The sequence below is a fragment of the Neoarius graeffei genome, chromosome 21 (genome assembly GCF_027579695.1).
Source record: "Neoarius graeffei isolate fNeoGra1 chromosome 21, fNeoGra1.pri, whole genome shotgun sequence".
NCBI lineage: Eukaryota > Metazoa > Chordata > Actinopteri > Siluriformes > Ariidae > Neoarius > Neoarius graeffei.
Window position 1 is genome coordinate 26,292,449 of NC_083589.1, and position 144,179 is coordinate 26,436,627.

General features: G+C 42.0%; 1 protein-coding gene across 4 annotated transcripts; it reads left to right on the forward strand.

The window, feature by feature from the left end:
- The first annotated feature begins 35,956 nt into the window (after positions 1 to 35,956).
- Positions 35,957 to 111,018, forward strand: lrig3 (leucine-rich repeats and immunoglobulin-like domains 3). Of its 4 annotated transcripts, none has more exons than XM_060902897.1 (19): positions 35,957 to 36,400; positions 55,233 to 55,304; positions 55,415 to 55,489; positions 73,313 to 73,441; positions 75,464 to 75,607; positions 75,690 to 75,833; positions 78,638 to 78,781; positions 86,328 to 86,471; positions 93,686 to 93,766; positions 95,100 to 95,171; positions 95,297 to 95,368; positions 96,906 to 97,069; positions 97,331 to 97,660; positions 97,846 to 98,127; positions 101,746 to 102,219; positions 102,360 to 102,518; positions 103,777 to 103,926; positions 105,819 to 106,013; positions 110,037 to 111,018. In XM_060902897.1, the coding sequence occupies exons 1-19, from the start codon at positions 36,198 to 36,200 to the stop codon at positions 110,291 to 110,293; spliced, it is 3,291 nt and encodes a 1,096-aa protein (XP_060758880.1). In that variant the 5' UTR covers positions 35,957 to 36,197; the 3' UTR covers positions 110,294 to 111,018. The 4 variants fall into 4 exon arrangements, with proteins under 4 accessions (XP_060758880.1, XP_060758881.1, XP_060758882.1 ...); XM_060902898.1 differs by having other exon boundaries at positions 103,777 to 103,917; XM_060902899.1 differs by lacking the exons at positions 35,957 to 36,400; positions 55,233 to 55,304; positions 55,415 to 55,489 and adding an exon at positions 60,923 to 61,062.
- The last annotated feature ends 33,161 nt before the right edge of the window (positions 111,019 to 144,179 follow it).

Below are 144,179 nucleotides of genomic sequence, written 5' to 3' on the forward strand. Positions count from 1 at the left end.
GGGAGGTGAAGGGGGAGAATTGGTGAGATAATCAGCTTTCAAAAGGGGTCAAGCACCTTCAACCTCCCCTTCTTACCAATAGTCCCTCGAGCTCACAGCCTGAGGAAAATTATAGTGTTTCTCCTCTGAACAGCATGGCTCAACTACAAATGTTCACCCGAGCTACTTCCTATCTGAGTGTGTGTTGCTTCTTCATCACATCACCACAACTCTACCTCTGAAAGTCTTCTTTTTCTTCTTTTTCTTCTTCATTCAGCTGCACCTGTTAGGGGTTGCCACATCGGATCTTTTCTGCATATTTGATTTGGTGTTGGTTTTACACCAGATGCCCTTCCTGACGCAACCCTCCCTAATCTATCTGGGCTTGGGACCAGCGCAAAGTATGCACTGTCTTGTGCAACCCCAGTGGCTGGGTCTTTTACCTACTCTACATGTCTTTGAACTGTGGGGGAAACTGGAGGACCCAGAGGAAACCTGGGCAGACACGGGGAGAACATGCAAAATTCACACAGAAAGGCCCATGTCGACCATGAGGGCAGAACTCAGGAACTTCTTGCTGTGAGGCGACAGTGCTAACCACTGTACCACTGTGCCGCCCAACTCTACCTCTGAAATTAGGAGAAGCTTATTGGGTGGTGACTTGATGTGAAATACTACTTAAATCGAATGAAAATATTTTGTAATTAAACCAGGCATGTCTCTTCAATTATAGTGATGCTTGAAAGTTTGTGAACCCTTTAGAATTTTCTATATTTTTGCATAAATATGACCTAAAACATCATCAGATTTTCACACAAGTCCTAAAAGTAGATAAAGAGAACCCAGTTAAACAAATGAGACAAAAATATTATACTTGGTCATTTTTTTATTGAGGAAAATGATCCAATATTACATATCTGTGAGTGGCAAAAGTATGTGAACCTCTAGGATTAGCAGTTAATTTGAAGGTGAAATTAGAGTCAGGTGTTTTCAATCAATAGGAGGACAATCAGGTGTGAGTGGGCACCCTGTTTTATTTAAAGAACAGGGATCTATCAAAGTCTGATCTTTGCAACACGCTTGTGGAAGTGTATCATGGCACAAACAAAGGAGATTTCTGAGGACCTCAGAAAAAGCATTGTTGATGCTCATCAGACTGGAAAAGGTTACAAAACCATCTCTAAAGAGTTTGGACTCCACCAATCCATAGTCAGATAGATTGTGTACAAATGGAGGAAATTCAGGCGGCACGGTGGTGTAGTGGTTAGCGCTGTCTCCTCACAGCAAGAAGGTCCTGGGTTCGAGCCCCAGGGCCGGCGAGGGCCTTTCTGTGGGGAGTTTGCATGTTCTCCCCGTGTCCGCGTGGGTTTCCTCCGGGTGCTCTGGTTTCCCCCACAGTCCAAAGACATGCAGGTTAGGTTAACTGGTGACTCTAAATTGACCGTAGGTGTGAATGTGAGTGTGAATGGTTGTCTGTGTCTATGTGTCAGCCCTGTGATGACCTGGCGACTTGTCCAGGGTGTACCCCGCCTTTCGCCCGTAGGCAGCTGGGATAGGCTCCAGCTTGCCTGCGACCCTGTAGAAGGATAAAGCGGCTAGAGATAATGAGATGAGATGAGATGGAGGAAATTCAAGACCATTGTTACCCTCCCCAGGAGTGGTCAACCAGCAAAGATCACTCCAAGAGCAAGGTGTGTAATAGCCGGCGAGGTCACAAAGGACCCCAGGGTAACTTCCAAGCAACTGAAGGCCTATCTCACATTGGCTAATGTTAATGTTCATGAGTCCACCATCAGGAGAACACTGAACAACAATGGTGTGCATGGCAGGGTTGCAAGGAGAAAGCCATTGCTCTACAAAAAAGGACATTGCTGCTTGTCTGCAGTTTGCTAAAGATCATGTGGACAAGCCAGAAGACTACTGGAAAAATGTTTTGTGGACAGATAAGACCAAAATAGAACTTATTGGTTTAAATGAGAAGTGTTATCTGTGGAGAAAGGAAAGCCCTGCATTCCAGCATAAGAACCTTATCCCATCTGTGAAACATGGTGGTGGTAGTATCATGGTTTGGGCCTGTTTTGCTGCATCTGGGCCAGGACAGCTTGACATCACTGATGGAACAATGAATTCTGAATTATACCAGTGAATCCTAAAGGAAAATGTCAGGGCATCTGTTCATGAACTGAATCTCAAGAGAAGGTGGGTCATGCAGCAAGACAATGAGCCTGAGCACACAAGTCGTTCTACCAAAGAATGGCTAAAGAAAAATAAAGTTAATGTTTTGGAATGGCCAAGTCAAAGTCCTGACCTTAATCCAATCGAAATGTTGTGGAAGGACCTGAAGCCAGCAGTTCATGTGAGGAAACCCACCAACATCCCAGAGTTGAAGCTGTTCTGTATGGAGGAATGGGCTAAAATTCCTCCAAGCCGGTGTGCAGGACTGATCAACAGTTATCGGAAACATTTAGGTCACACCAGATACTGAAAGCAAAGGTTCACATACTTTTGCCACTCACAGATATGTAATATTGGATCATTTTCCTCAGTAAATAAATGACCAAGTATAATATTTTTGTCTCATTTGTTTAACTGGGTTCTCTTTATCTACTTTTGGGACTTGTGTGAAAATCTGATGATGTTTTAGGTCATATTTATGCAGAAATATAGAAAATTCTAAAGGGTTCACAAACTTTCATGCACCACTGTATAATCTTAAACTGTGCTTTTATTTTATCAAGTAACATTCAGCATGAGACAAGGCAAAATTGTAATGGCAGCGTACGAACATGAAAATACTTTAATGTTTCATGAGGAAGTATTTTTCACTTTATGGCTGCACATACCTCCAAAGACAGCCAAGTGTGCCAATACTTTAAACAGTATTTGGCTCTTGAGGAGTTTGAATGCAAACCTCCGGATTATGTTCCATCCTATGTAGGGCTCAAAAAAAATGAATTTGAGTTTTGCCCGAAACTAAAAGTTGAATTTTACTTGGATCACAAATAGAAAATGTAAGCTCAAGCTATATAGTGATGAGAAAATGTTACTTGGTAGTAAATAAATTGATAGAGATACAGTATTTGTTTGGTATGCTTGCTACTTGTTTTGGCTAGTTTCAGTTAAACCCTTGAAACTTATCACACATGTGCTCCCTGTTTTCCATAAAACTACCCCACTCTGTAATTTTCCATCACCCATTGAAGCTACCCTATCACACTCAGCCAACTGTGCTTCCTGATATTGCAATTTCCAATCACATAGCTACATCATACCCTTGAATGTGAATATATACTCATGTTTGTCCTTCAATAAAGTGAGAAACATATCTGAACTGCTGTGTGTGTCAGTGATTGTCATTCCCAAATCTGTGAGGCAGAATCTCCTTGGTTGCAAAGGACTTATATTTCTAGATCACTCACATTTTATCAATTCAACTTTCTTCATTACAGACAAATTAAAATAAAATCTATCATGAATACTACAACTGAATCTAAAACATGAAACAGCATAAAATATTGAAATTGCTTGCATCTTAAATCCAACAGAAAAAGTAGTTTGGCAAAGACTAAGAAATGTCACTCCACTAGCCTACTACATTTTGTGCCAGCAGAGAACCAACCTGAAATTCTTTTTGCAAATCATAGACACCGTCTCCTCTGGGCTAAAGAAGAGTGGGGCCATCCAGCTTGTTCTCAGTGCACAGTTCAAAAACCAGCATCTGTGATGGTATGAGGGTGCATTAGTGCACATGACATGGGTAGCTTGTACATCTGGGAAGGCATCATTAATGCTGAATGATATATACACATTTCAGAGCAATATGCTGCCATTCAGACAAAATCTTTTTCAAGGAAGGTCTTCTTTCTTTCAGCAAGACAATGACAAACCGCTTTCTGCACATATTAAAACTGCATGGCTCTGTAGCAAAAGAGTCCGGGTGCTAAACTGGCCTGCCTGCAGTCCAGACCTGTCCCCCATTTAAAACATTTGATGCATTATAAAGCACAAAATATGACAAAGGAGACCCCGAACTGCTGAGCAACTGAAATTGTATATCAGGCAAAAATAGGACATTTCTCTTTCAAAACTACAGCAATTGGTCTCCTCAGTTCCCAGACATTTACAGAGTGTTGTTAAAAGTTGAGGTGATGCAACACAGTGGTAAACGCGCCCCGTCCCAACTTTTTTGAAACGTGTTGCTGACATCAAATTCAAAATCAGCATATATTTTTCAAAAAACAATAAAATTTCTCAGTTTCAACATTTGATATGTTGTCTTTGTCCTATTTTCAATGAAATATAGGGTTTCCATGATTTGCACATTATCACATTCTGTTTTTATTTACAGTTAACACAGCATCCCAACTTTTTTGGAATTGGGGTTGTAATACTACTTCTAGGTAGCCTGTCAAGCCAGACTAAATGTGAATATTTAGTCTGGCCTCGATCCGTAGACATTTCCGAAGGGGGTAGGAGGAACAAACCGCTGTCTTTCAAACTGTCTCTGTTCGTATAAGCCAACGCTCTGACCAATCATCGCAACAGTGACTGTGACGTAGTCAGAGCGACAGAAAGCAGTGGGGGAGACCTTGAAATAAATAATTTTTCAAAATGCGTATTAATTAATAAACAGGTTCTAGATATTAAGAAGTTTGGAGATAATGACCACAAGTTTGGAGTCTGTACCACATACACTCACTTTTTTTCCAAGTGTTTTTCAAGGGTTTGCTTAAACTGTTTTTGAGTTTTTATTTAGTGGTGTTTGGTGAAATAATTTCCCTTAAATTTAAAATAACGGGAAAATAAGAAACAATCAAAAAGTAATGTTTCAAAGCTGTTTATTAATTCTTCGTACTGCACAAACTAGCCCCATCTTTTTGGCTACAAGCGGAGCTAGCTGGTAGATCAGACTTTTGCCATAGCCGGTCGGCAAAACAGCGAAAACGTCCTTCTTGAAAAGGAATGAGCGGAGAGCCTCTTCCTGCTCATGTTTCAACGAAAACTCCAAGTCTAATTCTTCTAAAACTGATTCCAAAGCGGAGTCAAACGCACGCTGTTCACTAGCCCATAGCCATCTTTCCTGCTGTGCTTTCTCCAGCATCGCGCAGCTTTGTCGTCACTCCTGCAAAAGTCCGCCCAAAGAATCCAAACAAAAACCTTGCATTGTGATTGGCGGGTACGATTTGATGCCCGGGGTGTTTTTGTTTATATGGTGCAAGGCTAGACCCACTCGCTAGGCAAAAATATTTTTGGCCGCTAGGCGGGTGGGTCTAGTTTACTAGGCTAACTTCTAGGCATTTTTATTGGACTCAAGATTTAAATTTTCTTACCTTTTGCCAGTTAATTTTTTCCATACAAATAAATGCTTAATACTGTATTCGCAAAATTATCTGGTAATAGACTATTTCAAGCTTGAAATTAGTATAAATATCTAGAAATAGTTGTAATAATCTTGTAATGGTTTCCTGTAATCTTATAATAGGAAATACTAGGAAAGATAACAAAATCACACGATATTTAAGATATTTTTGCTTGCAAAGACATCATTTTTTGGTCAAATTGACGTTCAGCAATCAGCGGACTATATTATTTTTAGCTCCACCCATCTCTATAGGTTTGGCTCGTCTGGTACCTGGTCAAGAAGAGTAATCAAATTCAAGACTTAAGCAAAGTCCTCCTTATAAGGTCTCTGACTTAAGTATAGCACGGCTAACCTGGTGGTGGAAATAGTGACAAAGTGAAGTGACTGTTTGTAATTTGCCTAGCTGAGGATTGCTGCACAGTCTAGTGGAAAAGCATTATTAGACCTGTCCTGCTCTTCAGTTAGTGAAATGCTTTAACTTTGAACTTCTACACAACTTCCGTGAAGCCTCATGGCTGTCCCTTTATATTTTTCCCTTTTATTCACAGGCATCATGGAAAAGAAAGCAGAAACAAGAGTTAGATATTTAAGTTTGAATCCTCAATATTTGTTATCCAGTATATCCAATTTTTTTTATCCCGCAAAGACCTTATTTTTCACAGGAGACTCAGAAAGCTCTTTAAGCTTATTTGGTCTGAGAGAAGGGAGAAAGATTCATGTGGTGAAGAGATTATTAATGATTGTCATTGATTACCTAATCATCATTGGGATGGCTTAAAGATGGCTGTAAATGAAACATGAGAAACATGTCCGAGACACATGTAGATGTGTGACACACTTTATTACCAATCCAAATATGTCTTCAGATCTCCTCTCTTGATCACTACCAGATGAGAATTCAGTGTGTTGCAGCATATGTATCTTGGAATAATTCATTACCAGAAAAGCTCACGTCTGGAATTGCTATAAATTCTCTCTCTCTCTCTCTCTCTCTCTCTCTCTCTCTCTCTCTCTCTCTATCTATCTATCTATCTATCTATTGGTCTCACACTTCAATATTCTGTTAAACTACATAATGTTTTATCATAAATCACCATTAAACCTTTACAACAATAGGTGACATTGGAAATTATATAAACATCCAACTATCTAAACAAAAATTTTACATTAAATGCTGTTTGTCAATATGACCAAGCTTATCCGTCATGATAAAGTAAGGACAAATAGTAACCAGCTAGTTTTTAAGTTACTTTGTAAAATTGTTTGGGTTGGTGTGGCACAGAATCATTTGTTCTGTCTGGAAACTGTAACTTTACACTTCTTTTCAGCCCCATAAGTTTAACTTGTGGTCAGAGACCTCATAAACCATATTTTAGCTCAGAGAGGTACAGCAGATTTCACCAGCAAGTCCTCGTTTGACTTAATGACACATCCAGACTGGCAGCCAGCTGGACAGATGATCCATCATTTAGCTGTCAGTGCTCCTGGAGCTGCTTCACTCTAGGAAATAAATGAAAAGGTCCAATCACAACATACCAGCTTAAACAAAATAGAGACAGAAGATTTTTGAGTGAAGGCAAATCATCTAGCATCAGCACCTTCTGTCCATATACTGAATCTGAATCGTCTTCAGTAGGGGATCAGAACTCTGTCTGTTCTTCCATGATCAGATCCAGACAACAGAGAAAGGTACAGAGTGTGATATCGCTTAAGACATATTCAATTCAACCATGGAAGAGGGGTTTCAGTGTGTGTGTTGGTAAGAGACAGTAATTAGCCTGACAGCTTAGTTCAGATGTATGTTATTTAGGCTTGTCTTTGTGTATGGGTTTAACGTTTGAAAGGCTAAGTTAGCCCATCAAAGATTAATCCCTTAACAACAATCTCTGACTCTATGGTAAAGCTGGAGACCTCATTCTAAAGCAAATAGATGATAACAGAGAAGAGCCATGTGTGTTTACACCTCCATACAACCCCTGCTGTTTAACCCCATGACCAATGGCCCACATGGGGTCTGATCCCTGCCCAGTGTTTTAACAGCTGGTCTTCTAGACAAGTTTGTCTCCATTACCCTCTGCAGGAGGCTACAGAATAAGGTGTCTTCTTTTGAACTGAGGGTTGAGAAGCTTAAAGGCATTTAAAAGTATGTTCTCAAACTGAGTATATGTCAATATAAATACCACAGTGGAAATTTCATCACAGTGCCCTCTCATTGCTGTTTATTTTATTTGTGATATCTGTATCTTCTTTAGATTTATTTTTTCCGTAAATATTTTTGAAAAAGAAAGTGGCTAAGTATTTACAGCTAATCATGGAAGTATTAACCACACAGTTACACCCTTCTGAAGAAGCACTGTAAGCCATTTTAATGTAACTACATGAGGACAAAACCACTGTACGTGGGTACGTGGGTATTTCTCTGAGGGCATTAATCAGAGATGCAACAAAAACACCAAAGATAACACTGAAGGAGCTGCAAAGAGCCACAGCGGAGATGGGAGTATCTGTCTATAGGACCACTTTAAGTCATACACTTCATACAGCAGGGCTTTATGGAAGAGTGGCCAGAAAAAAAGCCATTGCTTCAAGAGAAAAAAAAGAAAACATGTTTGGAGTTTGCCCAACAGCATGTGGCAGACTCCTCAAACACATGGAAGAAGATTCTCTGGTCAGATGAGACAAAAATTAAACTTTCTGGCCCTCATGGGAAATGCCATTTGTGGTGCAAACCCAACACCCTGAGAACACTATTCCTACAATGAAGCATGGTGGTGGCAGCATCATGCTGTGGGGATGTTTTTCATCTGCAGGGACAGGAAAGCTGGTCAAGACTGAAGGAAAGATGGATGGCACTAAATACAGGGCAATTCTGGAGGAAAACCTGTTTGAGTCAGCCAGAGGTTTGAGACTGGGATGAAGGTTCACGGTCTAGTAGGACAATGACCCTAAACATACTGCTAAAGCTACACTGGAGTGGTTTAAAGGGAAACATTTAAATGTCTTAGAATGGCCTAGTCAAAGCCCAGACCTCAATCCAATTGAGAATCTGTGGCATAACTTGAAGACTGCTGTACACCAGCGCAACCCATCTAACTTGAAGGAATTGGAGCAGTTTTGCCTTGAGAAATGGGCAAAAATCCCAGTGGCTAGATGTACTAAGCTAATAAAGACATACCTCAAGAGACTCGCAGCTGTAATTACAGCAAAAGGTGGCTCTACAAAGTATTGACTTTAGGGGGTGAATACCTATGCACACTCCAGATTTCAGTTTTTTCATCTTAAAGTACATATCCTGGACCAATTTCATTTTTTTATATGAAAGTATGTCCCTTTACACACTCATCCAGAAGGGTAATTTTGCACAAGACCATCTGTCTACAGCAGAAAAAAAATAAAATAACAAAACGCATCTGGAAAAATCCCAAGGGAGTCTGGAGCCAGATTCGTGACGTCACCTGTGGAACCGCCATCAGGCTGAGAGAGCTTGCATGGTTTCAGTGCACAGCCTGTGTAGACCAAGTTTAGCAGCTAGCGATTTTGCATTGAAATATGGAATTGTCACCTTCAGCTTCAGCTTCTAAACCCATGGATTCATGTATCAATGCTCATCTATCTATTGTTACATAAATCATATTTTTTCTAATTACTATTATGTATTTATATATTTCTTCATTTAGAAGAGTACTGGCTACTGTAGGAGAAAGATTTCATAAGCTACACACATGGAATCGGCTAAGCAGGGTTGTATATACATTTAATGTGTTTGACAGGTCCCAAGATCTCAAGCCCTGACACACATATCCCTTGATACATGTGAAGTAAAATGTAAAGAAAATGTGACCTTGGGCGCTGTGTGAGACGGCTGCCTCTCCAGTAGCTCTGTAGTTTTTAGCTCTTTAAACCTCTTTTTTTCCACCTTTTTACTTTTCTGCTCTTCTTACGAAGACATAGTGTGTTTTTCTTCATATCCCATGGATATTTTTAACTTTAAAATGCAACCAGGAGCCAGTTTTGTCACTTATTTGAGAGAGGAGCTGCTGGCCCTGAAAACAATGGGACGAGCCGGGATATGACACCCCATCCCGGCCGAGCCGAGAAGGAAACCCAGGGGCTGCAAAGCCGGGGCTAAGCTAAAGACTAGGCTAGCGGACAACCGGCAGAGCTACAAACCATCCATTCCCTCCATTATCATGGGAAATGTGAACTCGCTGCCGAATAAGGTTGACGAGCTATCCACACTGAACAACCAGCGGATTTACTGGGAGAGCAGCTTATTTATTTTTACGGAGACATGGCTAACACACCTTGTACCGGATGCTAACGTGGGCCTGCGGGGATTCACTGCTGTGAGAGCCGACAGAGACACTAAAGCATGCGGGAAAGGCAAAGGTGGGGGACTCATCATCATCTCATCTCATTATCTCTAGCCGCTTTATCCTGTTCTACAGGGTCGCAGGCAAGCTGGAGCCTATCCCAGCTGACTATGGGCGAAAGGCAGGGTACACCCTGGACAAGTCGCCAGGTCATCACGGGGCTGACACATAGACACAGACAACCATTCACACTCACACCTACGGTCAATTTAGAGTCACCAGTTAACCTAACCTGCATGTCTTTGGACTGTGGGGGAAACCGGAGCACCCGGAGGAAACCCACGTGGACACGGGGAGAACATGCAAACTCCCCACAGAAAGGCCCTCGCCGGCCACGGGGCTCGAACCCGGACCTTCTTGCTGTGAGGCGACAGCGCTAACCACTACACCACCATGCTGCCCGGTGGCAGACTCATACCTGGCAATAAAAGTGATTCTGATTCTCATCATTTACGTGAACAACCGCTGGTGTAACCCGGGACATTTCTCCGTAAAGACAGTCTTATGTTGCCCAGACTTGGAGCTGCTAGCATCACCATCTGTGTTTACATCCCTCCGAGGGCAGACGCAGACGCTGCATGTGAGGGGATTCACTCTGTCACAGCAAGGCTGCAGACACAGCACCCTGAGGCATTTATGATCATTTCTGGGGACTTTCAACATGCTACTTTGGACTCTACTTTGGCTGCTTTTTACCAGGCTGTGGACTGTATCTTTTTAATTTCCCTGAGGGAACATTATCCGTGTACCACACAAACACAGGAACACCTAATTTAGAGTACAGTCTCTCTTATTTCTTACCCTGGCAACAGTCAACTTGTGAATCGCCGATTTTCTTGGTCTTTTTCTCGGCTCTGCTTTGGTCCTCGGCTGCCTCGCACGAAGCGCTCCCATTTCTCTCTCATTGTCCGATCTTTTGGAAAATGATGAGTACTAATCCCATCAAGACTGGTGTTGCTACACCCTCCTACGATACATCTGTTAACCATTTTAATAATTACATGATAACATTGAAGAAATTTGCAGAAAACCACCAGGTCGTTTTCTCATAAACAAACCAGCGCTGGCGTAGGATTCAGAAGGAGGCTTCCCGCACATGACGTCACGAAAATCAGTGTTTGCCAGGAAATCCAAATGCCAAGTTTTTTCAGAGGCAGACCAATTCGCCTCAAATGGCTTGATTTCAACTGAATTTTTCTGGTATTGTGCAGGGTAAAAAAAATTGCACAAAATGCAAAATGTGACAGATATTTGACCAAAGTTTAATATAAAATAGGAGAATTATATTGATCTTGCTCCTGAATTTACCCATGATATGCACTTTAAGTATTGTTTGTGTCACAATAAAACAACAATTTTCACCTTTAAAGTGGTAGGCATGTTGTATAAATCAAATTGTGCTAACCCCCCAAAAATCCATTTTAATTCCAGCTTGTAATGCAACAAAACAGGACAAACACAAAGGGGGATTAATTCTTTTGCAAGACACTGTAGTCGTAGAATTAACTCCAGTTCCTCACTTAGGGTTTCTTTTAAAACATTTTCACTCTCAGGTTTTATCTAAGAATTTTTCTCAAGTCATAAGACTACATTTAAAGTAATTTGGTGACACTTTCTACATACAGACTCAACCCATACTTTTCCTGTAACTAAGTTCTATATAAACTCCAATACAATCATTCATTCTTACAAGCTTTTTTTTTTTTTTTTTTGCATTAGGTTGGACTGGAATGGTGCCTACGGCTTGGTAATGTGTGGTTTCTTGCTAAAATAAATTCATGTGCAGGCCAACCAGGCCTTGAAATACATTTGTTCTTAAAAAATTAATTTGAAGACCAAAATAAACATCTAAAAACTTTCAAAATATTTCTTTGTTGTTAGAAAGATTGGCACTGTAAGAAGAACTAAGAGATTATTTCATATTTATGCTTAATGGTGATGAGACAGACACATCACATTCAGAGAAACAGTCAATTAGTCCTCATTTTCAGATCAGTGTTTTCTCCCAGATTTCAGCTCCAATCCAAATGTAACTCACTGGAGCCCAGAAACTAATAACACTGTGTTCTGTAGTTGATATGGGTTTGGATTGGATTGGGATTGTTAACTGAAACCTACAAGCAAACAGTCCAGACAATGGAGGGAAAGAGAAGTAAAAGGAGTGAAGGAAATAAGATATAGAAGTTCTATTGTTCATATGTTTAGAGGGTCAATGGGGTGATTGTCTATATGACTGTTCTGTACTGTAGTGTAAGATTTGTTTTTCATGCCTGAGAAGTTGTAATGTAATACAAAACTTAGTTTTCTATTTAATTAAAAGAAAAAGGTTTTATGCAGGGGGCGGCACGGTGGTGTAGTGGTTAGCACTGTCGCCTCACAGCAAGAAGGTCCGGGTTCAAACCCAGTGGCCGACGAGGGCCTTTCTGTGTGGAGTTTGCATGCTCTCCCCATGTCTGCGTGGGTTTCCTCCAGGTGCTCCGGTTTCCCTCACAGTTCAAAGACATGCAGGTTAGCTTAACTGGTGACTCTAAATTGACCGTAGGTGTGAGTGTGTGTCAGCTATGTGTCAGTCCTGCGATGATTTAGCGACTTGTCCAGGGTGTATCCCGCCTCATAGTCAGTTGGGATAGGCTCCAGCTTGCCTGCGACCCTGTACAGGATAAGCGGCTACAGATAATAGATGGATGATTTTATGCAGTGTGGCAGCCATTTTAAAATCAAGATGTTGTGTAGTTTCTATACAAGTGTAAGGTGTTGATTTTATCTGGTTGTATATTCAAAACATACTTGTCACATTTACAACTTTTGCACTGCATGTAATGGAATAAGAATATATATACTACTTATGTACATATTGATATTATTTAAGTCATCGTCATAGATATTGCTAATATTTCATTTTTCTATGTCTACATTACTGCAAAGGGTTAAATGGCAGAATTGGACTGGAAGAGATGTACAGATTGTACTGATGAATGTCACTGATACGAGCTTAAAGCACCATCTTAGGAAATAGACAGCCATGAAAATGTTGGGTAAACTTCTTATTTAGCTTTGATTCCAATCTTGGAAGGTTGTTCACCTGTAATGAATGATGGAGAAACTGCCTCAGTGAGTGAGATCAATATTAAACATTTTAAATGTAGTGACTCATTCTTGCCTACAGTGATTTCCAAAACAAAACAAAAAACAGCAAAATAACTGTAGTCCTTAAGAAACACCACCACATTAAAACAACATTTTACATATAGTGTCTGTAATTGTTAATTGAAAATATTTGACTTTTTCTGATGGTAGACTGGGTTTTCATAGGCTGATATATTTAAAAGTTTTGAGAATTACTTTCAATAATACTTACTTAGGCAGAAGTATAAGAGTAAATATTCTGGTCCTTTTTGCACTTGACCAAAATATTACTATTAGTGGCTATATGCCTACCAGCCATTAAATTCTTAAAACTGATTTTCTATTTATATCATATGCAAATGCCTGCTATGGATTGGCGACCTGTCCAAGGTGTACCCGGCCTCTCACCTGAAGTCAGCTGGGATTGGCTTCAGGTTCCCCCATGGCCCTGACAGATAAGTGGTATAGCTGATGGATGAACAGATGGATGGATGGATGGATGGACGGATGGATGGATGGATGGACGGATGGATGAATGGAGGGATGGATGGATGGATGGATGGACAGATGGATGGATCAGTGGATGGACAGACAAATGGATGGATGGATGGATGGATGGATGGATGGATGGATGGATGGATAATATGCAAATACCTGTAAAGAAAAGAAAATAAAAAAATACACTTTGTGAATATGGTGTCATCTGAAATAATGATTTTGATTTTAGATAAAAGGCTTCAGTGGAGCTTATACATTCCTCAAACTGTCGTAGCTTGTTGCATCGAGCCACAGTAATGTAACTTCTACTAAAAGCTATAATATGTTTCCCTGCTAAGAAGCTGAGAAAGTCTACAGTGAGTATTCAATGAAATACTCAGAAAATATACAGTGAAAATCTACAGACAGTTTCTTGATTAACTTCATCTCAGTACAGTATGCTGAAATAATTTACTGTATCTTGCAAACTCCCATAATTAGATTCTTTATTCAGGTCGTTAACATGATTAAGTATAAGTAAGGGTGTGACAGTATGAGACAGGCCCTGAAATTGGAGTATCATGCTGAAAAAAAATTCTGGAAACCCTGAACTATTGCATATTTTGTTAACCAAAGCTCCATTCAGAGATTCAGTCTGTTATTTCATTAATTATAAGATGTATGTGTATCATAACCACCAAGTATGTGCACCTACACTGGCCTCTTTATGAACTGAGCAAGGCAGACACAGAGTGTATTTTGTTTGGGCGTTCTGGCCTGTTATGGGCGATGGCCACACAGTATAACACACAGACCACTTCTACATACCCTTCACTACCCATCAACAACAACCGCTTATGAGTGTGTAACCCCAGAAAAGGCTGTAGTTCTTGTGCTGTGGAGAGCTTAAGTAGAGTGTGGGTGCTAGTCATGTTAAATAGGATGTAAATTGCAACCATGTACCATGTCTCATTGGAATATTAGTTTAAATACATCACATACTCCATAAGCACTTGCTAGAAGTTATGAGGCCTTAAAATTAATGTATAGTATTTTGCGATTGTGTGTTTTCATTGTAGTCGAAGAAGATGCCTTTATTTGCCACATGCACACTTAAGCACAGTGAAATTTGTCCTCTGCATTTAACCCATCTGAAGCAGTGAACACACACATGCACACACAAGTGAACAATGGGCACACACACATACTGAGAGCAGTGGGCAGCTACAGAATGCTACAGCGCCCAGGGAGCAGTTGGGGGTTAGGCACCTTGCTCAAGCGCACTTCAGCCCAAGGCCGCCCCATGTTAACCTAGCCACATGTCTTTAGACTGTGGGGGAAACCAGAGCACCCAGAGGAAACGCAGACACGGGGAGAACATGCAAACTCCACACAGAAAGGCCCCTATCGGCCGCTGGGCTCGAACCCAGAACCTTCTTGCTGTGAGGCGACAGTACTAACCACTACACCACCGTGCTGCCTGAGTCAACTGAACATGTGCCAGAATCAAGAAATCATTTTTGCCTCAGATTTCATAAGTCTTCAGATTAACGAGGAACGAATATAACTCAAGTCTAGCACTGTGCCAAAACCCCAAGAATTCAGAGATATCTTTTTTAAATTCTTGCAAGAATCTGGAGCATATCTGAAGATTTTTTATCAATGCCGTGATCGGAGAGTACCCAGCATGGATTTCAACATACAGTGGTGCTTGAAAGTTTGTGAACCCTTTAGAATTTTCTATATTTCTGCATAAATATGACCTAAAACATCATCAGATTTTCACACAAGTCCTAAAAGTAGATAAAGAGAACCCAGTTAAACAAATGAGACAAAAATATTATACTTGGTCATTTATTTATTGAGGAAAATGATCCAATATTACATATCTGTGAGTGGCAAAAGTATGTGAACCTTTGCTTTCAGTATCTGGTGTGACCCCCTTGTGCAGCAATAACTGCAACTAAATGTTTCCAGTAACTGTTGATCAGTCCTGCACACTGGCTTGGAGGAATTTTAGCCCATTCCTCCGTACAGAACAGCTTCAACTCTGGGATGCTGGTGGGTTTCCTCACATGAACTGCTCGCTTCAGGTCCTTCCACAACATTTTGATTGGATTAAGGTCAGGACTTTGACTTGGCCATTCCAAAACATTAACTTTATTCTTCTTTAACCATTCTTTGGTAGAACGACTTGTGTACTTAGGGTCGTTGTCTTGCTGCATGACCCACCGTCTCTTGAGATTCAGTTCATGGACAGATGTCCTGACATTTTCCTTTAGAATTCACTGGTATAATTCAGAATTCATTGTTCTATCAATGATGGCAAGCCGTCCTGGCCCAGATTCAGCAAAACAGGCCCAAACCATGATACTACCACCACCATTTTTCACAGATGGGATAAGGTTCTTATGCTGAAATGCAGTGTTTTCCTTTCTCCAAACATAATGTAACCCATGTCATTTTCAGACGCTCCCTTAATTCTTTTATTGTGCTAAGAATTTCCTGATAGTCCCTAGAGCGTGCCATAGAATGTTTTGAATCAAACCAGATGCGGAAAACCAACTACGCTCAATCAGACACGATAGACCAACGAATGACTAAGAAGAAGTAGAAGTAGAAAAACAGAAAAGAAAGAAGAAAGTAGAACAAATAGAAAGAAAATAGATTCCCCCCATTTGATCCTCATCTTCAACGCCTTCCTTTTTTATCGACTTCCTTCCCTTCGATTTATGTCCTGCAATCAAGTCCCGAGATCGTCGTGAGCTTGATTTTCCTACCCGATATCCTGACTGGTTTTTTCGTACCCCTGGAAACGTCCCCCGAATCACCTTCATCTTTACCTGGAACCCCTGGAGCCCTGATCTGCACTCCCCACCTTATCATCATTTTCCCCTTGCACACCCCCCTGTCTTCCTCTGATTGAACTGTCCCCCATCAACGTCCACTGTCCCTGCTACTGTGGTAGGACTGAATCCGACGTCATCATTCCTTTTAATTTAAATTTTTTTTTTTTTGAGTGCACTCGTTTTATTTGGGTTTATTTTTTTTATTCAGTTGATTATTTTGAGATCTCATAGGGTTTTTTCCCTATGAATATTTCTATGAATATCTAAGAATATTTTGTTATCATTCCTTGTTGAGCCCTTGTAATTACTACGTGGATAAATAGTGCCGGCACTTAGAAGGTATATTTTTATTGATATTTTTTTTGTACGATACTCCTGGGTTACACCCCCATGGTACATTGTAGTGGATTTACATTGATATTTTTTGTATGACATTCCTGGGTTACACCCCCGTGGTATATTGATATTGGTATTTTATTGGTGGTACTCTCTGGTTACATACACATACACACACATCAAACACTTGATCACAATCATTAGTTTAGTATTCCATGATAAGATAGTTTAAGTAGGCTTAGATATCAAATAGGACTAAAATATATTAAATATATTGAGTATCTTATCTATTTTTAATATATATATATCTAACATATATTTAATAGGATTTCAGTGATTTGCACAAAACTTAGCGTATTATTCTTCTGACTGACATTTTTACTATCCACGTTTCACACTGATAGATCTTACTTGCACCTTATTGCACTAAATATTATTTATTGTATAAATTTAATGACTTTCCCTTGAATGAACTAATTTATTGTGTGAATAAATATTTATTGTATTATTATTCTGACATCAGTGAGTGCTGTGTGTTGCTTGGGGTGAGTAATTGACTGTGGTCTAGCCATAACCTAAACCAGTCTCCTTAGAACCTAGAGTTGGAGTTAGACTGTTCCCGCACAAGCACAGGTTGTTTCCCTCGTCGTGCGGGTTACAGAAAGTTGGCGAGCCAGCCAGGAGATTGGTTAACTAGTGTTTAAGACCACATACCACACCCCTTGACCACGCCTCATTAGGTTCTATTTACCTACTTGAAATAAGAGCTCACCATAGTCTAATATGGATCTTTGCAACCGTTATGGAGTACATGGGCAATGCTGCTTGGTAGTAGTAGGTGTAGATGAAATAAGCACTGAGGAAATGATAATTAGCTTCTTCGAACAAAATGGCAAGATTTCAAAGTGCATTAGAATTCCTGATGAGCCTGGTCAACCCAATGGTAGGGCACTGATAGTTTATGCTTCAGAAACCTCAATAACTAAGATCAACCCAGATACCCTTGGTCATATACCCAGTCCCAATGATCCAGCCATTTTATGGCATGTGAGAACAATTAGAGACATATGCCAAGAAGATTTAGGCAAAGAGCTAGCCCACCAGTACCTTGAAGAATTGAGTGCCATAGGTGGTAGTGCCACCTCGGGATATGCCAGCATCCTGGAAAGAGAGCTGAGGCGTATTCAGTCACAAGCTTCAGAGAAGACGCTCAGTGGTCCCTCCCCAAGATGTAGCCCAATGCCACACACTGAGAACGGCATGAATGTTGAAGCTGCTCATAGTATGGGCTCCCAATGCAATAGTCGGCCTCCTTCAGTCCTCCCTTCAAGTAATCACTCAACTGTACATAGTCCACTGAGCCTTGGCAGTGATGTTTTAAACCCTCCCAGTGTCCAGAGAGTCATTGTAGAGCATGTCATCAGGAATGATTCAGCACCCTTATACACAGGTCAGAGCAAAGTCCGAACCTTCTCAGGAAGACTTCCAAAGCCCAATGGCGAAGTAGATTATGATGCTTGGAAGAGTCAAGTCGAGCTGCTTCTGAGTGATGCCCATGTCACTGACTCACAGAAAGTGAGAAAGATTTTGGAGAGCTTGGTTGGCCCAGCTGCGGATATGGTCAAGCCACTTGGGATCACTTCAGTCCCCCACGCATATGTGAATCAGCTTGAATCGGCTTTCGGTGTGGTGGAAGATGGAGAAGAGTTGTTTGCCAAGTTCTTGAATGCAAGCCAAAATGCTGGAGAGAAGCCATCAGACTACCTGTTCAGACTTCAGACTCTTCTCACAAAGGTCGTTTCTAGAGGGGGAATCCTTCTTGAAGAGTCAGACAGACAGTTACTCAGGCAGTTTTGCAGAGGGTGCTGGGACCACTCCTTACTTATTGGACTCCAGCTAGAACAGAAAAAGAGCAATCCACCATCTTTTCCTGAGCTGCTTCTTTCGCTTAGGACCGAAGAAGACCGCCGTGCAGCCAAGATGGACAGGATGAAAAAACACATGGGAAGCACAAAAGCTATGGCACACGCTCACACAGTATATGGCCTACCCACCCGTTATAACAGCATTGACACACCTGTTGAAGAAAAGCATGATGATACAAAGAAATTGCTTAATGAGATATCAGAGCTGCGCAACCAGGTTGCCACTCTGTCCACCAGAGATAATGTGAGGCCACAGCCAAGCATGAGCCCAGCTGAAGCCAGCTGCATGATCACAAATGCCTCCATGCCTCGTCATGATACTCCTCGCTTCCCAAAGCCTTGGTTCTGTTTTAAATGTGGTGAAGATGGCCACATTGCTGCTCGCTGTTCGAGTGCCCCCAACCCTGTTCTGGTCCACCAGAAGAATGAGGAGCTGAAAAGAAAACGTGAAGCTCATAGGAGATTGCACACAGTTTCATCCATGCCTTTAAACGAGTCGCAGCTCCTGTTTCGGGACGTTCAGGAGCTCAGTGCCAGAATATGAGTCCCAAACCTCTCGATGCCATTGTAAGGAGGACACACCGAAAGGAAAATCACCATCAGTGTCAGAATGATCAGTTCCTCCCCCATGGACTCGTAGGGCCCCGATGCACTGCCTCTGTTTTTATTGAAGGAATAATGTGTGACTCCATCCTCGACACTGGCTCCCAAGTCACCACCATTTCAGAGACATTCTACATGAACAACTTGTCCTTCATCCCCATCCAGCCCATTCAAGCCTTGTTCCAGATAGAAGGTGCAGGTGGTCAACATGTCCCCTATAAAGGCTACATCCAAGCCCTCATCTCCTTTCCGGGCAACATTACTGGCGTCACTGAGCAGATCTCCTCTTTAGTCCTCATCGTTCCAGACTGTCACTTCAACACCCAGATTCCCCTGTTGGTTGGAACCAATGTCTTAGATAGATTATACAAAGAAGGTATGGAAAAGCATGGGCCAGAGTTCTTGCAAGGACCTGACCTTAATCGTGACTGTGTCCTGCTGTTCCAGCATGTTGCCTTGAGTCATCAGGAAGAGAATTCAGCCTGTAACATCAAGCTGCATGGGCGCCATTCCATCTCCATCCCCGCAGGAGGAAAAGTGTCCGTCTTTGGTGACGTCAGAATGACAAAGAACCCCTCACACTCCCTATGTGTGATTGAGTCCCCAGAATGGTCGTCATTACCAGGTGGTGTGTTTGTTGAGAGTGCCCTTCAAGAGATCCCACACAGATCTTCAAACAAGATTCCCATTGTCCTGAGGAATGTGACTGACCGGGATGTCATGCTGCGTCCAAGGCAAGTCATAGCTCAGTTGATGGCTGCACAGTATGTGATGCCTTCTGAACCACAACAGTTAACACCTGATGCTTCCCATTCTGAGAACAGATTAAAATTTGACCTTGAAGATTCCCCTATTCCAGAGGAGTGGAAGAGACGAGTCACAGAGAAGCTGAACAGCATGCCAGAGGTCTTTGCTGTCGATGACCTGTCCCATGGCCATACCTCTGCTGTCAAGCATCACATCCGCCTTCAAGACGACACTCCCTTCAGAGAAAGACCCAGGCCCATTCACCCCTCCGACAGAGAAGCTGTAAAGCAACACCTCAGAGAACTGCTAGATGCTGGGATCATCAGAGAGTCAGAGAGTCCATATGCATCACCCATTGTTGTTGTCAAGAAGAAAAATGGGAAGATTCGACTTTGCGTAGATTACAGGAAATTGAACATGCGAACAGTGAAAGATGCTTATGCTCTTCCCAACATCGAAGACACCTTCTCTGCACTCAGCGGTGCAAAATGGTTTTCTGTGATGGACCTGAAGTCGGGCTATTACCAAGTCGAGGTTGCAGAGGAAGACAAGCAAAAGACCGCATTTGTCTGCCCTCTAGGTTTCTGGGAGTTCAACCGGATGCCTCAAGGTGTGACAAATGCACCAAGTACCTTCCAGAGACTTATGGAGAAATGTGTCGGAGACTTGCACCTGAACGAAGTTTTAGTCTTTCTGGACGACCTTATTGTCTTTTCAGAGACATTAGAAGAGCATGAGGCCAGACTGATGAAAGTGTTGAATCGCCTTAAAGAATATGGTCTGAAATTGTCCCCAGACAAGTGCCACTTTTTTAAGACCTCTGTCAAATACCTTGGTCACATTGTTGATGCTGAAGGAGTCCATACAGATCCAAGTAAAGTTGCTGCATTAAAAGAATGGCCCCGTCCCACCAACAGAAAAGAGCTCAAATGCTTCTTAGGATTTGCTGGATATTACCGACGATTCGTGGAAGGATACTCTAAAATAGCAAAGCCACTAAATAGCCTAACAGCAGGATATGTGCCACCGAGGAAGAGAGGAAAGATTTACAAAAGAGAAAAGACAAAATCCCTCATTAATCCCACCCTGCCTTTTGGAGATGAATGGACGCGAGAATGTGAAGCTGCCTTCAGAACTCTGATAGATAAATTGACCTCAGCACCTATCCTGGCCTTTGCCAATCCCAACCTTCCCTATGTCCTCCATACTGATGCCAGCCGTGATGGTCTTGGGGCTGCTCTCTACCAAGAACAAGATGGAGAGCTCCGAGTCGTTGCTTATGCCAGCCGAGGGCTGTCCCGAAGTGAACAGAATTATCCTGTCCATAAGCAAGAGTATCTAGCTTTAAAGTGGGCCATCTGTGAGAAATTCCATGATTATCTTTATGGCACTGATTTTCAAGTTCTTACTGACAACAACCCATTAACGTATGTCTTGACATCTGCAAAGCTTGACGCAGCAGGCCATCGCTGGTTGGCTGCTTTGTCCACATACCGCTTCACCATCAAGTATAGAGCGGGGATCAGCAACCAAGATGCTGATGGGTTGTCCAGGAGACCGCAGAGTCCATCTGAAGAGGATGAAGAGTTCAGGGAAGAGAAAGCAAGGATCGAGGAGATGAAGCAACGGATCTTGAACGAAGATAGCAAGTTGATCTCTGGTGAAATGCTCTCTGCAGTATGCCAGCGCCACTCCATGATTGTCCCAGCTGACGGATGTTTGCTGCCAGAATCCCCCATCCTTGCTGAGTCCTTGGCTGTTGATGCGTCTGCCGTTCCAGATTACTTTGAGTCTTCAGGGCAAGGCACTATCCCCGGAATGACTCATAGTGACTGGTACCAGGCCCAAAGGGAAGACCCCTCCATCAGATGTGTGATTAGATTTGTCCAGAGCAAGCGGAAGCCTACCTTCAAAGATTTATCTTCTGAGTCATTGGAAACGAAGCTACTCCTTAGAGAATGGAAAAGGCTTGAGTTTCGAGATGGAGTACTGTTCCGTAGATGTCTGGATAGAGGCACTGAAGTCCATCAACTGGTTCTACCCACTAAACATCGGGCCAGAGCACTGCATGGTCTCCACGATGAACTTGGCCACCTTGGCGCTGAGCGTCTTCTCCACCTTGCCCGTGCTAGGTTTTACTGGCCGAAGATGTTCCAGTCTGTTGAGCTGAAGTGCCAGACGTGTGAGAGGTGTGTGAGACGGAAGGCGCATGCCCAGAATGCTGCTCCCATGGAAAGCATCCGAACTAGTTACCCCCTGGAACTTGTATGCATGGATTTCCTTAGTATTGAACCTGACAACAGAGACATCAGAAACATCCTTGTCATCACAGATCACTTTACAAAGTATGCCATTGCAGTTCCAACAAAAGATCAGAAAGCCAACACAGTTGCGAAAGCGTTATGGGACAACTTCATTGTGAATTATGGATTTCCAAGTCGTTTACTCAGTGACCAGGGAAGGGACTTTGAATCCCGCACCATAAAAGAACTATGCTCGCTCATTGGCACAGAGAAAGTGAGAACGACGCCATATCATCCACGCGGCAACCCCGTCGAAAGATTCAACAGAACGCTCCTAAGCATGCTTGGTACTCTGGAAGAAAAAGACAAATATCACTGGAGGGACTTTGTCAAGCCGTTAGTCCATGCATACAATTGCACCAGGAACGACACCACTGGATACTCACCATATGAGCTGATGTTTGGCAGGCAGCCGAGACTCCCCATTGATCTTCTCCTTGGTCTTCAGCCAAACCAAGATGGGTTCAAGTCGCACTCAGACTATGTGAAGGGCCTTCGTCAACGCCTGCAAGACAGTTATGCCCTCGCTTCGGAGAGCTCAAGGAAGATGGGCGAAAAGAACAAGGCAAGATTTGACAGCAAAGTCAGAGCAGCAGAACTCGTTGCTGGAGACAGAGTCCTTGTGAGGAACGTGAACCTTCGAGGAAAACACAAGCTCGCAGACAGGTGGGAGAGAGAAGTCCATGTTGTGGTGAAGAGAATAGGTGATGGTCCGGTCTATGTCATCAGACAGGAAAGGGGTGACACTCCGCACCGCACCCTCCACAGAGATCTCCTCCTGCCCTGTGGGTTCCTGCCTGTTGATGAGACTGGACCTGAACCTGAAGTCAATCTGCCGACAAGAAGGTTAAGATCCGGGATAAAGACAACTCAGCAGAACAGAAATGATGAATCCGTTGGTGGCAGCAGTGATGAACTCAGCAGTGATGAAGAAGAATGCTACCCATCACAACTCCCTCAGATCTCCACAAGGTCCTTCATCAAAATGGAAGGTGCCAGAGAAACAACACAGAACATCCCAGAACAGTATCCTCCAGAACCCTCCACCTCAGCTGGACTGAACCCGTGTCCAACCAAGGTCCATCAGTTCAAAAGCCCACTCAGCAATGTATTGCCCTTCACTGATCCTGTCATACACTCACCTGCAAGCGAACCTGTTAATGGGCCATCTCCACACACCAATGCCGTGCCACAGACTAGACCTTTTCAGAGAAACTCAGTTGATGAAGAAGAGACAGAGACTGTGCTACCCATGGATGCGATACCCCATGTTGAACCTGTTGACCTGCCAGAGAGAGAAGCCGCTGAAGTTCGAAGATCCACCAGAGAAAGACGTCCACCTGAAAGACTGTGTTACGGAGAACTGGGAAGACCCTTGGTGCTAGCTCTTGCCTCCTTCTTCGAAAGTCTAAGCAGAACTGTCTAAGTCCTCTAGAAGGCGCACTAAATAGTCTTAACACGCATGCAGAGACTCATGCGGTTTAGAGGGGGAGAATGTAACCCATGTCATTTTCAGACGCTCCCTTAATTCTTTTATTGTGCTAAGAATTTCCTGATAGTCCCTAGAGCGTGCCATAGAATGTTTTGAATCAAACCAGATGCGGAAAACCAACTACGCTCAATCAGACACGATAGACCAACGAATGACTAAGAAGAAGTAGAAGTAGAAAAACAGAAAAGAAAGAAGAAAGTAGAACAAATAGAAAGAAAATAGATTCCCCCCATTTGATCCTCATCTTCAACGCCTTCCTTTTTTATCGACTTCCTTCCCTTCGATTTATGTCCTGCAATCAAGTCCCGAGATCGTCGTGAGCTTGATTTTCCTACCCGATATCCTGACTGGTTTTTTCGTACCCCTGGAAACGTCCCCCGAATCACCTTCATCTTTACCTGGAACCCCTGGAGCCCTGATCTGCACTCCCCACCTTATCATCATTTTCCCCTTGCACACCCCCCTGTCTTCCTCTGATTGAACTGTCCCCCATCAACGTCCACTGTCCCTGCTACTGTGGTAGGACTGAATCCGACGTCATCATTCCTTTTAATTTAAATTTTTTTTTTTTTGAGTGCACTCGTTTTATTTGGGTTTATTTTTTTTATTCAGTTGATTATTTTGAGATCTCATAGGGTTTTTTCCCTATGAATATTTCTATGAATATCTAAGAATATTTTGTTATCATTCCTTGTTGAGCCCTTGTAATTACTACGTGGATAAATAGTGCCGGCACTTAGAAGGTATATTTTTATTGATATTTTTTTTGTACGATACTCCTGGGTTACACCCCCATGGTACATTGTAGTGGATTTACATTGATATTTTTTGTATGACATTCCTGGGTTACACCCCCGTGGTATATTGATATTGGTATTTTATTGGTGGTACTCTCTGGTTACATACACATACACACACATCAAACACTTGATCACAATCATTAGTTTAGTATTCCATGATAAGATAGTTTAAGTAGGCTTAGATATCAAATAGGACTAAAATATATTAAATATATTGAGTATCTTATCTATTTTTAATATATATATATCTAACATATATTTAATAGGATTTCAGTGATTTGCACAAAACTTAGCGTATTATTCTTCTGACTGACATTTTTACTATCCACGTTTCACACTGATAGATCTTACTTGCACCTTATTGCACTAAATATTATTTATTGTATAAATTTAATGACTTTCCCTTGAATGAACTAATTTATTGTGTGAATAAATATTTATTGTATTATTATTCTGACATCAGTGAGTGCTGTGTGTTGCTTGGGGTGAGTAATTGACTGTGGTCTAGCCATAACCTAAACCAGTCTCCTTAGAACCTAGAGTTGGAGTTAGACTGTTCCCGCACAAGCACAGGTTGTTTCCCTCGTCGTGCGGGTTACAGAAATACCACCACCATTTTTCACAGATGGGATAAGGTTCTTATGCTGAAATGCAGTGTTTTCCTTTCTCCAAACATAACACTTCTCATTTAAAGCAAAAAGTTCTATTTTGGTCTCATCTGTCCACAAAACATTTTTCCAATAGCCTTCTGGCTTGTCCACATGATCTTTAGCAAACTGCAGATGAGCAGCAATGTTCTTTTTGGAGAGCAGTGGCTTTCTCCTTACAACCCTGCCATGCACACCATTGTTGTTCAGTGTTCTCCTGATGGTGGACTCATGAACATTAACATTAGCCAATGCGAAAGAGGCCTTCAGTTGCTTAGAAGTTACCCTGGGGTCCTTTGTGACCTCACAGACTATTACACGCCTTGCTCTTGGAGTGATCTTTGTTGGTCAACCACTCCTGGAAAGGGTAACAATGGTCTTGAATTTCCTCCATTTGTACACAATCTGTCTGACTGTGGACTGGTGGAGTCCAAACTCTTTAGAGATGGTTTTGTAACCTTTTCCAGCCTGATGAGCATCAACAACGCTTTTTCTGAGGTCCTCAGAAATTTCCTTTGTTCATGCCATGATACACTTCCACGAACGTGTTGTGAAGATCAGACTTTGATAGATCCCTGTTCTTTAAATAAAACAGGGTGCCCACTCACACCTGATTGTCATCCCATTGATTGAAAACACCTGACTCTAATTTCACCTTCAAATTAACTGCTAATCCTAGAGGTTCACATACTTTTGCCACTCACAGATATGTAATATTGGATCATTTTCCTCAGTAAATAAATGACCAAGTATAATTTTTTTTGTCTCGTTTGTTTAACTGGGTTCTCTTTATCTCCTTTTAGGACTTGTGTGAAAATCTGATGATGTTTTAGGTCATATTTATGCAGAAATATAGAAAATTCTAAAGGGTTCACAAACTTTCAAGCACCACTGTACACTACCGTTCAAAAGTTTGGGGTCACCCAGACAATTTTGTGTTTTCCATGAAAAGTCACACTTTTATTTACCACCATAAGTTGTAAAATGAATAGAAAATATAGTCAAGACATTTTTCTGGCCATTTTGAGCATTTAATCGACCCCACAAATGCAATGCTCCAGAAACTCAATCTGCTCAAAGGAAGGTCAGTTTTATAGCTTCTCTAAAGAGCTAAACTGTTTTCAGCTGTGCTAACATGATTGTACAAGGGTTTTCTAATCATCCATTAGCCTTCTGAGGCAATGAGCAAACACATTGTACCATTAGAACACTGGAGTGAGAGTTGCTGGAAATGGGCCTCTATACACCTATGGAGATATTGCACCAAAAACCACACATTTGCAGCTAGAATAGTCATTTACCACATTAGCAATGTATAGAGTGGATTTCTGATTAGTTTAAAGTGATCTTCATTGAAAAGAACAGTGCTTTTCTTTCAAAAATAAGGACATTTCAAAGTGACCCCAAACTTTTGAACGGTAGTGTATACGCAGCCGTGCAAAGGTAAACTGCAGTATCTGCATATTGTGTCGTTGGCAAATCACGGTCCAATAGCAAATAGGTGATGCTATTGGACCGTGTTTTGCCACTGACACAATAGGCAGATACTGCAGTTTGCCTTTGCACAGCAGTATGGGTCATAGTTTGAAATAAACCTGTGATATTTTGTTGCACAGTGCAGTTGCCTACACATATCGAGAGCTATTCAGTCCCCCCACACACACACACCCGAAGGTACAGTAGTTTAGCACGGCATAGTAGATTAGATGAAACCTGTGATATTGTCATTATATCTTTCATCAGGTCTAAAATGCACAGGAGTCCATTAGTCGTCTCAGACCCCCCAGCCCAGTAACATGCAGGTTTCGAGCTCCACTAGTGGAATGTCTGTGGGGTAGACACAACACCACACTGCTCTGTGCAGCACAGAACTTGCCTTTCTACCACACATTTGGGTGAATATTTAAGTGTAAACACCGCCTGCCTGCCATCACCTGCAAAGAATACCCCTCCTTTCTCCCCATCCCCCATCCCTCAGCACCACCCCACAGCTTATGTTTTTACTGGCTCGGAACACTCCTTGGTGCAAAGCATGCTGGGAGAATCTTTTTTTTTTTAAATTAACATTGCTATTCTAAGTATAATAACTGGCATGTGGCCACTTGTAGCCCTGGATCCTTAGACACGCTCCAAAATACTTGGCATTGGCTTTTTTGGGACTCCGTTTTCCAGAGATTCGAATCATTTGCAGTAGAAAGTGGGAGAAGGAGGCTGTAAGGGATGTTTGGTTAGCTAGTTTTCAAATAAAAAGCAAAACAAAGATGAAGGTTAATTGTATAAAATGGAAAATTAAGCTCAAGTATCTCCATAAACAAAAACTGCACTTTCTGACAGTGTACAAGTTTATATTAGGGTGCATCAGTTGCCCTCACTTTCATAAAATCTGATGCATTTTTGTTTGGGTGTTCCTTTTCACCAATAAAGACATCCTGTAAAATTTTTTGACCATATTCAAAAGTATAATGGTAGCACCATGAGGTTCATTTTTTGCCAAAAAACGGTCATTTTATGTTTTCACGTAAGGTTTGAATCACAATGTTGGACTCCATTTATTGATTCCTTGTGAGCCAGAGATCATGTTAAGAACCTTTACAAGGGATTGAGAAGCATTAATGTGATTCATAATACATTTGTATTGTTTAAAAGTAGTTGAACAATGATTCAATGAACAGCTAAAACTCAAACTGTGCTTGATAATATATTTAGAATATGTACTAAAAATGTGTATCTAAGATATTTGGTATACTCTATAAGGTGCCATAATGTTTCATGAAAAGTGATCGAAATTTTGTCATAAAAGTCATAAAATAGCAGCTTTTTCCATAGCTTTGAGCTCCTGGTGCCACCATTAAACTTTTGAATTTTGTCAAAATATTTCACCCAGTGTGTTTTCTTACCAAAAGGAACATAAAAACAAAAATGCATCATGATCAGAGGAACTTTTCATTTTTAGGGGGCAACTGATGCACCCTAGTTTATATTCAATTCTCTTCAAACATTAATTGAAGACTATTGAGAACATTGAACTTGAGACTGTATTGTGGTGCTGCTGTATAAAGTTTATAAATAAGTTATAGTATTTCAAACAAGTCTGCACTTATTTTTTTCCCTTTATACTAAGGATCATGTTGGGAAATTTGGCTGATCCATTTAGCTGAGCCAGGCTTTTATCCTTAAAAGAACTGATTCTACACCAGCATGAGATGAGAATTAACCAGTGATGAGAAAAAAAGGCTGATTCATGTCACTCAGGCATGTGAACCAACACGTGCATATATGCAGAAGCAAGTATGCACACATCCACCCTCCCAAACCTCAAGTCAAGCTAAATCCTGGAGGGATTAAATCAATTGACATGTCAGAGAAGCCTGTCATCCACTTTTCTCTCTTACACATGTCTGATTGATCCCTTCAGCCTGTGAGGCCCTACAGTAAAGTAAAGCTGTTCGAGATTATTCCCATCCTGTCATGTGGCAGAAAATCGAAACAAGTCACCTGACAAATCATTTTAAAGGAGATATGCAGAACCTTTATTTTTAAATACATTTCTGAGTGGATAATATCCCCATCCTTGACTCTTGTATGCTGCATAATTGGGAATAAAGACATGCGGTTAGGTTAATATGGGACGGCCTTGAGCTGAGGTGCCCTTGAGCAAGGCACCTTCCTCCCAATTGCTCCCTGAGCGCTGTTAGCATGACCCACTGCTCTGGGTATGTGTGTGTGTGCTCATTGCTCACGTGTGTGTGCATGTGTGTTCACTGCTTCAGATGGGTTAAATGCAAAGAGGAATTTCACAAGTGTGTGATGAATGAAGTTGTTGTTCTTGTTGTTCTTAAAAAATATATATTTTTGAGAGTTAAAATCGACCGCAAAGTTGGTACTGGAACTGCCCCACTGAGCCAGCCAGCCCTGAGTGGATGACGTCACAGCGGGAACCGGTGCTATAGACTCAGCAGGCCAGAGTGGTTGCAATGGCCTCTTCGTTCGGGTTTATTGGAGATTCTTCGGATTCCTCAGATAGTAATGCATCTGACTGTGATAGCCCTGAAATTGGAGTGTGTGTACATGCTACTGCTGTACACATAGAACCGTATCAGTTCAAACCATCGGAAAGTGAATCAGATAGTAACACATCGGCCATGGAGGCCCCCACCTTACGAAATAAAGCCAGAGAACAAAGTTGTCTAGAGAATTGGATGGAATTGAACTGACAGTCTTGTGTGACTCTCATTAAAACAGGATAGGCGTTATAACTTATGCAACATACATGTACATGCATGCATTTTTACTGATAAAATGTAAAAGGCTAATTAAATAATCAGATGAACTGAGACAATCACATCCTGAAGCAAATTAAATAATCTTATACCGGTAACTTAAATGCACAATACAAGTTACATGTATTAATCTAAATGCAGGTAAACAACGAGTTTTGTTGTTTTTTGTTATGTAACCAGATGAGAGTCGCATCTTACCTGTCTGTGTTCTCACTTCTTGAAGGCCAAGCTTGTGGCTGATTGTTTTGAAACAATCTGACTTTCAGTTCTTCGTTCGTTTGCTTCTTCCACGTAAGAGCAAGATATTGCTGCTGAGGCAAGCATATCCAGCAGGGAAAAAAATAAAGAAGCATATCCAGCAGAGAAATCTGATGACTGGTCCACTCATTCTCCATTTTTTTCATACTGAGTACTCCGCCATTACTGCTTGGCTCACACTTCGGGAGAACTGGTGCAACTGAACTTACTTTCCTTTTCTTGTAGTTTTCGTTTCCTTTAATTGTTGGTACTGCACCCTCTTTCAATACGGGCTTATAGCCAACGCTCCTCAACATATCAGAGGTTTCATATGAGTCCTCAGTAAAATGTTCAGAGCAGAGGAGAGACCACTTCGTAGGCACCCAATCCGTGAATTTCTTGCAAAATGCATCCAAATCTTTGCAGTTTGAACATTCTTGGGCAATGAATGCAATGTAAATCCACCTTCCATGGCGTTGCTACACCTGCCAGCAACGCATCTGTGTGGCATGGTGATAAATTATCTCAAAGTGGAGGCTCAAAGTTGCAGTCAGCTCTGTGTTTTAGTATCGCGAAAATGTCGATGAGACCGATAGACTTCCTGCTGTGACATCACAGATGTCAAGGTCATTCACTCAGACTGCCACCTATATGAATCATTTTAATCATAAAAATTACTATATTAGATTTATTGTTAATGCTTAAAACTATTCATATGCCATTCTTGAGGTCTCATGGCATTTATAAACAAAAAAGTGAGGCCATGGTTCTGCGTATCTCCTTTAAATACTTCTTGATTGTATGTTTTTCGGTATACCACAGTACTTTTGAATAAATGACTGCTTCATAGGAAGAATGATAATTGTAGATAACACCTCTCAATGTACATTTTATAGCGGAGCCCCATACTTAACAGAATATAATAATACATCAACCTGATTTTTGATAGCTTTTGCGACCATATGACATGCGTACGTAGGCACAATGAACAATGAACATGTACCACCACAGGGATCCCAATCATAAGTGCAAGGCAACATATTTCATAAACACTCGACCACTGGACAACAAAATTTGTATTTGTCTTTACATAAGATAGATGTTTTTTTATCCAGCACTTATTTTTAATTTGATTTTTTTTAAATAATGTGGGATTATTTACTAACACTTTTTAAAGAAAATATTCACAACAGTTTGATTAGTCCACTAGCTTGTTGGACAGTTGACAGTTTCTGTCATGTGAGAGCAATAGATGGATGTAATCGCAGAAGAGTTTTATTGAACTCACACTAGCAAACAGATCCAAAACGGAGGCACAGGCAGGGTCGAAAAACAGGCAGTGATCGAGTGAAGCACAGACAGGATATCAGAGGTAATACAATACTCACAGTCCAAAACCACAAATGGGGTCAACATCAGAAAAGCAATACAAAATACAAGGCTTTTGCAAAGTCTGTGTGTTACTGATGCCCCTTTTCCACCAAAGCAGTTCCAGGGCTGGTTCGGGGCCAGTGCTTAGTTTGGAACTGGGTTTTCTGTTTCCACTGACAAAGAACTGGCTCTGGGGCCAGAAAAACCGGTTCCAGGCTAGCACCAGCTCTTTGCTAGGCCAGAGTAAAGAACTGCTTATGTCAGCAGGGGGTGGAGTTGTTAAGACCAACAACAATAACAAGACCGCGAAAGATCGCCATTTTTAAGCGACGAGAAGCAGCAGCTGTAAAAATGCGAAGTCATCCATTATTATTGTTGTTGCTGCTGCTGCTGCTTCTTCCGTGTTGTTTTTGCTTCGATATTCGCACCAAGGTTTATGCAAACGTAGCGACATAACTGACGTATACAGTGACGTAATGACGTGGCTTCCCTTAGCACTGCAAGCTATGGAAAAGCAAACTGGTTCTCAGCTGGCTTGCAAGTTGAACGAGTTGTGAACCAGCACCAGCACTGGCCCCGAACCAGCCCTGGAACTGATTTGGTGGAAAAGAGGTATGAGAGTCCTAATATGTGTGTGCTGTGATTGCGCTCTAATCAGGAACAGGTGCATGGTCATTAGTCCTATTGGCGTATGTGTTTTGCAATCTGCGGCTGTACGCTCCGAGCACCAGTGCATGTGGATGTGACAGATGTAACCAGACAACTGTTTGACATATTAAGTTTGATATTGGATGCTAACTATACAGTAATGATGCAACGTGAAAGCACTGGTTCACTGCTGTCCAGCAGAGTCACACCATAATGAATGTTGTGGTGTTGTTTCTGGTGCATGGCATGCGGTGTCAAAGAAAGGAGTAAATTTGTATTCATAACTGTGATGTGTATCTCATTATTGGTAGCACTGTCACAAGTCAATGCAGCACAGTCTGTTGTGTGTGAATTTCCCAGGAGATCAGCCATGTCTGAAATAATCAAACCATCTCGACTGGTACCAACAATCATGAGATTTCCCCATTTTATGATTGATGTGAACATTAATTCAAGCTCTTGATCTGTATCAGTGTGATTTTACGTAAGGTGGAATTGTGATTTATTTTACTGATTTCAAAACAAAGTATTTTATGTGAGTCAGCATCAATAAGTGATGCAAGTCTCCACTGCACCATTATTACATTTACATGCCGCTTTTGAAGTTTGAAATAAAAAAAATGTAAATATGATTTTTTTTTAAATAATCACCTGTGTATTTACAACTCCGATTCCAAAAAAGTTGGGACAAAGTACAAATTGTAAATAAAAACGGAATGCAATAATTTACAAATCTCAAAAACTGATATTGTATTCACAATAGAACGTAGACAACATATCAAATGTCAAAAGTGAGACATTTTGAAATTTCATGCCAAATACTGGCTCATTTGAAATTTCATGACAGCAACACATCTCAAAAAAGTTGGGACAGGGGCAATAAGAGGCTGGAAAAGTTAAAGGTACAAAAAAGGAACAGCTGGAGGACCAAATTGCAACTCATTAGGTCAACTGGCAATAGGTCATTAACATGACTGGGTATAAAAAGAGCATCTTGGAGTGGCAGCGGCTCTCAGAAGTAAAGATGGGAAGAGGATCACCAATCCCCTTAATTCTGCGCTGACAAATAGTGGAGCAATATCAGAAAGGAGTTCAATAGTGTAAAATTGCAAAGAGTTTGAACATATCATCATCTACAGTGCATAATATCATCAAAAGTTTCAGAGAATCTGGAAGAATCTCTGTGCGTAAGGGTCAAGGCCGGAAAACCATACTGGGTGCCCGTGATCTTCGGGCCCTTAGACGGCACTGCATCACATACAGGCATGCTTCTGTATTGGAAATCACAAAATGGGCTCAGGAATATTTCCAGAGAACATTATCTGTGAACACAATTCACCGTGCCATCCACCGTTGCCAGCAAAAACTCTATAGTTCAAAGAAGAAGCCGTATCTAAACACGATCCAGAAGCGCAGACGTCTTCTCTGGGCCAAGGCTCATTTAAAATGGACTGTGGCAAAGTGGAAAACTGTTCTGTGGTCAGACGAATCAAAATTTGAAGTTCTTTATGGAAATCAGGGACGCCATGTCATTCTGACTAAAGAGGAGAAGGACGACCCAAGTTGTTATCAGTGCTCAGTTCAGAAATCTGCATCTCTGATGGTATGGGGTTGCATTAGTGCGTGTGGCATGGGCAGCTTACACATCTGGAAAGACACCATCAATGCTGAAAGGTATATCCAGGTTCTAGAGCAACATATGCTCCCATCCAGACGACGTCTCTTTCAGGGAAGACCTTGCATTTTCCAACATGACAGTGCCAAACCACATACTGCATCAATTACAGCATCATGGCTGTGTAGAAGAAGGGTCTGGGTACTGAACTGGCCAGCCTGCAGCCCAGATCTTTCACCCATAGAAAACATTTGGCGCATCATAAAACGGAAGATACGACAAAAAAGACCTAAGACAGTTAAGCAACTAGAATCCTACATTAGATAAGAATGGGTTAACATTCCTATCCCTAAACTTGAGCAACTTGTCTCCTCAGTCCCCAGACGTTTACAGACTGTTGTAAAGAGAAAAGGGGATGTCTCACAGTGGTAAACATGGCCTTGTCCCAACTTTTTTGAGATGTGTTTTTGTCATGAAATTTAAAATCACCTAATATTTCTCTTTAAATGATACATTTTCTCAATTTAAACATTTGATATGTCATCTATGTTCTATTCTGAATAAAACATGGAATTTTGAAACTTCCACATCATTGCATTCCGTTTTTATTTACAATTTGTACTTTGTCCCAACTTTTTTGGAATTGGGGTTGTATACTAAAACAATGATCCACCTCAGGCTGGATCATTATCGGTGAATAATAACCTCCACTTCATCTCGGTTATTATTCACTTCACCTTCTGCAAATAATTGTTAAATAACAGCAGCTTGGAAAATCTTTGTTCATTCTTCTTGACATAGTTGTTGAAAGTCTGCCAGAAGCTCACTGTAAAACTTTTATTTCAAACTTTTATTTCCTTATTTTGTTTTATGCTTTGAATCGCAGTCCTGTTTCAGGATTCACACACATTTTATTTTTTAATCTTTTATCTTTTTTTCTTTAATCTTGAAAATTGTGGGAATTGCAAACTTCCCAAAGCCTCCCAAACTGTGTGAGAACTGAAGACAATTAAAAATTCAAATTGGCTTCTGTTTTCAGACCAGGTCACATTTGCACGATCAAACCAGGAGAAAGGTGAAAGTAACAGGTTAAAAACTACAGATAATGTAGATTGGAGTAAGAAAATTGCACTGTTGTTGTTTCTGTTGTTGCTTTTCCAGGCACAAATGAAACAGCCTGTGTATTATAAAATATTCCCAAAAGTTGGAAAAATAACCTGATTACTTTCTTGGGGTGGAGGGATGTATTTAAATGCACATAAAGACAATAGCCACATAAGTATGTGTTCTTTCAAATGGTAATAACAAACCTTGTTTAACAAAACCACAGCAGTTAACCCAGTGTCAAGCCTTCTTCTTCTTCTTCTTCTTCTTCTTCTTCTTCAAAATTGTCCTCATATGCTTTCCAACACTTAGAAATCATATGAGGACACTCATTACTGTACAGGATAGGCACCGCCTGCATAATATTGTCAAGGTGTGTTCTAAGATTATTGGACTTCCTGCTCGCCACCTGAATACTGTGTACGAGCAGCAGGCTAGCGGCCTGGCTCGTCGAATTCTTAAGCACTCGACTCATGCTTTGTTCCCGACATTTGAGCAGCTGCCATCTGGTCACAGGTTCCACTGTCCGGCCTGTAAGACCCAGAGGAGGAGAGCAACCTTTGTTCCAAGTGTTATTCTCCTCCTGAACTCTAAGAAGTCTACAAAAGACAGTTACAATAACTTAAGTCTTCTGTACAATACTCTAGTGCAATATCACATGTCCTGATGTGCAATATTACAATATCACCTTGTCACTTTAACTACAATGTCACTCTTATCATATTGTCATTTTAATTTAAATTTTATCCACAGGTCATTTTATTTATTTGCCATATTTTATCTGCTGCCTTTTTTTTTTTTTTTTACTTTGTTACTGGCAACAGGCCTGCCATTGTATATTGTACATAAAACGCTGGGGTTTTTGTTTTGTTTTTGCCCACCCAAGTTTGTGATTTTTATTCTTTTTGTGATTTTATTTTCTTGCTCTTTTAATGTATCACTCTTCGCCCTTCTAATTGCCCTTCGGGGATAAATAAAGTTTTGTCTAAGTCTAAGTCTAGAAACCTGGGCTATAATATTTATTGAGCCTCACATGCTTTGGTCTATGAGAATCTATGAGATAACCATGCCCCATTCATTTGAATATAACAAATGGAAAAAGGGCACTCAGTAGAGTGCGTATCTCTGCCAAGCCACATAGTACCAACATCAAAATCAAATCACTTGAACTTAGGATAATACTAAAGCTGTCCACCAAATTTCATCCAAATCCGTTTACTACTTTTTGAGTTACATTGAGAACAGACAGACAAACAAACAAACAAACAAATGGAGGCACAAATATAACCTCCTCCAACAAAGCTGGCGGAGGTAATACAAAGAGGAAGGGAAATAAATGTGGAATTATGAAATACAATTCCCTGGGAAGAAATAAAAGTAGTCGTTTGAAAAATGTCATTTTGAAATAAAATTGCATTCATTTATTTATTAAACTATTAATTCATTTCTATGTTTATATTTTGATATAGATATTGTTTCATTTATTTATTTCAGGATTTATTTCATTGATTGATCGATTGATATAAACGCCATTCCATAGTGGTGAGCTTCGTTGTTTAACGCCGACTACAATTTCAATAAAACCGGACTACATGACCCATAGTGCTCCTCAAAGCACTTCCTGTTTCTCAGCCAATCAGCGCGCTCGTCGTGAGACTCTGGAATGTCGGTTGACGCGCTTCAACTACAGTGAAGGGGGAAAAAATCAGGAGCAGAAGTTTTTCACCCGAGGATGTCCGGAGTGGAGCCGCTCGGTTAGTGTGTGTGTGTGTGTGTTCGGGTTTATCTGGAGGAACATTACACAAGTTTGGTGGAACTTTAGAGGAAGAACAAGGTGTTTGTTTTGAATTCGGAACTTTTGTCGAGGAGCGAAAGAAAGACAGACAGAAGTAAAGTGAGTGTTTTGGAGGCAGTTGTGGGAAAATGTCGGCTTCGGCGCAGCCGCTCGGCGCTGTGAAATCCGCGGCCCTTCTGCTTGTTTTCACCGCAGCTGAGCTCCTCCACGGGAACATGGAGAGTTCAGAGCCGTGTCCGAGTCCGTGCTCCTGCAGCGGCGCTTTACTGGACTGTAGCCGAATCACAAAGAGGTCCAGACTTCAGAGACTCCCCTCCTGGATCACCCGAGTGTAAGTGAAGCTCATTTCTCATGTCCAGTGAGTCTGTGCTCCAGTCCCCTCGGTAGTGTTCTGGGTCCAGTGAGTCTGTGCTCCAGTCCCCTCGGTAGTGTTCTGGGTCCAGTGAGTCTGTGCTCCAGTCCCCTCGGTAGTGTTCTGGGTCCAGTTAGTGTGTGCTCCAGTCCCCTCGGTAGTGTTCTGGGTCCAGTGAGTCTGTGCTCCAGTCCCCTCGGTAGTGTTCTGGGTCCAGTGAGTCTGTGCTCCAGTCCCCTCGGTAGTGTTCTGGGTCCAGTGAGTCTGTGCTCCAGTCCCCTCGGTAGTGTTCTGGGTCCAGTTAGTGTGTGCTCCAGTCCCCTCGGTAGTGTTCTGGGTCCAGTGAGTCTGTGCTCCAGTCCCCTCGGTAGTGTTCTGGGTCCAGTTAGTGTGTGCTCCAGTCCCCTCGGTAGTGTTCTGGGTCCAATGAGTCTGTGCTCCAGTCCCCTCGGTAGTGTTCTGGGTCCAGTGAGTCTGTGCTCCAGTCCCCTCGGTAGTGTTCTGGGTCCAGTGAGTCTGTGCTCCAGTCCCCTCGGTAGTGTTCTGGGTCCAGTGAGTCTGTGCTCCAGTCCCCTCGGTAGTGTTCTGGGTCCAGTTAGTGTGTGCTCCAGTCCCCTCGGTAGTGTTCTGGGTCCAGTTAGTGTGTGCTCCAGTCCCCTCGGTAGTGTTCTGGGTCCAGTTAGTGTGTGCTCCAGTCCCCTCGGTAGTGTTCTGGGTCCAGTGAGTCTGTGCTCCAGTCCCCTCGGTAGTGTTCGGGGTCCAGTGAGTCTGTGCTCCAGTCCCCTCGGTAGTGTTCTGGGTCCAGTGAGTCTGTGCTCCAGTCCCCTCGGTAGTGTTCTGGGTCCAGTGAGTCTGTGCTCCAGTCCCCTCGGTAGTGTTCTGGGTCCAGTTAGTGTGTGCTCCAGTCCCCTCGGTAGTGTTCTGGGTCCAGTGAGTCTGTGCTCCAGTCCCCTCGGTAATGTTCTGGGTCCAGTTAGTGTGTGCTCCAGTCCCCTCTGTAATGTTCTGGGTCCAGTTAGTGTGTGCTCCAGTCCCCTCGGTAGTGTTCTGGGTCCAGTTAGTGTGTGCTCCAGTCCCCTCGGTAGTGTTCTGGGTCCAGTGAGTCTGTGCTCCAGTCCCCTCGGTAGTGTTCTGGGTCCAGTGAGTCTGTGCTCCAGTCCCCTCGGTAGTGTTCTGGGTCCAGTGAGTCTGTGCTCCAGTCCCCTCGGTAGTGTTCTGGGTCCAGTGAGTCTGTGCTCCAGTCCCCTCGGTAGTGTTCTGGGTCCAGTGAGTCTGTGCTCCAGTCCCCTCGGTAGTGTTCGGGGTCCAGTGAGTCTGTGCTCCAGTCCCCTCGGTAGTGTTCTGGGTCCAGTGAGTCTGTGCTCCAGTCCCCTCGGTAGTGTTCTGGGTCCAGTGAGTCTGTGCTCCAGTCCCCTCGGTAGTGTTCTGGGTCCAGTTAGTGTGTGCTCCAGTCCCCTCGGTAGTGTTCTGGGTCCAGTGAGTCTGTGCTCCAGTCCCCTCGGTAGTGTTCTGGGTCCAGTGAGTCTGTGCTCCAGTCCCCTCGGTAGTGTTCTGGGTCCAGTGAGTCTGTGCTCCAGTCCCCTCGGTAGTGTTCTGGGTCCAGTTAGTGTGTGCTCCAGTCCCCTCGGTAGTGTTCTGGGTCCAGTGAGTCTGTGCTCCAGTCCCCTCGGTAGTGTTCTGGGTCCAGTTAGTGTGTGCTCCAGTCCCCTCGGTAGTGTTCTGGGTCCAGTGAGTCTGTGCTCCAGTCCCCTCGGTAGTGTTCTGGGTCCAGTGAGTCTGTGCTCCAGTCCCCTCGGTAGTGTTCTGGGTCCAGTGAGTCTGTGCTCCAGTCCCCTCGGTAGTGTTCTGGGTCCAGTTAGTGTGTGCTCCAGTCCCCTCGGTAGTGTTCTGGGTCCAGTGAGTCTGTGCTCCAGTCCCCTCGGTAGTGTTCTGGGTCCAGTTAGTGTGTGCTCCAGTCCCCTCGGTAGTGTTCTGGGTCCAATGAGTCTGTGCTCCAGTCCCCTCGGTAGTGTTCTGGGTCCAGTGAGTCTGTGCTCCAGTCCCCTCGGTAGTGTTCTGGGTCCAGTGAGTCTGTGCTCCAGTCCCCTCGGTAGTGTTCTGGGTCCAGTGAGTCTGTGCTCCAGTCCCCTCGGTAGTGTTCTGGGTCCAGTTAGTGTGTGCTCCAGTCCCCTCGGTAGTGTTCTGGGTCCAGTTAGTGTGTGCTCCAGTCCCCTCGGTAGTGTTCTGGGTCCAGTTAGTGTGTGCTCCAGTCCCCTCGGTAGTGTTCTGGGTCCAGTGAGTCTGTGCTCCAGTCCCCTCGGTAGTGTTCGGGGTCCAGTGAGTCTGTGCTCCAGTCCCCTCGGTAGTGTTCTGGGTCCAGTGAGTCTGTGCTCCAGTCCCCTCGGTAGTGTTCTGGGTCCAGTGAGTCTGTGCTCCAGTCCCCTCGGTAGTGTTCTGGGTCCAGTTAGTGTGTGCTCCAGTCCCCTCGGTAGTGTTCTGGGTCCAGTGAGTCTGTGCTCCAGTCCCCTCGGTAATGTTCTGGGTCCAGTTAGTGTGTGCTCCAGTCCCCTCTGTAATGTTCTGGGTCCAGTTAGTGTGTGCTCCAGTCCCCTCGGTAGTGTTCTGGGTCCAGTTAGTGTGTGCTCCAGTCCCCTCGGTAGTGTTCTGGGTCCAGTGAGTCTGTGCTCCAGTCCCCTCGGTAGTGTTCTGGGTCCAGTGAGTCTGTGCTCCAGTCCCCTCGGTAGTGTTCTGGGTCCAGTGAGTCTGTGCTCCAGTCCCCTCGGTAGTGTTCTGGGTCCAGTGAGTCTGTGCTCCAGTCCCCTCGGTAGTGTTCTGGGTCCAGTTAGTGTGTGCTCCAGTCCCCTCGGTAGTGTTCTGGGTCCAGTTAGTGTGTGCTCCAGTCCCCTCGGTAGTGTTCTGGGTCCAGTTAGTGTGTGCTCCAGTCCCCTCGGTAGTGTTCTGGGTCCAGTGAGTCTGTGCTCCAGTCCCCTCGGTAGTGTTCGGGGTCCAGTGAGTCTGTGCTCCAGTCCCCTCGGTAGTGTTCTGGGTCCAGTGAGTCTGTGCTCCAGTCCCCTCGGTAGTGTTCTGGGTCCAGTGAGTCTGTGCTCCAGTCCCCTCGGTAGTGTTCTGGGTCCAGTTAGTGTGTGCTCCAGTCCCCTCGGTAGTGTTCTGGGTCCAGTGAGTCTGTGCTCCAGTCCCCTCGGTAATGTTCTGGGTCCAGTTAGTGTGTGCTCCAGTCCCCTTGGTAATGTTCTGGGTCCAGTTACTATGTGCTCCAGTCCCCTCGTAATATTCTGGGTCAGGCGAGTCTGTGCTCCAGTCCCCTCAGTAATGTTCTGGGTCCAGTTAGTGTGTGCTCCAGTCCCCTCTGTAATGTTCTGGGTCCAGTGAGTCTGTGCTCCAGTCCCCTCGGTAGTGTTCTGGGTCCAGTTACTGTGTGCTCCAGTCCCCTCGGTAATGTTCTGGGTCAGGTGAGTCTGTGCTCCAGTCTCCTCGGTAATATTCTGGGTCCAGTTAGTCTGTGCTCCAGTCCCCTCGGTAATGTTCTGGGTCAGGTGAGTCTGTGCTCCAGTCCCCTCGGTAGTGTTCTGGGTCCAGTTACTGTGTGCTCCAGTCCCCTCGGTAATGTTCTGGGTCAGGTGAGTCTGTGCTCCAGTCTCCTCGGTAATATTCTGGGTCCAGTTAGTCTGTGCTCCAGTCCCCTCGGTAATGTTCTGGGTCAGGTGAGTCTGTGCTCCAGTCCCCTCGGTAGTGTTCTGGATCCAGTTAGTCTGTGCTCCAGTCCCCTCGGTAATGTTCTGGGTCAGGTGAGTCTGTGCTCCAGTCCCCTCGGTAGTGTTCTGGATCCAGTTAGTCTGTGCTCCAGTCCCCTCGGTAATGTTCTGGGTCAGGTGAGTCTGTGCTCCAGTCCCCTCGGTAATATTCTGGGTCCAGTTAGTCTGTGCTCCAGTCCCCTCGGTAATGTTCTGGGTCAGGTGAGTCTGTGCTCCAGTCCCCTCGGTAGTGTTCTGGATCCAGTTAGTCTGTGCTCCAGTCCCCTCGGTAATGTTCTGGGTCAGGTGAGTCTGTGCTCCAGTCCCCTCGGTAATGTTCTGGGTCCAGTGAGTCTGTGCTCCAGTCCCCTCGGTAATGTTCTGGGTCCAGTTAGTGTGTGCTCCAGTCCCCTCGGTAATGTTCTGGGTCCAGTTAGTGTGTGCTCCAGTCCCCTCGGTAGTGTTCTGGGTCCAGTTAGTGTGTGCTCCAGTCCCCTCGGTAATGTTCTGGGTCAGGTGAGTCTGTGCTCCAGTCCCCTCGGTAATGTTCTGGGTCCAGTTAGTGTGTGCTCCAGTCCCCTCGGTAGTGTTCTGGGTCAGGTGAGTCTGTGCTCCAGTCCCCTCGGTAATGTTCTGGGTCCGGTGAGTCTGTGCTCCAGTCCCCTCGGTAATGTTCTGGGTCCAGTTAGTGTGTGCTCCAGTCCCCTCGGTAGTGTTCTGGGTCAGGTGAGTCTGTGCTCCAGTCCCCTCGGTAATGTTCTGGGTCCAGTGAGTCTGTGCTCCAGTCCCCTCGGTAATGTTCTGGGTCCAGTTAGTCTGTGCTCCAGTCCCCTCGGTAGTGTTCTGGGTCCAGTTAGTCTGTGCTCCAGTCCCCTCGGTAGTGTTCTGGGTCCAGTTAGTCTGTGCTCCAGTCCCCTCGGTAGTGGTCTGGGTCCAGTTAGTCTGTGCTCCAGTCCCCTCGGTAATATTCTGGGTCCAGTTACTGTGTGCTCCAGTCCCCTCGGTAATGTTCTGGGTCAGGTGAGTCTGTGCTCCAGTCCCCTCGGTAATGTCCTGGGTCCAGTGAGTCTGCGCTCCAGTTCCCTCGGTAATATTCTGGGTCCAGTTACTGTGTGCTCCAGTCCCCTCGGTAATGTTCTGGGTCAGGTGAGTCTGTGCTCCAGTCCCCTTGGTAATGTCCTGGGTCCAGTGAGTCTGCGCTCCAGTTCCCTCGGTAATGGTCTGGGTCCAGTTAATCTGTGCTCCAGTCCCCTCGGCGATGTTCTGGGTCCAGTTACTTTGTGCTCTAGTCCCCTCGGTAATGTTCTGTGTCCAGTTACTTTGTGCTCCAGTCCCCTCGGCAATGTTCTGGGTCCAGTTACTTTGTGCTCCAGTCCCCTCGGTAATATTCTGGGTCCAGTTTGAAGGCTGAATGAGAACAAGCACTAAAAAGGATAACGCACTCCAGTAAAACTATTTAAAAAAAAAAGTTAGTCATTGTTTTTGCAGGTTTTTGGAAGCCCAACAAAACATTTGTTTTTCTTTCTCTTATATCCTGGGAACGGTGTTTTTCTGGGCCAGGTGCAAATCCAGGCTCTTATGGACCTCACTATCGAGGGTCCTTTCACCTTGGGGTCCTACATAGTCAATTCCCCTTCTCCCTCTTCCCCCTGCAGTGACCCTGTTCATTATTTCTGACCCATGCAACTCATTTCTACACCTGACTTTGGGGCCATTTCTAAACCCTAAAGTCCTGAAAGGTGATAATTTCTTTTTATTTTGGGAGCACAAGATAATTTTCCTAAAAGGTGAATTTTTGTTTTTAAATTTTATTTTATTTTATTCTTTAATCTTGGGAGCACAAGTTATTTATTTAGTTTGAGAACAAGTTATTTATCTTGTGGGCACAAGATAAATTTCCGGAAAGGTGATTTTATTTTATTTTTAAAATCTTGTATGCACAACTTATTTATCTCTCGTCCAAGATAATTTTCCTGAAATTTGATATATTTATTTTCAATTTTGTGCTTGCAAGTTATCTTGTGCACGCAAGATAATTGTCCCAAAAAGAAAGTTTATTTTTATTTATTTATAAACCTTGTGCACACGATTAAAAAAAAAAAAAAAAATCATTTTTCGGTACTTTCGGGGCTCTGTACTTTTTCAGGTTTTTCACCAGTGTTGAAATGTTTTAACAAAGTGTTCACACATTAATGTAGAAACAAGTAAATACTCAAGCATACAGGACAGTTTTCTTTTTTTCTCTTTTTTTAATTTATTCGTAATCTTTATATCCATGTTTATTGTTCTGTTATAGTACAGTGTGTTGATATCGGAGCAGGACACAAAGCAAACATGTTTATTACATGGGTATAACACTGGTTCAGGAAGGCCTGCTTTCTCCTCTGTAAATATCTTCACAATGACACTGAGGGATCTGTGGGACGTGTTGAGACAGGCTGTGATTTAAAAAATTATTCATATGTTGGAAATAATCGACCTGAAATTATCCAAGTTTAATATTTATTCCGGTGAAGAATAGGTTTTAATACAGAACTCGAATTACAGTGTTTAAAAAAAAAAAAAATTGAGATCCTATGAGTTAGACGATACCTGCCTACCTCTCCTGACACCCCCCTGATATCGATCTACCTACCCACCCCCAGGCTTAAAGTATGCCTAAAGAACGGTGTAAATTTGATATCTGGATTTGGTTGAGCTTGAAAGATGGCTGAAATCTTTTTCATTTTACCTGAACTGAATCCTTGTAGCCTGTTCAGCTTTTCTGACTCTGCTCAGTAAAATGTTTGCATGCTGACTATTTTAATTTAAAACAAAATAAATAATTGATTAAAATAATTAAATAAAAAATGTGCTTTTGTTTTGTGGGTTTTTTTTTTCTCACCCCAAACAAGGACAATTTGCTGTAACCTTTAAAGCTGTAAAAGCGGAAAAAAGTGCAAAATCTGTAAACTTGAAAAAGTTCCTCATGTACAGGATAAAAGTTTGAAGGTTAAACGTTTGTGTGAAGGATTTAGGTTTCGAGTGGAACGTTTACAAAGTCGGTTTTATTGAAGTTGTGCAACAGCTGTTTGTTTCCTTCTAGTCAAGTAGGTTCTTGAGACAAGTTGACTTTCTCAAACACTTGTGCCAGATGTGACAAAGTCAAGGTTTAGTTGAGAGATTGTGAATAGTGTGTGTGTGTGTGTGTTTAAACGAATGTTTGAAATGATTTAAAACTTCTTTGTAATGCAATTTTATGTTAATTAATATGTGATAAAACTGGTATGCTGGGTTTGTGGTGGTGGTGTTACCCTGGATTTTGACGTGTTGAAGCTCCAGATTAAAGTTTTACCTGCGAACGAGTGCATAGTTTGGGCATGATACGGAGAGCTAAGCATACTGAAAGTCTGATTACGTTTAAATCGAAAAGTGTGTTGCTGTGCACCGTTCTTTCTTTCGCTGACTGTTTGGCATCAGTGTATAAAAGAAGTGTGGAAAGTTTCTCCCACCACAGACAGGCACCTCCTTCTGCTTCTCTGCCAAAAAAACAAGTCGTAGCTGTAGGGGGAATGAACTTCTTTGTGCCGCACCATGCTAATTTCTAAACGCCTCTCCGGCACGTCGACTGCCCCGACCCTCTGTTTTCCACGCAGCCCGTTATTTCTGCTAAATTAGCGGCTAAATCCAAGTAGCAGAGCCATTAAGGAGCTGCTCGATGTGGATCTGATTGTGTAACTCGCACAGGGAGAGAGAGAGATTGGGAAAGAGGGAGGGGAAAAATGTGGCCTCAAGCCCTTCGAAAACCTGCGAAGAAAACGTCAGGGTAGATGGTGTAGCATTTCAAGAGTTGTGTGTGTATAATGTTTTGAATAAGTGGAGGTGAAGGTCCTCGTTATTTTTACTTAAAAATATAGATGTACTGCGTTAATGATGAGTGTCTAAGGTAAGTCTTTGATACACGAACTATTAGGTAATTCATGATTTGATTCGATTTTCCTACAATATTTTGGGGGAAAAAAGAAGAGAATTTTATTGGCAAAAAAAAATTGCAATGTTTTTCTATTCATCATCAACTTAAATATTCCTTTTGTTAAATAAAAAAAACCCTTTTGTTTCATTTTCTTAATAAACAACAATTATTTACCCACATCTGGAAAGGTTGGAGTAAAATATAATAGCCTATTAACTAAAATATTATTTTTATTAAAAATGAAGAAAATTAATAATAAATGGGCTTTTTCTTTATAAACTTTTATGTTCGCTATGCTATATGATGCTTTAGGGGAAACCCTGGATTAGGAAAACTGTAACTCTTAATGAATATAATGCTTTTCTCATTAACCCCCCCCCCCCCACCCCCCCCCAAAAAAAAAGTATCGATAAACACAAGTCAGACTCTGGTCAAATTCTGTGCCACAGTTATGACATTAGAGTTAACGGAAACATGACTGAAAATTTTTGTCTGTTGATGAACATACAGTATTCACAAAGAAACAGCTTTTTTTTTAAAAGATATTTTTTGGGGCTTTTTTCACGTTTATTGGATAGGACAGTGTAGAGACAGGAAATGAGCGGGAGAGAGAGACGGGGAGGGATCGGGAAATGACCTCAGGTCGGAATCGAACCCGGGTCCCCGGGTTTATGGTATGACGCCCCCAGAAACAGCTTTTTGAAATGATTGGCTCTGTGGCCGAAGGTGTATTCTGTACATTGTCCATTCCCAGAAAATGTGACAAATTCAGTTTTAAACATGAAGTTTGTTTTTTCTCTAAATCTATTAATCCCGGCCCTCTATTATACATTCTTTTTAAGAAAGAATTTAACAGAGCAGTGTAAAAAAATTATTGAGGCAACTTGAAACATTTTGCTAAAATTTTATTTAGCCTAAATATAGCAAAATGTCATCACCGGCCATGTTTCTAAATGAAGATTAGTGAAATTTGAATGAAATAATTTCTTTATTTTTAATTTGATTTTCACTTTTCCTTGTAGAAATATTACCTCTATGCCTTCGCTTTTTATTGTGGAAAATATCATGATCTTTGCTTCAATGGTTTTTGATGTATTGCCTAAAATATATGCACAAGAATGTGTACTTTCTTGTGTCTTTACCGTTACCCAAATGGTAAAATCATGCTGTGACTTAGGGCTTTGACAATAGAGGGCAGTGCAGCTACATGAGGAAGGACCAGGATGTTGAGCAGCCATTTTGGAAAAAAAAATCGCTGGTGCATGAATGTTGGAATCCAGGATGCTGATCAGATAAATATGAACTTTCGAGATCTCATCTCATCTCATTATCTCTAGCCGCTTTATCCTTCTACAGGGTCGCAGGCAAGCTGGAGCCTATCCCAGCTGACTACAGGCGGGGTACACCCTGGACAAGTCGCCAGGTCATCACAGGGCTGACACAGACACAGACAACCATTCACACTCACATTCACACCTACGGTCAATTTAGAGTCACCAGTTAACCTAACCTGCATGTCTTTGGACTGTGGGGGAAACCGGAGCACCCGGAGGAAACCCACGCGGACACGGGGAGAACATGCAAACTCCACACAGAAAGGCCCTCGCCGGCCCCGGGGCTCGAACCCAGGACCTTCTTGCTGTGAGGCGACAGCGCTAACCACTACACCACCGTGCCGCCAACTTTCGAGATGTCAGGTAAAATTAACTATCTTTGCTGTTACTCTATAGCAGGGGTGTTCAAATTGATCCATAAAGGGCCGTGTGGCTGCAGGTTTTCATTCCAGCCATGCAGCAGCACACCTGACTTGGCTCATTCAATCAACTGAACTGTCTTCACACAGTCAAATACTTGCAGCCACACCCACCCTTGATTAAAGGGTGGGTGTGTCAGTTAATTGAATAAGCCAAATCAGGGTGCTGCTGCATGGCTGGAATGAAAACCTGCAGCCACACGGCCCTTTATGGATCAATTTGAACACCCCTGCTCTATTGAGGTATTTCACTCACGTGACCAAGTCACGTGATACTGCCATTTTGGACGGCACGGCTCGAATCAGTTTGAATGCGAGGAAGGCGACAAACGAAAAACATAAAAGAAAAAGGAGCGAGATGCAGAAAACACCTTCACTATCCAGCGACGTAGGGCATTTACAGGGCGAGCAGAGGGAGAGGTATTTGCAAAAATTGAGGTTAGCAGGCTTAGAGAACGACGTTTACCTGCTTCCACCAGGATTGCTCACTGACGTACGGAAGTACACGAAGCCCTCGTCTTTACCTGACTTCGGCCCACATGATCTGTATACCTATGTCGTTAAAAACCCATCGCCATACACAGGTATTGATCTGAAAGCGTATAAGAGTTTGGATGCCTACAAATATTTTGTGTCAGGCTGGGTAACATGCCTACATCAGTGGGTCGTCCCTGGAGCCGGTGGTCACCATCTTATTACAGCTAAGGTTTGTTCACATTTTCATTTACTTTCGGTCCTCAGGATAAACAAAATGTTATTAAATGGCATTGAAATAACTTCTTAGTCTGTTGAGACATGGCCCGTTATAAATTTGCTGTGACCAGGCAATGACCAAGAACTGTATTATTAGGGTCGGTGTCTGTGTTGTAGCAGTGTACTAGCAGCTAGCTGTTAGCACTAGCTAATGTCAACAACATCATAGCTAGTATGTTACTGTAGCAATGTTTATGTTCAGTCATTTGGATGACTGTTAAAACCTTTCAGTCTCAAGTTTTTCCTTTACTGGATTTACTAGTTTACTGAGCTAGCGCGCTCGGCGGCCGAGCCGGGAGCCATCGCGCCCTCTCCGGCCGAGCCGGGAGCCATCGCGCCCTCTCCGGCCGAGCCGGGAGCCATCGCGCCCTCTCCGGCCGAGCCGGGAGCCATCGCGCGCTCTCCGGCCGAGCCGGGAGCCATCGCGCGCTCTCCGGCCGAGCCGGGAGCCATCGCGCGCTCGGCGGCCGAGCCGGGAGCCATCGCGCGCTCGGCGGCCGAGCCGGGAGCCATCGCGCGCTCGGCGGCCGAGCCGGGAGCCATCGCGCGCTCGGCGGCCGAGCCGGGAGCCATCGCGCGCTCGGCGGCCGAGCCGGGAGCCATCGCGCGCTCGGCGGCCGAGCCGGGAGCCATCGCGCGCTCGGCGGCCGAGCCGGGAGCCATCGCGCGCTCGGCGGCCGAGCCGGGAGCCATCGCGCGCTCGGCGGCCGAGCCGGGAGCCATCGCGCGCTCGGCGGCCGAGCCGGGAGCCATCGCGCGCTCGGCGGCCGAGCCGGGAGCCATCGCGCGCTCGGCGGCCGAGCCGGGAGCCATCGCGCGCTCGGCGGCCGAGCCGGGAGCCATCGCGCGCTCGGCGGCCGAGCCGGGAGCCATCGCGCGCTCGGCGGCCGAGCCGGGAGCCATCGCGCGCTCGCTCAGTAAACTAGTAAATCCAGTAAAGGAAAAACTTGAGACTGAAAGGTTTTAACAGTCATCCAAATGACTGAACGTAAATATTGCTACAGTAACATACTAGCTACTGTTGTTGACATTAACTAGCTTGCCGTCCAAAATGGTGGACACCGGGGCGTCACGTGACCCTGTGACGTCAGGTGAAATACCTCAATAGTAACTCCTGGGTAACGGTAAAGACAACAAGGGCATAATTTTTTCATAATAATGATTGTCTTGCTTCGTGAATTCATGAAATATGTTTGTTTTTTTTTTTTTTTGTCTCTTAAATATATTTACAGGGATTGTAACTAAAATTAGTGTATACAGAAAATGTTAAAACATCTTTACCGTTACTCTGCACATTTTCTGAGAATGGCCCTTGTACTTGTATTTGCTTCTCTTCTCTTTATTTTTCTGCAGTCTGTAAAAGGAGAGCTCGGATTACTTGTTAAATCTGCTTGTACTCAATCACACAACAGGTCTTTTACGTTTTAGATCTGTTTTTTGTGTTTTTGCAGCATTAGAGCTGTGTTACTTCCACCTACAGTGAAGTCATGTGCAATTATAGTGAGGAAAAACTAAGATTATGCAGCCTGATAATAATTACAGTCCATTTTTTAAAATATCATATTTCATCTAGTCTGATAATCATGAATTTGTATCACAGTTTATCGTCACACAGTATATCGTTGCATACCGACTAACTGTCTGACCTAAACATTTTACCTGCTGTTAAACACGTTTATTTCAGACGTCTAACACACATACAGGTATCAGGGCCACAAGATTCTGATTCATGTGTTCACGTAACGCAGTAGTGTAGTAAACATGGGCAATGTGGGATCAGTGAATCTCTCAAAGCCTGTATGTGATTTAAATCTATAAAGTAAGGAGTGCTTTTTCGTGTTTGTTTTTTTCTTCTTCTTCACAGGTTAACTGCTGTCATTGAACAGGAGTGGGATTGTGTCGAGAGCTCATAATTTGTTTCGATTTTGATAACATGATGTGATTAAAATCCCAAAAACGGGTTTATAATCTTTTTTGCCTGTTCATGGATCTTAGTTTTTGATTCCAGCTGATATTATATTTCGCCCTCGTATGAGTGTTTTTCATCCACTATGAAAAACAATAAGGTTACCAGGTCATTCATAATCTTCTATGTAAAAGACGTAAAATGAGCTTTTACTCGAATCGTGGCATTCTATTGAAACCAAAGCTGTGTCCGAAATCACTGTCATTCACTACTCACTATCAAGGGAGTTCTATACAGAGGACTATATATTGAGCTCATTGGTAAAATAATAATTAAAAAAGAAAAGAAAACACTTTTGGACACTACTCCGTCGCACAATTAAAACGCACCAGATCAATTTTGATTAATTCCTCGCTCTGCACTCTAACCTTTTATTCTTGTATTTTATCTGTCTTATTCTATTTTAACTTATTTTCTATTCCCTATTTTTAATTTTACTCGAATATCCGTTTATAATGCGTTTCTTCCTCCGTCCATTCACCCCCAACACGCTACAATATTATTGGCATTTTTTTTCAAGCGGGCGCAGGGTCCCGTTCCGCCAGTCTAATAGGAGGAGAAACACCGTTACATCATGACGGGGTACAAAGATTCAACGACCCGTTTTCACCTCGGAGTGATTACTCAACAAACCTGGTGTACCTGTTGCATCATAACGAGATCAGCTGCGTCTAGACCAACAGTCCGAAGTGGAAGTGTGTACACGCAGCAGGGTTCTTTCTTATCTGATCTACTTCCGACATGGATTTACAGAGGAAGCGCAGCTGTGATAAACACACACCGCGTTATCTGCTTCTGTCTGTACACTTCGAGAACTGGAGATGCCTGTATATCATTTTGGTTTTCTCCCATGTGAAATGCCGGCATTTCACCGAATATGATGCACAGGCATCTCCAGTTCTCGAATCATTAGATAATGAGTAATACTTTTCTGCTTCTTTTCAAGGATCAAAAAAGAAACTGGCTTCAAGATGGGGGGGGGGGGGGGACACCAGGACATGGGTATGGAAATTGAAGGCGGTGCTTGTTCTCACTGCATTGTGAATAGATTTAAGAGTTGTTACTCCCCCACCGCTTCGGGCCTGTGCTGATTGAGACCAGATGGCACCGCAATGCAGATCGAGCGCAACGTCAAGAAACTCCAGCACCAGATTTTTACTGAGCACAGATTCCTCCGTGCCTCGCCTCGCCTTGCCTTTCCTCGCCAGCCCTCCGCAAGGCCCGTTTTCAGCTCGTCCTCACTATAAAGAACGATTCAGTCTCTCCACGACCTTTAAGTCAACTTTTCACTTGAGGAACTAAGATTTAAGTTTGACGTAATCCCAAAACCTGGATGAGTTGGGTGTCCCCCCGTAACAGTTTAAAGATGACTTTTAAAGTTCAATAAAAACAAAATGATATTTGAAATAATCATTAAAGACAGGAGTAATCCAGTAGCTCGAGTGCCCACAAGAGCTCGCACGTGTCCTGATGGTATCAACTGAAATTCAACAAGATTCTGATTAAGGATTGGTGTAAGCAAGCGGTTTGTGGTTTAGGTCCTGGGAGGAAAATCAAGACAGCAGTAACTTTGAGCAGTATCAAATAGCATTGTAGTTTAAACTGCGCAGAGTTAAACATGTTGGTTTTTTTTTTGTTTTGCTTTTTTAATTTTACGACTGTGTATCAGGGCCATCGTAGGTAAAAGGGGGAAAAATATGGACCCGGGGAGGGAGGTACTACTTAGAGAGAGCTTCATTTTCTAGATTAAAGTTGTAAATTTACAAGAAAGTATTTGAATATTCTCTGAGCTTGTAACGTGTCAAATTTACGAGAAACAAAACTGCGAAGACTGTTTCCTGTAATTCTCAGCTCAGACATTATAATTAGGCATATCAGGTGAAAATTCAGTCCAAATTGCTTGAACTTGCTCTCATTGAATTCAGAACAACATACTTTTTACAGAATTAAAATGTTTATCCGTTCTTGAGATATTACAAATCAAAGATTGAAAAAATGGCTTAATTTTTTGAAAACTGCCGTAATATTCTGTCTTGCCCCTTTTCCACCAAAGCAGTTCCAGGGCTGGTTCGGGGCCAGTGCTTAGTTTGGAACCGGGTTTTCTGTTTCCACTGACAAAGAACTGGCTCTGGGGCCAGAAAAACCGGTTCCAGGCTAGCACCAACTCTCTGCTGGGCCAGAGGAAAGAACCGCTTATGTCAGCAGGGGGGCGGAGTTGTTAAGACCAACAACAATAACAAGACCGCGAAAGATCGCCATTTTTAAGTGACGAGAAGCAGCAGCTGTACAAACGCGAAGTCATCCATTATTATTATTGTTGTTGTTGCTGCTGCTGCTTCTTCCGTGTTGTTTTTGCTTCGATATTCGCGCCAAGGTTTATGCAAACGTAGCGACGTAACTGACGTATACAGCGATGTAATGACGTGGCTTCCCTTAGCACCGCGAGCTATAGAAAAGCAAACTGGTTCTCAGCTGGCTCGCAAGTTGAACGAGTTGTGAACCAGCACCAGCACTGGCCCCGAACCAGCCCTGGAACTGATTTGGTGGAAAAGGGGTATCTGAGGATCACATGGTCCAAAATGGGCCTCGTTAACCAATGAGAGCAAATGTTTTTTCTTCATAATTTTTTTTTCTATTTTTCAAGATATTTACATGGAAATTGGCAAGCACATAGAATATTGCATACTGAATACAACAAGTGAAAAATTTGTTAAAAAGACAATTATGCAAATTAGTTTTAGTTAGTATTAATTATGCTAATTAGGTACAAATGTTAAATCGGTACACTCAAAAGTAATAAAAGATTATTTCTAATCCCCTCTTTGTGCTCTGTAGGCCTTTGTATTTCTCAAAAGTAGGGCCTACTACTGTTTATATGAAAGAATATAAATGATAATATTCACAGCTTTCAAGGTGAACCTCGAAAAAACTGTGAGTCACATCCAATAAACAATTCACATTAACTGAATTGAAACTGACACTCGCGTTTCTGACTTCTTCCAGTTTTTTAAAATCTCATTCCGACCACTAAGATCTAAATATTTTTCATCAAAGCAACTCTAGTTGTACTCTAAAATAGTTATTTGTTTACATGAATCAGTTTGACTTGAAAAAATAAGTAGGTAAAGCTATGAAAACTCACTTCAAAGTCTCCCGTGAATCACAACATCAAAACTAGCAGATGGAAATTTTGCTGAATCCTTCATCAGAAACAGTGAGAGCGAGAGAACATCCCTATGAAAGTTATCTGACTGATATTCATGAGTAATTCAGTCAGAAACCAATCAGAAGAGAGAGAGAGAGAGAGAGACTGACCGCTTTCCCGTGACTCAAAAAGAAAAGCACCGGCAGTTTCCCGACGTCCCGTGAGCAGAGAGTGAACTCTGTTGTGCCAACTTCAACCTGCCGTTACTCTCAAAGTACTGGACAGATCTTAACCAGATACATTTCTTTGGAAAGCAGAAATTATAACCTTTTTAATGATTGTATTCACGATAGAAAATATTCAAGAATTAAGCAATGACAGATTTGGAAACTTAAATGAGTGTCTGCATGCACAATTTTCACACCACGGCCAGCGAGTATCTGATACGCCTAGTATAATATAACGGAGATTTGGGCAAATGAGAAGAATCCATGCACTGAACATAACAGGAAACTGCTCTTGCACAAGAATATATTTTATAAATAGCGCAGATAAAAAAAAAAAAGAACACGGATAAACAAAAGCGTTCAGGTTATACAGTCACATGTCCCAGCTGAAGTGCATTCTGAAAAATGTAGTTGAAAATCTCTTCGTACTTTTATTTAAATAAGCATGATATTGAATGATTCGAAGATGAGCTTAATATGCTGGTTGAATGGAATACATCTGATCGACCACAAAAAAGCGCTATTATTCAACACGTCTTTCTCTTTCAAAATTCCCTCAAAATCTTCCATGTTTAACGAAGCAAACCTGGCGGCCACGTTTGTTTACAAATTGTCCCAGTCGCTCGCTAGCGCAAAAGTTTTACATCGCCGATGTGTGACGTCATGTCTTGATAACCATGCAATATCGTAAACCATATTCAACGCTCATTCTCCATCGGGTAGAGTGACGTAATACACATAGGATAAATGATATGCGATCAATATCGCATGCTATCAAACCAAATGAATGAAACCTGCTAGAATGGAATAGAACACGTTTTTATTCCATCGATAAAGTGTCCTGTATGTATTCTCTCTTATTGCATAATCGAGGAGGAAAGACTACTTTTTGTGTAGCTCCAGTCTTGACTCTCGTTAAGCTCTGTTCAGCTGTGGTGTCTGTGTTTGTGATGTCGATCCAGCCTTGCAAATTGAAGCGATGTGTTGCCATTAAAAAAAAAAATCAGAAATTTATGATGTAATACTCTGAAAGATGGTATTTTGCTTCGTTAAAGCATGATATTGAATGATTCGAAGATGAGCTTAATATGCTAGTTGAATGGAATATATCTGATAGACCACAAAACAGCGCTATTATTATAATACACATCCCTTTCAAATGTTCAACATGTCTTTCTCTTTCAAAATTCCCTCAAAACAAATTTCCAAGGGGGGGGGGGGGGGGTGGGGGGGAATCAGAAATTTATGATGTAATACTCTGAAAGAGTATTATCATAAATTTCTGATCCCCCCCCAGAAATTTGTGGCTTTAATCTTTTAATGTTTTTTTTCCTTTGAGTATTAACCCCCTCCCCCCAATAATGGTCCTAATACCCCATTTCAATAAAATGAACGTAATGCATGGGGTTTTTAAAATTTATTTATTCATTTTTAATGCCTGTACATGAACATTAAAGTTTTCTTAGATGTACACTCACCGGCCGGGCGGCACGGTGGTGTAGTGGTTAGCGCTGTCGCCTCACAGCAAGAAGGTCCTGGGTTCGAGCCCCGGGGCCGGCGAGGGCCTTTCTGTGCGGAGTTTGCATGTTCTCCCCGTGTCCACGTGGGTTTCCTCCGGGTGCTCCGGTTTCCCCCACAGTCCAAAGACATGCAGGTTAGGTTAACTGGTGACTCTAAATTGACCGTAGGTGTGAATGTGAGTGTGAATGGTTGTCTGTGTCTATGTGTCAGCCCTGTGATGACCTGGCGACTTGTCCAGGGTGTACCCCGCCTTTCGCCCGTAGTCAGCTGGGATAGGCTCCAGCTTGCCTGCGACCCTGTAGAAGGATAAAGCGGCTAGAGATAATGAGATGAGATGACACTCACCGGCCACTTTAATAGGAACTTGTTCTTGAGTCTAATACCCCTTTTCCACCAAATCAGTTCCAGGGCTGGTTCGGGGCTGGTGCTGGTTCCCAACTCGTTCAACTTGCAAGCCAGCTGAGAACCAGTTTGCTTTTCCATAGCTCACGGTGCTAAGGGAAGCCATGTCAGTTACGTCGCTACGTTTGCATAAACCTTGGCGCGAATATCAAAGCAAAAACAACATGGAAGAAGCAGCAACAATAATAATAATGGCTGACTTCGCGTTTGTACAGCTGCTGCTTCTCGTCACTTAAAAGTGGCGATCTTTCGCGGTCTTGTTATTGTTGTCGGTCTTAACAACTCCCCCCCCCCCCCCCCCCCCCCCCCCGCTGACGTAAGCGGTTCTTTCCTCTGGCCCAGCAGAGAGTTGATGCTAGCCCGGAACCGGTTTTTCTGGCCCCAGAGCCAGTTCTTTGTCAGTGGAAACAGAAAACCCGGTTCCAAACTAAGCACTGGCCCCGAACCAGCCCTGGAACTGCTTTGGTGGAAAAGGGGCATAAGATTCCTGTTCTTGGCTGCAGGAGTGGAACCCAATGTGTTGTTCTGCTGTTGCATGCTGAGATGCTTTTCTGCTCACCACAGTTGTAAAAAGTTGCTATATCCTTCCTGGGGACAAAAGCTCGAACCAATCTGTCTGTTTTCCTCTGACCTCTCTTATCAGCAAGGCGTTTGTTTCCATCCGCAGAACTGTCGCTCGCTCACTCGATGTTTCTTGTTTTCCGCACCATTCTGTGTAAACTCTAGAGACTGTTGTGTGTGAAAACCCCAGGAGATCAGCAGTTTCTTGTTGAAATACTCGAACCAGTTCATCTGGCTCAAACCAACACCCATGCCACAGTGAAAGGAAGTCACGCTTTGAGATCACAATTTTTTCCCATTCTGATGTTTGAAGTGAACATGAAGCTCTTGATTTGTATCTGCATGATTTGATGCCTTGTGCTGCTGATTAGATAACTGCATAAAACAGCAGGTGTACGGGTGTTCCTAATGAAGTGGCCAGTGAGTGGTTTTCTTCCGGTATAGCTGTGTAATTTTGGAATTTGAGTCAAGGTATAAAGAAAATGTGACTCAGGTGTGTGAATATAAATGCTTACGTAGCTGGACCTGATGATTTTATCATCGCTTGACTAGAGCATCCATAAAGACCATGACGATTTCGTGCTAGAGTGATACGAGTAACAGTAACAGTTGCCTGTTAAATTCATCAGACTTAATTTGTCCTGGTGCCGATGCTGCTTTATCTATCGAAACCACGTTTGATTACGTGCCGCAGCAGCTTTCCCTTGTGCATTTGAGCACGGAGATAATGTGTGCGGTATGTGATGAAAGGCTCTACGCTGTGATGCATGCCTGCCTCTGATGAATGCCTTTCTTCACAGGGACCTGAGCCATAACAAATTACGGACATTTCCTGAAGCCCTCTTTTTCCAACTGCACCACCTAACTGAAATGTAAGTGCGTTTTTTTTTTCTCTCTCTCTCTCTCTCTCCTTGTCTCTCCCTTACCAAGGTGTTTTTGCTGTCTCTCCTTTGTCCTAATGGCGTCTGTGTTTGCCTTGCAGAAAGCTGGATAACAACGAATTGGAGATGATGCCCGATTTCGGCCCTTATTCGAGCAATATCAGCACCCTTATTCTGTGAGTATGCTTTTTTTTTTTCCCTCCGCCTAAAAACTTAAGTTTCCTATTTTTGCATCTGTGCCTTTTTTTTTTTTTTTCCTCTCTCCCCAGCATGTCCATCTCTCTGAGTTGGGGACGTTGGTCATTTCATTGTTCTCATGAATCTTTGGTAAATATCTAAATGGTGCTCGTCAGGTGTATCATAATCTAATATCCTGCTGTTGGGTCTCACTCGGTCAGTGTTGACTTATTCAGCTTTCCCTCGACTTATCTTTCGACTCATTTTAAATTATGGCTGACTTTATAAGGCGATAAGATGAAATATGCTTAAAGTGACACAGGTCGATGTATTAAAATGATGAATAGTACCCTGCGGCACTAGAATAACCCCTAGGTACCTGAATCCCACACTGCTTCAGGCCTGTGAAGGAAAATGAGCTGGAAAAAACACCGCACGCTAATGTTTACACCTGGGTCCGGAAGTATGGAATCAATTTTGTGCCAAAATGTTCATACAATACTTTTGAAATATCAAACAAAAACGACAAATCAAAATACAAAAAAAAGTCAATTTTTTTAGACTGGCAAACAAATTATTCGTGTAATCGTGCAAAATATCAGTCTATTACTCTTCAGAAACCTTTTATTTTTGTTCCGCGGCTTTCTCAGTTTTGTTTGACGTAATTTATTTTGGTTGCGATTCCAGCTTTCTCGTTTGCGCTCCCTGACTTTTTGCTTGCAGTTTTGGCACAAACTTCATGTGTGGGTGGGCTGTCCAGGAATGCATTCCCATTGGGTAACTTGTGTTTGACTGACAGCTACACTCAGCCATTCCCCCGGAGGCTGTTGCGGCCATTCCCTACTCGGATTTTGGCGGACTGTTTGACGAGTGTAATATCATAGTCGCCACTGAAGTCCACTCGATCCTTGTTTACCGTCAATGGATCGGTCACTCATCAAACAGTCCGCCAAAATCCGAGTAGGAAATGGCCGCAACAGCCTCCGGGGGAATGGCTGAGCGTAGCTGTCAGTCAAACACAAGTTAGCCAATGGGAATGCATTCCTGGACAGCCCACCCACACGTGAAGTTTGTACCAAAACTGCAAGCAAAAAGTCAGGGAGCGCAAACGAGAAAGCTGGAATCGCAACCAAAATAAATTACGTCAAACAAAACTGAGAAAGACGCGGAACAAAAATAAAAGGTTTCTGAAGAGTAATAGACTGATATTTTGCACGATTACACAAATAATTTGTTTGCCGGTCTAAAAAAATTGACTTTTTGATTTGTCGTTTTTGTTTGATATTTCAAAAGTATTGTATGAACATTTTGGCACAAAATTGATTCCATATGGAAGCGGCCAAAGTTTATCCTCATTATAATATTATAATGAGCGAGGTCGCAACAAACATGGCGGAACCATCGGCCTCCGACGCAGAAGCAAGCGCTCAAGAGCCTTCAAGCTCACAGGTGCGTTTTTAGATTCAGAATATTCCAATCCTAACCTGTATAAAAAAGATGCCAGTTAGTGTTATTTTGTAAGCTGTCATTGCCGGTCACTCTCCTGTCCAGCAGGATCTTTGCAAAGCTGGCATCAGATGCCACATTTGTTTTTGCCTTTTTGGCCCTCCATCAGGAAAGCTGGCCCGCAGTATTTGCTCGACTTGTCTGCTGTTTTTTTTTTTTTTTTTTCCCTTCTCTTTTCTGGTGCATTGTGCTTCTGACAATGTCAGATACTTCTTCCTTAAAATTGTCGTCTTTTTTTTTTGGTCTCGATTTAGGAGTCTTCGCTCGATCTGGGCAAGCCATCGTGTTTGCTATGGCTCCACGGTCGCGACCTCTGACCCGTGCATGACCTCACGTGACTTTTCCAAACTGGCTGCGGTTTGTAAAAGGACTAACATATGGTTAGGATGCCCTGAATTAGGAAATAAAAAGGTATTGAAACAAGATGATTCATACCAGCTATGGGGAAAGGTATCAGCTCAAACAATTGCTGGGTTTCACGTGATGTCACATCCACCTCATTAGTTATTCAAAACCTTAGTTGGTGGTCTACTAAAGCTCGGTTTACAAAGCGTTTGTACGGAGAAGGTGCATTGCACGCATGAAAAATGCCTTACGCTTGCGTTGTTTTAGGTTGTTTGAATCGATCAAACTGTGAAACTGATAAGTTCCCCATGAACTAATAAAAAAGGGTGAACGAACACAGGATTTCACAAAAAGACGTGGAGAAAGGTGGCTTTTGAACCTCTCACTGAAATCGAAGAGAGCCGAGTCGAAGCATGACCGAGTTTGCAGTGATCACTTGGTGAAAGATTTGTATTTCCCGCTCAGCTATGTCCTTAGTGTTTTTCAAATACTTTTCTTGCTCTGTGTCATTATTTTACGGGACTTTTTTTAGTCACGAAGTGCTAAAGTCTCCAGCTGTTTCTTTGTTTACTCCTCACAAAGTCCATATGCATGAAGGTCGCGACAAAATTCTTCCCCAGCCGTACAGTTACAATGCGCCGTGATCACTTCTCCGTCTTGTTTAACTAAGATCCAGGTCTTTAAAGGGGTTTCTGATGATCTTTGTGAATGATTTAGCTGAGAGATAAGAGCCAACACAAGTGAGAATCAAGCCAACTGTTTGTTTACACTTCAACTTGCAGCGCTTCGTTGTAAAGACGTGAACGAAAAGCTTAAAAAATATCCTTACACGGGCAAAAACAATCCAGGATTCATTCGGCAGCAACTTGATAGCGAGATCCTTTACCCAGTCACGTACAAAAAAAGTTGTAAGCCTCCGTACTCTTCCACGCTTTCATCCGTTTTGTGGTGTAGAAGGACGTCTGCAACACCAGATAGTTCGAGATGTCGGGGAACTCGACTGAAGGGTAGTTTTCGAGATTGTATGACAAATCCTTCTTTCCCAGACTGTAGGGGTCGATTCCATTGCACATAGCAATCTTCTGAATAGATCTAAAGCCAGCAGTGGCTTCTAGATTACGAGCGTACTCCAAGTTATTGCTAGTTGTTTGCACTACGGCAGCTGTTTAGACCACCAGCTATTTCACTTCCGGTTAAACCGCTAAGAAAGGTCACATGACTGAAACCCGGCAATACAGAAAGGGAAGTGGATTAAATGATTCCTGAACCAGCACATCAACCCATGTCACTTTTTAAAATGGAAGTCTATGGTGACCTCTAAAGCCTCTCTGGATTCTTACTGGATTTTTTTTTTCCATCAGTCTGTATCAAAATATCATTACGGTGCTTGAGCAGTACAGTGTGACCCAGACTGAATACGACACTGAAGCGACATGCCTATGTAACGTAATCTTCATTCTGTCCAATCCACAATGTTTCAGTTCCTTTTGTAGTGCCACCAAGAATAGAACAGTTCTACACTACAGGTTCGCATCTTGGTGTAATGTGCATGATTTCACCCATACTCTCGCGTGAAAAAGAAATACAGTACCAGTCAAAAGTTTGGACACCTTCTAATTCAGTGTTTTTTGTTTAGTTTAATTAATTAAAGGTCACTTCATGTCTTAAAGTAATGATGGAGGTTGTTTCTCTTTACTTAGTTGAGCAGTTCTTGACATGTTTAAGTTATTCCATGAAATCAAGTCGTACATGAGCTATAAGCCGTGTACGACAAGACTGAGTGGAATAACTGTTTTATCATATCCACATTCACTGGATTTTGAGAAACGGACCTTTTTTTTTTTTTTTGCAAATTCGATAAATATAAACTTTATACAAAACGTCCGGCAAAATAATTTCCACTTAGTATGTAAACAAACCGGCGAAATGACAGTAGCAATTTGTGAAAAATGCTATAATAATTCTTGGGGAAAAAAAAAAAGATACTTTCATTCCATATTTTGTTGTTTTTGTATTTTTTGGGGTTTTGTTTTCGAGTAGAGTTTTTTTTTTTTTTCGTCCTCAGTTGGTTCAGCAACACGCTCCGCCATTTTGTTTTTCTCTACTCACAATATATGAGCTGATAGCCTAGTAGTAGAGTAGCCAATCAGAGCGCATGGTTGTTCATACCCAGTGAATGTGGAGAGAATAATGTGGATTACTACAGTTGTGGAGTTGAATAGGGCTATTTACTGTTTTTATTATTTACTGTTTGGTCTCAACCACATTAAGAAGGCAAGAAATGAGTCCACTAATGCCCCTTTTCCACCAAAGCAGTTCCAGGGCTGGTTCGGGACCAGTGCTTAGTTTGGAACCGGGTTTTCTGTTTCCACTGACAAAGAACTGGCTCTGGGGCCAGAAAAACTGGTTCCAGGCTAGCACCAACTCTCTGCTGGGCCAGAGGAAAGCACCGCTTACGTCAGCAGGGGGGCGGAGTTGTTAAGACCAACAACAATAACAAGACCGCGAAAGATCGCCATTTTTAAGCGTCGAGAAGCAGCAGCTGTACAAACGCGAAGTCATCCATTATTATTGTTGTTGTTGCCGCTGCTGCTTCTTCCGTGTTGTTTTTGCTTTGATATTCGCGCCAAGGTTTATGTAAACGTAGTGCCGTAACTGACGTATACAGCGACGTAACTGACGTATACAGCGACGTAATGACGTGGCTCCGCTTAGCACCGCGAGCGATGGAAAAGCAAACTGGTTCTCAGCTGGCTCGCAAGTTGAACGAGTTGTGAACCAGCACCAGCACTGGCCCCGAACCAGCCCTGGAACTGATTTGGTGGAAAAGGGGTATAATTAACACGTGTGCCTCATCAAAAGTTAATCGAAAAGCTTTTTCAACCTCATGAAGCTGGTTAAGATAATGCCAATACTGTACAAAGAGTCATCAGGGTCAACGCTGGATAGTTTGAAGAATCTAAAATATAAAACATTTTATTTTAACACTTTTTTTTAAATGACAATTCCAAATAACATGTTCCATATGTTATTTCATAGTTTTAATGTCTTTTTAATATTGTTGTACAATGTAGAAAATACAGAAAAACGTATGAATGAGTCGAGTCGGGGTGTACAAACTTTAGATTGGTAGGTTAGACTTAAAGCGTACAAAGAACAACGTTTACGTTTTTATCTAACCAGTCGTCGACTCGGAGCCGGATTGTGGAGCGAAACACTGGTGAGAAAGAGAGCTTATCTGTTCCCTGAGACGTGACTGAAAAGTGCTTCGGAAATGCATCAGATGTGCATTGGCTTTTTTGTGACACTTTTTTTGAAGGATATGCAAAACTTTAAGATCAGTATCCTAGAACTCTAGATTTTATTAAAGCTAATGCTTTAGAAAGAGTGTGAGAGAGAGAGTGTGTCTTTTATAAGCAAACAGAAGAAAGTAACACATCACACTGGTTGAGGGTTTTTTTTTTTGGGGGGGGGTATGATCGCATTCGAGACGAGACACCGTATATTTCCGAGCCAAAGGCTAGACATTATATCCTCCCCAGACTGTGAGTCAACATGTTGGGACACGATCTACTGCTGAGGGCTGTTCAAGTGTGTACTCGCATCGAGATCACTCTCTCACTCACACACACACACACACACACACACACACACACTCTGAGTATCTGCTATGTGCAGGTGTGAATGAGGAAATGGCTGGCTCTGGAAACTGCCTCCCCAGGTAATTTGTTGTGCCCGATTTTCACTTGGGCTTTTTCAGATCAGTCCTTGTAAACCTTTACTTTTAGGCATTTGGAAAGTCATTCAAACTTTCACTAACTTCTGGATGACTGACTTTTTTTTAAATAAAAGAGTTAATGTTATTATCCTCAATCATCCAGCTGTCCTCTAATGATTCTTTTTTTTTTTTTTAAAGTTCTCCTAAGAGAGACTGTTTGATTTGTTTAATACTTTACCACACACAGTCTTTTGAAAATCTGTACATTTAAAAGGCCCAGTCGAGGATCTATCAGCGATTTTATTTATTTATTTTTCCGAGTAGGTTTGTGTGCGCATGTGTGTGGTATTTCGTTCTGGAAGGAGAACAGAAGTTGGCAAAGCCATCTGATGACTCCGTCTTCTGCAGTGGCGCCTGTAATAAGAACCATGACTGCTGTGAGCCAGCAGAAAAGTGTGTGAGCATTTGACTGGGTTTCAAAGAATATAAATGGAGGCAAACATAAATGTTCAAGGCCCTGGCATTTATTAAATATTTATAAATGGTTGGTTCAAGAAATGCATATCTATAAATCCAAAATGATTATAAGGAAAAGATATGATTTTCTGCCTGATTAGGCAGATCATCAGGACACGGGTCGTCTCCCTTTGGAGCAACTTGAGTGTTTACAGTGCGCTTATTGCATCTGGTTTGATTTAAACTGATGTTTGTTCTCTCATTTCTTGATCACTGTAGTCCTGACTGCGTTATTAACCACTTTGGGTTGCAGGTGAAACTCTGCAAGATCAGATTTGTCTGCTTATGAACGTCCTGAGATTTTATCTTGGAGAGGAAAGAGAAAAACACAAACGGCAGTCTCGGCTTTTCAGTGTGTCCATGGACAAGTAACAAGGACCCTAGTGTATAAATGGTTAATTTATTTAAGACGCATTTCGATCCTGAGTACAGTAATCTTGTAGTACTAATTCTTGTTCTTTCCTCCACGTTTAAAAACATGCTGTAAGGCGCAGTTTCTCTGTCAAATGGTCACCTGATGCCAGGATCAGACTACAAGAATTCAACACCGTGGACAAATTTCCAGTGCCTGGAACGATGAACAGGCCTCGTAGTGAGACATGATGGAAGAACTATGACGTGGTGTCTGGGCCCGACGAAAAGTCTAACATGTCCAATTTTTTTCTATTTTCTTGCCTAGTTTGACTTGCTATGTTGACTTGATAGCCATGATTGATAGTTTCTTGACCCTCCTCCTCAACGGCACGCAGAGACCTGAACGATGATTGGTCAGGGTCGAACTTGTAGTGTTGCCAGTCTCCTGACCAAGACATGAATTTATGGCACTGTGATTGTCTAATCTGACATGGTGACCATCATGAAAGACAAAAATATCATGGTGTTTGATCCCAGCTTTCGTTTCTGCGGTTGGGTTAAAGGGGGAGCAGACTTAGAGATGTCGAATTCTGATTATACTTTGGTTGACCTCTCAAAATACAGCCCCACCAAACTCAAATCAACCAGAAGAAAATGACAGGGAAAATAAATTCAGAAATCTTAATGGTCTTTCTTTCGCAGTTGCTGGTTAATTCACCGCAGATGTGACTAATATCAAGAAGCTGATTATGAAGACGGATTGTAAGATATCCTAGCTTTTCTAATAATGTATAACATAATGGTGTTTTTTCATGGTGCTGCAGTGGCTACTGTTGCCTCACACCAAAAAGGTTCAGGGTTTGTACCTCATGGCTGACTGGAGCTTTTCTGTTCCCCCTTTTGTTACTCCACCAACAGAGAACGAGTTCTGTTCTGATTTGTGCACCAAATTTCAAACCTTTTATTAGTGTTTCAACCAAAAATAAATTGGTTTGGAACCTGAATAGTTGGTTCTCGGCTGGAACCATTGCATTACGTTTAATGGCATTTAGCAGATGCTCTTATCCAGACTGACGTACAACATACCCAGAGCAGCCTGGGGAACAGTTGGGGGTTAGGTGCCTTGCTCAAGGGCACTTCAGCCATTCCTGCTGGTCAAGGACATCGAACCGGCAACCTTTTGGTCCCAAAGCTGCTTCTCGAGCCATTAGGCCATGGATTCCCCCATAAATATAGCTGGTTTTTCCACTGCAAACCATAACATAAGTGAGCATGTCATTAGTTTGGAGAGGAAGAAGGGCACAGCAATGGAGAACTCAACAGAAAAGGACACCTCTTTTGAAAAAAATGGAACGAAAGCAAATATCTGCAGTAACAGAACAAAAGGTCACTCAATGTGCTCCACCATCTTGCTACTACTGTTGACATCCATTGGGCATTGTGCAACGCCCTCTGTTCACCCTTGACACATCCTTCATTTACAAGGCAGCCATGGCCTTGATGAGGGCAGCCATGGCCTAAAGGTTAGAAAAGCAGCCTTGGACTCAAAGGGTCATTGGTTCTTGGACTGGCAGGAAGAATGTGGGGGGAGTGAATTAACTGCTTTACCCTTCCTCTGTATCCATGGCTGAAGTGCCCTTGAGCAAGACACCTAACCCCCAACTGCTCCCCATATAGTGTACAGGGTGTGTAGTATAGCTGCCCAGTTTTGTGTGCGTGTGCGCTGCTTCAGGTGGGTTAAATGCAGAGGAGGAAGTTGGCTGTGCTCTAGTGTACATGGGACAAAGGCAGCTTTTTCAATGGTTCCACTCAATAGGTGAAAACCTGGACTAGTTCATTAGCACGCACCAAGGTTCAAAGAAGAATCCTGAACAGACCCGGTTCATGAACCCATTCTCTGTTGGTCAAAAAGTGGCTCTTGTGGAGTTTGCATGTTCTTCCCGTACCTGCATGGGTTCCTCTGGGTGCTCGGGTTTCCTCCATCAATTCAAAGACATGCAGATTAGATCAACTGGCTACTCTAAATTGCCCGTGAATGTGAGTAGATTGTAGATTGGCGACCTGCCCAGGGTGTATCCTGCCTCTCACCCAAAGTCAGCTAGGATTGGTTCCAGCTTCCCCCACGACTCTGGCCATTATGCAGTATAGATAATGCCTCGGTCACGTAGACTCCTACGGCCGGTCTGCGTGCAGAAAACGCAAGAAATGCACAGAGGACGCGCGTGTGACGTGCTGATTTTTGAGCCGTAGACTGGCCGCAGAGGTTCTTTGTCATGTCAGACAAACTCTACGGGCGCTTACGTTTTTTTCAGGTTGCAAGACAAACTTGCAGCCAACGTGCGTCTTTCTCCACGAACAAAAAAAAAAACGCAGCAATTTGGGGAAACGCCAAAAATCACATGGCCAAAAAATCGTACGTCCGGTTGTGACCTAGGCTTAATGGATGGATGTTCTTGCATCATAAAATACTACATGATTTGTCTTAAGGTTAGTAATAAGTATGAAGTTATTAAATAGTCACGCAGGTATATGGAAAGAAAACGCCATACATTTTCCATTGGTGCACTTCAGTGTCGTCTTGGCAGTTTAATATTTGATGTGATGGTGGTGGTAGTAGTAGTAATAATGATAATAATTTGGCCACAGTACCAATCAAAGAATGGAAATCTGGCCTCATTGGAAGAGAAACCCCTCCAACCAAATTCCATGCAAATTGTTCAATTTTCCAAAACGCCGGTGATTTGAATTGTTCCCAGCTGTTGGGTTATCAGCGTTTTGATTTTCTCCAGGCTTCTGGGTCAGGCAAGTTGATGAGAGCTGCCTCTATGTCTGCCTTACTGTTTAAATAAGAACTAAGTGGCATTCGATACTCGAGTATGTCTCCCTCCCCCCTTCCTCGCCTCGTAACCCACAGAGAAAAGGGGAGGTGAAAGAGGGGGGGGAAAAAAGGAAAAGAGTGAAAAATTGCATGGGGGCTTAGCAAGGATCCGTAGTTGTAGCCATGTCATTAATTCTTTTTGGAGACTTTATCCTGACTTCATTGGGAAAGTATGCTGAAATTGTTTCATATGGAGGTGTTTTTAAATGCCCGTTGTGTGTGTTTGGGGGGGTTTACACAGGCAGTGTAAAAATGAAAAGAATACATATGAAGCATTATAAAGCCAGGTGTAGCGGGTTTTTTTTTTAAGTATCACCTTGCAGGTCCATAATGTCTATATTTCTATAGTGAACAGGTTCCTAATGTGTTTAGCTACCCCCTGCAACAATCTTCAACACTACTAAAACTCCATTCGTGCACATTTTTGCATTTCACCATCGTGTGAAAAGGAAGGTCGCTGAGGCTGACTGGCCGCAGCCTGAAACCATTCGAGTAATGTTGTCTAACGAGCTTATTTGCCAAAAATTGGCTGAACAAATTTTGAAGTGTGCCTTTTCATGGCACAATGCGCCGCTTGTCTGTGTGCGCTCCGGGCTGGGAAGATGGGAGATTAAGAGATAAAGCTCTTAATATAAGGAACTTGCTCACACACATCTGTATGCACCGATGTTGGCATTTGAGAGAGCAGAAAAGGGTAGGTGGGGTGGATAGAAGGGGAGAGGGGATTTCAGACAGAGAACATTTGATATAACACAGACTATGTGAAGGGTGTTGAGCAATTGGACTCCTCCATTCCAGCAGCTAGTGATTGTGTCCTGGAGGAGGTTATGATATAAGCTTTGAGCTTAGATGATGTATGATATAAACGGCAGCCATCCTAAACCTGAAGGACTGTCACGGTTCTTTTCAGGCTTCCGGCATTGTGAATTGAGAGGTGTAATGGGTATTATTCCATCCACGTTTACTGGATATGAGCAATCGTGTGCTCTGATAGCCTAGTAAGCAGAGTAGCCAGCCAGCTCATATACTGGGAGTAGAGAAAAACAAAATGGAGGAGTGTGTTGCTGAACCAACCGAGGACGAAATAAAAACTCTACTTGAAAACAAACCCACAAAAAAAAAGCAACAAAATATGGAATAAAAGTATTTGATGGTTAGTAGGGCTCGAAATTTGCGGTGGTCCGGTCACCCGAGGCAACTTAATTTGTCATTTGGCGGGTAATTCCTGTCACTAGGCAGCCCGGCTGACTAGTTGAAAATAAAAAATATATATATGAAGTAGGGCTGTAACGATTATGCGTATCGAAATCGCGATACGCAGAGCCACGATCCGTATCGCGATACAAGAAGGCAGAATCGCGGTACACCCTTTCAAACTTCTCCTCAGCCCAAAAACAGAGGCGCTTCCAAACTTCAATTTATGAATACTTTACTTTTTATTTAATTTACATTTTAAACTTACTTAAATTACTTTTATTTTTTTATATCTATTAGTAAGTCGTTTTTTCGCCGACCTGCAACAATCTTCTGCGAGTCACGCAACGTCCACACTCGCCACTGGCAGAGCATTCATTTCTTTTAAGCGGTCGCCATTCTGGTTGCGACGCGGGGAGCGAATCTGTAAACAAGCAGCTCATTGGCTGGCTAGGTGTGCCACAAGCCAATCACAATCACTTGACCGGAAAGGCATGCAGTGTTGCCAGATTGGGCAGGTTTAGGTGTTTTCTGGATGGTTTTGAACTTATTTTGGGGTGGAAAACGTTAGCAATATCTGGCAACACTGAAGGCATGTCTGCTTGGGCGGAAGCCTTCAGCAGCAGTTACATTTTGACACGCGAGCAATGTTTCACTATAAAAATTCCGTAATTTCCATCTGTTTTCCGTGATCACAGAAAATCATTGGCCCTATGAGAGTGAGACAGTGAGAGAGCCACCCCCCAAAAAAATCTTAACGGATTTACACGATTTGGAAAAATGACTTTTTCAGAACCGAAAAAAACAGAGCTTCCGGCTCAACAGTATTATTTTGAGAAATAAAACAATCTTTGGATATACATTTGTTCATTTTTGCATACATATTACTCATTCTCTGCAGTGGTCTGAATTATTTGTTATTAAATAGTTAATGTAAGTAAGTAAATGTTAATAAGTCAAATTTACTACTTTAAAAAAACATTTTTAAAAAAATCGTGGGCGTATCGAATCGTGGGTCAAAAATCGCGATACGAATCGAATCGTGAGTTGGGTGTATCGTTACAGCCCTAATATGAAGCGAAGATTCAGACTAGGGCTGTGCGATATATCGAATATACTCGATATATCTCCGAAAATTCTGTGAGAGATACGTAAAATTATTATATCGTAACTATCGAGAATTTTATGGTCATCTGCCGACTTGCATTTGTTTCGTGTTTGTTGCGTTTGTTTAAAACGTTTTCCGGTGGTTTTCTCCCTGTCCCTCAGGCAGTAACGTGAGAGGCTGCCTAAGGGTAAAAAAAAACAAAAAAACAATAACGTCACGCACTTGCCAGCCAATCCCGGGCGACATCTAGGTGCTGAAAGGAACTTGCGGGAAGATTTTCTAGTTTCGGTTTACAGCGCTGACTCAGTTCGTGCAATCGCTGGTGTTGCATAGGCTACCGTGTAAGCTCTGTCAATTTCAGCGACAAATTAAAAATGGAAGGGGTCAGTCATCTGGCATTTTTTTGGATTTTTTATTTTTGGATTATATTATGGTGCTCTGTGTTGTTCTCGTTTATGTATTTAACGAGTATCAAAATACTTGGGTCTTGAAATAAATGCACATTAGTCATGAACAATGGTAACTACTCTCTTTTTTTGTGTTATTTTTGACAGAAATAAAATTCGTACATGAGCAAATTTTGGCAAGTTGATTTTCTGTTTGGCTAGTTACTTTGGAAGGTAACTAGTCCGGCTGGCTGGTGGAAAAAATATATGAATTTCGAGCCCTGGTAAGACTGTGTATCTTTTTGTTTTTTTTTCTTTTTCAAAAAAAAAAATACAACCCCGATTCCAAAAAAGTTGGGACAAAGTACAAATTGTAAATAAAAACAGAATGCAGTAATTTACAAATCTCAAAAACTGATATTGTATTCACAATAGAACATAGACAACATATCAAATGTCGAAAGTGAGACATTTTGAAATTTCATGCCAAATATTGGCTCGTTTGAAATTTCATGACAGTAACACATCTCAAAGTTGGGACAGGGGCAATAAGAGGCTGGAAAAGTTAAAGGTACAAAAAAGAAACAGCTGGAGGACCAAATTGCAACTCATTAGGTCAATTGGCAATAGGTCATTAACATGACTGGGTATAAAAAGAGCATCTTGGAGTGGCAGCGGCTCTCAGAAGTAAAGATGGGAAGAGGATCACCAATCCCCCTAATTCTGCGCCGATAAATAGTGCAGCAATATCAGAAAGGAGTTCGACAGTGTAAAATTGCAAAGAGTTTGAACATATCATCTACAGCACATAATATCATCAAAAGATTCAGAGAATCTGGTAGAATCTCTGTGCATAAGGGTCAAGGCCGGAAAACCATACTGGGTGCCCGTGATCTTCGGGCCCTTAGACGGCACTGCATCACATACAGGCATGCTTCTGTATTGGAAATCACAAAATGGGCTCAGGAATATTTCCAGAGAACATTATCTGTGAACACAATTCACCGTGCCATCCGCCGTTGCTAGCTAAAACTCTATAGTTCAAAGAAGAAGCCGTATCTAAACACGATCCAGAAGCGCAGACGTCTTCTCTGGGCCAAGGCTCATTTAAAATGGACTGTGGCAAAGTGGAAAACTGTTCTGTGGTCAGACGAATCAAAATTTGAAGTTCTTTATGGAAATCAGGGACGCCGTGTCATTCGGACTAAAGAGGAGAAGGACGACCCAAGTTGTTATCAGCGCTCAGTTCAGAAGCCTGCATCTCTGATGGTATGGGGTTGCATTAGTGCGTGTGGCATGGGCAGCTTACACATCTGGAAAGACGCCATCAATGCTGAAAGGTATATCCAGGTTCTAGAGCAACATATGCTCCCATCCAGATGACGTCTCTTTCAGGGAAGACCTTGCATTTTCCAACATGACAATGCCAAACCACATACTGCATCAATTACAGCATCATGGCTGCGTAGAAGAAGGGTCCGGGTACTGAACTGGCCAGCCTGCAGTCCAGATCTTTCACCCATAGAAAACATTTGGCGCATCATAAAACGGAAGATACGACAAAAAAGACCCAAGACAGTTGAGCAACTAGAATCCTACATTAGACAAGAATGGGTTAACATTCCTATCCCTAAACTTGAGCAACTTGTCTCCTCAGTCCCCAGACGTTTACAGACTCTTGTAAAGAGAAAAGGGGATGTCTCACAGTGGGAAACATGGCCTTGTCCCAACTTTTTTAGATGTGTTTTTGTCATGAAATTTAAAATCACCTAATTTTTCTCTTTAAATGATACATTTTCTCAGTTTAAACATTTGATATGTCATCTATGTTCTATTCTGAATAAAATATGGAATTTTGAAACTTCCACATCATTGCATTCCATTTTTATTTACAATTTGTACTTTGTCCCAACTTTTTTGGAATTGGGGTTGTAATAATAATAATAATTTATTATTATTATTATTATTATTATAGCATTTTTCACAAATTGCTCATTATTTCACCGATTTGGTTACATTCTAAGCGGAAATGATTTTGTTGGATGTTTTGTATAAAGCTTTTATTTATTGAATTCACAAAATATAAAAATAAATGTTCTGTTTCTCAAAATCCAGTAAATGTGGATAGAATAAGTCATTCCACTCAATCTCGCCATACATGGCTTATAGCCAACTCGGAGCTATCAGCTCATGTACGACTCAATTTCATGGAATAACTGCTAAATAATCAGCGCTACATGGAAACAGACACAAGCTCTGCTGAAACAGCACCTCCACATAAGTACATGTCTGATGTTTTATATCTTGCGTCCATCTGCCTTGCTAACTCGGCGGTCTTCTTTTTCAAAGGCAAAGCCTAGGTCGTATTGTTTTTATTCCAGATTTGCCAAAAGGGCAGTTCTAGAAAATACTGACCAAGCTGTTTGTCAGTTAGTGCTGTATGAATACTCTGAACTGAAGAGTGCACAACAAAGTGGGATTGGAGGATCTCCAGTCATACAGAAACCACAGTCATGGGTTATGTCCAGAACTCCACACATGATACATGCACCACAACAGGAACCTACTCACTGAGCACTTTATGAGGAATGTTGCTATACTAATACTGGGTAGGGCCTCCCTTTGCTCGAAAAACAGCCTCAGATCTTCGTGGCATGGTTGAAAACATTCCTTTGAGATTCTAGTCCATGTTGACATGATTGCATCATGCAATTCCTACAGATTTTTCATTCAGATGCTCTTTCATGATGTGATTCTTCCATTTTTCCACATACCAAAGATGTTCTGTTGGATTCGGATCCGGTGACTTGGAAGGCCGCTGAAGAACATTTGAACTCCTTGTCATGTTCATGAAACCAGATTGAGATGAATTTTGCTTTGACACGGTGCATTATCATGTTGGAAGTAGCCATTGGAAGATGGGTAAATTGTGGCCATGAAGGGATACACGCAGTCAGCAACAATACTCACATAGGTTGTGGCATTCAAGCGATTAACAGGCCCAGTGTGTGCCAAGAAAGCATTCTTCACACCACTACATTACCCCCACCAGCCTGGACTGTTGATTGTTGACACAAGGCAGGCTGGGTCCATGGATTCATTCTGTTGGCGCCAAATTCTGACCCCACCGTCTGTGTGCCTCAGCAGAAACCAAGATCCATCAGACCAGGCTACGTTTTTGAGTCTTCAGCTGTCCAGTTTTGGTGATCCTGTGCCCACTGCAGCCTCAGCTTTCTGTTCTTGGCTGCCAGAAACGGAACCCAACATGATGATCTGTTGTTGTAGCCCATCTGCCTCAATGTTCAACATGGTGTGCATTCTGAGATGCTTTTCTGCTACTGGAGCCTTTCTGTCAGCTCGAGCCAGTCCCCATTGACCTCTTTCATCAAGACGTTTTCGTCTGCATAACTGCAGCTCACTGGATGCAGGAGGGTTTTTTTTTTTGTTTGTTTGTTTTTGTTTTTTTTATAAATCACACCAGCCCTTAGTAAACTGTAGAGACTGCTGTGAGTGAAAATTCCAGATCATCATGCCACGGTCAAAATCACAGCGATCTAGTTTTTTCCCAGTTCTGATGTTCGATGTGAACCTGAATCTGCATGATATGTATTGCACTCCTGCCACATGATTGGTTCATTAGATAATTGCATGAATGAGGTGTCCAGGTGTTCCTAATAAAGTGTTCGATGAGCGTATGGTGTTGACAGTTCAGTATGACGTGCAGATTCAGAGTATCAGTGGAGAGATTGATGTTTGCTTGATTTCTTTCACACCAAAATATTGTCCATCTTGAGATTTAAAAATATGCCTAATAAATACAGGTGGGTGGAAATCCCTCTTGAGAGCATCACCCTGCTACCATGTTGTTTCAGAGGCCCGGGTAGCCACTAGAGCATTCACACAAGGTCTAGGAACATTGCGGTTTCATCTTTTGGCTTTCAACCCCCCCACCCCACCCAGCAAAAGGAGAGAAAAACTGGAAATTCAGGATGCAGGCCAGCAGCCAGTGGGTAAGGTGAAAAGAGAGCCCCAGGTGATGTGATCGTGGTGCATGCAAAAGCCTTGTGCAAATCTGCACACAAAAGACCAGCTTGTACCCTTTTCTGTGGGTGGCTTACTGTTACTGACAGCCAGGAAGGGTTTCGTTTCTTTTCTTTCTTTTCTTCTTTCTTTGTTTTCTTCTTTCTTCCTTTCTTTCCTCTTTTCAAACAAGAGAAGAGGTGATGATGGAAGGGTGGATGGCTGCAGGGGAAATGGGTCTGGTGTGGGATGGGATGGTGTGTACTGGATATGTAAACATTGTGTAGGTAACAGCAGGTAGAGATGAGTTTCAACAGCACAGGTGTTCAATTCGAGACGAATAAAAGAATGATGTGGATTCCTGGTGTAAGCCTGTTTTCAGTGGGGTGTATCGTACTGATAGGATCTCTGAATGCAGCAGCAAGGTCAACACTACATTTTAAGCAACACCCTTATTCCCAACTTCAGCCCTCTCCCGCCCTTACGTGTTCTGTCCCTCACTAACTCACACACACACACACACACACACACACACACACACACACACACACACGCACACAAAGGCAGTACTGTATAGTCTCTGTTTATAACAGAGGCAGCTCATGCACTGCAATTTAGGAGGCGTGCAACCCAGGAAATTGCCAGTCTCGGCCATGGCGTGCTTTCACTGAGGGAATGCTATTCATCGACCAAGTAATTGGCAGAGAGTTTTTTTTTTTTTAAATACCTTGTAAGTAATTACCTTATAAACAAAATAACATGCCACTCAGGCATTCAGCTGTTTTGACCTGTTGCATGGAACGCTGACATAGAGTAGCTCAGTACACACACACGTTTGTCTCATTATCCTTTTGAGGACCTTCCATTGACATTATTATTGTTGTTAATTAATGCTGTGCCTAAACCTAATCCTAACCTTCACCTCAGTAATGAAAAGGAAACTTTTAGGCTCTTTTTTTTTTTTTTTTTGTTATTTAAAAAAACAACCAAAAAAAACAGCAATTTCCTTGTGGGGACCATCCAAATGTCCCCACAAGGTCAAAATTGTCAGATTTTACTATCCTTGTGGGGACATTTGGTCCTCAGCTGTGTGTGTGTGTGTGTGTGTGTATATATATATATATATATATATATATATATATATATATATATATATATATATACACACACACACACACACATTATATAGGGCGGCACGGTGGTGTAGTGGTTAATGCTGTCGCCTCACAGCAAGAAGGTCCGGGTTCGAGCCCCGTGGCCGGCGAGGGCCTTTCTGTGCGGAGTTTGCATGTTCTCCCCGTGTCCGCGTGGGTTTCCTCCGGGTGCTCCGGTTTCCCCCACAGTCCAAAGACATGCAGGTTAGGTTAACTGGTGACTCTAAATTGACCGTAGGTGTGAATGTGAGTGTGAATGGTTGTCTGTGTCTATGTGTCAGCCCTGTGATGCCCTGGCGACTTGTCCAGGGTGTACCCCGCCTTTCGCCCGTAGTCAGCTGGGATAGGCTCCAGCTTGCCTGCGACCCTGTAGAACAGGATAAAGCGGCTAGAGATAATGAGATGAGACACGTTATATATTATAAAAATCTCCCACACAGGGGGACATGGAATTCTCCAAGTCCATGACTAAGGACATTATAATCTGACGTATGTGATCCACCACTGCGGGAAGGTTAAAACAAGACTGCTCATTGTCACTGCGTGAGTCTGAGTGAAAATATGAGCTTGCTGACCACCATTAGGGAAATGTTGCCCTTTCTCTCTCTGGAATTAATTTGTCTTGCTGAATGTCTGTTTTCAGAGCGAATAACAAGATCTCAAGCATATCACCAGAGCAGCTCAGACTGTTGTCTGCCCTGGAGACCCTGGACCTCAGCAATAACAACTTGGTGGACGTGAAGGGATTCCCTTTTCTCCCTCTGAAAAACCTGTGAGTGGTTCATCATCTTTTGGATAAAAACCCACACACATGCGCGCGCACACACGCACTGTTCCTTTCATTAAGGAACTTTGTGTACAGCAGAAATGCTAGCCGTGTAATGATGTTAAACACCACAGCCATAATTCATATTTAACTGTTTATAATATAATTACATTTAATGGAGTCCAATATGTTTTTGTAATTGTCTTGTTTGTTTTGGCAACAGACTTCAGCTTCCAGTGTGCTCATACATCAGCACTTGACTTGATTACTTTAAACTGCTCACTAGCTTTGCAGCTCACATTTACGATACTGTTGATTTGGGGTTAAATTTACTATATTTTAACTATTCAATATCCAGAAATACTGTTTAAATAACAATCAGTGTCTTTAGTTTTATGAAACCACAGTTCCTGCTGGCTTCTGAAAAATATTCTCCACTTTTTTCCTTGAAATATCAAGTCGAAGAAGAATTCTTTACTTTTTCTAATTTTTTCCTCACTTAGTCTGTGTTTTTTTGTTTTCTTTGTTACCGATTTATCAAAGTGGACTTAATCCAGGTTTATACCAACCAAACTGGCACAATTCAAATGTTTGTACAGATACAGCTAGGTCTCTCCATTACAGATAAAATTTGGGCTTCACTCCAGCCTCTGATGATATAGACTTGATTTTGGGCAGCCTGTGCACCTTCAAGCTAAAATAAACCTGTTTAGTTTGAGATTACTGAAGGTTATTTATTTTATCAGGGAATTATTCTAAAGAGGTATGAGGACTCCCTTTAGCCTTTACTTCAACACAAAACTTGATTTACAATTGAACAGAGTCGAGAAGAATCTGGGAACAAACAGTGAACGAATCTGAATTTCCCATCAATTTACGAACCTGACACAGGATTTTACATCGTACGTTAGCCACGGGAACTCAACATGCCACGCTGCCCAAAACAGAGCTCCCTTCAGTCGCTTGCTAGCTGACAGCACTTTCACTTTGGCGTTTTTAACCGACCCCTGTATTACTGACACTGCCCGATGTGCTCAGGGATGGTCGGGGCACCGAGTGTGACTCCGCCCTGGCTGTTTCAACCCTTAAATCATCTTCAGTGCTTAAAAAAAGCTCGACCAAAAAAACTTCATCAGCTTAGACTGCGCCATTATTTGATTCACGCAGAGATAATTACACCACCACACCAGACTGAATAAGACGCACTGCGATTGGTCAAAAGCTCAGCACTCATATGGTCATTATGTGTAGTGGATTTTTATTGGTCACAAGCATGTGCTCATTGCTTACACTCTGGCTTCCTGCCGTCTCTTCACTGGGGTTGGATTTCAGCAAACAGAGGGATTTGTGGAGGGATTTCTATAAAATATGACTGACAATAAAGATGACAAATACATTCGTCACTGTGACGACTGCTAGCAATTTTCTCTTCGTCACTGATGGATTATGTTCACCAATGACGAGCATGACAAGCACCAGCAGGAACCCTGTGAAACTTTAATCTACTCAATACTACACTCAAACCAATGTCTTTGGAGTTCTGTGTCAATTTTAATAAAACCCTTTTTATTTTATTAATTCCACAAATCAAAATGGGGAGTTTAAAGCATGACATCTGGCTCATCATGCAAAAATAAGACGTGCTGGATCAAGGGCTGTTTCATAAGCTGCAAGCTAATAAGGGTGGAAGCCATGTTTATTAAATTAAGGATTTAAAATTTTCTGTGATTGGTGTAACGAGAGCTATTCATGCAGTAATATGTTGGTGGCAAAGCCTAATAGTCTCTTATTTATTTGAGTGCTTGCCATCTAGTCTGTCTTTTTATTTCTTTTATTTTTAAATTGTGCCTGTTACATCGTATTGCAGTTAAAAGGAGAGAAAAGAAAAAGTGATTTCAGAGTGGATGACTGAATGAATACAGCCCTATCTATGAGAGCAACAGACTTGGAATTCACGTGGGATGAGAAACTCTCTTTTTCTTGAGGTGTGTTTTATATGATGCCAAGATTCGTATTTGTTTTGCTCAGGTACATGAACAACAACCGCATCTCTGTGTTGGAGCCGGAATGCTTTAAAAATCTGTCCGACACCCTGCTGGTGTTGAGACTGAACCGGAACCGTCTGAACTCCATCCCTGCCAAGACCTTCCAGCTTGACAACCTCCAACACCTGTAAGTGACCCGTTGCGTATTACGCATGTGAAAGATCTATGCTTAACATTTCGCTGAACATTTCACTGGCTGTGGTTGGCAGGGATCTGAGCAGGAATCGGCTGCGACGAATCAAAAGCTTGACCTTCAACGGCCTTCAGACACTTCGGTCTTTAAACATGCAGAGGAACGGAATCGTACGGCTGCTGGACGGAGCGTTTTGGGGCCTCAGCAAAGTGGAAATCTTGTGAGTGCGCTGATGCTGTAATGGCAGTAGTCACAGAGCTAATTGTACTATTTATTATATAGACATGAGTGTGTTACTGGGAAATACGCCACTCATATTTTTCATACCAACTACGTGCGGGACATTTGAGTAACGTATTTTCCAAAATCTTCACTCGTGAGAAAACCACTGAATTGTTTTGATGAATTTGGTTCACTTTTGTTTGTGAATGTGTCTATACAATAAAAAGAAAATCACACGTTGGCTTGAAGATATGAAGTTTATGTTCTCGTGATGAAAAACTCGTATTTTTCATACCAAATACATTGCGGATCTCATCTCATTATCTGTAGCCGCTTTATCCTGTTCTACAGGGTCGCAGGCAAGCTGGAGCCTATCCCAGCTGACTACGGGCGAAAGGCGGGGTACACCCTGGACAAGTCGCCAGGTCATCACAGGGCTGACGCACAGACACAGACAACCATTCACACTCACATTCACACCTACGGTCAATTTAGTCACCAGTTAACCTAACCTGCATGTCTTTGGACTGTGGGGGAAACCGGAGCACCCGGAGGAAACCCACGCGGACACGGGGAGAACATGCAAACTCCACACAGAAAGGCCCTCGCCGGCCACGGGGCTCGAACCCGGACCTTCTTGCTGTGAGGCGACAGCGCTAACCACTACACCACCGTGCCACCCCACATTGCGGATCTTTTGAGTGGTATATTAGATCCATTCCATTCAGCTAATGTGATGCTGAACGAGTCAAAGAGGAATATATCTGATATACCCCCAAAAAAAGTAAGTTGTTGTTGTTATTATTATTATTATAATACATACACACTCTTCATATCAGCATTCTCGAAGGCCAACGCTAGCTTAACCACAAGTCAGTGTCATCAACACAGCAGTGAAGTCACCTTCCAGCCGGTGTAGCATTCATCAGTATTGTTAGTGAATGCTAATAAGGCGGTCAAGCCAGTTCTATCAAGAGCAAGTAGCACAGGCTAACGACCGAGAAACTAAGGTGGGGTTTACATTAGACCGTATCAGCGGATCATCAGATTAACGTTTTTAAAAACGATTAGCGTGCACACAGCAACGCCAATACACGGATACGCTAATCACATGACTAATTCGGCACGTAAGTTGAAATGTGTCAGTGCGGCTCATCGCTTCCTCCTCAGCGGCTGCGCTCCAAATCACTCCGCCCTGAACAGCGAGTGCCCTCTGGAGGGTGCGCACTCCGGCCCTGCGCAGCTCTCAGAGCGTGCGAGTGAAGCGCACGAGCAGTGATTCGGGACTGAGCCGCTGTGCACAAGTCACTTACCACTTGCAAGTGGAAGGATGGCAAGCCTAAAGACAATCATAACTACACAATGGGCAGTATTTGCATCAGTATTTGCAGTATTTTCATACTTTTTATACTCTTTAATGAAAGGTGATACAAGGCTGAAGTCCGCGCCGTTTTTCAGCAGTCGCGTCACATGACCAATGCCAGCGAATCAGGAAGGTGGATGTCACAGTGACATTGTCCAATGACGACGCCAGCTAGAGCTCAGCACAGCGTATCCGCGTATTCTCAATGTTTACACAGCACCGGACCAGACACGATCTGGATTGAATACGTGGACCCTGGCGGATTCCCGTTTCCCGGCGTTTCCAGGCGTTTTAATGTAAACGGACAGTGCATCCGCGAAGAAAACGAGACAGATACGGTCTAATGTAAACTTGGCCTAAGATTTCTGTCTCCAGACTCTTCTTCCGCGCAGCTCACTAGAGTATTTTTCACTCAGACTTAACTATTCATTTCCCTGTGTAATTTACTGAGTTACTTTTAAACTCAACATCGACAGCTACACAACAGAGTAACCTCCTTTGCCCTGTTGATTTTTTGGTGGGTCTGGCTAAATTTTGGCTGAGCTCAAGTCCCAGCTATAATAGTTGTGGTTCGCCACTGCTTGTAAATATGCATGAAGAATATCTCACGAAGTTTTTGTCGCCTTTTGGGTGTTCAAAGCGTCTTTCTCTTTCCCAGCGAACATAGAAATGCTTCTGCACATGCACAGCAGAAAACTCTCTCATTGAATATTCACATCAGCTCCGACGTGTGATGTCATGTTGTCTTGACAACCATGCAATATCGTAAACCATATTCAACACCCATTCTCCATTGGGTAGCGTGATGTAATACATGTAAGATAAGCGATATGCTTACAATATTGCATGCTATCAAACCAAATGAATGAAACCTGCTAGAAGGGAATAGAAGACGTTTTTATTCCATGGAAAAAGTGTCCTGTATGTATAATAATTCCCGATATTTCACTCCCAGTGTTTTCCCACTGACTAGATGCACATTGTCAAAATGGCAAAGTGGTTCAAAATTAAAGTTCTTTTCATTAACTTGCGTATTATTATTATTATTTTTTTTTTTTTTTTGTGTATGTGTCCATATAATATAAAGAACATTGCACAATAGCGTGAAGATATGAAATTTATCTTCTCGTGTTGAAAAATATCACTTGTTCGTTTCACTCTCTCGTGAATATATGCGTTCACCACTCGAAGATAAACTTCACGTCTTTGCACAACCGTGTGTGTGTGTGTGTGTGTGTGTGTGTGTGTGTATATAATAAAATGTGTATATATGGTATGTATAACAATGACCTAACACCTCATGTATAGAGTAATTGTTTGTCTTTATTACTTTAAAGCTGTGGGAAATAAATCTCACATAAATCACTATAAACGAATGACTCGTGAGTGCATGGTTGTGAGATGGAGAATAATATATGTTTGTGTTTGTGTGTGAGCAGGCAGATGGAGTACAATAATCTGACCGACGTGAGTAAGGGTTGGCTGTACGGTTTGTCGTCCCTGCAGCAGCTCCATCTGGCTCACAACGCCATCAATCGCATCAAAGCTGACCCCTGGGAGCCGTGTCAGAAACTCGCTGAGCTGTATGACTCCTTTCTCTCTCCTTTTTTTTTTTCCCCCTCTTAAATCTAAAGCAAGGGAAAGGACATAATAAAATAAGAGAGGGAAAGAGAAATAAGGGGAGTTTCCCTGCTTTAGGAAGCATTTGGATGGTAGTGTGGTTTATAGTGGTGATCTGATGTGGTGTTCATCTGAGTTGATGTGATCTCAGTGAACTCGGAAATTAAGCTGTTTCAACATAAGATGACACAGGATTTCATTTTAATGTAGATTTAACTTAAATTTCGTTTTAATTTTTGGTGAAAAATACATAATTTTAAAGGGCTGATGACACGTTTTTGACATCTTTGGCGATGTTTTATAACATAAAAAGTAATTCCCGATGATCCATATATTAATTCACGAAGGCGCCTATTTTACAAGTTATGATAAACGCGGCTATTTGGGCAAATTTGACGGGGCTGCAGCACCCAGGAGACGAAAGAGGAGGAGGAGCTATATGATGTCAGCGAAAGAACCTTCCTCCTAACTTACCAGTTTGTTGTTGATGCGACAGGTGTTCAGTTTATCATTATTAGTATTTTTATTAGACATTTTATATATATATATATATATATATATATATATAGTTATTATGCCTTCGCGTTGTGTTGCCGGCTTTTGCTCCAAAACCTACAAGGATGGGGTAAGTTTATTCAAGTTTCCCAGAGATCCCGAGCTGCATGCGAAGTGGGTGAAGCAAGTCAGGCGCACTCGTGACAAGTGGGAGCCCTCACCAACATCCGTCCTGTGCTCTGAACACTTCGATTTGGATTGTTTTGACACCCTTCCCAGCTTAAAAGAATCTCTTGGGTGTTCAGTTCAGCACAAACGTGTGTTACTACCATCAGCAGTGCCTACACAGTGTTGCCAGATTGGGAGGTTTCCCGCCCAGTTGGGCGGTTTCAAGTGCATTTTGGTGGGTTTTGAACATATTTTGGGCTGGAAAACGTCAGCAGTATCTGTTGCCAGATACCGCTGAAGTTTTCCAGCCCAAAATATCTTCGAAACCCACCAAAATGCACTTGAAACCGCCCAGCTGGACGGGAAACCTCCCAATCTGGCAACACTGCCAGTATTCCGGAGGGGGTCTACTAGTAGCTCTGCCGGATCCAAAGACAGTCCTCCTGTCAGAACATGTGTTGTGAAACGACATAAGATAAAGGTACGTAGAGTTATAGATTCTACATGATAATCATAAATGTAATCATAAAGTCGGCATGATATCAGTCATGTATTTGCTTGTGAAAGCTTGCGGCTTTCATGTAACTGCCGCCTAGCAACGAGAGGCAAAGGGTAAAGAGGGTAGGCTATCATAGATTCTATTCGGAAGAGATCAACACAATTCTAGACTCCCAGAAGAGGAAGAGCTAGCACTAGAGAGTTCACCGGCGTTTTCATGCGCCATTTCCATTGAGTAGAACCAGAGTAGAACAGCCAGTGAACCGCAGCGTGTTCTCCCGCTGACGTCACAACATGGCCGCGAGCCACGGACCCAGTTTTCTTGCGCTGTGCAATTTAAAAGTTGGATATTCGCTTAACAACAGCTTCTTTTCACGTAATTATAACAGAAATCTAACGTTTGCCATGTTGTATAGTTTATTTAAGAAATTGCATAGAGTCATGTTCATGTCATCAGCCCTTTAAGTTTTAGTGACTTTGAACATTGTCATCTAGTTCAGCCTAGCATTATTTTCGCCTCACAGTACACTACAAAACCTATTTTTCCTACGGGATTAAACCTTTCATCGCAAAATATTAGTGATTTTTACGTCTTTCTTCAACCGCAGCGCTTTAACCTGAGCATACATACACAAATTAGACAGCTTCTTCTTTCGCTCTTAGTTAAAACGGCATGATATAGGAATTTAAAATATCAGCTTCAAAATCATTTTAATGGCACACTGACTTGTAATTGGGAGAACGGCTCGTCTTCCGTTCCAAGTCCGTGTCAGGTTTGCTAGTTATTGTAATTTCTTCTATCCACACTCACTGGATATGAGCAATCGTGTGCTCTGATTGGCTACTCTACGACTAGAGAAAAACAAAATGGTGGAGCGTGTTGCTGAACCAACCGAGGACAAAATTAAAACTACTCGAAAACAAACCTCCCCCCCAAAAAAAGGCAACAAAATATGGAAGGAAAGTATTTGATGGTAAGAACGTATCTTATTTTTCAAGAATTAGTATAATAGCATTTTTTCACAAATTTCGCCGGCTTGTTTACATTCTTAATCTTTTTAAGCATGAAAATTTGTTTAATTTTTTTAGACTGGTTCAAAAGCTCAAAGAAGTTTGAAAATTACATCACTGAAATGTCCAAGGAAGAATTAAATAAACGTCTAAAGCTATTCTATACCTCGGCACAACAGCAAGACGGCACTTTCTACAAAAAAAACAAAGTCAATTCATGCAGCCATCGATAGGTTTTTAAGAGGTCTGCCTAAGCAGAAATGATTTTGTCGGACGTTTTGTGTAAAGTTTTAACTTATCGAATTTGCTAAAAATAAAGATAAAAATGTGCTGTTTCTCAAAATCCAGTGAATGTGGATAGAATGAAATGGTTATTCCACGAAATCGAGTCGTACATGAGCTGATAGCCGACGAGGCGCGTAGCTACTAATATCTGACCTTAATATATAATAATTTTTTTTTTTTTTTAATATTTAACAATTATTCCACGAAATCGAGTCGTACATGAGCTGATAGCCGACGAGGCGCGTAGCTACTAATATCTGACCTTAATATATAATATATATATTTTTTTTAATATTTAACAATTATTCCACGAAATCGAGTCGTACATGAGCTGATAGCCGACGAGGCGCGTAGCTACGCGCCTCGTCGGCTATCAGCTCATGTACGACTCGATTTCGTGGAATAATTGTTAAATGTATCTCTGGTGGCATGTCTCAGAGATGTTGTGCAAGAACTGCATGACACTTTACGGCACTTGCTAGATAACACTCGGACATCAGTACTGGTAATAAGAGCTCATGTCGGTTGCTGTCTAGTTTTGTTGGCGAGCTCACCACCCAAGTTTGCATCACTTTGTCCGGAGCATCCTGGTTTTGTCAGGTTAATTTAGTTGATACGGTGGTGGTGTTGTTTGTCTGTTAGCATCGTCTAGCATTAGATCCGTCAGTGTTAGTGTGGTTCTGGTTACGGTAGCTTAGTGTGCTACTATTCTGAATTGTGTGTAATATTACAATAACTCAGGGAAAAAGTCTGAGCATGCATGTTTACTTCAAGACACAAGTAATGATCTGTCTCACAGCGAACAGGAAAACAATAACAATCCGACAGCAGAGTTACATCCCTGCCAATGTTATTAATGAAAGATTGCGATGTAGGCTGTAACCTTATCAGTGTTTTCCCTGTCTCATGGAGATTTCTTGTTTTTCCAGATGATAAAATTTATCTAACCTCAGTCTCATCTCAGGATAAATAAATTCCGCTCACGCCAACATGTTTGGTCAGTCTTCTGTCAATCTCGTATCTAATAACCCTTGAAAGGTTGCAACTTTGCAAACCTATCTCAGCTGCCCAGTGTATATCATTTGCAGTATGTGTCTATATCATGTTGATTACACACACACTCGACATTCAGACTCTTGGCAATCAATGTATATGGCCTGAAAACGCAAACGCAGTATTTCCGCAAAACTGAAACTTTTCTGTTCTTGTTCTAGGTTCGTGTTCATCTCTGATGTCACAATAAATAAAACTGAGTCATATTTGTGTAAAATCCTGTAATGTTACTCTACCTTGTCAGTTGAAACATTTTATTTGGATTCTGATGGTTCCGTATCCTTAAGCTTGTCAACAGACGATGCACGTGCACATCGTCTGTCCATAAGGGGAGCTCAAAGTGCGATTTGTTTTTATAACAGTGGCGTGAAGGTGAATTACACTCCGCAACTGTAGGGGGAGCTTGAGAGCAAACAATACCAATTCTCTCACAATGTTGCTTTCATTCCTTTGTTTAATCCAAGCAGCATCCTCCGGTCCTGAAAAGTGAAACCAGTGTGGAAGTGCTAAAATCTGCAATTCCTTGAATGGCCACTTGAGGCTGACTCCAAAAGTGAGTCAGTTCCCATAGACCCGTTTGTTAAAATGCATATCCTGGACCAATTTCGTTTTTGTTTTTTTTTATATGAAAGTATGTCCCTTTACACACTCATCCAGAAGGGTAATTTTGCACAAGGCCATCTGTCTACAGCAGAAAAAAATAAAATAAAAAAACACGTCTGGAAAAATCCCAAGGGAGTCTGGAGCCAGATTCGTGACGTCACCTGCGGAAGCGCCAGCAGGCTGCGAGAGCTTTGTACGGTTTCAGTGCACAGCCTGTGTAGACAAAGTTTAGCAGCTAGCGATTTTGCAGTGAAATATGGAATTGTCACCTGAGCGCAATGTTACTTTACCTTTGGATGAAGAATATAATGAGATGTCAGAATTATTTCTTACCCTGGCAACAGTCAGCTTGTGAATTGCCTATTTTCTTGGTCTTTTTTTCTCGGTTCTGCTTTGGTCCTCGGCTGCCTCGCATGAAGTGCTCCCATTTCTCTCTCATTGTCCGGTCTTTTGGGAAACGATGAGTACTAATCCCATCAAGATTGGTGTTGCTACACCCTCCTATGATACATCTGTTAACCATTTTAATAATTACGTGATAACGTTGAAGAAATTTGCAGAAAACCACCAGCTCGTTTTCTCATAAACAAACCAGCGCTGGCGTAGGATTCAGAGGGAGGCGTCCCGCACGCGACGTCACGAAAATCAGTGTTTGCCAGGAAATCCAAATGGCAAGTTTTTTCAGAGGCGGACCAATTCGCCTCAAATGGCTTGATTTCAACTGAATTTTTCTGGTATTGTGCAGGGTAAAAAAAATTGCACAAAATGTGACCGATATTTGACCCAAGTTTAATATAAAATAGGAGAATTACATTGATCTTGCTCCTGAATTCACCTGTAATGTGCACTTTAAAATGTCCAACTTTACAACAAAAACAAACGTTTACAGCCTGGTACAAAAACCAGTTTCGGGCTCTATAGCTAGTTTCCCCCTTCATGACACCTATACAGGGGGTGAATTTTTATATAATTCAACAGTTTAAATTATATTGAGCCATACATTTATGCATAATGAGGGGCGGGGCTGATTGGAGTGACAACTGGGTTTGTGTCATCTTGTTAGCCGCTAGTTGGCGTTACCTCAGAATTTACCTCAAATTTTGGAGCTTTTCCATGCAAACACTACTTTTGCACACTACTATACCTGTAAGTGACTTTAATTTGCTTTATTATTAGATTGTACTTGCTGTTCATTATTTTTAATGTAGTCGCTGATGATGAAGTTTATCGGGGTCTCCCCTTCAGGAAATTAGGCTCAGACTGAATTTGACAGCTTGAGCAACTAAGATTACATTTTGGAGTTTGTCCAGAGAAATAATATCCATTCAGCATGAAGATTCATGTAGCAATAGTCAATCGTTCACCAAGAGACACATTTCTTAACTAAATCGCAGGTTTGGTCAATTGTTTCATATCAAATACACTGTGCTATGTGACCATCAGAGACTGACCATCTAACAGTAGCTGCTATCAACCTCGGCCACTCCGAGCTAGCTATATCACTAGCAAGCTAGCTATTAACCAAGCTAACGTGAGTTATCTAAGCTATTGGGGAAAATATATACATGTTATTTACCAGCTGGGAGGTCTGTATCGTGAAATACCATGATCGAGGTCTTGAAAGTACTGACCGAGGCCCTCTGGGCCAAGGTCACGGTATTTCACCATACGGGCCAACCTTAAGCTGGTAAATAATATATTTAGTTTTTTCTTTACCAAATTCTAACAGAAAACAAGAGCGCTTGAAAGGGAAAACCAAACCGAGTCGCCATTTTGAATCCTCATTCACAGCTGTAATGCAAATTGCTTCCTCCTCAGTATACAAGTGCACTTCCATGGCAGGAAAAAAAACCATTTTGCTGCCTATGTAGTCCCATATTTATAAAAAATTGAGTCATTCAGGATTCAGCCATGTTTTTGCTCAGCATTAGCAAGTTACAGGTTTTTAGCTTTCTCCTGAAATGTTTTCTTTTATTTCTTCTTCCTCAGGGTAGTAAAACTCGCTTTCGCTGTGAAGACTGTCGTTATCGCTATCCATGATGTAAAATTAACGCTATTCTCCTGAGAAATGCAAAAATAAATGTTGACACAAATTGCTACTATGTTTGTTGTTGTGAACGAGCGAGTCGCCAGAGGTCCGTAACCGGGGTCCATACCGTAGGATACAGACCCACTCGCCAGCCAATCAGAGCGTGGGATTTGATGGAAACCGCACCGTGAAAAAAATATCAGTTATGTTTTTATTAACAATTATTAAGATTGAAAAGACGACACTCCTTGATCAAATGCGTTATTAGGCAGTTACATGCCCAGTGATTTGGGTGTTGTATGTTTTTATTTATTTATATATATATATATATATATATATAATATATAAAAATAAAATATAGACTGGCTGTTGAGGTTATGGTCTGTATCTTATGGAGTAACCTCCATAAGATACAGACCATAAGAGCCAGTAGCTTGCTGGCTCACTTATTAGATTCAAAGTTAGTAGGCGTTTTCCAGCCATACTATTCCAGCGGCCAGTGTTCACTATCCCCGCCCCTTTCTCCATTTATGGATGAGCCGGGAGTTAGGTGGAGTCAGGCGCTGCCCAGATGGCGACGCCTGTAGCCTCCTTATTTGAGCTTCAAACCCACTCTGCTGAAATCCTATGAGTGAGGTCACAGAGGCTTTGTCCATTATTTTTACAGTCTATGGTTTTAATGGCCTGTCAGAAATGAATGTGCTCATGGGAGAAATTTCACAGCGTCTCACCGACCGGCTCTGATATTGTAGTCTGATGTTTATTCATTTCATTTTCGTTGGAAAAAGGTTGTAGACGAATAGCTTTTATCCAAGTTTTCATCAACAAAATGAACACTGCTGTTAGATCGGCTCAACAACATGAGTGCTTCAGGTGTAAAACAAGAAGTCGTGCTAAAGTGCTTCAGTTTGTCTTCATCTTAATCGTGAATCAGTCTGTTGACATGGAAAAGTTTTGCAAAAAAGTATTTCTCTTTAAAAATATTCCAATAGTATTTTAAGTGTTTAATAATTCTTACTATTTAGATTTCATTAGAGCTTGTTTGTTCTAGGCTTCATAGTATTTTAATTTTTTTTTTTTTTAAGATTGCTTTTTATAATGAATTTCTATTACAGAAAACTTGCTCCTGTAAGACTACTCTTACAAACCATATCATACTATAATACAACACTGTATTATAGATTACATCCTCCTTTAAATTCCTGTTATGATTTTTTTATAAAAACTCATTCACCGTAAACCCCCTGGATCGAACAGCTCATCAGGTCATGTGTGTATGATGTGTTTCTAATATTAATACGTACCCTGGAACATGTGCCTCGAAAGATGTGACGCCATCTGATTTGTTCTGTTTCTGTGTATGTTAGTGACCTCAGCTCTAATCAGCTGGTGCGCCTGGAGGAGGGCAGCTTCATACGCCTGAGTGAGCTCAAGCAACTCTCAATTGGTTACAACCAGGTCAGCTTCATCGCTGACGGAGCCTTCAGAGACCTCACCCGTCTGTACACGCTGTGAGTACAACAGATCAGAAACAGAGCAGTCATCACACTACACACACACACTGAATATCCAGGCTTGAATAAGTGGCCATCAGCCTTGTTTCTGGACATCAGTGTTCCTTTTTTGAGCAAGTAATCTGGATCAATTGCGTTCAGTTAGGATTAAAGGCTGGAACTCTGTAGTTGAACTGGAACTTCCAGGAATGGGGATGGGGTTTAAAATGCACATTTTATGCATACACTTTTATATAATATAGACACGAGTGTTTTACTGGGAAATACACCACTTGTATTTTTCATATGAGCTCCATCCGGGACATGGAGAACCAAAACAGTGTCTAACTCGTGAGGAAATCAATGAATTGTTTTGATAAATTTGGGGACTTTTTGTTTGTGAGTGTGTCAGTATAACAAAAAGAAAATCGCGCATTGGCTTGAAGATATGAAGTTTATCTTATCGTGTTGAAAAACTCATATTTTTCATATGAAATGCATCACGGATCGGAGTGACCTTATTTAAATAATACTGGCTGTTGTTGAGTGGTATATCAGATGTATTCCATTCAGAAAGCATGAAATTGAACGAGTCGAAGACAAGTATATCTGATATACCACGAAAAAAAGCCATTTTATTTATTATTTATTTTTATTTATCTATTTTTATTACAATAGATAGTCTCTTCATATCAGCATTAGCGAAGGCCAACGTGAGCTTACCTGTGATTCGGTGCTCTTAGTGCGGCAGTCCAGTTCCCTTCTAGCTGGTGTAGTGCTAGCACAGGCCAATGCTAGTGCAGTCAAGCCTAATAATAATAATTAATATACCAATGTAATTTACTTAGTTACTTTTAAAATAAACATCGACAGCTCCACACAACGGAGTGACCTGGTAGCCAAAATTCTCTCAAAATCTTCCGCTTTCAGAGATGCCTACTAGTACGAATTGGCCGTATTTTGTACGGAAAAGTTACGTAAATACGATGTTACGGCAAACAGTGTTATTCTGTACGGAATTATTATAAAGTCTTAAAAAATTCCAGTGAGTTGTTTTTAAATGTCCAAGCGACTTTTTCAATCCATGCGCGATTCACGGCTAGGCTATTTATTTTTACGACAACCACACATGCTGTGTGTGACATGCACAGATTCTGCACATGCTGTGTGTGACACACGCAGATTCCGCACATTTGTTCGCACTATTTTCGATACGGTAGAATGGCCATGCATTACACCCAGTCAAAAGGGCAATGGATATGCACACTGCAAACTGTGTAGAACTGACATTAACATCACTCATGGTGGTCGCGATGACTGCACGCGGCATGTCAACTACAAAAAAAACATATGGAGTATGCTGAAATGGCGAGTCAGGCGGAAAGTAAATCTGGGGGTATCCAGCAGTTTTTTACGAAATCTGTGGATGAAAAGACACGGAACGTGACACGTGCTGAAGCGGTGATGGTTGACCTGTGCTTGGGGTTGAACTTGCCAATTAGTGCCATGAAATGTGAGTTAAACTTATTCAGTTTCTTTTTACATGTCTGATTTTTATTCACTGAAATATCAAACACTGGCTGGACTTCTTTAATTCAAAGTCTTTTCAGTGTTGCAAGTACAAATGTACATGTAGTATGATCAAAAACAGAATTTTATGATTAGTGCTGTTGGGATTGTGGCAAAAAATTGATCATTCCACTGTTTTAAATACAATTATAAATGTCATTTTATTCAGTGTCTCTTCTGAAGCATTATGCTGAAGTATTTATATATTGGGACATTAAGATAATGTCGGACTCTCTTTGGCATGAAATAAGAAATTTTTTTAAAAATTTTATTAGAATCCGTTAACAGGTAGAACATTTTGCCAGGCAATATAATATAATACTTTTGAGGAGTTACATTCAATACCAATGATTGGTAGTCAACCGTAATGTCTGCAAACAGGGAACACTATTGTATTTATAAAAATGTGATATATTGTATGCTCTAGAAATTTGTTGAGTAGAAATTCAGTTGAGATGGCTGCTCGCATTTTGTTTATTCAATTCACACAAAACAGTTCTTTTTAATAATTTAAATGTTAAACATATTGGTATATACACCTCTTTATAATGGAATGCGCATAAATTAATGTTACTGAAAGTCATTCCAAAATACTGAAAAATGTTTTCAAGAATACTGAAATTCAAAATTTGGGGTAGGCATCTCTGCGCTTTTAATGAAGCAAACCTCGCGGTCATGTTTGTTTGCAAACTGTCAGTCACTCGCTAGCACAGAAGTTTTACATCTCCGATGTATGTCTTTTCCAGTTTTTCGATGTCCATTGGTATGTTTCTCTCTTGTAAGTGTGTGTGTGAAGAATATCTAATGAAGTTTTGGTCGCCTTTCGGTTGTTCAGCACATCTTCAGTTTCAGTTTTTAGTTTATTTATTTCGTGCTTAAACCGAGCACTGGATTAGCCTCATCTTCTCTCTTTCCCGGCTGGCGAAGAAATGATTGTGCGCATGCGCAGCAGAAAAGTTTTGTCATTAGACGTGTGACGTTGTGTTGTCTTGACAACATGCAATATAATAACAATATTGCAAGCTCATTCTCCATTGGGGAGAGTGGCGTAATATATGGAGGATGAGCGATATGATAACAATATTGCATTCCATCAATAAACCCACTAGAGAGGAATAGAACACGTGTTTTTATTCCATCGAAAAAGTGTCTTGTATGTATAATAATTTCCGATAATTCACTCCGATGATGTCACTCCCAGTGTTTTCCCGCTGACTAGTCAAAATGGCAAACCAGTTCAAAATTAAAATTCTTTTGATTTTGAAAAAAAAAAAATTACACAGTGGCGTGAAGATATGAAGTTTACCTGCTTGTGTTGAAAATATTTTCACTCGTTGCCTTTGCTCACTCGTGAAATATACATTCACTACTCGAAGATAAACTTCATTTCTTTCATGTGACTTTAGATTCATCAGTGTCTTTCACCAGAAATGCAGTATAATGGAATAAAGTTCTTGGAAACTATGTCTGAACCTGTTAGCTTCAATATTTATCTGTGAAATGTTGACACATCAAGTCCGTCTCAGCTGGAATTGAAAGGTTTTTATACTAATTCAGTGAGTCGGAAAACCTTTTTGGCTTGAATATTGTTATCAGACCTCAGAAGTACAACCCCGATTCCAAAAAAGTTGGCATGCTGTGTAAACTGTAAAGAAAAACAGAATGCAATAATTTGCAAATCATGGAAACCCTATATTTCATTGAAACTAGTAAAAAGATAACATAGCAAATGTTGAAGCTGAGAAATTTTATTGTTTTTTGAAATATGTATGCTCATTTTGAATTTGATGTCAGCAACACGCTTTAAAAAAGTTGGGGCAGGGGCGTGTTTACCAGTGTGTTTCATCACCTCTACTTTTAACAGCACACTGTAAACATTTGGGAACTGAGGAGACCAATTGCTGTAGTTTTGAAAGAGAAATGTCCCATTCTTGCCTGATATACACTTTCAGTTGCTCAACAGTTCGGGGGTCTCCTTTGTTGTATTTTGCACTTCATGATGTTTTAAATGCGAGACAGGTCTGGATTGCAGGCAGGCCATTTTAGCACCCTGACTCTTTTACTATGGAGCCATGCAGTTTTAATATGTACAGAAAGCGGTTTGGCATTGTCTTGCTGAAAGAAGGAAGGCCTTCCCTGAAAAACATTTTGTCTTGATGGCAGCATATTGCTCTGAAACGTGTTTATATCATTCAGCATTAATGATGCCTTCCCAGATGTACAAGCTACCCATGGCGTGTGCACTAATGCCCCCTCATACCATCACAGATGCTGGCTTTTGAACTGTACACTGATAGCAAGCCGGATGGTCCCTCTCCTCTTTAGCCTGGAGGACGTGGTGTCCATGATTTCTACATAGAATTTCTACTTTTGATTCATTAGACCTCGGGACAATTTTCCACTTTGCTTCAGTCCATCGTAAAAGAGCTCAGGTCAAGAGAAGGTGGTGGTGTTTCTGGATATTGTTTATACCTGGTTTTAACTTGCATTTGTGGATGCAGTAATAAACTGTTTTCACAGACAATGCTTTCCTCAAGCATTCCTGACCCCATGCAGTCATTTCCAGTGCAGACATGTGTCTGCTTTGAATGCAGTGTCTCCTGAGGGCCTGAAGATCACAGGCATCCAATGTCAGTTTTCAGCCTTGTCTCTTGCATACAGAGATTTCTCCAGATTCTCTGAATCTTTTAATGATATTATGTACCATAGATGATGTGATCCCCAAATTCTTTGCAATTTTACATTGAGGAACGTTATTCTTAAACTGTTGCACTGTTTGCCCATGCAGTTTTTCACTGAGTAGTGAATCCCTCCCCATCTTTACTTCTGAGAGATTCAGCCTCTCTGGGACCCCAATCATGTTGCTAACCTGTTGCCAATTAACCAAATTATTATTATTTTTTTTTTATCTCATTACACGACTTTTTCAGTCTTTTGTTGCCCCTGTCCCAACTTTTTTGAAATGTGTTGCTGACATCAATGTCAAAATGAGCATATGTTTTTCAAAAAACAATGAAATTTCTCAGTTTCATCATTTGATATGTTGTCTTTGTACTATTTTCAATGAAATATAGGGTTTCCATGATTTGTAAATCGTCATATTCTGCATTTATTTATGTTTTACAGTGTCCCAACTTTTTTGGAATTGGGGTTGTAATATCAGTGTATAGCTGGAGCAGCAGCTGGGCATCTCTGGTGTATTCCTTTCTTTTCTGACGCCTTCCTGGTGGAAATATCTAGCTGATATATAGAGTACATCGCAGGCTTTCTGCGGTGTTTATTCAACTTTAGGGGATCCCCTCCCCCACTTTCCTCTCCTCCCTTCTCTGGGCTTTCTTAAACAGAACCAAATGGCAACTGAGCATGAAGGAAGGGTGTGTGTGTGCACATACATGCACATGTGTGTTCACTCCGTGCCCTCCCTAAGCCACTCATTTGTAACCAGGCTTAGAGGGGAGGAAACTAGCTATTTGAATGGAGTTAAACATGGTGATGGTGAAAGCGAGGGTTATGGGACAAAACGGGAGTCTAGCAGAAGTGATGACAGAAGTGAAATTTCACTTTAATTATTTTAATGTGAGGACTAACTGAGATTGTGGGTTAAATATAAGAACATTCTCCTGTTTCATTAACTGAAATGTAATGTGGGTTTGGGTAATATGATCGAAAAATTGTATCGCGATATTTTCAGAAATTTTCAGTATCACGATATTTACCACTATGTATTAAAGGTGGAGTACGAGATTTTGGAATAACGGTTCCCGCAAGCCATATTTTGAAAAGAAACACGCCCGCACTCGCCATGCTCCCACCCCCCGCGTCTCCAAAGCATGTTGCCAAAACCATGTTTATGTGAACATAATGGTACTTACAGGTCAGAGCCTGAGAGTGAATCCGAACGAATAGTGGATACGGGAGGAGGAGGTGGTTTCAAAAACCCATGCTTCATTGGTGTCGAACTGGCTTGTGCCATGCCTTCATAACTAAGAAAACAATAAATAAGAGTTATCGTTTGTGCCACATACAGCTAAGCTAACAAATCGTTTGTATGCATGAAATAAATACCATGGAAAAACTACCATCAAGGACGTAATACGACTATATGCGTTAGTATAACAATCCGTGTCAGCTAACTTTGCAAATCATGCTAACTTAGTAAAACCTACATTGTGTATCCGTTGCTTTGAAATGGCTAGAGTGGTCCCTGCGCATACTGTACGCGCAAGGGTAGGGGCAGGGGTGGGGCGGTGAGGGTTGGGGTTTGGGGTCGCGGGCTTCAGTCTGATTGACGTGTCAGTATCCAATCATTTTGAGGTGGTACCTCGATAGGATTGGATGGCGTTTTTCCTTTATTTTACACTGTAGACTGGATTATTTCGTTTTTGGGTCAAACCTTCTATTGTACTGCTTGCAACATGGGTGTGAGGAGCTTTTCAAGCAATATGGTAAAAAATACTCCTGAAAAAAATCTCGTACTCCACCTTTAAGGCCCGGTCCCGCAATACCGATAGCTACAACTATAAATAAATGGGGTCCCCTGTAGTTTATGTGGTTGGTACTCACACCAGACTGGTAACGATACCTATAGCCCAGGCCTGGGTTTATCCGTATTGGTGAGAGAACTTCTGGAGCCATTTTTCCAGGCCTGAACCTGATCTGATAAAACATCTGACCAATCAGGTCATTGGTAACCTGACCAAATCGGTAACCAATCTGTAATATACTGAAACATCCGTGACCAATCCGTAAATTATGAGCGTCCGTATTAAAATCTGTAACCACTCTGTATTTTGTATCCTTTTTTATTATATTTCTGTAGCCCATGACCTATCTGTATTAGGCCTATATCAACCACTGGAGTGTGTGCATGGGTTGTTTTGAAGTCCAAGCTGTACAGTATGACCCGGAATAATGTGCTACTACTTGGGGGGACTTCCATAACTATTCCTAAGTTGGATGTGTTTATTTCCCTGAGTGGCAGCACCAAGCGCTATTACAGTCAGGATTATAGGTGTGTTTCTGCTCCAGACTGGAACTAAATTCAGGCACAGGTATACTCATAGTTGTAGTTATAGGTATAGTTATCGGTGTTGTGGGACCGGGCCCTTAGGCTATGAAAATAATGCTCAGATACTAAATAACATGAGAGCACGTTTGTAAGTAGACAGATGCCAGGGAAGCAGGGGTGCTTACATGCTCTTGTGCACATCTGCAGCCAGTTCGGTCTCCTCGGATATAAACACATGCATGAGCTACAGTGCTAAGCTTGCACACTGTGTTTTCACTCTGCACTACCTGTTCACTTCTGAAGAAAAGTTGAGAATTAGAAGTCAAAAATAAAGTGCAACACTCATATTTAGTTGCCTGACGATACAAATTGGCATATCGTGATGATGATGATTTATTGATGTATCGCCCAGCCCTAATAAGTAATGTATAATAAAATTTATGATATTACTTTACAGTATATTTATTCATTGCACAAATATCCCCAAAGCTAGCCAAACATTCCCCTGTTTTGGGATGTGATCATGGTTTTTGATGAGGTTTTTTTTTTTTTTTTAATATGCAATCTTTCCATCTAAATACAGTCACTCAGGTGTGAATCAAGTGTGATGTTTAAGATCATGGCTTTGTTTTATTCTTTTCCCCTCTCTCTAAAGTGATCTGAAATATAATGAGATTTCCTGGACTATTGAGGACATGAATGGACCCTTTTCTGCACTGAACAGTCTTCGAAATTTGTGAGTTTATGTCGTTCATGTTGTGCTGAAACGGCTTGGCATTATATTTAAGTTATTCCACGAAATTGAGTCGTACGTGAGCTGATAGCCGAAGAGGCACATAGCACCGAGTTTACTGTAAGCCATGTACGACGAGATTGAGTGGAATAATTTTTTTTTTTTTTCTATCTGCATTCACAGGATTTTGAGAAACGGAGCATTTTTATTTTTTGCAAATTTGATAAATAAAAACTTTATACAAAATGTCCGAGAAAATACTTTCCGCTTGGAATGTAAACAAACCGGTGAAATGACAGAAGCAATTTGTGAAAAATGCGCTAATGGTAATTCTTGGGGGGGGGGGACGTTCTTACCATCAAATACTTTTATTCCATAGTGTTGGGTTTTTTGGTTTTTTTTTTTTTTTTTTTGGGGGGGGGGGGGGGATTGTTTTCGAGTTGCATTTTTATTTTGTCCTCTGTTGGTTCAGCAACACGCTCAGCTATTATTTTGTCGTTCTTTAGGGGTTTTTTGGCGGTTGGCAAACCAACTTAAAGGTCCATTACCACCACCGATTGGGCTGGAGTTAGCCTGGGAAATCCCATGCTGCTTTGCACAATCGTTCCGATCTGAAAAGACAGTATGGAAACTATGGTCTAAAGGCTCGCCTGAGTTAGGGAGCCAATCAGAGAGTGGGGAGGGGTGGAAAGACGGTGACGCGTACTACTTGACAAATGGAAGCTTGTAGTTTATTTGGGACTGTTTACGGATCACATTTAACATGGCGGCGAGCGATACGAACCAAACTTTCGATCAAGCTTTGTCTTGCACAAACGGCAGTAATCGTTCGGCGCCATTGTTTTCCTATTTTTGTTTTGCCTTCTCTTTCTCCTTCCTTCTCTTCTTCGTCTTCTTCGTCGCTCTAACTACGTCACCGGGTACAACTGCCATGATTGGCCATGGGCTACGGATACGCCAAATGATAGACATTCGCAACGGCCATTGACAATCGTAAACCACACCTCCCCTACGAGAAATTCAATAGGCGGATTCCAGACCATATTTCACTTGTGATATGGTCTGGTGTTAACCAGACTAGGCTGGAGTGTGTAACAAGAGATATTTTTAGGGGGTATATTCTTTTAGCTATTTGTTTCTTTTAAATACTTAAAAACAAAATGGAGGCTTTGTTACCCTCTACTAATGGTATCCTAGCAGTAGTGTAGCCAGTCAGAGCGTGCGATTGCTCATATCCAGTGAATGTGGATAGAATAAGGCATCGTATAAATCCATGAATGTTTTGAAGCGATGAAGTCGATATTTTCTAATGAACTGACTTTGCTGTGCTTTTTAGATTTCTTCAAGGGAATCAGATTCGATCAGTCACGAAGAAGTCTTTTACAGGACTGGACTTGCTGGAGCGCCTGTGAGTGCACACAGACATGAAAATGACTATTCTATCCAAAGCCTCTCTTAAACAGATCTTGTGTTTTTATAACGCTGCTTTGTTTGTTTTTGTTGTTGTTTTTTTTTTCATTTCTTTCAATTTAGTGATCTCAGCAACAATGCCATCATGTCAATTCAAGGAAATTCCTTCTCCCAGATGAAAAAACTCGAAGAGCTGTAAGTGTGATATAACTGTATATAGTTTCATTTCACTGGAATTCAGAAGATCTCTGGCTTGGTGGTATCTTGTATTTGAAAAGCAGGAAAACTCTTAACTGGAAGCAGTTACCAAAAACAAAAAACCAACCAAACCCTCCACTCTTATTTGTGGTTATTTGATTCACTATAAGAAAATGGCTGACACGCATTTCATTATTCCCCTGCTCTGTGAAATGAGAGAGTAGATGCCAGAGCTGACTTTTTGACTCTCATCTCATTATCTGTAGCCGCTTTATCCTGTTCTACAGGGTCGCAGGCAAGCTGGAGCCTATCCCAGCTGACTACGGGCGAAAGGCGGGGTACACCCTGGACAAGTCGCCAGGTCATCACAGGGCTGACGCATAGACACAGACAACCATTCACACTCACATTCACACCTACGGTCAATTTATGCTGCTTTTCCACTACAAACGCGGCTGAGTCGGGCTGAGCCGTGCGGTGCTGAGTTGGGCTGAGTCGAGCTGAGTGGGGCTGTTGGAGTTGCATTTCGACTACAACCGCGCTGAACCGTGCTGGCTGGAAGTGGGTGGACACATTGGGTGGAGTTAGCGAAAGTGGGTGGACATCATGTGATGTCGTTAGGCGGCGCAAACAGTGACATCAGTGATCTTTTAAGCGGTAGTCTCACGACCCGGATAGTAAACAATAAACATGGAGGACATGGAGTCGTTAGTGTTGCTGGTCTTGGTGCTGTGGCTTGTTGTCACCGACAACGCCAACAGATACTGGCAAGAGCGTATAGATGAGGCGAGGCGCATAAGGCTTCAGAAATTCTCGTAATTCGTAATTATTCTTCTTCCGGGTTTACGGTGTTTACAGATCCCAGCGTGCTCGCGGGGCATGTGTGGGCGTGTGAGGACACTCTTCCTCACCAATCAGTGCACAGGGGAGTGTCTGCTCATGCCCCTAGCCCCACTCAGCTCGGTTTGGCTCGCTTCAGCCCTACTCCAAAACCGTGCGAGTTTTGGGTGCTAAGCAGGGCTGAAGCGAGCGGAGTCGTGCTGCTCTGAGGTAGTCGAAACGCGAGCCGTGTCGGGCTGAAGTGAGCTGAAAAAGGGTAGTGGAAAAGGGCCATTAGAGTCACCAGTTAACCTAACCTGCATGTCTTTGGACTGTGGGGGAAACCGGAGCACCCGGAGGAAACCCACGCGGACATGGGGCGAACGTGCAAACTCCCTTTTTGACTCTTGTCTGGATAATGAAAATGGCTTCAGTATAATAGTTTGTTGGTGTGAATTTGTCTAAATATTGTTCGCTCACGCTGAGGAATTAAGTAGTATCCGTTTTTTTAAGCTTCTTTCTTCCCTCCACTGTGACTATTTAATTTCATTTGACACCCCCCCCCCCCCCAAAAAAAATTGCCAAAGATGATTCCAGTGCAGTGATTCAACTGTTGCTTGGATAGTAGGAAAGTATGTATAGGAGATTAGGTTTGAGTGTGTGGTGCTTATACTTTTTTTTCCTTCTTCTCCCCCCCCATTTTGCGCTCTGCCAGGCACTTGAACACGTCAAGTCTGCTCTGTGATTGTCAGCTGAAGTGGTTCCCGCTGTGGGTGGCAGAGAACGCCTTTCTCTCCTTGGGCAACGCCAGCTGTGCCCATCCACAGCCACTGAAGGCCAAGAGTGTCTTTGCAGTCAGCCAGGATGACTTTGTGTGTGGTGAGTCGGTGCCTGGTGCACATTTTCCAAGCATGTTCTACCTGACCAAGCATGAGGTCGTTTTCTTTCTCATGGTGGAAAATTTCATAATGGAAGAAATTTCGTCATGGATTTCACCGAACAGCTTATTGAGTTAATGAAAACCACAGACTTGTCAAGGTTTGAATAGTGCTTGCTATGAAACACTAAGATAAAAGCGCACTTGTTGAACTTTGATCTGCGTTGCCATAAAAACAATTTCACCGTTTCTTCTGTGAACAGCTGATTTCCCCAAACCTCAAATCACGGTGCAGCCTGAGACGCAGTCAGCCATCAAAGGCACCAACGTGACCTTCGTATGCTCGGCAGCCAGCTCCAGTGACTCGCCCATGACCTTCGCCTGGAAGAAGGACAACGAGGTGCTAAACAATGCGGAGATTCACAACCAGGCTCATCTCCGAGCACAAGCGGGTGATGGGAGCCAGGTTACGGAGTACACGACCACACTGCAGCTGCGCCATGTGGAATCTTCCAGTGAGGGCAAATACCAGTGCGTCATCTCCAACCACTTCGGCTCCACCTATTCCACCAAGGCCAAGCTTACGGTCCACAGTAAGTGATATGATGACGCAGAAGGGTCTGTGTATTTACACAGTGGTAAAAATGAATGATTTAATTTCATTATGAAATGTATTTGAGAAGACAGCATTGAATTGTACAATAAAAACTTTAGCCGGATTTTCTTTTTTTTTTCAATCATTGATTGATTAATACCTCAATATCACCATCTTCATCAGTGCTGCCATCGTTTACCAAAATCCCTATGGATCTGACGGTCCGTGTGGGAGCCACAGCCCGGCTAGAGTGTGCTGCAACCGGCCATCCAACTCCTCAGATAGCCTGGCAGAAAGACGGTGGCACTGACTTCCCAGCTGCAAGAGAACGACGGATGCACGTTATGCCCAGCGATGCTGTGTTCTTCATAGTGAAAGTGAAAACAGAAGATATCGGCGTGTACAGCTGCACTGCCCAGAACACAGCCGGAGTTATATCTGCTAATGCCACATTAACTGTACTAGGTAAGGAATGTAGAAGCAGGCAATAAGAGCAAATGGACATCTGATGATGTTCTATCTTCATTCACTGGATATGAGCAATCGCACGCTCTGATTGGCTACACTACTACTAGGATATCAGCTCATATACCGTAAGTAGAGAAAAACAAAATGGCGGCGCGTATTGCTGACGCAACCGAGGACGAAATAAAAACTCTACTTGAAAACAAACCCCCCCAAAAAAAAAAAAAAAAATCAACAAAATATGGAATAAAAGTATTTGATGGTAAGAACATATTTTTTTTCAAGAATTATTATTATTATTATTATTATTATTATTATTATTATTATAGCATTTTTCACAAATTGATCCTGTCATTTCGCCGGTTTGTTTACGTTCTAAGCGGAAATGATCTTGTCAGACGTTTTGCATAAGGTTTTTATTGATTGAAATTACAAAAAATAAAAATGCTCTGTTTCTCAAAATCCAGTGAATGTGGATATAATAAAACAGTTATTCCACTCAATCTCGTCATACACGGCTTATAACCAACTCGGCTATCAGCTCATGTACAACTCGATTTCGTGGAATAACTGTTGAATATAAAAAGACTGTCTACTTTGGCGGCGAACTACCCAGGTGTCTAACATTTGTTGGCCTCGACAGTTCGAGGGTGTTTTTGTTTTCCTCTCTCTCTCCTCATCCTTGCCACAGAGGAGAACGAATGTTAGCGTTTGGCAGTCTTTCATTTTTAAGCTTTTATTACACCTCTCTGGTTCAACGCTGGTTTTAAAACACAGTAATTGATGGGAGCCTGCCCTTCTTTCATACCAAAGGTTGTGCCAAAAACGTGTGCCAAAGCTGACCTCATCACTCTGAATTTGAATTAATATTTTCGGCTTTCCAGTGTGACTTGACATCGTACAAGAACGTTTTTTCCACCGAGTCAGTTATAGTACATTTTTAATATCTAATTTTGCATAATGTGTTTTGAAAATGTCACTGATTATTACAGCATTATAAATATTTGCTTGTGGAAAGCTCAGTTCATGACTGGTGTGTGTTATGGGTTTAATATCCGAAATGTTTAAAAAAAAAAAAAAGAGAGGAGTCATTTTTTTTTTCTAGCTTTAAAGCTTGAAAATGATTCAGACTTGGTGAACATCTTGACCTGATGCACAGTCCTGTGCAAAAGTCTTAGGCACATGTAAAGAAATGCTGTAGACCAAAAATGGCTGAAAAATACTATAAGCAGTAAGCCATAATAAATGAAACAAAGTCGATATTTGGTGTGAGACGACCCTTTGCTTTAAATAAGTAAATAAATCAAATAAACAGTAGTCTCAGGTGCAGTGAGTGCAGTTTTATGCGGAAATGAGCTGTAGGTTTTACTGAGCATCTTCCAGAACCAGCCACAGTTCTTCTGGACACTTTGACCGTCACACTCGCTTCTTCATTTTGCACCAAAACTCAGTAGTCTTCAGTCTGTTTTCTTTTTTTTAATCTGAAAAGTGCTCTCTTATATGATCTGCTGCTCAGATACAAACGTTCTTTTCCCCCCTGTAACATTTAATTTTGTGCTGGAAAACGAATGTTTAGACTCTAATGCCGCTTTTCCACTACCAACGCGGCTGAGTTGGGCTGAGCCGTGCCGTGCTGAGTTGGGCTGAGTCGAGATGAGCGGGGCTGTTGGAGTTGCATTTCGACTACAAACGCGCTGAACCATGCTGGCTGGAAGTGGGTGGACAAATTGGGTGGAGTTAGCGAAAGTGGGTGGACGTCACGTGATGTCGTTAGGCGGCGCAAACAGTGACATCAGTGACCTTTTAAGCGGTAGTCTCACGACCCAGATAGTAAACAATAAACATGGAGGACATGGAGTCGTTAGTGTTGCTGGTCTTGGTGCTGTGGCTTGTTGTCACCGACAACGCCAACAGATACTGGCAAGAGCGTATAGATGAGGCGAGGCGCATAAGGCTTCATAATTCTTGTAATTCGTAATTCTTCTTCTTCCGGGTTTACAGTGTTTACAGCTCCCAGCGTGCTCGCGGGGCGTGTGTGGGCATGTGAGGACACTCCTCCTCACCAATCAGTGCACAGGGGAGTGTCTCCTCACGCCCCTAGCCCCACTCAGCTCGGTTTGGCTCGCTTCAGCCCCACTCCAAAACCGTGCGAGTTTTGGGTGCTGAGCAGGGCTGAAGCGAGCTGAGTCGTGCTGCTCTTAGATAGTCGAAACGCGAGCCGTGTCGGGCTGAAGTGAGCTGGAAAAGGGCCATAAGACTACGTTCAGACTGCACCCTGAAACGACCCATATCCGATTTTTTTGCCCATATGCGACCTGTATCCGATTTGTTATTGACAATCTGAACGACACAGATCCGATTTTTTCACATGCGACCCAGGCCGCTTGGATATGTGGTCCTAAATCCGATGCATATCCATTATTTTCACATGCGACTGCAGTCTGACCGGACAGGTCGCATTCATGCGACCTACACGTCATCAACAAGAGACAAACGTCACTATTCTGCGTTGGCTAATCCCGCCTCTTTGGTGGAAAACAACAACGTTTGTGCAGTTTTCAGAATTTAAATAGACTTTTATAGAATTGATCAAGCTAATGGTGGATTTGGTAGGGACCTGGATGTTGATCTGTTAGCCTGATTAAATAAAACAGTTTCTATAACTGATTTATAACTTAAACTATCCTGTATTACAAGATTATAAGATTGTTCTGGAAATTTCCAGTAATTTGACACCTTCGGTCTCATTACTCTGCTGCCCACATTAATCAGATTGTGTGAGTTCCGCCGCCGCCACAAAAACCACATCGCCAGGTCTCGCCTCATCTCCATAGCAAACTGCACTGGTGTTTATGCACCTTGAGCCAGCGCTGACAGAAGTTGCAGAATTCAGCTGGCTATAAACAATCTAAATAAATATTTATAAAAATGTAGAAAAAGTTTATTAATATGACGAAATAAATATGTGCAAATTATTAAGCCTGAATTAAGAGTTTGGTAATACAGCGGCCGTATCCCAAATGACTGCCTACTGAAGCTCGAGTGCACTATATAGAGTTTAAAAATCCATTACTTCCTAGTAACATGTAGTGCACTTATATAGAAATTAGAGAGACATTTAGGAGTCAACTCTCGTTACCAGGCTACACGTTTTCATTTCAGTTCAGAAACAAAAACACACACGAGACCTCACACTTTAACACTAACCAGATAATTAAACAAACAAAAAAGAAATCATTAAACTTGAAGAGTGCGCTTTTTTGTTTACGTATTATGTAGATGTGCTTATTACGTGTCAATTTGCGCATGCGGGACACTTTTGGGTTGTTTTCCGTTCATATTGGAGATCGCGTACAAGTCTCATATAATTGGTAATGTGAACGGCCTAACAAAAAAATCAGATTTCACAACAAATCGGATATGGGTCGTTTCAGGTTGCAGTCTGAACGTAGTGTAAAATGTTTCTGTAATGTTTTGACTCAATGTACAAATCATAAAACAGAAAGCTATAACAAAGTTTGTGTGTGTGTGTGGGGGGGGAAATAGGGGGCCCTAAGACTTTTGCACCGTATTTTGTGTGTGTATGTGTAATTTTTTTTGGGTTTTTTTCCTTCTCAGAAATGCCCTCTTTCCTGCGGCCACTGACAGACCGCACTGTAGCTCGAGGTGAGACCGCCGTGCTGCAGTGCATCGCAGGTGGAAGTCCTGCACCTCGATTAAATTGGACCAAGGATGACGGGCCACTCTCCTTGACCGAGCGCCACTTTTTTGCTGCTGGAAACCAGCTCCTGATCATCGTGGATGCCGCAGAAGCTGATGCCGGCACTTACACCTGTGAGATGTCTAACCCGCTGGGCACAGAGAGGGGAAATGTGCGCCTGGCTGTCTTGCCAAACCCTAATTGTGAGTCAAATCAAGCAGGCACGGGGGCACTGGGCTCAGCCGGCAGCGGATCAGAGGAGGATGGCTGGACCACAGTGGGCATAGTCATAATCGCTGTAGTGTGCTGTGTGGTGGGCACGTCACTGGTCTGGGTGGTGATCATCTACCACACACGGAGACGCAACGAGGACTGCAGCGTCACCAACACTGGTTAGTATGCCGTAATACACAGAGTTTCAATGCTAAGAATAATCCTTCATTTACAGACTGAAGTAGCTCTGCTGTTGAATGATCAGTACTTCTTCATAAAGGATATAAGCATGTGGATCTATTCTTGTTGCCCTGTACAGATGAGACCAACCTGCCATCGGACATTCCTAGCTACCTGTCCTCTCAGGGAACCCTGGCAGAGCGCCAGGACGGCTACGTGCCCTCTGAAAGCGGGAGCAATTACCAGTACGTGAGCTCTTCCATGGGAGGATTCTACCTGCAGCCAAAGGACATGAAAGGTAAAACACCTGGAACAAGAGTTCTTTTAAATAAATGGTTTGGGGATCAAATTAAAACTTTCCCAAATGGACACAATCCCCGATGACATGTTTGGTGTCCATTTTATGCATCATTAGTTCTGCACAGGCACCAGGTTAAGAACATGAGAGTCTTTAGAACAAAGTATTAATTAAAAGTATAGAGGGCCAGAATATGTCTAATTTATTCTATCCACATTCACTGGATATGAGCAGTCGTGCGCTCTGATTGGCTACTCTACTACTAGGCTATCAGCTCATATACAGTGAGTAGAGAAAAACAAAATGGCGGCACGTTTTGCTGAACCAGCCAAGGACAAAAACAAAACCCCAAAAAATAGAAAAAAAAAAAAGCAACAAAATATGGAATACAAGTGTTTGATGGTAAGAACATATCCTTTTTTCCAAGTATTATTATTATTATTATTATTATTATTATAGCATTTTTCACAAATTGCTACAATCATTTGGCCGGTTTGTTTACAATCTTCATCTTTAAGCATTAAAATTTGTTGAAATGTTTTTTTTTTTAAAGACTGGTTCAGAAACTCAAAGTTGTGAAAAGTACATCACTGAAATATCCAAGGAAGAAGTAAATACATGTCTAAAGCTATTCTGTACCTCAGCAAGATGGCACTTTCGACAAAAAAAAACCACAAAAGTCAATTTGTGCAGCCATCGATAGGGTTTTTTTGTTTTTTTTGTTTTGTTTTTTTAAAAGAAGTCCACCTAAGTCAAAATGATTTTATTGGATGTTTTGTATAAAGTTTATATTTATTGAATTTGCAAAAATAAAAATGCTCTGTTTCTCAAAATCCAATGAATTTGGATAGAATAAAGCAGTTATTCTGCTCAATCTTGTTGCACATGGCTTATAGCCAGCCCGACATTGTGCCTCCTTGGCTATCAGCTCATGTACGACTCGATTTCGTGGAATAACTGTTAAATATAAAAATGGGCCAAATAGTTGATCCATACAAAAATGCCTTTTAGCATGGCTATACCAGTCCCCTGATCTATGCCCCATTGTAAATCTATGGGGTAAGATGACGAGCAGAGGGCATGGGAGGACCAAAGATTCTATACCGAGGACAGTCTCAGATTCCTTGTGTATCTTCCAGTCTCATCCAGCATTATAGGAGAAGAGTCGCTCATGTTATGTTGGCAAGGATTGCACTAAATACACAGAGCCAATAACTGAGAAGTGATTTTATAACCTTGGCTTTTACGATACCTACAGGTGTTTGTCAGCTCGACACAGGAAGTGAAACGGACATGGAGGCGGCCATTGACCCTCTACTTTGCCATTTCCAAGGACCAATCGGCACACTGCTGAGGAGAGGCAACCTGTATGGCCCAGAGCCCACAGACACGTATACAGGTGAGACATGTGAGTATAGCACTCTGGACTTAATTTTTTATACTGGTTTACCTCTGTCCGTCTATCCGTCCGTCTGAAACACCCTTTTTCTCAGCAACCAGAAATCATAGCCACTTGGTACCCAACTTCAGCTTGGGGTTCTATACCGTGTATACCGTTTTCAGGTCTGTCGCACATCGACTTCTTGTTGACCGACTGAATGTATTTATGAAACATATAGGGTGGATTTTGACACTATTTCAAGAAGCAAAATGCTATTTCAGAATGACACTTTACCAGGATGCTGTTTGAAATCCCTGGGGAGAGACACTGCTCTTTACTTACTTGTCTCAGGGTTAATTATTTGTTGAAGTCACCATTCATAATAAGTGTCCTGTGCCTTCGATTGCTTGCATTCTGATATAAGCGAGAGCGGGGGGATACGTAAGTGAGCATTGGCTCACCGTTGATCTTATTTGTTTTTCTTGGTTTGGGCCGTTCTTTGTTTGATGGGAAATCCTGCCGGATTAAAATAGTGGTAAGGGTTGTTTTACAATCAGGGTCCGCAAGCTAAAAATCACATTTAACACTTAGTATCTTCAATATCAAAAGGCTTGACTAAATAAACTTGGTTGTTTATTGTAGCCCTGTGATAGCTCTATTTACCATGCAAAAAAAAAATTTGGTGATAACATTATTTTTGGTGAATGTATGGCAATATATGTCATATTTAGCAAAATTACTCGTGTCATTTAGAAAAAGTGCTTTTTTGACCACAGGTAGCTCCAAAAGGGATGCACTTAAATCATTCTTTATACCATAAAACACATATTTGGCTCCATATCACTGGAAACATAGTTAAGTTTTAATGTTGAATGCCAGTAAGTTTTCAGACTATTTTGATCAAATTAGTCTGTAATTGTGTCAAAAAAATGTCCTCTCCGAGACAGCTAATTTTTCAATATAAAATAACATATCTAAAATGATTATTTTCATCCTAAAATGTGGTCAAGATCTCATCTCATCTCATTATCTCTAGCTGCTTTATCCTTCTACAGGGTCGCAGGCAAGCTGGAGCCTATCCCAGCTGACTACGGGCGAAAGGCGGGGTACACCCTGGACAAGTCGCCAGGTCATCACAGGGCTGACACATAGACACAGACAACCATTCACACTCACATTCACACCTACGGTCAATTTAGAGTCACCAGTTAACCTAACCTGCATGTCTTTGGACTGTGGGGGGAACCGGAGCACCCGGAGGAAACCCACGCGGACACGGGGAGAACATGCAAACTCCACACAGAAAGGCCCTCGCCGGCCCCGGGGCTCGAACCCAGGACCTTCTTGCTGTGAGGCGACAGCGCTAACCACTACACCACCGTGCCGCCTGTGGTCAAGATATTGGGAAATAAATATTAGAGACAACTAACACACAGCTTACAGCCTTATATTTAAAAGCACTATGGAAGTAGCGGATTCTGAATTGTCAAAAAAAAAAAATGTCCTCTCTGAGAATCACTTCATTTGTTTCTCCCAGCCCTGCTTAAAGCTACACTTAATCTTGTTATAATACAAACTGTTACACATGCCTATCTGTTCTTTAACTTGTCCTTCACTTAAAAACTAGTACAAGAACCAGTTTGAATCACTTTGAATTTTGGACCCCTGTGACACAAACTTTGTACCCTGATTGTAAAACAACCCGTAAACAAGGTGCAACAGAATTATTTGATATCTGGCATTAGAAGTTAGATCGTCATTTTTATCCTGTTTCAGCTTTCTCATTGTAGCGCATTTGGCAAAAGTAGAAAATGGTTAAAGAGTAATGTGAACAGATTTTTCTCTTGAATGATAAAATGAAGTGTACTGTTTGTTTGGTGTGGTAATGTTGTCATGTTTTCCCCCCCTTTACCCTGCAGGCTGTACTACGGATCAGAGGCTTATGTGCAGAGATTCGTACAGCCCATCGCTCCCCAGCTTAAAGAAGAGAGAGTATTACACATACACTCCCTCGCTGTCCTCAGACCCCTTTGACCATGTGAGCCCCGGGGTGCTGGTACAGCGAGAGGGCGGAGAATGTGTCCAGTCACAACTGCCTTCCGCTTCCTACATGGGTGAGCTTATAATAATTATAATAATAATATCGTCATCATCATCATCATCATATTGTCTACATCTGCATGTGAATGTGCAGTTCTTTCCACGTCCAGATCACTTACAGGGCGTTTGTTTATACTGCAGTAAGCAGGAACAATGATTCTGTTAAATAAAAGTATCTTATTTTAATGGACTCAAAAGGTCAGAGCAAATGATCCTTTTTCCACTGATCGACAGGTTGGAGGAGTGATAATGGTGTATAGCGTCACACAGACACTCAGATAAAATAGAGTACGAGAGCATACGTTTGTAAAGGGGCTGTTATGGGCTACATGCACTCATGGCTTTGACATATTTCCAGTTTGAAATAGTGCAAATCTCGCATCTCCAGTATCCCAGTTTACATTCAGCCGTACAGGGAGACAGCAATTTCTAACGTTTTTCAGGTCTTACAATAAAGCCATAGCAGTGGGGTATTGTTAGCTTAGGTGTTCGTTTCTATTAAAGCAATTAACCAGGAAGTTTTGGAAATTACAGGGTTATGAAATGTCATTATACATTATTATAAGATGTTCGAGACAATAAGGCTACGTTCACACTGCAGGCTGAAGTGACTCAAATCCGATCTTTTCGCCCATATGTGACCTGTATCCGATCTTTTATTGACAATATGAACGACACAGATCCGATTTTTTCAAATCCGACCCAGGCCGTTTGAATATGTGGTCCTAATTCCGATTCCTATCCGCTCTTTTCATATGCGACTTCAGTCTGAACCGCCAGGTCGCATTCATCCGACTTACACGTCATCAACAAGCCACAAACGTCACTATTCTGCGCTGAAGTAGGCGGCGGGTCTCTCAAAAAAAGTTACAACAACATGGCACATAATCACGGGCGCAGATAGAGGGTGGGACTCGTCCCACCCAGATTTAAATTCACCTCGTTCGGTCCCCCCCCACTTATAGGGAGGAAAAAACGTCTATGCTGCCTTTCTTTGTATAAGGCAAACCTCACGGAAAAATCAAAAGACTAATTACCATTCGGTTTATTGAGGTGCACAGCAGTGTATACATAGTTGCAACAACTCACATAAAACAAAGACTGATATTCGGTTGGTTGAGCTGCGCAGACTGCACAGGTTGCGAGCTCGAGCTTGGTTGCTATGGTTACTAACAACAAGTTTGACAGGCATATCGGGGTTGGGGTTGGTTTGCTGGCAGCTTTGTCCCCCCCCAGTTTTTTGTCCCTCCCAGTTCAAAAAATGTATCTGCGCCCCTGCGCATGACATCAATGCGAGGGACGCTTCGGGCTGTGAAGGTTCTGAATCTTCTCAATGGAAGGACGCAGAGGTTAGGGAGCTGATTTCCATTTGGGGGGGATACAGCTATTCAAGCTAGATTGGATGAGTCATACCGCAACCGGGCGGTTTTACTTCCGTAAACACTGGCCATGCTCACTGCGTGTGACGTCGTCGTATCCTGCAATGCGCATGCGGAACACTTTTAGGTCGCTTTTCGTTCATACTGAGGATCACATACAAGTCGCATATATTTGTTAATGTGAACGACCTCACAAAAAAATCGGATTTCACAAAAAAATCGGAATTGAGCATTAAGCCTTGCAGTGTGAACATAGCGTAAGTGGACTTTAGCTTAAAAACACGTCATAGTTGTAACATCAGTCTGTTGGCCCATTTCCCTGGGCGCGGCCATATTGGATTAGCCAGATACATGGATGTATTAGGAAATGAAAACGAGGGTGGCGCTGCGTGACGTAGGATTCCGCGTGACAGCATACCGTGTCGCGCATCAAATGGATGCAAGATAAGCCAGTAAAGATATATATTTTTTTAAATAAACAGCTGACAAACTAATACTTTATTTTGATTCCTTTTTTTAATCCTGCATTGCCATAATTTTTGTGGAGAAATGCAAACAAACAAATGGACAGAGAAGTCACGCTAGACCATATTATACTATAGTCTAGTTGTCGCAACAGAAGGACTCTTAGTTGCGCTCTGGACAGCGCGCGCTTCAAACTGACTTGAATGACCCCCACCTGCATGAGATTAAGGCACAATCAGCACGCCTAAATAAGGACTCAGAATGCAGACTTACTTTGCGAAGTATTGCGTTGTTGTGACACATTACTGAGCCTTGTTTCCTGACTGATTTCCTGGTTTCTGATTCCTGTTCCTCGTTTTTGACCCTGCTTCTGTCTGCGATATCGTTTGTGCCTCGCTCTACCTTTTGCCCGTTTTACCGTTCACGATATCTGCCTGCTGATTTAGACTGTTTGCGCTTTTCTTTATAATAAAGATTTTCTACACTTGCATCCGTTTCCAACCATCACTGACGGACTACGTCACCCTGCTGACACTAGTATGTATAGTATGCACTTGTACACCTCCACTGTGCTCGCGGAAAATGACCTCGCACATGGAGTTGTGTGACCTCCATGACAAAAAGTAGTCCTGTCTATTTTCATCATTTTAGTGGTTATATCGTTAAGAACAAGTTCAACATGCAGCTTTTTTTTTTTAAATAAATAACAGACATAAAGACAGACTTTTAGCTCAATTTGTTTATTCGCGAGATATTTCCTTGAATAGGCATTGTCTTACTTTCAGTGTAGTTTATGTACGATGATGCATCAAGTCCTGACACCTTTCTCCAGCTTACTAAAAGGAGCTTTGGATGTGTTCTGACAGACATGGCGAACATTGACGTATATTTTTGGTGCTCTTGCAGACACGAGGTATATAAAATTGAAATGAAACTGTCATTGTTGTCGATGAGCCACAAGCCGAAAGTGTCATTTTGGTTATAATCAGGAAATGTTTATGGAAGTAGCCCATTTGTTGAATGTTATGTTATTGTCTAGATCAATTCCTACAGTCGTTGCCAAAAGTTTTGAGACTGAGACAAATTTTGATTTTCACAAAGTTTGCTGCTTCCGTGTTTTTAGATCTTTTTGTCAGATGTTTCTATGGTATACTGAAGTACAATTATAAGCATTTCATAAGTTTCAAAGGCTTTTATTGACACGTACATCGAATTTATGCAAAGAGTCAGTATTTACAGTGTTGGCCCTTTTTCAGGACTCTCTTGCAATTGGCCCTGACATGCTAGATATCAGCTTCTGGGCCAAATCCTGACTGATAGCAACCCATTCTTGTATAATCAGTGCTTGGAGTTTATCACGGTTTTTGGGGTTTTGTTTGTCCACCCGCTTTTTGAGGATTGACCACAGGTTCTCGGTAGGATTAAGATCTGGGGAGTTTCCTGGCCATGGACCCAAAATTTCAATGTTTTGTTCCCCAAGCCACTTGGTTATCACTTTTGCTTTGTGACATGGTGCTTCATCATGCTGGAAAAAGCATCATTCATCACCAAATTGCTCCTGGATCGTTGGGAGAAGTTGCTCTTGGAGAATGTTTTGATACCATTTTTTATTCATGGCCGTGTTCTTAGGCAAAATTGTGAGTGAGCCCACTCCCTTGGATGAGAAGCGACCTCACACATGAATAGTCTAGTCTAAGGATGCTTTACTGTTGGCATGACGCAGGACTCATGGTAGCGCTCAACTTTTCTTCTCCAGACAATCATTTTTCCAGATGTCCTAAACGGTCTGAAGGGGGCTTCATCAGAGAAAAAAACTTTACTCCAGTCCTCTGCAGTCTGCAAAAAAAGTTATTTTCTCTGATGAAGCCCCTTTAAGATTGCTTGAGACATCTGGAAAAATAATTGTCCAGAGAAGAAAAGGTGAGCATAAACTTGATGTATTTGTCAGCAAAAGCCTTTGAAACTTATGAAATGCTTATAATTGTACTTCAGTATACCATAGAAACATCTGACAAAAAAAATCTAAAAACACTGAAGCAGCAAACTTCGTGAAAACCAAAATTTGTGTCAGTCTCAGAACTTTTGGCCATGACTGTATGTTCCTTCATTTTGTGGGGACCCCCCCCAAAAAAAAAAAAATTCTGAACTTTAAATGGCTCTGATGACCGAATGTGTTTCTATTTGTCTCATCAGGTACCTTTGGTAAAGCACCATGGAGGTCTCAGCAGGAGCTGTACCCCAGCCTCTGCAATTCAGTCTCTCACAAAGGAGTGACACTTCATGAAAACCTCTACACACCCCTCGATTATGACTCCGGGCATGACGAGGACCTCTCGGCTCATTCGCATTCCCAGAATCTGAAGGTGGACCCAGAGAGCAGCGTGTACGATCTGCCGTTCGACAGCAGCAGGACAGGGGAGAGTTGCCTGAGCTCTCAAGCCAGTTCATAGCACCGCAGGCAGAGAAACAAAAAGAGACTGTACACTCCGTTTATTTAAAGAGGAGGACCAAAAAAAAAAAATTCTACCTCAGCTTGGACACTTCTTGTGCGTGCTGGTTTTGAATGTAAAAGGGAAAAAATGAGGAATCCTTCCAAAAGATTGAAACTTTTTTTTTTTAAGTATATCCATTGTTACTTTTGTACAAAAACAGATATCAAAAGTATATATAAAAATATATACATTTTATAAAAGTTAATTTTATTTTGTAAATTAAGTGTAAATAGGATCCATTATTTTTCATACTTTTTTTTTTTGTTTGTTTTTTTAAATTGGAATGTTGTCATAAACAGTTGAGAGTCAAAAAAAAATCAAAACAAACCTAAGGGAATAGTAATGGCTGGTCCACCTCTTACACAAAGACTCCTTTGTGTTTCTGTGCAATGTTTGCGAATGACAGCACAACGTCTATATTTGGTCTTTTTTTTTCTTTTTTTTTTTAGTAATAATAGGGCTAGTGGCATTTTAGGAGTTTTCTGTTCCATATGATGTTGTTTTTTTTGTTTTTTGGTTTTTTTTTTAGGATGTATGTATTCCAACAAACTAATACAATGTTTGAACCATTTCTGTTTGTGAGTCTGTTTAGTTATCCATGCATATGCTTTTTTTGTTACAAGTAAAGCACCCTTTTGCACATATCACTCTTTGAATAAAATGTGCTGCTACACAGTCAACAATCAACTGTTCTGACTTCATTTGTAACCTTGGCTTTAAAGCTAGACGGCCTTTCGATTTCATAAAATCGGTGAAATGTAGTTCCCTCTGAAATTTGGTTATTGTGATATATGTTTATTTCTGTAATATCTCAAAATCTCAGGCCATTCTGTGGCTGGGGAATTATCTAATTTGAGGGGATTCCCGAGCAAATAATGTGCATGATGGTGTAGTGGTTAGCGCTGTCGCCTCACAGCAAGAAGGTCCGGGTTCGAGCCCCGTGGCCGGCGAGGGCCTTTCTGTGCGGAGTTTGCATGTTCTCCCCGTGTCCACGTGGGTTTCCTCCGGGTGCTCCGGTTTCCCCCACAGTCCAAAGACATGCAGGTTAGGTTAACTGGTGGCTCTAAATTGACCGTAGGTGTGAATGGTTGTCTGTGTCTATGTGTCAGCCCTGTGATGACCTGGCGACTTGTCCAGGGTGTACCCCGCCTTTTGCCCGTAGTCAGCTGGGATAGGCCCCAGCTTGCCTGCGACCCTGTAGAAGAGGATAAAGTGGCTAGAGATAATGAGATGAGATGAGATAATGTGCATGAAATCGCTCGCTTCGTGCAGTCAAGCAGACAGGAAGTCCGTGTGCGCATGCGCAGGTTTACCTCTGACCGTGCACTGGCAGTTCCATCATTCTGTTGTTAAACAAACAGCTGATCACACCAAGGTGCTAGCTGACCACCAATATTTATTAGTTTGGTTCTGCGTTTCCTTTCTTTTGCAACATAATGTCTTTTCTTCTCGCTTTCTGTTACTGTAGTTGGTCTTTCACATTTCATTCGTGCAATTGCGTCCTCCATTTTTCTCTCCTGTTTCAAATTTGTATCCCATAATGCCTTACATGAACAGGGAAAGCCCGCCACGTGACGCACGATGTAGTATCTTGAATTGGGTCATGGTGAAGCAGGAAAAATAGTAGAAAATTTGGGGCCACGTGGCCCTAAATCCATTAATTAGTTTTTAAAAAAAAAAAAACTAATAAAATTGGAAGTCTGTGAGTCAAATTCAGTAGCTTTTGGTCCATTAAAGAAAAATAATTGGGTGTCAGGGAAAATTCTTTTTATGACCTACACTTGAAAAATCTGAAAGGCCGTCTACCGTAAAATCTAGAAGACTCGTACAACAGTCCCCGATTCTTCTATTCAATTCACATCAATGCATTCACATGCGGAAGGGCTAGTTTAAAGTTCTTCAAAGCATCTCTGGAAAAGCCTGTCCTAGTGGATGCTTCCCAAAGTTAACTTGGTCCCTGGAGCACCATGTTTGTGTTTTGATGTTGTTAAGGACAGCATGACATCTCTCCGCTGTTTTTCCTCACCTTTGTTTGGTCTCGGTGTTGAAATGGTGGTTGTGAGGTTTATTAGCTTCTCCAAGTTCCACCACAGACCACTAAACATAGCCATAAGCTTCCCCATTCAGCCCCCAACCGGTAGCCCAAACACAGCTTTTATAGTTTTAATCTTTAAACAGTGTGCACAAGTAAACGTGTGTATGTGGGGTTTAACACACCTGCTGTTACTGTGTCAGTGCTGCAGTGGGCTTTTTGAGTCATTCTGTTTTGAAACGTGTGACTTAATAATTTCCTCTGTAGTGATTCTGTATTAGACTTTGATTTAGGTCAGTAGTATTTTAGTTTATCAGGTCTATCATATTTTATTTTCTATCAGCAATAAGCCTTGAGCTACATTCCCCAATGCACAGCAAGAAGACAATTAACAGTTATTCTACGAAATCGAGTTGTACATGAGCTGATAGCCGACGAGAAGCATAGCACAGAGTTGGCTATAAGCCATGTACAACGAGATTGAGTGGAATAACTTACTGTAAACAGAGCATTTTTATTTTTTGCAAATTCAATAAATAAAATCTATACAAGTAGCAATTTGTGAAAAATGCTATAATTCTTGAAAAATGAAAAAAGACATTCTTACCATCAAATACTTTCATTCCATATTTTGTCACTTTTGAGTGTGTGTGTGTGTTTGGGGTTTTGTTTTCAAGTAGAGTTTTTATTTTGTCCTCAGTTGGTTCAGCAACACACTCCACCATTTTTTTCTCTACTCACAGTATATGAGCTGATATCCTAGTAGTACAGTAGCCAATCAGAGCACGCAATTGCTCATATCCAATGAATGTGTATAGAATGACATATTTTATACATTTGAACATTACCTTCTAAGTTTAGCAGGCTGTTTCCATATATTCCATATCCTCCTCATAATGAGTATTCCCCTCATATACCCACTTATTTTTTATTCCTTTTTCGAGTTGCATCACAGCCCAGTTAGCTTGGAGATATGGAAGAAGTTTGATTGGCCAGTTTCACATAATGCTTACTGACAAGTTTTGATTGGTAAATCGTAGGGTCTCAGTGGACACCAGAGAATTTTAGAGGATAGCACCACACAAGAACTTCAAAACAGATATCCAGATTTGATTGAAGGTTACAAAAATAGTCAGAACTGAGAATATTAATCAGCTATGTGAACTTCTAAGGTTATCGCATTATTAACATGAGATGCCTAACCATATACTATCATGTCAAGTTAACTAGGTAGGTATGTAATGATATATCGTGCAATGATAAAACGTGATACAAAGTCATGACGATTTGTATTGATGAAAATGAATTGTGATTGTTATCAGGCTGCATAATCTTAGTTTTTCCTAGTTATAATTGCATTCTTTAGACAGAAGAGGGGAACAATAATGTACAATTGCAGGAATACACATGACTTCACCCTAGGCGGAAGTAACACAGCTCTAATGCTGTGAGAAAAAACACACACACACAAAAACAGATCTAAAATGGAAAAGAGCTGTTGTTTGTTTGACTATACAAATAGATTTAATAAGAAATCAGCACTCTCTTTTTTCCCAAAGTACTGAAAGCTAAAAAAAGAGAGAGAAGTAAATTGAGGTAATGCAAAAGCGGTTGGTAAAATTTACAAAATAATAAAAAAAAATGTGCTGAGATCTGTGTAGTTTGAAACAATATGACAATTCTGGAGAAACTGCTGTCAGAATATGTCATGATAGTACAGCATATTGCAGGTAGGTAGTGACAAGGCTTAGGAATTGAGGTATGCACTGCATTTGGGATTAATCCTCCATTTTGTTTGTATGCACTCTTTTGTTTATATCTAGTGTTTACACTGAGCTGATGATGCAAATGCACTCGTTCCTGCATATATACATACAGCTGTGATCATAAAATGGCGGACTGTGAAGTTTTTTCCTCCAACACATTCAAATTATGTTGAATCTGTTAAAAAATTTTAAAGTATTGAATACTGTATGGTATATACAGAATAAATGCAGTACTATGTAACTATATAGATGCAATATTCACTTGCTGGAAAGGTGTGTGTGTGTGCGTGTGCACGTCTAGCCCAAATTTTTAACCCGAGGTGTTTGATGAATCTTTAAAATCCAGTTTTGTCATTGCTCTTTCCTAGCCCAGTTCTCTTAATTAGGCAATAAACCCTCAGAGGACTTGACGTGTTGGACGCATCAGCAGCATTTCAAACAGCCTGGGAAGAACGCAAAGCACGGAAACCACACACAAAGCCCAACACCTGGAGCACAGCTGGTGAGGAGTGCTGACATAGTGATGAACAAATAAAGAATGATCAAAGACCCAGCTCGTTCATGAAGATCAACAAATTCTTAAAAGGCAAAATGTACAGATACATTTGGCTAGATTGGCAGCATTCCCTCGGAATGAGCTGAGGAGTTATGTTTAATTAAACCAAGAAAGAAAAGCAATCAACAAGAAAGCAAGGCAGAGAAAAGGCCCTTGTGGCCCTTGTTTTTCTTTCCAATTTCATTCCAAACATGAGATTACTTTCCTCCAAAGCTAAAAGCAGCTTTCATAGAAAACTTGCCTCTCAAATATTTTTATTTAAGGTTTTAAGGGTTTTTTCAAGTCACTATATGAGACAGAAGATATGGTCAAAATGCCTCACAAGAGCCTGTGTGCTGAGAAGCCAACTGAGAAGCAAACAAAACAACAGCCAGTGGAAAAAAGTTTCCACAAAGGAAAAAGGAAAACAACCCAAATTCCAAAATAATACTGCTCTTTGATTTCTGGCTCCAGTGAAACTAGACAGGAAATTGGCCATTCCTTGAACCATCAGTGTCTGGTGCAAAGTTGATCCAGGATCAGCCATCAACTTTAGTCAGAGTCACTGTTTACACCAAAGGGACTCTAATTTAGGAGGGTGTCAGTATGGCAGAACCGGCTAGTGGCCTAGTGGTAGCGTGTCCGCCTCTAGATCGGGAGATCGTGAGTTCTATTCACAGTTGGGTGATACCAAAGACCATCATAAAAATGGTACCTACTACCATCTGGCAAGGCACGCTGCTATACAGATGTGAGTGGGAAGTTAAACTCTCGTGGTTACCAGAGGACTAGCCCCCCACTGTAACCCTAGCTATGTAATAGGCGAGAGGACGAGGGCTGCGGAAACGGAGATCGGCGCTGCCCAATGCGCCACACGGCACGGGAAGGACTTTAACAGTATGACAGAGTTTAATCCTATACATCACTAAACATCTGATTCGACTCTTTAGATAATTTCTAAGATGGCGTCATGGTGGTGCAATGGTTAGCAGTGTCACCTCACAGCAAGAAGGTTCTGGGTTTGAACCTCACAGCCAACAGGGGCCTTTCTGTGTGGAGTTTGCATGTTGTCTGTGTGGGTTTCATCTGGGTGCTCCAGTTTCTTCCCACAGTTTAAAGACATGCAAATTAGGTCCAATACCCAGCCACTGGGGTTGCATGAGCCTGTGCATACTTAGTGCCAGTCCCAAGCCCAGATAGACTGGGGAAGGTTGCATCCGGAAGTGTCAAACCTATGCCAAATCAAATATGTGGATCATGACGAGCTGTGGGGTGGCACGGTGGTGTAGTGGTTAGCTGTCGCCTCACAGCAAGAAGGTCCAGGTTCGAGCCCCGTGGCTGACGAGGGCTTTTCTGTGCGGAGCTTGCATGTTCTCCCCATGTTCCGCGTGGGTTTCCTCCGGGTGCTCCGGTTTCCCCCACAGTCCAAAGACATGCAGGTTAGGTTAACTGGTGACTCTAAATTGACCGTAGGTGTGAGTGTGAATGGTTGTCTGTGTCTATGTGTCAGCCCTGTGATGACCTGGCGACTTGTCCAGGGTGTACCCCGCCTTTCGCCCGTAGTCAGCTGGGATAGGCTCCAGCTTGCCTGCGACCCTGTAGAACAGGATAAAGTGGCTAGAGATAATGAGATGAGATGATGAGCTACTGTGGTGACCCCTAATGGGAGCAGCCAAAAGAAGATGATGATCAGTTGTACAGTGTCTTGCAAAAGTATTCATCCCCCTTGGTGTTTGTCCTGTTTTGTTGCATTACAAGCTGGAATTAAAATGGATTTTTGGAGGGTCAGCACCATTTGATTTACACAACATGCCTACCACTTTAAAAGGTGAAAATTGTTGTTTTATTGTGACACAAACCATAATTAAGATGAAAAAACAGAAATCTGGAGTGTGCATAGGTATCCTCCCCCCACACAAAGGCAATACTTTGTAGAACCACCTTTTGTTGCCATTACAGCTGCAAGTCTCTTGGGGTATGTCTCTATTAGCTTAGCACATCTTGCCACTGGGATTTTTTGCCCATTCCTCAAGGCAAAACTGCTCCAACTCCTTCAAGTTAGATGGGTTGCGTTGGTGTACAGCAATCTTCAAGTTATGCCACAGATTCTTAATTGGATTGAGGTCTGGGCTTTGACTAGGCCATTCCATTTTAATTCCAGCTTGTAATGTGATGATAAAGGACAAATGCAAAGGGGGATGAATACTTTTGCAAGACACTGTAAGACTTTAGTGACCAGAATGAGATTTGTGAAGAAAGGGGAAACAAATCTCTATATCATGGTGGCTCTATATGCCCACGGTCTCAACTCAGATCCTCATTCCATCTTGAGTTCTGTATCCTACTACATACAGTACTTCCACCCATGCTTCTCATTTCTTTAACTGTCTATTCATTTCCTATCTTTGCTTCCCTTGGTTATGGGCAAAGAATCAAGGTGGTACCAATCAGAGTTTTGAGATGCACTCCTGGAAACTGATTGATTGAAGCCCACCATGTTTAAAGAAGTAATAATCTTTAATCACTCAGAATAAAGAAGAAATATGGAGATATGAGGCTTCTCGATGAAACATACACTGAAGTGAAGCTTCTGTGAGCAAGGATGCCTCATTTGGCAAATACGTTTTTTCTTAATTCCTCCAGTTCTTGTTTCCCTTTTCGTCACTTCTCCGGTGGGAGGACCTAAGAAGCAAGGAAACGAGCGGGCCTTCCAGAAAAATAAATACGAAGCACCCCTGGTTTTATGCAGATGGAGTCCACAAGCTCTGACCTGAAGTCTGTGGAGCAGAATGACGCTTTGATCCGCCGCTGTGACTAAGCAGGGGAAATGAATTTAGCATGCCCCAGCCTTATCTTACAGCGAGACACTTGGAATTTCATAGCTAATTTGTGCTCATTGTTGCCAGATGTGGAGACAGACAGAGAATGTTTGCAGTAATAGATGGCTATAGGCAGTCTGGTGGATTTCTCTGGCCTTTTGTTCAGGGAAAAAAAAGAAAAGAAAGCAATTTCTATACATTACCTTATATCAGGATCACATTAGTAGTAGTAGAAGTAATTATTAGATTTTTTTTTTACTGAAATACTGAATCTTCATGTTGTAATCACATGTCTCTGTGGTAAACGTCAAACATTACACAAAGTTATTGTTTTGAAACTTTCATTAATTGTTATTTTTATTTAATCTTTCATTTTTATTTAGTTTTACAAGTGGATAAGTAGTTTTAATTTTATTATTATTTTGAGGAATTGACAAGTTTTAGTTTCATTTTTATTTAGATTTAGTGTTAGTTTTACAAGTATTTTAAGTTTTTCAAGCTGTTTACTGTTAGCGATTACTTATATTGCGGTGTTGACTACACTCACCGGCCACTTTATTAGGAACACCCATCCACCTCAGAATGGAAAAAATTGTGATCTCAGAGTGTGACTTTCACTGTGGTATGGGTGCTGGTTTGAGCCAGATGGACTGGTTTGAGTATTTCAGAAACTGCTGATCTCCTGGGGTTTTCACACACAACAGTCTCTAGAGTTTACACAGAATGGTGCAAAAAAACAAAAAACATTGAGTGAGCAATGACAGTTCTCATCTCATCTCATCTCATCTCATTATTTGTAGCTGCTTTATCCTGTTCTCCAGGGTCACAGGCAAGCTGGAGCCTATCCCAGCTGACTACAGGCAAAAGGCGGGGTACACCCTGGACCAGGGGCGCAGATAGGAATTTTGAACTGGGGGGGACTGAGCTGTCAGCAAATGATTCCATTTTGTGTATATATATATATATATATATATATATATATATATATATATATACTACCATTCAAAAGTTTGGGGTTACTTTGAAATGTCCTTATTTTTGAAAGAAAAGCACTGTTCTTTTCAATGAAGATCACTTTAAACTAATCAGAAATCCACTCTATACATTGCTAATGTGGTAAATGACTATTCTAGCTGCAAATGTCTGGTTTTTGGTGCAATATCTCCATAGGTGTATAGAGGCCCATTTCCAGCAACTCTCACTCCAGTGTTCTAATGGTACAATGTGTTTGCTCATTGCCTCAGAAGGCTAATGGATGATTAGAAAACCCTTGTACAATCATGTTAGCACAGCTGAAAACAGTTGAGCTCTTTAGAGAAGCTATAAAACTGACCTTCCTTTGAGCAGATTGAGTTTCTGGAGCATCACATTTAGGGTCGATTAAATGCTCAAAATGGCCAGAAAAATGTCTTGACTATATTTTCTATTCATTTTACAACTTATGGTGGGAAATAAAAGTGTGACATAACATTTTAACATAGCCTATGGAAATCCACATTATCATCACGCACAGAAATTGCAAAACTGCAAAACTAGTTTTAAAACCGCTAAGTTCCAACTGTTAACCATAGCGAGAGGCTGGGCTACGTGTGTGTGTGTGTGTGTGTAAAGTGTAAACCAGTGCATCCTGACTTTCTAACTATGCCTGTGTGTTGCGTGAGCAGCAGTCAGTCAACAACTCTTCGCAAAGTTTCCTTATGAAACAATATGCTCGCTGAAATTATGGCAGGGAACGCCAGATTAAACATTAAAACTGCCTTCTGAGCACTGTATCTACAGGCTACCACCGAAAGAAGGAGGCTACCAGAAAGGCATCTCTACTCTGTACGATTTTACTTTCACTACGACATTACTTTGAACAGACTATCAAAAAATTGCAAGGTGATATGATAAAGTAAGGCACAGTTTACTTACAGTCGTTTTTTTTTTTTGAAAAAAAAAAAAACAACAACGATGCAATCGTTTTCTGCCTTTTGGCACCCTTCATCATGCCGTGTTGGGGTCCTGAACTAGGAGGCGCTGTCCCCGATATGCCTGTCAAACTTGTGGGTAACCATAGCAACCAAGCTCGAGCTCGCAACCTGTGCAGTCTGCGCAGTTTCAGCTGTCTGTACTGCCGTGCACCTCAATAAACCGAATGGTAATTAGTCTTTTGATTTTTCCGTGAGGTTTGCCTTATGCAAAGAAAGACAGCATAGACATTTTTTCCTCCCTATAAGTGGGGGGGACCGAACGAGGTGAATTTAAATCTGGGTGGGACGAATCCCCCCCGTCCCCCCCTCTATCTGCGCCCGTGCCCTGGACAAGTCGCCAGGTCATCACAGGGCTGCACATAGACACAGACAACCATTCACACTCACATTCACACCTACAGTCAATTTAGAGTCACCAGTTAACCTAACCTGCATGTCTTTGGACTGTGGGGGAAACCGGAGCACCCGGAGGAAACCCACGCGGACACGGGGAGAACATGCAAACTCCACACAGAAAGGCCCTCGCTGGCCACGGGGCTCGAACCCGGACCTTTTTGCTGTGAGGCGACAGCGCTAACCACTACACCACCGTGCCGCCCCAATGACAGTTCTGTGGGTAAAAAAAAACAGTCGTAGTTGATAAGAGAGGTCAGAGGAAAATGGCCAGATTGGTTTGAGCTGCCTGGAAGAATATAGTAACTTAAATAATCACTTTTTACTCTTCCAGGGTTCCATCTATCGCCTGCATTTTCTGACAGATGGAGAGTATCTTACATTTACAAGTAGCCATGACAACAATGCTAAAGGAGTAAAGACTCAAGTAAAACTGCTTTTCGCTTGTAAAATAAAGTCCTTTTAAGGGATTTTTTTAAGTTAATGATCACCATTTTTGACACTTAAGCAAGGCTTGTTAAGCCTTTGTTTTATGGTGTTAACATGTTAACTTGACTATGGATTTGATTACTTATTGTTTGTCTCTGGTGGGAAAAGGCACGCATGGCTCAGTGATGTTTTTTTTTTGAAGACTCCGACTCATTGTCATTAAACGTGGAGGACACAAACTTCATTCGTTATATGCAAAAGTTCGTAGTAAAAAAGTTTGTTATAGTGGGGCTGCAGTGTATGTACTAATGGTGGTTAAGTACAGTGGTGCTTGAAAGTTTGTGAACCCTTTAGAATTTTCTGTATTTCTGCATAAATATGACCTAAAACATCATCAGATTTTCACACAAGTCCTAAAAGTAGATAAAGAGAACCCAGTTAAACAAATGAGACACAAATATTATACTTGGTTATTTATTTATTGAGGACAATGATCCAATATTACATATCTGTGAGTGGCAAAAGTATGTGAACCTCTAGGATTAGTAGTTCATTTGAAGGTGAAATTAGAGTCAGGTGTTTTCTATCAATGGGATGACAATCAGGTGTGAGTGGGCACCCTGTTTTATTTAAAGAACAGGGATCTATCAAAGTCTGATCTTCACAACACATGTTTGTGGAAGTGTATCATGGCATGAACAAAGGAGATTTCTGAGGGCCTCAGAAAAAGCGTTGTTGATGGTCATCAGACTGGAAAAGGTTACAAAACCATCTCTAAAGAGTTTGGACTACACCAATCCACAGTCAGATAGACTGGGTACAAATGGAGGAAATTCAAGACCATGGTTACCCTCCCCAAGAGTGGGCGACCAACAAAGATCACTCCAAGAGCAAGGCGTGTAATAGTCGGCGAGGTCACAAAGGACCCCAGGGTAACTTCTAAGCAACTGAAGGCCTCTCTCACCTTGGCTAATGTTAATGTTCATGAGCCTACCATCAGGAGAACATTGAACAACAATGGTGTGCATGGCAGGGTTGCAAGGAGAAAGCCACTGCTCTCCAAAAAGAACATTGCTGCTCATCTGCAGTTTGCTAAAGATCATGTGGACAAGCCAGAAGGCTATTGGAAAAATGTTTTGTGGCTGGATGAGACCAAAATAGAACTTTTTGGTTTAAATGAGAAGTGTTATGTTTGGAGAAAGGAAAACACTGCATTCCAGCAAGAATGCAAGATAAGAACCTTATCCCATCTGTGAAACATGGTGGTGGTAGTATCATGGTTTGGGCCTGTTTTGCTGCATCTGGGCCAGGACGGCTTGCCATCATTGATGGAACAATGAATTCTGAATTATACCAGTGAATTCTAAAGGACAATGTCAGGACATCTGTCCATGAACTGAATCTCAAGAGAAAGTGGGTCATGCAGCAAGACAACGACCCTAAGCACACAAGTCGTTCTACCAAAGAATGGTTAAAGAAGAATAAAGTTAATGTTCTGGAATGGCCAAGTCAAAGTCCTGACCTTAATCCAATCGAAATGTTGTGGAAGGACCTGAAGCAAGCAGTTCATGTGAGGACACTCACCAACATCCCCGAGTTGAAGCTGTTCTGTATGGAGGAATGGGCTAAAATTCCTCCAAGCTGGTGTGCAGGACTGACCAACAGTTACCGGAAATGTTTAGTTGCAGTTATTGCTGCACAAGGGGGTCACACCAGATACTGAAAGCAAAGGTTCACATACTGTTGCCACTCACAGATATGTAACATTGGATCATTTTCCTCAAAAAGTAAATAAATAAATGACCAAGTATAATATTTTTGTCTCATTTGTTTAACTGGCTTCTCTTTATCTACTTTTGGGACTTGTATGAAAATATAATGATGTTTTAGGTCATTTTTATGCAGAAATATAGAAAATTCTAAAGGGTTCACAAACTTTCAAGCACTACTGTACCTACTAACCGACTGTAACTGTAGTACATTCTCTGAGTATGTAAGCAAGTAGTTAGGACACAATCCTGACGTACTCTGCTGGCATCTTACCTGCCCTTTGACTGGGTGTTCAAAGATAATGTATACTGTACCTATGTATGCCGTGAAATAAAAAAAAAAAAACTTGTAATGACAGAAATGTTTAAACAATTCCTGATACATTTTTACACCACTGCAACACCCGGTTTCGTTTGGGACAACCAATTTCTTTCTATTTTTCCAGGAGGGATTCTTCTTCAGTTATTCGGAGGCTCCAGCTGAATTATGGGATATTGTAGTATAGTGTAGTGTGGTACGTTTGCATTCTACAGATGTAGCTGATCATCCACGTACCATTTGAATACTATTAAATGCCTACTGAGTATTCAGTCACCCTACATACTGCTTTTTGCATACTAATAGTATGGAAGTATGCGTATACAGACGCAGCCCATATCCGGGTGCTGTGCAGACTGTACGGTATGTGTGAACTGTGGATATAATGAAATTTACATCATGCCACTGTGCGTGAACAGTGCACAGGCCACATCTACTGAAGTACAAGGGTAAGTCAAAAAGTTCTAAGACAGATGTTATAATTTCAAAAGGTGTGAAAGACATCCCCCAGAATTCTACAAAGAAGGAATTCTCTGGTGGAAACACCAGTTGCAGAAGTGTTTAGACTTAAATGGAGGATATGTAGAGAAATAGCTTTGTTATTTTCATAAATAATTTTTTTTCAATTTGTCTTAGACGGCGGCACGGTGGTGTAGTGGTTAGCGCTGTCGCCTCACAGCAAGAAGGTCCGGGTTTGAGCCCCGTGGCCGGTGAGGGCCTTTCTGTGCGGAGTTTGCACGCTCTCCCCGTGTCCGTGTGGGTTTCCTCCGGGTGCTCCGGTTTCCCCCACAGTCCAAAGACATGCAGGTTAGGTTAACTGGTGACTCTAAATTGAGCGTAGGTGTGAATGTGAGTGTGAATGGTTGTCTGTGTCTATGTGTCAGCCCTGTGATGACCTGGCGACTTGTCCAGGGTGTACCCTGCCTTTCGCCCGTAGTCAGCTGGGATAGGCTCCAGCTTGCCAGCGACCCTGTAGAGCAGGATAAAGCGGCTAGAGATAATGAGATGAGATGAGAATTTGTCTTAGAACTTTTTGACTTACCCTTGTACACATGGGCCTTTCAAGCTTTTGTGCAGAGTATTTAATCTTCTACTTTGGAGTTTTACCATTGCTGATATTACTGCCGCCTTCTGGAACTCATCTGGTATCGTCTAGAGGAGAAAACGTAATGAAAACAAAGCTGATTTTACCTGTAATTCTATTTTGTTTTGGTCTGTGTTGCATTGTTCATTGTTGTTTTTATTTAGTTTTCGTTTTTGTTGTTTTTTTTAAACTGTCGTTTTTATTTTTTATTTCAGTGAACTAAATTAATTTTTCACTGTTAGTTTTAGTTTTACACTTAGTTTTTGTTCACATGTTAACCCTGATACTACATTACTTTCACCTTTTTCCCCTCCTTCTCAGTCTCAGTACTTTCATGCTTTCCTTTGTCTCTCCTAGAGCGATGGTTGAGCTTGTATAATTAAAACCAGTCCTTTTTCCGTCTTGCAGATGTTGCAATAAATCATGTACTGGCCCTGCCTAAGCAACTGGTTGTCTGACAATAACATTTTCCCCACCTTTCTTGTCTCTTAAATGTAAGTAAGTAGGGAAGTAAAGAAAACTGGGAGACGTGGATTCTTCATATTTCATTAACTGACTTTTTTTTCTTTTCCTTGTTTCCCTTCCTCACATTTAAGATGTCCTTGCTCACTCGAGAGTCACTTCACAGAAATGACTATAACATCATAGGCGATTTTACACTTCCCATACATGGGGTGTAACAAGCAGGGGAGAGGGAAGAGCGATTTACTTTGGCTATGTAAATACATTTTTTATGTCTTTATATGGCAGCATATCATACCACACACAGCTGTGTTAAGATATAATTCAAGAAATATCATTCTAAAATATAGCTGCAAGCAGCAATGAGGGGGCCAAGCAGCCCAGCAGGTCATAGTTGCTATGGAAACAATGTCTTTTTGGCATGGTTATATGCACTCATACTGGGTTGCCAACTCTCACGCAATGAGCGTGAGACACACGCATTTGATTGTCTTCACACGCTCACACGCCATACCTCCAATTTCTCACGCTAGAAAAAAATCTAGTTAATCTATCTGATCTAGGCTACCCATTGCGTCGCGCCAACCACTTGCGATCGATCAATTATGCCTTACGCATGGCTAAACAGGCAGAGAGGTGTTCCCTTCTGTACACACTCCCCTATGGTAGGTGGCGCATCTAATGATGCTGCACTCGCCGGAAGTTGGATAATTGCCTACCGTCAATTTAGCGGAAGAGGAGAGAGAAGAAGGTATCCAAGTTGAAGACGGGTGTCTGACAGGTGTGTACATATGCACGCCAATGTGTGGTGTTACTGGCATAATTATGAACTTATATAAAGTTTCTTAATCGTTTTAGCCTATAAGTGTTGTGAGAATATTTAATGCCATATCGAGAGCTGTGTACTAGGCATGCTAAATCATTATAGGCCTACTGCCGTGCCACAGCCTCTATCTTCCCCAACAAGCAGCACGGGAGAGCACCTCCTTAGCACACGTTTATTAAAGCGCATTTTTAGTTTGTTTACTGTATGTTATCATACTTTATGACTTTATTTGAAGCCATACTGGAAATGTTGTAAAATAAAGCAAGTAAGAGATAATATTACAAATGCAAGAAGAGCCATTAGCCACCATACCTATTGTTTATTTACAGGGTATTTATTTTTAATTATTTATGATGTATGTAATTGCTCAGTTAAAGTAAATAAAGCATGGTCACCTGTAATATCAAAGAACTTGAACTTGTGAATAATTAAAAAAAAAAGACAGAGAACAATATACTGAGGAGACAGGGTTTCAAAGAGGGCAAGACAGGTAGAGAATATTTGTCAGATAACAGGCCCTGACGAATGCTCTATTACTAATAAGAAACATAGATAAGAAATAAATTAATAAGAAATATATTAATATAGCTTATTTAAGTATGACCAAAATTTTTGAGCCCAACTTTGTGTGCACATTCCCACCTATGGCCAAGGTTCAGCTTTTTGTGTTTCAATACTGTTCAAACTTAATCATTTTAATGTTTCTTGTAGCACATGCACATTTTGCTTACTGTTTAAGCATTTTATTTGTTCTTTTCCTGTTGATATTTTTCCCCATGCCAATCTTCTGCTGAACCCAGTGGTGGGGAAAGCCCTTAAATGCATAATGAATAGTCAGTGTGGGACAATCTTATTTTTTGCAACAGTTATTAAAAACTTAACATTTAGTTTCAATTCAGAAGGTGTTTAGGCTTAGCTGATGAAATATTTTCAAACATGAACTTGCCTTTAAATCTGAAACACAGGTCTATAGGGCTACAGGAACATTGGCAGTCATCTGTAGTTTTCTAGTGTGGGGGCTTTTAAGCCAAAACTTGGTGCTTTTGTTGGCCACAAGCTGAAGGCCTGGCAAGTCAGGGTGTGTAAGAATGTAGGTATGGCACAGCAGGCCACTCCAAAAATCCACCAGAATGCAGGAACATCTACTAAATCCAAAATCTCAACAATTGTCCATCTCCAGCTGGACGATCCACAAACAAAACACCAGAATGCAGGGGGACAAATGAATATCAAACTGAATACAAAATTCCCACTTACTGCATGGTGTGCGGAAACATTTTGCCGTCGACCACCCCCCAAAACAAAAATCTCACTCCAAGGAATTTCGAAAAGTTGGCAGCCCTGACTCATAGCACATTTCATGTCAATTGAAAGATTGCCTGAGATATGAGGTCACTTCCACTTTCTGAATTTGATAAGCTGTAATGCACAAACAGTTTTGAAAATTAAAAAAAAATCTGTTTTGTGAGGCTTTGTCTGAAGATAATCTGTGCCAAATTTGGTGAAGGTTGGCCAAAAGTTGTGGCATGTGAAAATTTTTTAAACCTTTCGATAAAATCAAATATGGTGGCCAGATCAATTATTTTGACTTGACAAGTTGTCATGTCTCGGCTTTGGGACCTCCCATGGTATCACCAGACACAAGAATTATGTTTTAAGGCAAACACACCAAGAGTTGTTCGCTAAAACACAGTTTTGCTTATTTCAGCAGTCCCCAGTGGTCAAATGATGCAAATGTGTTTGCGTTTCCAGAAAATGGGGTCCTGCACTAGGTCCATGTACCAGGTTTGGTTTTGATACACCAAAGTGTTGCTGAGATATGACCTCACTTCATGTTTGGCTGTTGACTGTGAAAACCTTTTAGTGTTTTTGATCAAATCTAGTATGATGAATAAACTCAGCATGATGCAAGGAATCCAGTGGGACCTCATATTTGAAAATCTAGAAAACAGTTAAAAACTTGCGTATGTAAATGCCCCTCCAAATTTGATCCATTGGTGGCACTACAGCATTCGAGGCACAGACATCAAAATTGGTGAAAAGAATCATGAGACTATCTCGAATCAGTATACCAAGTGTCAAGACTTTATACCTTACAGTTCAAGTGGCTGTCATAGACACCCTAGCAAGAAGAAGACGAAGAAAAGATGTATAAGAAAATGTAGAAACGTGGATGCGTATGCAGCCTTTCTGTTTGGACCCCAATAATATTGGTAAGTATGGACTCATTAAGAGCAATAATAAAAACAAGCAACAAATGCTTGTGACCAGCAGTGCTCCTCAAAAAAACTGATTGAAAAGGCTTGGTTTTACTTTGAAACAGTATCTTACATCCTGAATAAAGCTGCATTCCCTTGTCATACCTGAAAACTTCAGAACACATATACTTTCTTGAACCTATACACTCTATTTGTCATTGAATGAAAGTCTCAAATTTCTTTCCTTTTTCAGAAAGATCATATCTCTCATTATTTCAAACCACCTTGTCTCACAGCTGTCTTTCCCAAGATACTTTCCAGCAACATTTCTTTTTTCTTCTCTCCTTTTTTCAAAGTTGCCAGTTGTCTTAATGCTATATCCAGACTATAGCCAAATTTCATCATCTTTAATAAAGGTGTTCTGAAACATTATATTCATAGCAGGAGTTGAGGAGTTTAGATTTATGTCGGCAAAGGTAAAACGGCAGGTTATGCTGATATCCTGAACAGTGACCTCGAGAATGTTTTTCATTTCATGGGAAGAGTATGGTTACTAAAAGTCCTTGGGTGAGAAGCATTTTAGTGAAAGAAACCTCTGATTATTTCGCAAAAACAAACAAGGTGTGTACTGAGATGAGATTGGGATTATGATTTTGCTCATAAAGAACTGGATTTCATTCCTGGTCATAAATACAGTACTATCAGTCACTATTATGATCCACAGCTTATTATATTAACAGCTTATTGTTTGGGATGACAAATCTAGCCAGGAAATAATCCCAATAAATTTGCAGTTAAGTGTGTGAAGTTGGCTTTGTTCAGGTTTTCGTGAATTGATGAGTCTGGACAGATCCAAAGCAGTGAAATGAATGCCCTCAAGGAACAGGAAAGGGAGGAGAAAGGGAAGATATCAGAATGCAATGGGAAGAGAAGTTTCTTTCCCTCTGTGAGAGTTCAAAGGTACTGTGATTTTTGAACATTCTTTCACTGTATGCAATGAGAGAAAGAGGGAGAGGTATGCAAATAGATAGATAGATAGATAGATAGATAGATAGATAGATAGATAGATAGATAGATAGATAGATAGATAGATAGATAGATAGATAGATAGATTTAGGAAAGACATTGTTTTGAAAGACAGGTCACTAGATTACTCAGTCACAATAGAGAGAATCCATTTCAGAAAGTTCCACAAGGTGTCTGGTTTGTGTTGGAGTACTCGAGACTGGTTTCAAGACCACTTTTTGAAGGTCTCGGTCTCATCTTGGAATCAACCACATTTTTACTCTGTCTTGTCTCGGCCTCAGACATAGAGGACTCAGAATTTTATTTCAACACCGTTCAAGACCACAACTGTGGGGATTTCACTAAACTGCCTCTGCATTGTCTGATTTATTTGTCAACATCGTTACTGTAATTGAATGTAAAATTTCCTGCTTCAAATGCAACCAATAATGTGATTCATTGCTAATTTTAAATTTTTTTTCCTGTTAATGGCCATCACCCCTCCCCCACCCCTTCACACACACTGGTCTGGTTCTGGTCTTGACTCGGTCTCGCCCTGCCTTGGTCTTGGTCTTGACTTGATCTCAACCCCTCAAAGTCTTGGTCTTATCTCGGTCTCGAAGCACTCTGATCTCGGTCATGACTTGGTCTCAGTTTAGGTGGTCTTGATTCCAACACTATTTCCGGTTGAGAACCGTTATCGCTGAGGAACTGTAGAAGATTAGGAGCTTAAATTATATTCTGAAATATAACTGTACATTTGAATCAAAATAAGCCTATGATTTACAATGTAAAAGGTAATTTCCCAATTATTGGTCAATACCAAAGTTACAAAATGTAATAAAACCATTTTGCTCCTAAGTGGGAAATTGTCATAATCATGGATTTAATATTGAGCAAAATAGTTATACATATCATTTTAGCCTTTACTATACAGCTCTACACACCAGAAGAAAAATATAGAACTACATACAGTTGGTTGATTTGTCTCTTGAGGATACAGGTTCCCAACCCTGGTTCTGGAGTACTCCCTGTCCTGCACATTTTATAGTTTTCCTTGGACCAGGGCTGGGAAACTGTGCTCTAGTTGAACTGTTAATGGTTCTCTGTAGGACTCTACAACAAAGTGAAAGAAAGAGCCATTACTTTCCTTTGAGGAATCCTATTTTTTTGAGTTAATGAATCCATAATGATACTTTATAAGAATAACAGCATGTTCATGCATTGTTCAAGTGCCAAATTGGGTTCTTCAACCTGAAAAGAGCTGCATAGTGGTAGAAAAAATAAATAGTATTTAAAAAAAGTTTCAGAGGATGGCTCGGTAGCGCCCCTGTGGTCAGAAAGTGTAACTACAGATGACAGGAAGTTTACCGCTAATGATTTATTGTCCTATAAGTGGCCTTACATATCTCCCAGAATTATTTATTTTCCTATTTCTATCTTTCCATCATGTGTGAATGAATCCATGATGATACTTTATAAAAACAATAACATGTTCATACATTGTTCTCATGTCAAATTGGGTTCTTCAACCCAACAAGGGCTTCATAGTGACATTGTTCAATCTTTAGGATATCGTTCAGAATGAATTCAGCTAAAACCATTTAGTCAGAACCTTGAATGTATTTAAATCGTCACCATTTTGGACTTCTCAGAACTACCGCTATTGCCCTTGCGTGTGTTTTGTCCTTAATAATACACATGTACCCCTCGCCCCTATACACACATGCTCCAGCTCAGCATGCTATGGTGACACAAAACAAGACAAACATCTGATATTAAGTGCTGGCTTGCTGTTACAACCCTACAGAGATGTCTGGAGCCTCTAAACACCCCAATTCAATTATAAGAGTGTGGGAATTCCCCACGTCTGTCTTTGCAGAGACAGAATTTCAAGACGACACTCCTAAAGGCTTTAGATAGCCAGCCTCTGGTGGATTTGTATCCTTTGTCCTGGTGCTGATTGATGAATGTAAACTGAACTGTATTAAGCTGCATCTGACAGTTCCTCTAAGCCAAAAGCACACTGAGCCCTGGAGACATAATTTGAAGTGTAGCCAGCCCACCCAGAAGAGAATTACAGCTCACTTTTAATAAGGAGCATACTGAAATCCTACGTCAAAGCTGTAAGCTAAGCCATATCCTACCCTATATAGCAGCTTTTGTACTTCTTGACCCTGTATATTGGCCCTCTTCTGCCTTCTGGATCCAAATGATCCCTATGCATGTAGAAATATGGCTTACTAGTTCAACAGAAAGACTCAGTGTGCCGTTCATCGAGGTTGCCATTGCACTCGTTTTCATAACATAGTGTTTGTAATGCTTTCCAGATGCTTTGGAAAGGGAGAGAGAGTTATAGAGGTTCCATTTCTGCGTTAGATAATGTCTTGGCACTGTGAAAAGGATTTCAGAAAAAATAAACAGTATTAAAAAAAGTTTCAGAGGATGGCTCGAGAGCGCCCCTGTGGTCAGAAAGTGTAACTACAGATGACAGAAAGTTTCTCGCCAACACTGGGAATTTGCAGAACCACATGAAATGCAAGGGGCAGAGAGAGAGAGAGAGAGAGAGAGAGAGACGTACGTGTGTGTGTGTGTGTGTGTGTGTGTGTGTGTGTGTGTGTGTGTGTGTGTGTGTGTGAGATTAAGCTGGTGACTGTTTACCAGGTGTTCTACTAACTTCAAGTAGATGTGCTTGGAATCGCTGTTAGAGTAATGAGTTGGCAGGCATAAGTTTCCACAGAACTGAACTAGTTACACATGCTGTGTGTGTGAGAGAGAGAGAGAGAGAGAGAGAGAGAGAGAGAATGACTCTCATTATTCTAATGGATCTGGGGGACAATAATTATTACCAAACCTTGTGTTCAAAGCACAAGTGGACAGAAAAAAAACAGAGACATTGCTGGCCTGTCAAAAAATCTGGAGTTTCTTCATTTGTTTGGGTTCAGGCCAGCCTCAAAATGTGTTTAACTCTTCCAAATTTTACTTTTGGAACAATTTTCTTTTTCAAGAGGATTATATGTGTTCATATGTATGTCTATGAATCAATCTAAGACTGATCCTTAATCATATACATCAAGGGCTCAATAAAAACACTGTAAACAATCTGTAAGTAAGTAGGTAAGTAAATAAATAAGTAATTAGGTAAGTAAGTAGATAAGTAAGTAAGTAGGTAAGGAAGCAAGTAAATAAGTAAGTAAATAAGTAAGTAGATAAGTAAGTAAGTAAGTAAATAAGTAAGTAAATAAGTAGGTAAGTAAATAAGTAAGTAAATAAGCAAGTAAGTAAATAAGTAGGTAAATAAGTAAGTAGATAAGTAAGTAAGTAGGTAAGTAAGTAAATAAGTAGATAAGTAAGTAATTAAGTAGATTAGTAAGTAAATAAGTAAGTAGGTAAATAAGTAAGTAGATAAGTAAATAAGTAAGTCACTGTAGGATACATCCACCCAAACACTGATATATATATATATATATATATATATATATATATATATATATATATATATATATATATATATATATATATGTGATCATTCATGATTTAAGAGGGAATGAACTGGAAAATTGGCTGTTTGTTACACTTCTTAAAGGAGCCAGCTCACCCTTCCCACAATCTAATTTGTTGTTTTTGCTTACATATAAACTGCGTTTTGAAAGCTCGTGACTGCTACCTTTCCAGCTCTCTGCAAGAAAAACCTCTGCAAATTCACTGTTAGCGGTCCCGTCAAAGTTTTTAACACAACATGCCAGATATTTTCTTTTATTCGTGGCTGCCCTTGAGATATCCAAGGCCAGTTCTGGTTCATTACAACAAAATAACAATACAAAAACAGAATGGATCAGCAAAAATAATTTAAAATATAACTAAATTGAAAAAATATCTTAAATCTCAAAATACATTCCAATTTATGATCTATGGCCTTAGATGTGGCTGTATTGTTCCATATTGTTTTTCAAACATAACACAGTGAATATTGATGGCATCAAAAATGGTGACTCACTGGTGAGAACAGAGGCTTCTGGGAAGGCTGAACTGGCCCCTTTCAATATATTAAGGAAGCAAAAATAACAGCCATGATTGAAATTCAGTATTTACAAAATCAAATCTTTTTAGTGCATTAACCCCTTTGGTGCCTGCCCAAAATTCCCCGATTTTCACCAATGCCTAGTCAAACAAAAATACTGTATACAATTTTAAAGCCTTTATAAATAAACTAAACAACTGCACTAGGCGGCACAGTGGTGTAGTGGTTAGCACTGTTGCCTCACAGCAAGAAGGGTCTTGGTTCGAGCCCAGTGGCTGACAGGGGCCTTTCTGTGTGGAGTTTGCATGTGCTCCCCGTGCCTGCATAGGTTTCCTCTGTTTTCCCCCACAGTCCAAAGACATACAGGTTAGGTTACTTGGTGGCTCTAAATTGACCATAGACCATGAATTGGCCTAGTAGTTAGTGCATCTGCCTCTCGACCGGGAGATTGCGAGTTCTACTCATTGTCAGGTCATACCAAATGCCATCATAAAAATGGTACCTGCTACTGTCTGGCAAGGCACACTGCAATACAGATGCGAGTGGGGAAGTCAAAATCTCACAGTTACCAGAGGACTAGCTGTACAGGCAAGAGGCTGAGGGCTATCGAAATGGAAATCGGCACCGCACCCATACGCCTTAAAGAGTTGGTTAGTACTGGGACAGGAGACTGCCTGGGAAGACCAGATTCTGGCATGAGACTAAATTGACTGTAGGTGTGAATGGTTGTTTGTCTCTATGTGTCAGCCCTGTGATGATCTGGCAACTTGTCCAAGGTGTACCCCGCCTCTTGCCCATAGTCAGCTGTGATAGGTTCTAGGTTACCCATGACCCTGTACAGGATAAGCAGTTACAGATAATGGATGGACAACTGCACTATGTTTCTGACTCTTGATCACTTTCTCCTTGTAATGCTTGGTCCAAATCTAACTCTTTTCCACTTGAAAGACCACCAGTTTCACTATCTATGCTACTTTCATCACCACTACCATCATTCTTTAGAATTTCCGCCACTTGTTCTGCTATAAATTGTGTATGAGGTCGCTTACTCGAAAACACCATTTTGAATCTGACTGAGGTAGTTGTGTTACTTACAAATACAAGGCAGTAAAAGGCAACCAATCAAAAGAAAGGATTCATTCTTACTAGAATTTGATTGGCTATGGTACAATAAGTATTATAAGACTTTTTATTTTCAAGGTACTTTTTATTTTGTCATAGCAACCATTATGTCATCGTTCCTGGAGGAATGATATTTAAAGGGTCTGGCACCAAAGGGTTAACATGATATCGAGATACTGTATACAGATTGAAACATTAACTTCACATGACAATGCTCACATAAAATAAATAAAAATGTTTATTTTCTTATATGTTCTCAACAGGGGCGGCACGGTGGTGTAGTGGTTAGCACTGTCGCCTCACAGCAAGAAGGTCCGGGTTCGAGCCCCGTGGCCAGCGAGGGCCTTTCTGTGCGGAGTTTGCATGTTCTCCCCGTGTCCGCGTGGGTTTCCTCCGGGTGCTCCGGTTTTCCCCACAGTCCAAAGACATGCAGGTTAGGTTAACTGGTGACTCTAAATTGACCGTGAGTGTGAATGGTTGTGTATCTATGTGTCAGCCCTGTGATGACCTGGCGACTTGTCCAGGGTGTACCCCGCCTTTCGCCCATAGTCAGCTGGGATAGGCTCCAGCTTGCCTGCGACCCTGTAGAAGGATAAAGCGGCTAGAGATAATGAGATGAGATGAGATGTTCTCAACACATAAGATTTCCTTAATCTCATTTTTTTTTATAAAGCTTAGAAATGAGTGTCCTAAATGTTGCCAGTGGTGATCAAATTATACATATGGACATATCCATGTACATACATATTTTTAAAGGAGAACTGAAGTCATTTTTAAACTTGCTTTATTTCTTAATTAACGTGTTATATAACCTTATATCATGACTCATATTGGCAACTAATTGCAATTAAATATTATACTGATCAGTTTTTAGCCATGTTGAATTTAGTTTGTTTGGTCCATGGCAGGCGTCACTTATCAGCGCAATCTTCACGAGACTTGTGCGAGACTTCTAAACGTGAAGTGTCAGCCAGGTGTCAGTGCCGCCATTTTGAAAACTGTTTTCCAAACGAAACATTGCACAAAAACAAGTTTAAATAACAACTACTGCCTGCTTTTTTCAAACTTTCCTAATTGCTATCAAAACAAACAAAATTTCCGGCTTGATTACATCAGCATTCAAAAGAGGGCATGCGCGTTTTTTGACAACAGTGGCAGATGTTGGTCACTTTGATTTCCGCTGTATGTGTCAGTAAACCCACTGGTGAAGAACTGACTACAAACATGGACAGCTCAAACTACAACTCCCAGAACACACAGCGCCCTCTGTCTTCTGCCTTCTAAAACACAGTTGACATTCATTTCCTCATCATCTGCCCAGTCACACAAGCACTCAATGCGAAGTATCGTTCCGGTTTCTCATTTCCTCGATCTCTGTTTACCTCTGATATTCTGTTTGCCAATCACCTGACCCTAGCATGACCTTGATTCCTGCCTCTTGATTTGGCTTGGTTCACTGTTCTAAAGCTGTCTTCCACTGCACATACATCCGTAAGTGCCTGCATACTCACAGGATACTTCGCCATCATGGATGTAGTGGAGGATCAAAAGCAGATGGCTCTCAACGCCTGGGGCAACTGCTAGGAGAACACCAACAGATGCTTGCCAATCTCAACACCAGGATGGTGCAGCTAATGACGGTTATGTCGCAGGCCCTCCTAGCGCGCACCGAATCTCCTCCTCACCTGGCATTGCAACTCCCCGCACTGGAAAAGTTTGCTGACGACCCCACCACATGTAAGGGCTTCTTGCTACAATGCTCTTTGTATTTCGACACCATGCCGGATATCCCGGAAGAACATAAAAACGCTAAGTTTCTGTCTCTCCTCTCCAGCAAAGCACTCCGCTGGGCTACGGCTGTCTGGAATAAAGGTGGAAAACCAACAGGGTCATATGAACTGTTTCTCTCCCTCTTCAAGAAGGTTTTTGACCATGAACCCGAGGGAATCAAAGCCGGGGAAAGTCTTCTCACCAGCTCACATGGCACTAGAAGCATTGCTGAATATGCCCTGGATTTTAGGACCCTTGCAGCCTCCAGTGGATGGAACAACCCAGCACTCAAAGTGGTCTTTCCCCAGGGGTTGTGCCCTGAGATCCTCAGTGAGCTGGCATGCAGGGATAAGAATCTCTTGCTGGACGCCTTGATCAAACTGGCTATTCATCTGGACCAGCTGTTGAAACACCGGCCTTCGCGCCTCACAGATAAGAAATCAAACCCTTCTCCAAAGGACCACAAACCCATGGAACTCTCTCACTCACGGTTGTCCCGCACTGAGTGTGCCAGATGGCGTGAAGAGGGTTTGTGTTACTACTGTGGGAGTGCCGATCACCACCTCCAGCGCTGTCCAGTTTGACCTGTCTGGGGAACCTCCACTGAGAGATCCACTTCCTCCCCAAGTCCGGTGAGAAAGCTCCACTCTAAGTCCTTCAAAATCCCTGTATTACTGAAGTTGGCATCCTCCACTCATGTGCTGTCTGCCTTCATAGATTCAGGAGCAGAGGGGAACTTCATCAGCAAAGCTCTCATACAGGAGCTCCACCTGCCAGTCACCTCTCTGCAGAGTGCGCTTAGCATCCAGACCATCGACAGTAGACCCATAGGCGATGGCCTGGTTACTTCCCGGACACAGACACTTCAAATACAAATAGGGGCCCTCCATCACGAATTGATATCCTTGTACATCATGACCACTGATCACCATGATATCATCCTTGGCTACTCCTGGTTACAACTGCATGACCCCCTCATCTCCTGGCAGAACAAGGAGATACTCCAGTGGTCACCTATGTGCTTCCAGAGCTGCCTCTCTCGTCCTCAACTCATTGTCTCCTCTACCTCAGTAGAGAGCCCACTTCCAGCCTCCATGGACAATGTCCCTGAATGCTACCAGGATCTTTCTGAGGTCTTCAGTAAGGGGAAGGCCTGCGGACTACCACTGCATAGACCCTACAACTGTGCCATCGAACTGGTACCGGGCATGGCACCACCACAAGGGCGCATCTACCCCTTTCCCAGAAAGAACACACTTCATGAAGGAATACATCCAAGAAGCTCTCAAACAAGGTTACATCTGGCTGTCGAAATCTCCTGCCTCGGCCAGCTTCTTCTTAATAGAGAAATGAGGAAGTGGACTATGACCCTGCATTGACTATTGAGGGCTAAATGAGGTCACCATCAAGTACCCATATCCTCTCCCACTGGTACCAGCAGCTCTGGAGCAACTCAGATCGGCCAAGATCTTTTCCAAGCTGGATCTCAGAAGTGCCTACAATTTGATCCGGATTAAATGAGGTGACAAGTGGAAGACAGTGTTCAGTACAACCACTGGTCACTTCGAATACCGGGTCATGCTGTATGGAGTATCTTCAGCTTCCAGCGTGTTCCAAAATTTCATCAATGACATACTGCAGGACATGCTGGGAAATTACATCATCGCATACATAGATGACATCTTGATTTACTCCTCAGATTTCCACAGTCATCAAAGCCACATCAGAGCCGTACTAAAATGGCTGCTTGAAAACCACCTCTATGTCAAGGCCGAGAGGTGCGAATTCCACCTAGACAAGATCCCCTTCTTGGGCTACATCATCAGCTCAGAAAGAGTCAGTATGGATTCAGCCAAAGTCTCAGCCATCACCTCATGGCCGCAACCCAAGTCAATCAAGGACCTCCAGAGGTTTCTAGGTTTTGCCAAATCTACCGCCGATTCATCAGGAATTTCAGCATCTTGGCTTCACTTTTGACCACCCTCCTGAAAAATGGTCCCAAGTGCCTTAGGTGGAATCCTCAGGCAGAAGAAGCCTTCAGCCAGCTCAAGGCCGCATTCACATCGGCTCCCATTGTCCAACATCCAGACCCCATGAAGCCATTTGTCATAGAGGTGGATGCCTCTGACAGGGGAGTTGGAGCCATCCTTCCCCAACAATTTGGAGAAAGGCCAAAACTACACCCAGTGGCCTTTTTCTCCAAAAAGCTTACCCCTGCCAAGAGGAACTATGACGTGGGCAATCGTGAACTGCTGGCCATCAAGCTAGCCCTAGAAGAGTGGCAACACTGGCTGGAGGGAGCAACTCACCTATTCACCATCTTAACCAACCACGAGAACCTAGAGTATCTCAAGAAGGCCAAGAGGCTGAATCCACGTCAGGCCAGGTGGCAAATATTCTTTACCCAGTTTAACTTGTCTATCTCCTTCTGACCAGGGTCCAGCTTGGAAAAGATCTTGGCCGATCTGAGTTGCTCCAGAGCTGCTGGTACCAGTGGGAGAGGATATGGGTACTTGATGGTGACCTCATTTAGCCCTCAATAGTCAATGCAGGGTCATAGTCCCCACTCTACCCCGGGCTGTAGATCTGTCACCCAGAGACGCAGAACCCCAACCCATCATTCCACCTCAACATTTCATCCAATCCATCACATGGGATTTGGACAGCAAAATTCATAAGTCTCAACCTCAGACTACTCCCAACAACATCCCACCTCGTCTTCTCTTTGTGCCCACATGTCTATGCAGCAAACTCATCACCTAGGCGCACTCCTCTCCTGCCACTGGTTACCCCAACAGCTATCACACCTACCAAATGCTGAAGAATAGGTACTGGTGGGACAACATGTTGACCAAGATCAACCGTTTCATCACTTCCTGTTCTGACTGGGCACAAGCCAAGGTTCCCCGAGCTCCTCCAGCCAGCAAACTTATGCCTCTACCTGTTCCACAGCGACCATGGTCACACTTGGCAATCAACTTCATCACAGACCTTCCTGCGTCCCAAAACAACACCACAATCATGGTCACCATAGACCGGTTCTTGAAGGCCTTGAGGCTCATCCCTCTTCCAGGCATTCCCACTGCTGTCTAAACAGTGGAACTCCTGTATCAGCAAGCCTTCCACTACTACAGCATCCCTGAGGACATCATAAGTGACCGAGGTCCTCAGTTCACATCCAAGTTCTGGTCATGCTTCATGGAGAGACTGGGAGTGTCCATTAGCCTCAAGTCAGGTTACCACCCCCAGTCCAATGGGCAGGTAGAGTGGGCCAACCAGGAGATCGGCTGCTTCCTATGCATCTACTGCATGCGCAACCGGGGAACTGGGCACGTTTCCTGCCATGGGCCGAGTATGCGCAGAACTCTCTGAAGCATTCTGCAACTCAGCTAACACCATTCCAGTGCATACTTGGCTACCAACCACTCTTGTTCCCCTGGGACAATGCACCCAGTCAAGTCCAGGCAGTCGATGAATGGTTCAAACGCAGCCAAACTGTTTGGGAGGAAGTTCACCAGCGACTAGAAGTTGTCTGCATGAAATACAAAGCCTGTGCTGATTGTCATAGAGGAGAGACCCCCATGTACCTTCCAGGAGATTGAGTATGGGTGGCAACAAAGAACCTATGAGAGACACAAACCTGTAAGAAGCTCCAGCCACGTTACATCAGACCTTTCAAGGTACTACGGCACATCAATGATGTCTCTTACCAACTAGAACTTCCACCGCACAGCAGAATCTCTCCCACTTTCCATGTATCCAATCTTAAACCCATCATTCCAGGCCTGCTCTCCGAGAACACACCCACTCTAGACCATCCCTCTCTGAACCTCGACGGAGAACCCATCTACCAGGTAAACAAGATCCTCAACTCCAGGCGAAGAGGCAGCCAGATCGAGTACCTGGTAGATTGGAAAGGATACGGGCCGGAGGAACAGAGTTGGGTAAAGTCCAAAGACATCCTCAACCCACTGCTCAAGCAGGATTTCCACGCTCAGCATTCCAGCAAACCAGCACCTAGAGGTTGAGGACGCCCCCAGAAGACTTTAGCTTCCAGAGGTAGCTCCTCGGGGGGGGGGGGGGGGGGGGGGGGGCTCTGTCAGTAAACCCACTGGTGAAGACCTGACTACAAACATGGACAGCTCAAACTACCACTCCCAGAACACACAGCACCCTCTGTCTCCTGCCTTCTAACACACAGCTGACATCCATTTCCTCATCACCTGCCCCTGTATATAAACACCAGTCACACAAGCACTCAATGCGAAGTATCGTTCCGGTTCATCGATCATACCAAGCCTTGTTATCTCTCTGACTGCCTTTCTACCATTCTGACCTTTGCTAGTGTTTCTCATTTCCTCGATCTCTGTTTACCTCTGATATTCTGTTTGCCGATCACCCAACCCTAGCGTGTTTACTGACCTTGATTCCTGTCTCTTGATTTGGCTTGGTTCGCTGTTCTAAAGCTGTCTTCCGCCACACATACATTCGTGAGTGTATGTTTTACTTTCATCCTACGATGTCTCACACAGGTCTCAACAAATCTCGTTTATGGCCATTGCTTTGACTTATGGACTGATATATTACATAGCATATTTCAAACACTCATAACTTGCTATAGCAGTGACAAAATAGCTATCAAAAATGCATTCCTATATTTAATAAAATGAGATAAATAGGATTTTGATTAAAAATTTGCCTTCAGTTCTCCTTTAATAATGTTCAATAATTGGTGAAATTATGCTTTTTAAATTTTTGCTTGTTTTTTTCCTTAAGAAAAGCAGGCATCTGATGGAGCTTGGGTTCTACAAGATGCTGGATGTGTTTTACAGTGTGGATTACTGACTTATTGAATTAACGAATTGGTGTATTACACAGTTTCAGTTTCTGCAAATAAGGTAACTGGACAGTTTTCAAACAATCCTGTCCTAAATCCATTTCCAAAAGATGGTAGATCCAGGAAGTGCAGTGCAGTCCACTGAAAGTCATGTTCACATACCTAAAACCATTCACTGACCAGAGTACTTTTACATAGTGCTTTCTACCATGATGCATTGTTGAGCTGCAAGTATTCAACTGGGTCAAGAGATAACCTTGTTCAGGAATGATGTTCTCCATGGTCTCATTTTGTTTGCACCAAATGTTGATCCTTTCATCAGCATAATGCAAAAAATGAACCTGGATTAATCTGATCAGAGACCTTTTTCCAATCATCAGCAATCATCTCATGTGTTCACTGGAGGTTCTTATCCTGTGCTGACATCAGAAATTATTCTATCCACACTCACTGGATATGAGCAATCGCCCACTCTGATTGGCTACTCTACTACTAGGCTATCAGCTCATATATCATGAGTAGAGAAAAACAAAATGGCGGAATATGTTGCTGCATCAATCAAGGATGAAATAAAAACTCTCCTCGAAAACAAAAACCACAAAAAATACAAAAAAACAACAAAATATGGAATGAAAGTATTTGATGGTAAGAACGTATCTTTTTTATTTTTCAAGAATTATTATTATTATTGCATTTTCCATAAATTGCTCCTGTCATTTCGCCAGTTTGTTTACGTTCTAAGTGGAAATTATTTTGTTGGACATTTTGTATAAAGTTTTTATTTATTGAATTTGTAAAAAATAAAAATAAAAATGCTCTGTTTCTCAAAATCCAGTGAATGTGGATAGAATAAAACAGTTATTCCACTCAATCTCGTCATACATGGCTTGTAGCCAACTGAGTGCTATGTGTCTCATCAGTTATCAGCTCATGTACGACTCGATTTCATGGAATAACTGTTAAGATTCATAATTAATCAATGGTGATTGCAAGCCATTTAAGATGAAGTGAGATGAAGTGGGGATTTCTGAGAAGACATTCTGAATATCAGTGTCATACTGGATGCAGGATCTCTGGTTGCAGTGTGTCTGTGTCTGCTTACACAATTTTCATCAGAGTCCTCTGTAAGCCATTTTTATGAACAGCATGCTGGCAGTTTTCTGTTTTTCATACAATTCTGGGTAAAATCTTGAAAAAGTGTTGCAAAAGCCCAAGATGATAGCTATTTGGAAGATCCTCATGCATTCAGCTCATTTTGAACATTACACAAATGAAATTAATACAAATGTAGAGGATTAAAAGATGGAGAGAAATAAAATACACACATTTATCTTGGTTAAATGCCTAAATGACTCATTGTTTCTACCGACTTTTCTTGTGACATAATTAGATAAGATTTTATGAATCTCATCTCATTATCTGTAGCCGCTTTATCCTGTTCTACAGGGTCTCAGGCAAGCTGGAGCCTATCCCAGCTGACTACGGGCAAAAGGCGGGGTACACCCTGGACAAGTCACCAGGTCATCACAGGGCTGACACATAGACACAGACAACCATTCACACTCACACCTACGGTCAATTTAGAGTCACCAGTTAACCTAACCTGCATGTCTTTGGACTGTGGGGGAAACCGGAGCACCCGGAGGAAGCCCACGCGGACACGGGGAGAACATGCAAACTCCGCACAGAAAGGCCCTCGCCGGCCATGGGGCTCGAACCTGGACCTTCTTGCTGTGAGGCGACAGTGCTAACCACTACACCACCGTGCCGCCCCAGATTTTATGAATTTCATACTTAAAATACTGGTTTATTGACAGAAAATCCTGGTGAAAATTTTCATATTAGCTGGCAAAAAAAGCCCCCAGTTAATTGAATTCATTCTATCCTGAAGAAGTAATGCATTTTAGCTTGAAAATAATGTTCATATATGGTGTAGTAAACTGTGTATCTGTAGGTGTTATAGGCTTCACTTTTTTTAAACCATAAATATTCCTTAAAACCAGTGACCAAGTTGGATCTTTTATGCAAAAGGTCTTACTTCACTGCGACAAAAAGAAAAGACTAAGAAATAGAAAAACATAAGGGCCAGACATTTAGCCTGAAGTTTTTACAGAAGAATCATCATTCAGTAACCCTTTCAGACTGTGTGTGTGCGCGTGCGTGCGTGCGTGTGTGTGTACAGCTCAAACAGTGACCCCATTAAACCTGCATGGCCCATAAACTCCAAATGAACACAAAGTCTTGTAACATTCATTACACTCCAACTATACAGATGCCACGCTGACACACAACACCACACAACTCTACAGGACAACAAAACCATACTGCTCTCAGGGAAAAAGAAATCGTGGTATGAATGTCAAGACATTATATCCTAAGCTTATCCTAAATTTGACCCAGTTGACATGTTTTTCTTTTGAGACACTGTCACTGGGAGTTTCTCTTGTGCTATTTTTGCCTTTGGTTCCAGATGAATCTTCAAAGTGGACTCAGAGAGCTGCACTTCAAAAGGACAGATTCCGTGGCTTTCAAAGTGTTGTAATTACCGGGGCGCGAACACACATGCTTGCCATATTGCAGCAACCAAACACCCATTTTTAATCATTGCACCACAGTTTGATTGTTCTAACACCCACAAAGACTGGCAATGTAGCTTTAAATGAACAGTACAAGAAAAAAATACAGGCGTTCTAGCTTAGCGTGGACATTTTAGTGTTCTAGTTTAGCTTGGACATTGTGGTGTTCTAGCTTAGCTTAGACATTTTGGTATTCTAGCTTAGCTTGGACACTTAGGCATTCTAGCTTAGTTTGGACATTTTGGCATACCAGCTTAATTTGGACATTTAGGTGTCCTAGCTTAGCATGGACATTTAGATGTTCAAGCTTAGTTTACACATTTTGGTGTTCTAGCTTAGCTTGAATATTTAGGTGTTCTAGCTTAGCTTGGACATTTAGCCATACTAGCTTAGCTTGGACTTTTAGGTGTTCTAGCTTAGCTTGGACCTTTTGGTGTTCTAGCTTAGTTTGGACACTTTGGCATACTAGCTTTGCTTGGACATTTAAATGTTCTAGCTTAGCTTGGACATTTAGGTGTTCAAGCTTAGCTTGGACATTTTGGTGTTCTAGCTTAGCTTAGACACTTCGCCATTCTAGCTTAGCTTGGACATTTAGGCATTCTAGCTTGGTAAAGTGGCTCTACTTTGCCCCTTTTCCACCAAAGCAGTTCCAGGGCTGGTTCGGGGCCAGTGCTTAGTTTGGAACCGGGTTTTCTGTTTCCACTGACAAAGAACTGGCTCTGGGGCCAGAAAAACCGGTTCCAGGCTAGCACCAACTTTTTGCTGGGCCAGAGGAAAGAACTGCTTACATCAGCGGGGGGGGCAGAGTTGTTAAGACTGACAACAATAACAAGACCGCGAAAGATTGTCATTTTTAAGCGACAAGAAACAGCAGCTGTACAAACGCGAAGTCATCCATTATTATTATTGTTGCTGTTGTTGTTGCTGCTGCTTCTTCCGTGTTGTTTTTGCTTCGATATTCGCGCCAAGGTTTATGCAAACGTAGCAACGTAACTGACGTATACAGCGACGTAACTGATGTATACAGCGACATAATGACGTGGCTTCCCTTAGCACCGCGAGCTATGGAAAAGCAAACTGGTTCTCAGCTGGCTCGCAAGTTGAACGAGTTGTGAACCAGCACCAGCACTGGCCCCGAACCAGCCCTGGAACTGATTTGGTGGAAAAGGGGTACTTGTCACCTTTTTCCAACAAGGTGGCTCTTGGTTGTGGGGTTCTACATCAAGGATGTATGGGACTCCCTCAGAGGTACAAACTGTGAAATGCTTCATGGTGCTTGATGCTACCATAGTGTAGTTATAGTATCATAAAATGTGGATGACATGAAAAATTTGGGGAGCTCCTGCGGTAAATCATCATTCAGGGCCTGATCCAGGATATATACTGACAAGTGACAAATTAAAGGAAAAACAGAAACTCTGTTGTGTTGTGGAGATGCTTTGCTGATATTTCCACTCAACTTCTTGGAGGAAAAGTAATTCAACACATGTTTAGTGATGTTTCTTTAATGTGCATTGCCTAATGTTTATTTGATACATGACTAAAAAATGAAATCCACATAAAAGGAACAAAAATATTAATCACAGCATGTTCTGAAATGTTGATAACTCTGGGCTCAATGTATAAATACTGGCACAAGTGAGTGGTTGACTCACTGAGTCACTGAGACAGAGCTAGCATTAAGAAATCATACACCCAAATTGAATAATTCTGTCTTTTTCTTTTTTCTACCCTTTCTTTTTCTTGACCTCTCTTCTTTAGCTTTTGCTCTTTTTAAGCCTCTGTGCCATTCACTTTCCAACTGTTCTTCTCTTGACAAGCATTCCTTCTAAACCAATTCCATACGCTTATGAAGCAAACTTGCAAACATCTGCATTTTCCATCAGAAGTGGTTTTTAAAGAGGCTGT

Coding starts and splice junctions, on each gene's coding strand:
- lrig3 (XM_060902897.1), top strand. CDS start 36,198: ATGTCGGCTTCGGCGCAGCCGCTCGGCGCTGTGAAATCCGCGGCCCTT. Junction 75,608..75,689: donor CTTGACAACCTCCAACACCT/GTAAGTGACCCG, acceptor TGTGGTTGGCAG/GGATCTGAGCAGGAATCGGC. Junction 97,070..97,330: donor CCAGGATGACTTTGTGTGTG/GTGAGTCGGTGC, acceptor TTCTGTGAACAG/CTGATTTCCCCAAACCTCAA.